Source organism: Salmo salar, chromosome 10 (genome assembly GCF_965601325.2).
Source record: "Salmo salar chromosome 10, fSalSal1, whole genome shotgun sequence".
NCBI classification, from domain to species: domain Eukaryota; kingdom Metazoa; phylum Chordata; class Actinopteri; order Salmoniformes; family Salmonidae; genus Salmo; species Salmo salar.
In genome coordinates this window covers 17,948,083-18,092,261 of record NC_138300.1, presented here as the reverse complement: position 1 = coordinate 18,092,261, position 144,179 = coordinate 17,948,083, and the positions used below count along the sequence as shown (strand labels likewise).

At 41.2% G+C, this 144,179-nt stretch overlaps 6 protein-coding genes across 13 annotated transcripts in view; 1 reads left to right on the top strand and 5 right to left on the bottom strand.

Annotated features, from left to right (window-relative positions):
* The window catches only part of LOC106613649 (DAZ-associated protein 1), a 17,620-nt gene extending 9,710 nt beyond the window's left edge, over positions 1-7,910 (bottom strand). Inside the window, exons 1-7 of one of the 3 annotated variants that reach the window (XM_014216136.3) lie at positions 7,869-7,910; positions 6,953-7,118; positions 5,685-5,725; positions 4,863-5,029; positions 4,240-4,305; positions 3,104-3,208; positions 2,782-2,830 (exon numbers count right to left, since the gene is read on the bottom strand). In XM_014216136.3, the coding sequence (XP_014071611.1) occupies positions 2,782-2,830; positions 3,104-3,208; positions 4,240-4,305; positions 4,863-5,029; positions 5,685-5,725; positions 6,953-6,984 (460 nt within the window). In that variant the 5' untranslated portion in view covers positions 6,985-7,118; positions 7,869-7,910. Of the gene's footprint in view, positions 1-2,781; positions 2,831-3,103; positions 3,212-4,239; positions 4,306-4,862; positions 5,030-5,684; positions 5,726-6,952; positions 7,119-7,868 lie in introns of those variants that run through there. The other 2 variants (XM_014216135.3, XM_045687424.2) reach the window with 2 other exon arrangements.
* Positions 7,911-16,133: 8,223 nt separating this feature from the next.
* LOC100196494 (guanidinoacetate N-methyltransferase) lies at positions 16,134-20,362 on the top strand. Its single transcript, NM_001141523.2, has 6 exons — positions 16,134-16,379; positions 17,287-17,432; positions 17,528-17,591; positions 17,706-17,773; positions 18,072-18,182; positions 20,095-20,362. Exons 1-6 carry the CDS (start codon positions 16,205-16,207, stop codon positions 20,233-20,235), a joined length of 705 nt encoding a protein of 234 aa, NP_001134995.1. The 5' UTR covers positions 16,134-16,204; the 3' UTR covers positions 20,236-20,362.
* Positions 20,363-22,915: 2,553 nt separating this feature from the next.
* LOC100194687 (NADH:ubiquinone oxidoreductase core subunit S7) lies at positions 22,916-31,566 on the bottom strand. The gene is made up of 8 exons (XM_014216134.3): positions 31,458-31,566; positions 29,940-29,976; positions 29,639-29,710; positions 29,441-29,561; positions 23,858-24,037; positions 23,714-23,760; positions 23,340-23,428; positions 22,916-23,157 (listed from the first exon to the last, which is right to left on the bottom strand). The coding sequence occupies exons 1-8, from the start codon at positions 31,474-31,476 to the stop codon at positions 23,060-23,062; spliced, it is 663 nt and encodes a 220-aa protein (XP_014071609.1). The 5' UTR covers positions 31,477-31,566; the 3' UTR covers positions 22,916-23,059.
* A 9,727-nt stretch (positions 31,567-41,293) lies between these two features.
* On the bottom strand, positions 41,294-52,766 carry LOC106613648 (CTD small phosphatase-like protein 3). Of its 2 annotated transcripts, none has more exons than XM_014216133.3 (11): positions 52,393-52,752; positions 49,149-49,278; positions 48,919-49,053; positions 47,970-48,081; positions 46,150-46,261; positions 45,932-46,018; positions 45,736-45,798; positions 43,994-44,073; positions 43,655-43,781; positions 43,455-43,550; positions 41,294-42,263 (listed from the first exon to the last, which is right to left on the bottom strand). In XM_014216133.3, the coding sequence occupies exons 1-11, from the start codon at positions 52,486-52,488 to the stop codon at positions 42,198-42,200; spliced, it is 1,104 nt and encodes a 367-aa protein (XP_014071608.1). In that variant the 5' UTR covers positions 52,489-52,752; the 3' UTR covers positions 41,294-42,197. The 2 variants fall into 2 exon arrangements, with proteins under 2 accessions (XP_014071608.1, XP_082812894.1); XM_082956768.1 differs by lacking the exon at positions 41,294-42,263 and adding an exon at positions 42,617-43,195 and having other exon boundaries at positions 52,393-52,766.
* Positions 52,767-54,895: 2,129 nt separating this feature from the next.
* On the bottom strand, positions 54,896-121,976 carry LOC106613647 (AT-rich interactive domain-containing protein 3A). Of its 2 annotated transcripts, XM_045687422.2 has the most exons (12): positions 121,881-121,976; positions 117,846-117,914; positions 107,039-107,158; positions 106,772-106,886; positions 81,739-82,465; positions 81,129-81,420; positions 64,879-64,951; positions 63,147-63,330; positions 61,832-62,079; positions 61,251-61,535; positions 58,324-58,413; positions 54,896-58,147 (listed from the first exon to the last, which is right to left on the bottom strand). In XM_045687422.2, the coding sequence occupies exons 5-12, from the start codon at positions 82,080-82,082 to the stop codon at positions 58,011-58,013; spliced, it is 1,653 nt and encodes a 550-aa protein (XP_045543378.1). In that variant the 5' UTR covers positions 82,083-82,465; positions 106,772-106,886; positions 107,039-107,158; positions 117,846-117,914; positions 121,881-121,976; the 3' UTR covers positions 54,896-58,010. The 2 variants fall into 2 exon arrangements, with proteins under 2 accessions (XP_045543378.1, XP_014071606.1); XM_014216131.3 differs by lacking the exons at positions 106,772-106,886; positions 107,039-107,158; positions 117,846-117,914; positions 121,881-121,976 and adding an exon at positions 100,257-100,854.
* Positions 121,977-122,394: 418 nt separating this feature from the next.
* LOC106613646 (amyloid-beta A4 precursor protein-binding family A member 3) lies at positions 122,395-130,839 on the bottom strand. 4 transcript variants are annotated; one of them, XM_082956766.1, is made up of 11 exons: positions 130,552-130,838; positions 128,769-130,300; positions 128,602-128,632; positions 128,373-128,518; positions 127,677-127,763; positions 126,915-127,103; positions 126,204-126,383; positions 125,449-125,661; positions 124,887-125,006; positions 124,356-124,496; positions 122,395-124,166 (listed from the first exon to the last, which is right to left on the bottom strand). In XM_082956766.1, exons 2-11 carry the CDS (start codon positions 129,951-129,953, stop codon positions 124,095-124,097), a joined length of 2,364 nt encoding a protein of 787 aa, XP_082812892.1. In that variant the 5' UTR covers positions 129,954-130,300; positions 130,552-130,838; the 3' UTR covers positions 122,395-124,094. The 4 variants fall into 4 exon arrangements, with proteins under 4 accessions (XP_082812892.1, XP_014071603.1, XP_082812893.1 ...); XM_014216128.3 differs by having other exon boundaries at positions 128,769-130,178; XM_082956767.1 differs by having other exon boundaries at positions 128,769-129,778; positions 130,552-130,837.
* Between the last annotated feature and the right edge of the window lie 13,340 nt (positions 130,840-144,179).

Below are 144,179 nucleotides of genomic sequence, written 5' to 3'. Positions count from 1 at the left end.
TCTCATAGCTTTCCATTGAACTGCATAGAGCCTGTGCTATTCTAAGAAATAAAATCTAAACTTTTATTGATGGCGTACACAGTTTTGCAGATGTTATCGCAGGTGCAGCGAAATGCTTGTTTCTAGCACCAACATCAAGCAAAAACACCATTCATCAAAATGACTACAGTCCCTGAATGATATTAAAAGTTACTCTAGCTGAACCTATGAATATACAGCAGTGTAATTGAATCCTTCATTTAATTGTACATTTAGAAGCCCAACATTGGCAAATGTCCTGGTTCTGACAAAGTCTTGTGATTTTGTTGTGGTGATAAAGACTTTCCACAGTACTTCAGTTTTGCAGCAGCAATAACCCACTACAGTGAACCAGTTTCATTTTGAGAAACTCATACCAGTGGCAGAATTGGGTTGAGAGAAAATCTCTACTCTGGGACCTAACCTGATTCCAATTAAATGTCCTTTGAGACAACCGAGATTTTGAAACCGCTAATATTATTTCAAGCTGTCCCAAGCCGCCTGATCTACAACTATAAATATCATCCATCGCTGACCTGTCTGTCCTTAATCTAGATGCAAAACTTAGTTTAAGCATTTGCAAGCAAACATTCCTAAACAATCTCTTAAAAAAAGGGGTCAAAAACCCAATGTCGTGCTCAGCGCAAAAAAACTCAAGTTCATAACCATGATGAATCTAAACTTTGTATACACCCCAAATTGACAGCCCTCACATTCCATTTGGGGATTTTACATCTGGCCTGTACCTCTGTGATACCACTCAGTACACAATAACCTAAAGGAGAAAAGACAAATCTTAAGAGACACCGTTAATCACATTCAAACCATTCACAAGGAGAAGGACAGGAAAATTATAATAGGAAAGGCTTATACTTACAAAAATACTTAACTTTCTACATACGGGAAAACACTTAATATATATATATATATATTTTTTCAAATCAGAAGTCTAAATTAACAAAAGAAAACTTAGCTTAATACTTACTGAAGGTTTAAAAGTATTTTAGTAAAAGTCTGGATATTATGCTTGATTATGTTAATGTCATTGCTGTGTATCATCGTGTAAATTCGGATGACAAACTATTCTGCTCGTCTCCCCAAAGAGATCAATGGGTACTGAAGTAGAAGAGAGGTGATAAATGACAGGAGTCATTGACTGCTGCATCATTGCTACGTGGGACAAGTGCAGAAGAAACAGCTCTGAGCAAACTACCCAACCTACATCTAGGCTAAACAGTTCTGAGCTAACTGACCAGACTAATCTACATCCACCCATGCTTGTCTTGTCATTCTAGGGGTGCATTTACAGCCCATTTCTGATAAAAAATGTTTACTAATTGGTCTTTTGACCAATCAGATCAGCTCTGAAAATGAGCCGATGTGATTGGTTAAAAGACTGATTAGTGGAAAGAATATCAGAACTGGGCTGCCGTGTGTAAACGCAGCCTAACTATCAACTCATTTAACAGATGAAACTCCTTACTCTGTTCTTCTTAAAAACAATTTCAAATGTCAACCGACTCTGGAAAAATGAAAAACAGTGAACTGCATCTGCATAATTTAGGGCCATAGGAATACCTTTCCCCAGTTTCCCCCTCACAAAACCGCACTAAAAGAAAAAAACTCAACTGGATGTTCTAAGTCCACAACAATGGTTAAACCACATCAGGAGACCACTTTTGAGTTGTGGGAAAAATTTGAGAAATGTCTTACCCTTTAATTCCAGTGAGCACCTAGTAAGAGGCTGTTTAGTGATGTTTTTGTAGCACACGTGACAGTAGAGTTTGCAAAACAAATATCCACTGGATTGATGCAAATAATCATGATATCATTATGCCAGGTAAGCATAGGCTACTATGTAGTTTACATTTAATTGAGAAGGTTTTTGGGAAAGCCTTTCCATCTATCAGAAGATTTTTCATTAGCATCATTGCTAACGGTGACACAAAAAATGGTAGCTGCGCGCATCGCACACACAGATGGGGAATTCTCGTTGACTCTTCAGAATGTTGCAGGAAATACAAATCACTGATGCATTATTTTCATGTCTTATGATAAACTTGGGCTAATTAACACATTTTCAATACATTTAGTTGGTTCCCTACCAAACAAAGTTATATTGTTGAATTCCAATTTATTGTCTGGATTGAGTCCATGTTTTCTGTATTGCAGATTTTATAGGGCCCTAATCAAAAAAAGATTAATCTAGCACTACGCTGGTGAAGTTCTGCCATTTTAGCATTTAACTAAAAGTACTCCAAAAAGACAAAAGTTAACACTTTTGTCAAATGGTCAAAGTTTTAAATTAGACAATCTATTTCATGCAGCCTGAATAATACCACAAAAAAATATAAAGATACTGTACTCAAGTATAGTCGTCATGATGAAGCCAATTTATTTCAAACTACATGTAATACTATAGTGTGTTAGAATGTCCCTTAATAAAACATCTAAATGCATCAAAAGCTGATCCGGTCACACAAAGTCAAGATGTTTCAAATTCATGCAAATGTCATCTCAACTTTCTCACCATGTAAATAGGACTGCACGGGGAAAGCTTTCAGTATTTAAGGGTGGCATCCATTACAATGCCTGTGAATGAATGACAAACAAGATGTTCCACCAGAAGAGACAGGTGGGTCTAGCTATAATTGAGCGTGGGGGGGGGGGATTGAATGCGGCTTATTCTCTTTGGGTCAGAATAGTTTGTCATGAGATTTAGAGATGGGAGGTACGGAAGAGAAAAACGGGATCAGCTTTTACCTCGGGGCCTCTGTTTCTCCGCGTCATAGATCATTACCACCTCTGTGACCTTGGATTCAACAAAGGAGAACATGGGCTGCATTAGGATACAGAAGAAAAAAAACTAGTATTGCCATTGCATGCATCTCTCAGTTAGAAAACTAACATTCTATCAATATCCTCTCCTCATATTGATGGCATTTTAACAGAAAATACTACTTTTCCTGTAGTCTTCCAATAGGCAGTTCCTAAATTGGATCCTGTGCAACACATTTAAAACTGTTTTAGGTCATTTTATATAAAAGCTATACAATACAGTATACACCATTTTAACAGGACTCACCACTCCAAATCTATTGAAATAGTCCCGGAGTTCAGGTTCACCGCAGTTATGGGGGATGCCGCCGACAAATATCTTCTTTGATTTATTGCTGTCAGCTTTGCTGCCCTTCTGAAACAAAGAATGGGATCTCAAAGCAAGATCAAGAATCTGTACAGGTGCATCAAATCCAGGACCGAAAGACTGAAAAAACAGCTTCCATCTCCAGGCCATCAGACTGTTGAACAGCTATCACACCATCCCCTGTAGTAAGAGAGGAGTACTCATGTAGTAAGTAAAAGACAAAAGATAGACTCGCTCGCTCGCACACACACTCACAGCCAACGCTGCTATCCCATGTATATGAAGACAAACACTGGACTGTTTCTTTCACACCGTGTATTCATAGTGTATTATTCACATAGCTCATTCTAATATATCAACTAGTGTACGTTGCATTTTTGTTAAACTGTTTATACACTCAAATCTTGACACAGCTCACTAATATCTTCTGTTTTACATATTATTCTCAGTATATATTTTAGGTGGCATTTGGATTACTGATAGTGTTATCTGGGTTATCTGGATTAGTTCTAACATTTGTGATTTGTTTTTTAGTTTTTCATTGTTATTTGTGTACTTGTTAAGACATTTTTTCCTGCATTTTAGGCGCTAGTAACAAGCATTTCACTGCACCCTCTACAACACCTGCTTAACTGTGTACACAGCCAATAAACTTGTATTTGAATCACACTGAAGACAATTCACCTTCATCTAGTCAGACAGTGGAGAAGAAATTAGGTTCTCTCATTCTGCCCTGGGGTATAATTCTTCACGTCACTTCGATGCAAACACTAGTCCCAAAAGATCAGGGCACACTAGTGCCTTCACTTCAGAGCTACTGAGACAAACCATTTCAGGATCTCTGCATATTTTTTTTTACTAAATCACTTAAGTCTAACAATTACATTTTAGGCTCATTAGTAGAAGTCATGTTCACAGCAATAAGCCTGTGTGACAAATGAGATTTATTGAGGGAGATAGGACCCCAGTTTATCAAAGGACCAAAAGGATACAGTATAATCCATTCTACTGAGGCTTGGTGCCCTATTTCTGTAGAGGACACATGTAGCCCCAACATATTAAAATACGCCCCTTACCCAGCCGTCCTTCGTTCGCACTTTTTCAGGTTGCATTCCTCTGGGAGTACATGGCTTGGGATCAATCTGAAGGCAAGGAATGAAATTGTACATATCACCCTTCAGTGAAAAATCACTTTCAAATGTTCCCTCCAATTTATCTGGTGAATTAGGCCACTCAATAAGGCCACATAGAAATAAAATAAATTACATGTTATACAATTCACATTATGATAAGTCAAAGTTTAACTGCAAGAGAATGGCCTTCACTATAGCAAAATTTACCTGTTCATATTGCTGCATAGAGCAACTTGTAGCAAAGCAAGCATGTCATGTCCAGCCCACTGCAGTTACATGTTAGTTCAACTAATAGGCATCTGAACAGGCAACACTTGTTTGGCAAACAGCCTGCTTTCATGTCCATGGATGTCCTTCAGAGCCAGCCTTACATTTACTGAAGATACCAATGCCAGTTATGAATTCACTACTACTTGCTCTTGCACAGAGTATCATCTACATGTAATACTTCAGTTAAAAAGTTCATTCCCATGCAGTGCTTAATTATTCTAATAGTTAAAAAAGGCATAATTGATAAGACACACATATTTTACTTTCCTTATTCAAGCTGCAAAGTGCATACTCACATTTCTGCCATCAAGATTATGGGGCTTGGTCTCCAGTACAGTCCGGACACAGTTGGGGTCTTTGAATTTGACAAAACCAAAGCCCCGCGACTGATTTGTGGTTTTGTCCTTCATGATGACACAATCAACTACTTCCCCATACTGCGAGAAATAGTTTCTCAAAGTTTCTGATAGAAAAGAGGACATTGACATGAGTGGGACGATCCGTTACAGGATCCTTTAGGGATACATACATAGCCTAGTGTCCTGACATTATGGGTAATGTGTTTCAAAGTTCACTGAATGCAAAGTATTTAGTATTTCATTAAGATCCCCATTAGCTGTTGCCAAGGAAGCAGCTTCTCTCCCTGGGGTCCAAACAGATAAAACATTACATCAAACAAAACATTGTGCATTCAAAAGCATGACACGCATGCATCTTTGGAGGCAGGGCATGGAGGTTTCAACAAATAACTGTCATAACAATCACATCGAATTCTTATAATTGCTTTTCTTGTCATTGAAAGCCCCAAGGAAATACCAAGGAAGGATGCACAAAAATACACTGTCAGAGTGAAGAGCGTGGTGCAAAGACACACACTGCCCAATCAAGCATGATACAGAGAAGGGCTCTGAATGCCCGTAGCTACAGACAAACTCACTTAAGACTAGAACTGAGCAACTATGAGAAAAGCCTGCATGTGTACTTTAATTACAATACACACCAACATGCCACCCTTTGGTACTCCAGACCAACAATTTTATGCACACCTTCAAGCACAACAGTATGTGTACTGCAATACGCCTAATATTGACTGGTTGGTAAGTAGACAGCTGACTCACCCTGTGTTGTACTCCAGTCCAAGCCACCCACAAACAGTTTCCTATAAAACGAGAGAGAGAAAAAGCATTCCTTTGACTTTAAGCAAAACCTGAGATGATCCATCATTCCTTGGACACAAGAACACATGCTCAAATGGTTCTGATGCTTAACATGTTAAAACTGACTGTGCCACATATTATTGTAATCTAACCTCACAATAGATGGAGTTATTTTAATGCGGGTATATTTCTATAAGCTGCTGATGATGCATATCAACAAACCTTGCTTTCTATTCAAATACTGGAATAAGGGTGACTTGTTTAGCACCGACAACACCTCAGGTCTTGTTTTGAAACCTTATGCCACGTATACAGGCTAACATAAGCAAGGCAAGCGAAGATATTAACTTTAGCTAGTTAAATTAGCTAGCTAACGTCTGCTAGTTAACAAACACATTAATTATCCATGAAACTTGAATTAGCGTTAGCTAACGTTACAAATTTGACTTTAGTTAATCTTACAAACCAACGCTAGCTATATGCCGCAAGTAAAAAAAAAAAATAGGTAAGATACCATTGCCTCAACTATAATTTGATATGGATAATGTTGACGGATCAAACCAATATTATTACAATGCTCTCAATCTTATGCCCTGTAGTCAGTGCTCTATCAAGTTCAAGAGCGCAATATTAGCTATCACCAGCAAATAGCCACCATTGAAAAAGTTAACTAGTTTCTGGTATTTTTTTAAGCCTGTAGTGTTAACCAACGTTATATTCTGTCGACTTCAATCAAACTTGAAATTGGCTACTTTACAAAACGAAGATAGCCAAGTGTCGACTCCTGATGGTAACGTTACCGTGCCGTATCTGTACTTCACCACTTTGCTAGCTAGTTAGCTGCTAACGCTAGAGAGCCAACACGTTTCGGTTTATATTGATCTCGTTAACTAACTAGCTGAATAGTTGAGTATTTCAATTAACTATTCAATGACACCATGTAAACATTACTTTTGACTAGTTATCTAGTTACCTAAACCAATGTCATGCATGTTTCCAAAGTATTCTTAGCTAGCTAGGCTAAAGTCAACTAACGTTCGCAAACTAGCTAATTAGCGTTAGTTACCAGTAGTTATACTTGTAAAAACGCCAACTAGCTAGCTAACGTTTGCTAGCTGAGTAAAAGTGGTGATGCAGGTGATATCTATCACAGTAATTCATTGATTGAAGTTAAAATGCAAAGGAGTATATAACTCATTCTCATTAATTAGGTGGAGATCACATCTTACCCAACTTCATCTCCGGCTAAATTGCTGTTCATTTCTATGGCTAGTGCAGGGAACGGGTGTGCTGTCACTAGTTTATTGCTTCAGTACTGCTCCTCTCGAGGAAGGTCACTCCGCTTTTGGTTCAAACTGAATCTGCGCAATGACGACGTTTGCCACACGGGGTCACCTGCCAGGGGTGAAAAAATGTAATAATATACAGACAGTTGTGGGATATGTAGTTGAAATTCAAGATGTAGTCTCTCAAGATGTAGTCTCGTCTCTTTACAAATTAGATAAGAAAAGAAAATAATACTGCCACACTGCATTGCTTGTGGATGTACTATATAGTGCTGAGTGATTAGTGCTTTTTGAGGTTGGTTCGGTTTCGGTTCGATTATTACAAAACAAATGTAGACATTAAATGTCTACATTATGTGAGTTGAATACAGTAACAACACAGAACATACAAATTATTGTAAAAAAACAATTACCGGTAGTGACTGAACATTACTACTTATCACTTACCACAATTTATTCACATTACTTTACTTTAATAAAATATTCGTTTTATAAAGATGACTTTATTATTTAATTCCAAGTCATCATCTCATCTCTATAGAGCTGCTGCCTATGCAGTCTGACGAAATCAATATTTTAGTAGTTGTTCAAAGTAAATAAGGCATATTTTTATGACTGAATTACAACTATCAATCACTTAGATCATATATTTTCAGGTAGAGAAACCTCGTGAAACATCTGCTTTCTATCCCTGTCGAATGCGCGTTGGTTGGTTGTTTTCCTGTTATCTAGAGCGTTAATGACCGTAACTGTGTTGCTGACAACAATTTAATTACATCAGTTATTCTGCGCTCTGGCACACTAAAACGAGAGTGCTCTGAAATCATAGTAGATAGCCAGAGTGAATTTACAAACGCACCCTCAGTCTCCATGTCTGCTCCAAATGTTCATATTATAGTTCAGTGCACCACACAGAATAGACAAGTAGGCATACGCGCAATGGATTATGGCCATTGTAGTCACGTACCAAGTTTTATGCACTAAAATTGGCCTGTTGGAAAATACAACTCCCTACTACATCGCTTGATCTATTTTTGTGTTGCTTGATCTGATTTATAGCTACAGAAACTGTGCATTGACCTCACAGCAAAAAAAACAACGAAATAAAGTTCAAATAAGTTAACAAACGTCCGTCAATTAAAAACAGCAGACATTTCAGTTAATCGCTCAGCACTAATGTACAGACAGGCTAGTTAAGGATCATATCATCTCCACCTTACCCAACACCCTAGATCCACTACAATTTGCATACCGCCCCAACATATCCACGGATGACACAATCGCCATCGCACTGTACACTACCCTATCCCATCTGGGCAAGAGGAATACCTACAGTTGAAGTCAGAAGTTTACATACACCTTAGCCAAATACATATAAACTCAGTTTTTCACAATTCCTGACATTTTATCCTAGTAAAAATTCCCTGTCTTAGGTCAGTTAGGATCACCACTTTATTTTAAGAATGTGAAATGTCAGAATAATAGTTGAGAGAATGATTTATTTCAGCTTTTATTTATTTCATCACATTCCCAGTGGGTCAGAAGTTTACATACACTCAATTAGTATTTGGTAGCATTGCCTTTAAATTGTTTAACTTGGGTCAAATATTTTGGGTAGCCTTCCACAAGCTTCCCACAATAAATTGAGTGAATTTTGGCCCATTCCTCCTGACAGAGCTGGTGTAACTGAGTCAGATTTGTAGGCCTTGCTCACACATGCTTCTTCAGTTCTGGCCACAAATTGTCTATGGGATTGGGGTCAGGGCTTTGTGATGGCCACTCCAATACCTTGATTTTGTTGTCCTTAAGCCATTTTGCCACAACTTTGGAAGTATGCTTGGTGTCATTGCACATTTGGAAGACCCATTTGCGACCAAGCTTTAACTTCCTGACTGATGTTGCTTCAATATATCCAGATAATTGTCCTTCCTCATGAAGCCATCTATTTTGTGAAGTGCCCCAGTCCCTCCTGCAGCAAAGCACCCCCACAACATGATGCTGCCACCCCCGTGCTTCACGGTTGGGATGGTGTTCTTCGGCTTGCAAGCCTCCCCCTATTTCCTCCAAACATAATGATGGTCAGTATGGCCAAACAGTTCTATTTTTGTTTCATCAGACGAGAGGATATTTCTCCAAAAAGTACGATCTTTGTCCCCATTTGCAGTTGCAAACCGTAGTCTGGCTTTTTTATGGCGGTTTTGGAGCAGTGGCTTCTTCCTTACTGAGAGGCCTTTCAGGTTATGTCGATGTAGGACTGGTTTTACTGTGGATATAGATACTTTTGTACCTGTTTCCTCCAGCATCTTCACAAGGTCCTTTGCTGGGATTGATTTGCACTTTTCACACCAAAGTACGTTCATCTCTAGGAGACAGAATGCGTCTCCTTCCTGAGCGGTAAGACGGCTACGTGGTCCCATGGTGTTTATACTTGCATACTATTGTTTGTACAGATGAGCGTGGTACCTTCAGGCGTTTGGAAATTGCTCCCAAGGATGAACTAGACTTGTGGAGTTCTACAATTTTTTTCAGAGATCTTGGCTGATTTATTTTCATTTTCCCATGATGTCAAGCAAAGAGGCACTGCGTTTGAAGGTAGGCCTTGAAATACATCCACAGGTACACCTCCAATTGACTCAAATGATGTCAATTAGCCTATCAGAAGCATCTAAAGCCATGACATCATTTTCTGGAATTTTCCAAGCTGTTTAAAAGTACAGTCAACTTAGTGTATGTAAACTTCTGACCCACTGGAATTGCGATACAGTGAACTTTAAGTGAAATAATCTGTCCGTAAAGAATTGTTGGAAAAATTACATGTCATGCACAAAGTAGATGTCCTAACCAACTTGCTAAAACTAGTTTGTTAACAAGAAATGTGTGGAGTGTTTGAAAAACTAGTTTTAATGACTCCAACCTAAGTGAATGTAAACTTCTGACTTCAACTGTACATATGATATGAGTAATGCAAGATATGTAAACATTATTAAAAGTGGCACTATTAAGTGTATGTAAGACCGCTGTTCATCGACTACAGCTCAGCTTTCAACACCATAGTGCCCTTCAAGCTCATCACTAAGCTCAGTGCCCAGTCTGAACCCCACCCTGTGCAACTGGGTCCTGTATTTCCTGACCATCCCCAGAAGGTAGGCAACAAAACCTCTGCTACGCTGATCCTCAACACTAGGGCCCCACAAGGGTGCGTGTTCAGCCCCCTCCTGTACTCCCTGTTCACCCATGACTGTGTGGCCACACACGTCTCCAAGTAAATCATCAAATTTGGAGATGACACAACAGTAGTAGACCTGATTAGCAACAACGATGAGACAGCCTTCATGGAGGAGGTGAGGGCCCTGATGGAGTGGTGCCAGGAAAATAACCTCTCCCTCAACAAAACAAAGGAGCTGATCATGGACTTCAGGAGACAGCAGAGGGAGCACGCCCCCATCCACATCGATGGGGTCACAGTGGAGAGGATGAAAAGCTTCAAGTTTATCGGTATGCACATCACTGACAACTTAAAATGGTCCATCCACACAGACAGTGTAGTGAAAAAGGTGCAACATTTTACATTTACATTTTAGTCATTTAGTAGACGCTCTTATCCAGAGCTACTTACAGTTAGTGCTTTCATCTTAAGATAGCTAGGTGGGACAATCACATGTCACAGTCATAGTAAATACATTTTTCCTCAATAAATTAGCTATCAGTAAAGTCAGAGCTATTAAGGGTGGGGAGTAATCAAGTGCGATTGTTAGTTCACAAAAGGCAATTTTTTATCATTTTCTATTTGGGGGTTGGGGTGAGGAGGTGGTGCGAGGGGGGAGCTGTGGGATTATTTAAGATACTCTTTGAAGACGTAGGGTTTCAGATGTTTTCTGAAGAAGGGAAGGGACTCTGCTGTCCTAGTTTAAGGGGGAAGCTGGTTCCACCATTGGGGTGCCAGGACAGAGAAGAGTTTGGACTGCGCTGAGTGGAAGGGACAAGAGACCAGAGGTGGCAGAACGGAGGGCTCTGGTTGGGGTGTAGGGTTTGAGTATAGCCTGAAGGTAGGGAAGGGCAGTTCATCTTGCTGCTCCGTAGGGAAGTAACATGGTCTTGTAGTGGATGCGAGCTTCAACTGGAAGCCAGTGGAGTGTGCAGAGGAGCGGGATGACATGGGAAAACTTGGGAAGGTTGAACACCAAGCAGGCTGCAGCGTTCTGGATAAGTTGCAGGGGTTTAATGGCACAAGCGGGGAGCCCAGCCAACAGCGAATCGCAGTAGTCCAGACGGGATATGACATGTACCTGAAATAGGACCTGCGCTGCTTCCGGTGTGAGGTAGGGTCCTACTCTATGGATGTTGTAGAGCATGAACCTGCAGGAGCGAGTTACTGCTTTGATGTTTGCAGAGAATGACAGGGTGTTGTCCAGGGTTATGCCGAGGTTCTTTGCACTCTGGGAGGGGGACACCATGGAGTTTCAACCTGTGATGGAGATGTCTTGGATTAGGCAGGCCTTCCCCGGGAGGAAGGGCAGCTCCGTCTTGTCGAGGTTGAGCTTGGCGTCAGCGGAGGCTGCTGAGGGGAGGACGGCTCATTATAATGCTGGAATAGAGTGTAATGGCTGGAATGGAGTGATTCACTCTATTCCGGACATTATTATGAGCCATCCTCCCCTCAGCAGCCTCCACTGCTTGAGGTGGTGAGCCGTCATCCAAGCTGAGATATCTGCTAGGCATGCAGAGATGTGTGTCGCCACCTGGGTGTCAGAAGTGGGGAAAGGGAAAAGTAGTTGTCATCCTCATAGCAATGATAGGAGAGACCATGTGAGGATATGACGGAGCCGAGTGACTTGGTATATAGAGAGAAGTAGAGAGGGCCTAGAACTGTGCCCTGGGGGACACCAGTAGTGCGAGTACGTGGTGCAGACACAGATCTTCTCCGTGTCACCTGGTAGGAGCGGCCTGCCAGGTTGGATGCAATCCAAGAGTGTGCAGAGGCTGAGACGTCCAGCCCTGAGAGGGTGGAGAGGAGGATCTGATGGTTCACTGTTTCGAAGGCAGCAAATAGATATAGGAGGATAAGAACAGCGCATCTTCAACCTTAGGAGGCTGAATAAATTTGGCTTGGCCCCTGAAATCCTCACAAACTTCTAAGCACCTAAGGTTTCTTCTGGACAGCTCCTAAATATACTGTCCTAATAAGCACATGACCTAGAGCAGCGTTTCCCAAACCAGGGGTTGGGAAGGACCTCATGTGGTGTTGCCTGATTTGAAAATGGGGTTGCGAGAGAAACAAACAAAAACAAAAATTGCGCTTGTTATTTTAGTAACATCTGGTAGCCGCTAGATGCGGTTGTAATAAACAGAGTGGTTTCTGTTTTCTTCCTACAGATCTGGCTCTATCTTTTGAACATTTAAGCTACAAAATATTATGACCCCATCACTGAAGGAGAAGCCTCTCAGGAAAATGTATGTTTCCCTCGACAATGCCCACAAGCTTCGCAAGACTCATTAGAAAAGGCGTCCAATCAGACTGGTTGGAAAAGAACATCATCAATGATGATGTTCTATTCTCAGAAGACCAGACAAAATTATTGCCTGATGATTTTCTGAACTTCCCAATACCTTTCTGCATTTCAGTCACTCTAAACCATACTTCCTTCAGATTTAAATACTGTCAAAAGTACTATCAGACTGATTTTTAATAGACTCTCATAGTCTCAATTAAAAAAGTAAACATTGGCCATTGATTCCATCAATTTCTCCACATGGTGGGGTGGCGAAAATGTATTGATATCAAAATGGGGTCACAGGCCAAAAGGTTTGGGAAGCTCTGCCCTTGAGATATCCCTTATTGGGACAGTGGTTAGAGTGTGCGTCATTGGTGCTGGTGGTCTAGGTTTGAGACCCGCTAAGGGAGTCACCCTACTTTCACGTTCTTGCAATATATGTTAATGTCATTATTTTTGATAGATCACAACCGGCAGTGATCGGAAGTCCCATAGGGCGGCGCACAATTGGCCCAGCGTCGTCCGGGTTAGGGGAGGGTTTGGCCGGGGTCGGCTGTCATTGTAAATAAGAATTTGTTCTTAACTGACTTGCCTCGTTACATAAAGGTTAAATTCAAAATTCAAAAAATACCCAGAATGTGGTTGCCATATTCTCAGAATCTCAGAAATGTGTATATTAGAAGAGTTTCGTTACAAAAAGCTATACATTTCTAATAAAAAAAGCCTTTAATGCAGCATAGCAAAGTTTAAAAACAGCCAGATTTGTGAAATTGCTTTATTCAACATTTTGCGGTTGTGTGAGGCTTGGTGATCACAGAATCAGTAGGATATTAAACAAACACTCAAATAGGCAACAGAAGCAGGAACAGAAGCCTGGCTTCTGCTTTCATTCAAAATAAGTTATATTATAATGCAGGGTTAAAGACACATTCTTTCAGATTGTCTTTAGCATACAGTCTCTCTCCTCTCGCTACAGCTAATTTAGTTTGAATTATTATGTGTATTATAATAAATGAATATATTTGTAGGGGGTTGATGCATTTTTCGTTAAGGCAAATCTGGTCTGTGATTTTGAGCTAGAAATGTAAAACTTTAGAGTACTTAAGCCTCGAATATATTGCAAGTTAGACCTTTTTTGGTCATCAGGCTACACTTTACAATAGGACTCAACTCTGACTGACTGCAGCATCTATCGGTAGTCTGAACTGTGGAACAAAATGGGGGGGTTTTCACACCTAGCCAAGCTATTAGAGTAACCTTTTGTAAATTAATGGAGGTGTGAATGTTTGTCAGTCTCTCTCCTATCGCCCTAGAGTCCTGCATCAGACAAAAAAATCTGCTGGAGGGTGGTCCTGGAGTTGAGAGAGAACTTGGGTAAATACAATGGGGCAATTACACTTGACATGTGGACTGACGATTTTCAAAAAATAGGATACTTGTTTACAAACATTGGAGTAAAACATGCTCATATTTCAGGTTATGATGGGGTATGACAGTTAAACTAAGCTCATGAGTCATTTATATGTTATATTCTTCAAGAATCAATGGGTACATAAATGTCCTTAAATGATATGTCCAAAAATCGATGTAGTAACTGCAGATTGCCCATTTAACATCAGATAAAAGCATCAACATCACAGGAAAATATGGACAACATTATTTTTTGCTAAATGTTTACAAATTAATTGAAAACGAAAAGCTAAAATGTCTTGAGTGAATAAGTATCCAACCCCTTTGTTATGGCAAGCCTAAATAAGTTCAGGAGTAAAAATGTGCTTAACAAGTCACATAATAAGTTGCATGGACTTACTCTGTGTGCAATAATAGCGTATAACATGATTTTTTAAATGACTACCTCATCTCTGTACCCCACACATCCCTTTGAATATCCCTTTGAGTGTGGTTAAGTTATTAATTGCACTTTGGATGGTGTATCAATACACCTAGTCACTACAAAGATACAGGTGTCCTTCCTAACTCAGTTGCCGGGGAGAAAAGAAACCACTTAGGGATTAATGGAGGTGTGAATGTTTCAGTCAGTCTCTCTCCCATCCCCCTAGAGTCCTGCATCAGGCAGTTTCATCAGCTGTCCAGGTGGCTGGTCTCAGATGATCCGGCAGGTGAAGAAGCCAGATATGGAGGTCCTGGGCTGGCGTGGTTACACATGGTCTGCAGATGTGAGGCCGGTTAGACCTACTGCCAAATTCTCTAAAACGACATTGGAGGCGGCTTATGGTAGAGACATGAACATTAAATTCTCTGGCAACAATTCTGATGGACATTCCTGCAGTCAGCATGCCAATTGCACGCTCCATCAAAACTTGTGACATCTGTGGCATTATGTTGTGTGACAAAACTGCATATTTCAAAGTGGCTTTTTATTGCCCCCAGCACAAGGTGCACCTGTGTAATGATCATGCTGTTTAATCAGCTTCTTGATATACCACACCTGTCAAGTGGATGGATTATCTTGGCAAAGTAGAAATGGTCACTAACAGAAATGCTCACTAACAGGGATTTAATATTTTTGGAAAATATTTTATTTCAGAACATGAAACATGGGACCAACACTTAACATGTTACATTTATATTTTTGTTCTGTATAGTTATAGACGATCCAATGGGATATTTTTCATAAGGGTAGCTAGCGCTGAGGTATAAAATAACGGTATCTAGCAAGGCTAACGTTACTTTTCCTTTGCTAGCTAGCTAACACACATTCACATCAAGCAGCTGAAATGACAGCAAACTATTTACGTTTTCATTTTTTTAAACCTTCATTTCTATTGCCAATTCTTTGGATATTGCCATTATAATGACCCTGATGAATTAATTTTCCTGGATCAGAAAAGCTGTCAATCTTGCCACGTTCGCATGGCATGGTGGAGATCGCAAAACAATACAAAAAATACAACATGTTGCACGGGTGGGATAGGCACACAAGGCTTGAGCAAAAACAAATGTCCAATGATTTTTGTCATTTTCCTGTTGAAAGTGATATCCCAAGTATAAATACAGTAAAGTACACACACTAAAGGGTAATACAGTTTGTTCTGAGCAAAATAGTGATTTTTAGACAACTACAAACTTCAAGGAGTAGGTCATTCAAGGAGTTGGTTTGATGGGAAGTCGTGATGTCATCGGCCTCCTCCCTTGCTCAAGGAGCAATAAAAAACAAAAAGGAAACCCCTCCCACTTGTGCTATGTCATGATTTACCTGGACCACCTATTGAGATGTGCCTTTTGTTAAGTAAACCAGGTGTTAAATTAGGTGAAAAGCAGACTGGAGTGCCACTTGAACCCCAGCTGTATTAAACCAAATGCTAGGCAAGAAGCATGGGGAAATAATGTCTAGACGCTTTTTTCCAGGGGAGATTACGTTTAAGTAGACTAATAGGGCACACTGCAATGTTGTAAAACAGACTACAATATGCCATGATTATGAAAATACAATCAGTGTATCATGTTTTCTCTCAGCTTTCGACACTTAGGACTTCATTGACCCGGCTACTCCTTGGAATGCCACTTACTGACCAACAGTAGTAAGCCTAATGTCTATGCCCACGCCTCGTTGACGTCTTGCATAGTCAGCACTTCTGACCCATATAAATCCCCACCGCAACAAAATCTGTCCTTCCTCTGCCACGACGTGGAGACAGCAACTCCGTCCACCCCCATCTAATAAAGAAAGCCAACCACCAAAATGACTACGGCACAACCCATATTTTCCAAGGGAGAAGACTGCAAAGCTGGCTGGCACGACGCTGGTGCTGGTTACAATGAGACCGACACTCATCTCGAGATTTTGGGCAAGCCCGTTATGGAACGTTGGGAGACTCCGTACATGCACTCGCTGGCAATTGTAGCCTCCTCAAAAGGTACAACACACAATGTGCAAGCTAGTGGGCCATATGAACGCACAGGACGACTAGACAGTGTGGATTTTGGTACTCTATGATATAGTTCCATAATAACATTTTACCTGACTGTAATTCATGTTCCTTACAAATGTGTAAAACAAATAGACCAATCAGCAGACGTTAGGAAAAGTTCATGAAACCAATGCGTTTACAGTTTATATGCGACGTTCCTCTCAATGCACGTTATGTTTAAAAGCATGGCAGAGTTGGATATAATGGCTTGTGGTTGCAGCAGGTGTTACTCTACCAATTGAACCGTGCCAAATGCGCACTTGCAGGGGAGTGTCAATAATTTATCACCGCATACCATTCAAGAAGTTTCATGATGATCACTGATACTTAAAATAAATATACATTAGGCTACGTTAAAGTTGCGTAAACGTTTAGAGTTGTTTGCGCACTCACGTCACCATAGCGCCCATGTTGCTGCATGGAGGAATGTGGCCCAATGAGAACCGTTTGGTTCTAAATACAATATGACCAGTTCTAGTAAATAGTGTATGTTTGTCTTTATATAGCTTTGGCAATGTCTATTGGAAAATACACATCTTTGGTGGCAAATTGCCAGTTGATAAGAGTAGTAGCCTAAAGGGTGAGGCAAAACAAAATGGTATTTTTCTAATCTATTTTTACACATTACTGAAAGACTACTCTGTGGAACTCCAAGTGGCCACAGGCCATCTATCACGTGCCGTTTTCCCCAAACATTCATTTGAGAATCCTTAAATAACAAACAAAAATTGTGCATTATTAGTTTTGTGAAAGGTGCCACAGCACTGGGATAAAGGTAGAACATTTGAAAACACTTCAATACGGGTAGATACTTAATCACAAATTGAGATGCTTGTTCTGCTTTGTCCCACAGGTGGACGGGTTCTGGAGATTGGGTTTGGCATGGCCATCGCCGCAACTAAAGTCGAGTCCTTCCCCATCGAGGAGCACTGGATCATTGAGTGCAATGATGGCGTGTTCACGAGATTGCAGGAGTGGGCCAAGGCTCAGCCACATAAAGTGAGACAAATCTTCAACTTCACATTAGGTTCTATTCAGACTTTCCCTCCTTTTTAATGTGACTGAAATTAACCTAAATTCTTCTCCACTCACAGATTGTGCCCCTCAAAGGCCTGTGGGAGGATGTAGTGGGCGGCCTTCCTGACAACCACTTTGATGGTAAGTTTCAAAATGCATTCTATTGGCATATCCATTATTGAATATTTTATATTCTTCAGTGAGTAAATTGCTTCAGATATGCATGTAGTTGTAATTATGCCTCTTCTATCAAAGGCATTCTGTACGACACATACCCTCTGTCTGAAGACACATGGCACACTCACCAGTTTGATTTCATCAAGGTAAGTACTTCGATGACCAAGGCTGCACATTACGAACATATCAGCAAAAGCACAGGAACCAACAGAGGAGTTGGTAATAAAGACTATAATACAGACAAATGTTTGGCATCATATATGATATCATAGCTGTATCCAACGCAAACATATGGCAGACGTTTACAGACATGAATCCAAATAGAATAAGACATTTCTTAATGGAATCTGATCCCTATCACTTGAAACAAACATTGCCTATCGTTCCACAATGACGAGCTAACGTTTCCATTAATAGTGCAATTGTTGAATTGTGTCTCATTAGGGCCATGCCCACAGGCTGCTGAAGCCAGGTGGCGTTCTCACCTACTGTAACCTGACCTCCTGGGGTGAACTTCTCAAGACCAAATATGACAACATCGACAACATGTTCCAGGTGAGGCGCCTTTCAGCCAGTCAATGATCAACACCTCATCTCTCTCTGAGGTGCATGGGTAGGCTACACGTGTTCCTTCTCGGGCTCGACACATTTCATTGCTTTTGCACACATTCTGCCCTTCTGCCAGATAGTACTTACAGGTATATCACTGATAGTTACTGTGGTATTACATGTAATTTCACGTGTGGCCCTCAATATTGTTTGGTTTGATGTTCATTCAACCATTAACCCATTAGTTTCATGTACAGTGACGTTATCTCTGTTGCACTCTGCTTATTTGGTATGTCTGTAGCTACAGTACTAACTAATTTTCCTGCTGCATTTTTAAATTTTTATTTTTATTTTACAGTACATCAAAGTGTACACTTGATCACAAATGTTCTATAATTTTATTTCAAAACTATGAAAATCAAATTCACAACCTGATTGATTCCACTCCTGTGTGGGGTGACGTGATTACTTAGACAAACTAAACCAATTACTGTATATCTACTAATACCATTTTTATTGCACTTGGTCCTGGCACTGTTAGAAAATCTGTCCTCAATTACCTTTCTTGGCTAAACAAAGGTTAATGATCAATTGTACCTGAACTGCAACTGCGTAACCCTTTAAACTCACTGCATAACCCTTTAAACTCACAGCCCCTATCATCCCGTATACTGGTTGAAAATTGCAGATTTGGTCACTGATAAGTGCCTAAATTGGAACTCAGTGGCTGTACAGTAACCTACTGTACCATATATGACGTCAGAGTTCAGGCTCTTCAATTTACAGCGCTTTATGGGATTCAACTGACAGCCGTTCTAAGCGTGTGTACCACACAAAAAAAAGATGCCCACATTTGTTTTCTGAGTGAGGGGAATGCTGTAAATCGAAAGATGAGATGTTGAGGACTATAATAAATACCGCTTTGATGTCATACAAGCAAACCACACACCAACATTATGTCCAAATGTGCACTTCACATTTCCATGTTTGAAAACTCACGGCATTTTAAAGTAGCAACATTTATGATCGATATGTTTGATGTACAGTTGCAAAGATGTGTCATACCCTGGATTGTCCTGGACAGAATGTCATATTGTGAAGAAAATTTGCAGAGAACATGCACTCATGACTCCATTCTACGCGCACCAAATGTATTATGTTTGTCTTAAGTGCCTTGTGAAAGCCTAACACTGTAAGATCGTATTTTATAACTTCGCTAGTCATGTTGGCAATTGAATAAGCTTTCAAATGATGCTCACCTGACCCAGATTGCGATTTATAATGAAATGTTTCTGGATTGTGTAAACAGTAATTGTGTGATTTTGGGGACGCAGGGCTGTGTTCAAAACAAAACTACAAGTATTCCAGCTTCAGTTCCTCAATGGCAAAGCTAGGAGAGCTCAAACAAGCATCTTATAGTTGAAGGCTCTTTCCACGAGTCATAAAAGTGCATTGAAATTACTTAGGAACTGTGCAGTTTGGACAAGTGTCCACTTGTAGACACCAGTTAGACCTCTCACTCACACTTGTAAGAATTTTGTTATGTTGCAGCTACCCCAAAATTGCCATGAATATTCTTATGTTACTGATTTGTATCCAGAGTATTTTCAGATTTCGTTGACAAATGCTGTGAAAAGTACAGTAAATGCAAATAAAATCAAGTTTGTTTGGATTCAGTCGTGTCAGGTGAACCGTTGTGTCCTCACCTTTGGGCTGATCATTTCCCCATAATCCCCAGTGTTCTTTCAATTGCTACCATGGTCATGCAAATGCTTTTTATGTTTCTTCTGACTGAAATGTTTCAATTTGGCACTATTCACATAACCCTTTACACTTGTGGAAAATTGGCCTAAATGGCCCCATAATGTGTGATGCAGGTCCACAATACAGACCAGATCTTTGTGTTAATGATTTTCAGGAGACCCAGATGCCTCAACTGCTCGAGGCTGGCTTCAAGAAGGAGATGATTAGTACCACAACCATGGATATTGTCCCCCCAAGCGAATGCAAATACTATGCCTTCCGCAAGATGATTACTCCCACCATTCTGAAAGAGTGAAATGGCTTGGTGCCACTGCAATGTCTTTATTCCTTAAGTGCCTGTATTTTAAAAAGCCACATTAGTTTACTGTCAAATCCATAAGCACTCAGGGATGTCCATCTTTCAATAAACCAATTTAAATCACATCAACTCTATTTTCTTCTGTCAAAATGAATTTGTTTGGGTATCACCTCTAACAGTTGTGCACCTCTTGCAATTTGTCACAGAATGCATTACATTTGAACTGTATTGCAACGTTAACAAGCATTTTACAAACCACACAGGCAGCCCAATTCTGATCTTTTCTCCAATTATTAGTGCTGCGCGATTAACCAAACTTCAGTTATTTAAACAACTAATTGACCGATTTATTTGAATTCCATTTAGTTTTGGGGTTTTCCTGTGAGCTCGATGCGCAGTTTCTCTAGAGCTAAATCAGATCAAACCTGAACTGTGCGATGTAGTTGGGAGTTTTTAGTTCGTTTCTCCCCACAAAAGGGCTTAATTATGGACAGAAATACTCAATACCCCCCTCAGACGATGGCGCATGTGAAGAAGCCAGATGTGGAGGTCCTGGACTGGTGTGGAAGTGGCCTTTTTATTGTCCCGAGCACAAGGTGCACCTGTGTCATGCTGTTTAATCCGCTTCTTGATATTCCACACCTGTCAGGTGGATGGATTATTTTGGAAAAGGAGAAATGCTCACTACCTGGGGTGTAAACAAATTTGTGCACATTTATTTGAGAGAAGCTTTTTGTACGTATGGAACATTTCTGGGATCTTTTATTTCAGCTCATGAAACATGGGACTGAGTTACTTCGGTTGCCCGACCGCCTACTTGTCTGGTCTGTGTTGAGCAGACACGGAGAGAACACAGTTGCTGCTCAAGGCACAGTATCTCACCCTGAAAATACATGATTGATAGTTGGTGATTAGCAGTCAAAAGTATGCCTTGTTTACTTTGAACTACTAAAATTGTGATTGTCAGACAGCAGCTCTACAGAGATGACTTGGAACTAAATAATCAAATAAAACTAATGTAATATACACAAGTGAAATATTTTAAAGGATAGTTAATAAATGATAAGCAGTAATGGGCAGTCACTACCATCAAGGGACTTAATTGTTTTATTCTGTGTTACAAGTGGCGCAGCGGTTTAAGGCACTGCATCTTAGTGCAAGAGGCGTCACTACAGTTCCTGGTTCGAATCCAGGCTGTATCACATCCGGCCATGATTGGGAGTCCCATAAGGCGGCACACAATTTGCCCAGTGTCATCCGGGTTTGGCTGTCATTGTAAATAAGAATTTGTTCTTAACTTACTTGCCTAGTTAAATAAAGGTTCACATTTTTTTTTACAGCATTCAGAAAAATGTACGAAAATCGCCAAACCTTCATTTTAATTATTATTATTTTTTTTTAATATATAATCGAACAGACCACAAAAAGCAATTATTGATATTTTGGCAAATCAGACCAGTTCTTTTGCCAAATAATTGGGCAAAAGATCAGAATTGGGCTGCCTGTTTAAAAAGCTTTCGATTTGCCATTTGACTGAATATAAATCAAAATTGCATTCTCTTTTGACAAAATAATTATTTCCTGAGGGGCTGGGACAAGCTGCAGAATAAGTCCCTTAAGTAAAGAGATGGAAAAAGTAACTATCTAGAGAAGTTGTTAATCATTAATGGATAAGTAGTCGTGGCACATTGCCTCACTTATTGTCCCTGGTTATAGATAAGTGTTATTTGTAGCTTACACCCCAGTCATGAAGTGTTTTTTTAAGTAGAGGTCCTCTGGATATTGGACAACCTTCAGATCTCACAATAATTCAACTGAATCCATAAATATTTACCATGGGGTCACAAATCCTTGAGCCTGGTAAATATGAGTTACTGAAAATGAGATTTATCAAATATCAACTTATATTTATGGAGCCTGCATTTCTTGCAGAATAAGCACAAGAGGGCAACAATTCAACATTTTATGTAGATTGGATGTAATTTATCGTGCCAAATTACACAAGGGGAGCTTTTTTGTGCAAACATGTTAAATGGTTTAGACCTATCAACTTTCCCATAAAATATTAATAGCTCCACCCTGCTTCCTGATAGGCTAGATGGAATTGTATCCATATTGCTAACTACCAATCGTCTAAGATGTACACAAGTGCATACAGGGTTAATTTGGGATTGGGTGTTGCTGAGTAGAACCAAAGACAGGCCCTGTGACAATAATTTGAGGTTGTATCCAACCTCATTTCCTTGAAGTAAACACTGATCTGACATGACAATTGGTGAAAGCAATACCAAGGAAAGCTTGCTTACACCAATTCAATGTCAGATCAGTGATTACTTCAAGGAAGAAAGGAAACATTGAGTATTCGAACAGGAACTATTTGGTAGAACCAGAGACAAAGGAAGAAAATATCTAAACTCTGTAGAACAATTGTGTGCTAAGTGCACCATCTACTGACTGAAGTACAAATAGTCTTCAGATAAAGTACACATTACAAAAGAATAGACCACAAAAGACAGTAAAAGACCTGATGTGACTTCTAAATAGTGATGACCATAGAAATATTGTTTAAAATGTTCAGTTAAAATTATTATATTGCTGAGAGAAAATTGGAAATTGATGAATGTCATACCTGCCAGTATCATAATCTGTGCAGGGCCAAGAACAACAGTTAAACTAATGACAAGAAATAAATTTTATTGTTTATACAGAGAAGAGGAGCCAGAGAACACCCAGAGTGACTCCTGAGGATATTGCCTACCGGTTTACTGGGTGGCCAGACCACCCATAAATACAACATTTACAGACAGCAAGAGAGAGAATTTCACTTGCGATACCAAATCCTCATTTTCTTCTCTCTCTTTATTTTCTTCTGCAACTGGAGTGTCCCGTAGAGAAGGGCCTCTGCTGTGGGAGGGCAGCCTACAGGAGGACAAGTAAACAATCAACTTGAGTCAAATGTTTCCTATAAACGCAAATAAAATAAAATAAAAAAGAGCTATTGTTGCGATTTGTTTCTTTTCCACATTGCTGTACATATATCCGGGACAGAACAAAATATTTGTTTCATAATAATTATAAAGAACAAAAACAGAATGAGATACCTGGAACGTATATGTCCACTGGTACGATGCGGTCACACCCTCTGACCACTGCGTAAGAGTAGTGGTAGTAGCCGCCCCCATTGGCGCAGCTGAAGGACAGAGTAATAAGATACAATGTGGCTCAACTAACAGTTAAATATGAAATGCAAGATGAAAATGTCAACCAACACTGTAAAAGCACTGTGTGTAATGGTAAAACTTGGTGTGGAGAAATAAATCACAAATCGGTAGAAGCAGTTAACTTTAAGGAGGTTGTGTTAAACAATCAGGTGTTTTTAAATGAAAAAGTTAAGGCGATCATGAGATCCATTTCAAACAAGATAACCACTAAAATGTTTCTGTTTAAACCTAATCATATTACGACAGTACTTTACCTTCCCATGGAAATGACATATCTTGGCTCAGGCATCTGGTCATAAACCTAGGGGAAATAATGAACATCATGGTGAATTCATACACTCAATAAAAGCAAATACAGAACTCCTTTCTCCAAAGAAAGAAGTCCTTCAGTCAAATACCTTGCGCAAAGCGGGGGCCATCTTGTTGGTCAGAGTGCCTGCCACAATCATGACGTCGGCCTGTCTGGGGCTGGCTCTGAACACCACTCCGAACCGGTCCATGTCATAACGAGGAGCCGCCATGTGCATCATCTCCACCGCACAGCACGCCAGTCCAAACGTCATGGGCCAAAGGGAGCTCTAATGTAGAAACACACAAAGACAGATAGGTCGACAAAGCAATCTGAACAAAGATCACCTAGTCAGTCAATGTTTTTCCCTTATTCATCTCTGGTGAAAAGAAAAGCGAGCTATGGCTGGGGGGCCCCACCACCTCTTGAGCAAAACATTTTAGCGGCCCCCCTCTTGATGGCAATGAAGAAAAAAAAATTGTAAGTTGTTTCAAAGCTAATTTCCTGCAATTCTACACATTTTGCCATGAATTATGCCATGTTAACGTGATATCTGAGTGAGAGTGACTAACAAAATCAAATAAAATACAATTTTATTGGTCACATACACATGGTTAGCAGATGTTATTGCGAGTTTAGCGAAATGCTTGTGCTTCTAGTTCCGACAGTGCAGCAATATCCGAGTCTGAGTCACTGGCTTACTGGTGCTCTTCCATGCCGTCCCTAGGAGGGGTGCGTCACTTGAGCGGGTTGAATCTCTGACGTGATCTTGATGTCCGGGTTGGCGCCCCCCTCGGGTTCGTACCGTTGGGGAGATCTTCGTGGGCTATACTCGGCCTTGTCTCAGGGTAGTAAGTTGGTTGTTGAAGATATCCCTCTAGTGGTGTGGGGGCTGTGCTTTGGCAAAGTGGGTGGGGTTAAATCCTGCCTGGTTGGCCCTGTCCGGGTGTATAGTCGGACGGGGCCACAGTGTCTCCCGACCCCTCCTGTCTCAGCCTCCAGTAATTATGCTGCAATAGTTTCAGTTGGGGGGCTAGGGTCAGTCTGTTATATCTGGAGTATTTCTCCTGTCTTATCCGGTGTCCTGTGGGAATTTAAATATGCTACCTCTGATTCTCTCTCGCTCCCTCTCTCGGAGGACCTGAGCCCTAGGACCATGCCTGGCCTGATGACTCCTTGCTGTCCCCAGTCCACCTTGTCGTGCTGCTGCTCCAGTTTCAACTGTTCTGCCTGCGGACCTGCTGTTTTCAACTCCCTCTACCACACCTGCTGTCGACATCTGAATGATCGGCTATGAAAAGCCAACTGACATTTACTCTTGAGGTGCTGACCTGTTGCACCCTCTACAACCACTGTGATTATTATTATTTGACCCTGCTGGTTATCTATGAACGTTTGAACATTTTGGCCATGTAATGGTATAATCTCCATCCCGCTCAGCCAGAAGCGGACTGGCCACCCCTCAGAGCCTGGTTCCTCTCTAGGTTTGTTCCTAGGTTCCTGCCTTTGTAGAGTTTTTTCCCCTAGCCACCATGCTTCTACATATGCGTTGCTTGCTGTTTGGGGTTTTAGGCTGGGTTTCTGTATAGCACTTTGTGACATTGGCTGATGTAAAAAGGGCTTTATAAATACATTTGATAGATTACATGTTAGAACAATCAAACAGTTCCACAACTACATAATACACACAAATCTAAGTAAAGGAATGGAATATATACATATAAATATATGAATGAGCAATGACAGAGCGGCATAGGCAAGATGCAATAGATGGTATAAAATATAGTATATACACCTTAGCCAAATACATTTAAACTCAGTTTCACAATTCCTGACATTTAATCCTAGTAAAAATTCCCTGTCTTAGGTCAGTTAGGATCACCACGTTATTTTAAGAATGTGAGATGTCAGAGTAATAGTAGAGAGAACGATTCATTTCAGCTTTCATTTCTTTCATCACATTCCCAGTGGGTCAGAAGTTTACATACACTCAATTAGTATTTGGTAGCATTGCCTTTAGATTGTTTAACTTGGGTTAAATGTTGGTTTTTGGTAGCCTTCCATAAGCTTCCCACAATAAGTTGGGTGAATTTTGGCCCATTCCTCCTGACAGAGCTGGTGTAATTGAGTCAGGTTTGTAGGCCTCTTTGCTCGCACAAGCTTTTTCAGTTCTGCCAAGAAATGTTCTATAGGATTGAGGTCAGGGCTTTGTGATGGCCACTCCAATACCTTGACTTTGTTGTCCTTAAGCCATTTTCCACAACTTTGGAAGTATGCTTGGGGTCATTGTCCATTTGGAAGACATTTGCGACCAAGCTTTAACTTCCTGACTGATGTCTTGAGATGTTGCTTCAATATATCCACATATTTATCCTCCCTCATGATGCCATCTATTTTGTGAAGTGCACTTGTCCCTCCTGCAGCAAAGCACCCCCACAACATGATGCAAGCCTCACCCTTTTTCCTCCAAACATAAGAATGGTCATTATGGCCAAACAGTCTATTTTTGTTTCATCAGACCAAAGGACATTTCTCCAAAATGTACCATCTTTGTCCCCATGCGCAGTTGAAAACTGTAGTCTGGCTTTTTTTAATGCCGGTTTTGGAGCAGTGGCTTCTGCCTCGCTGAGCTGCCTTTCAGGTTATGTCGATATAAGACTCGTTTTGCTGTGGATATAGATACTTTTGTACCTGTTTCCTCCAGCATCTTCACAAGGTCCTTTGCTGTTGTTCTGGGATTGATTTTCACCTTTCGCACCAAAGTACGTTCATCTCTAGGAGACAGAACGTGCCTCTTTCCTGAGCGGTATGACAGCTCTGTGGTCCAATGGTGTTTATACTTGCGCACTATTGTTTGAACAGATGAACGTGGTACCTTCAGGCATTTGGAAATACACCTCCAATTGACTCAAATGATGTCAATTCGCCTATCAGAAGCTTTTAAAGCCATGTCATCATTTTCTGGAATTTTCCAAGCTGTTTAAAAGGCACAGTCAACTTAGTGTATGTAAACTTCTGACTTACTGGAATTGTGACACAGTGAATAACTGAAATAATCTGTCTGTAAACAATTGTTGGAAAAATTACGTGTCATGCACAAAGCAGATGTCCTAACTGACTTGCCAAAACTATAGATTGTTAACAAGAAATTTGTGGAGTGGTTGAAAAACTAGTTTTAATGATTCCAACCTAAGTGTATGTAAACTTCCGACTTCAACTGTACATATGAGATGAGTAATGCAAGATATGTAAACATTATTAAAAAGTGGCACTATTAAAGTGACTAGTGATCCATTTATTAAAGTGGCCAATTATTTCAAGTCTGTATTCAGGCAGCAGCCTCTGTGTAAGTGATGGCTGTTTAACAGTCTGATGGCCTTGAGATAGAAGCTGTTTTTCAGTCTCTCGGTCCCAGCTTTGATGCACCTGTACTGACCTCGCCTTCTGGATGGTAGAGGGAAGAACAGGCAGTGGCACGGGTGGTTGTTGTCCTTGATGATCTTTTTGGCCTTCCTGTGACATCGGGTGGTGTAGGTGTCTTGGAGGGCAGGTAGTTTGCCCCCGGTGATTCGTTGTGCAGACCGCACCACCCTCTGGAGAGCCATGCGGTGTGGGCGGTGCAGTTGCTGTACTAGGCGGTTATGCAGCCCGACAGGATGCTCTCAATTGTGCATCTGTAAAAGTTTGTGATGGTTTTAGGTGACAAGACAAATTTCTTCAGCCTCCTGAGGTTGAAGAGGCGCTTTTGCCCCTTCTTCACCACACTGTCTGTGGGTGGATTATCCTCAAAGCGGGCAAGAAGGTGTTTTGTTTGTCTGGAAGCAAGATGGTGTCCGTGACGTGGCTGGTTTTCTTTTTGTAGTCTGATTGTCTGTAGACCCTGCCATATACGTCTTGTGTCTGAGCCGTTGAATTGCGACTCCACATTGTCTCTATACTGACATTTCGCTTGATTGCCTTGCGGAGGGAAAAACTACACTGTTTGTATTCGGCCATAATCCCTGTCACCTTTCCATGGTTAAATAAGTATGTTCATGCTTTCAGTTGTGTGTGAATACCGCCATCTATCCACGTTTTCTGGTTATGGTAGGTTTTAATAGTCACGGTAGGTACAACATCTCCTATGCACTTCCTTATAAACTCACTCACTGAATCAGCGTATACGTCAATATTATTATCTGAGGCTACCTGTAAAATGTCCCAGTCTGCATGATCAAAACCGTCTTGAAGCATGAATTCCGAATGGTCAGACCAGCGTTGAATAGTTCTTAACACAGGTACATCCTGTTTGAGTTTCTGCCTATAGGAAGGGAGGAGCAAAATGGAGTCGTGGTCAGATTTGCCAAAAGGAGGGCGAGGGAGGGCCTTGTATACATCGCGGAAGTTTGAGTAACAGTGGTCCAGTGTTTTTCCAGTGCGAGTGCTACAGTCGATATGTTGATAGAATTTAGGTAGCCTTGATCTCAAATTTGCTTTGTTAAAATCCCTAGCTAAAATAAATGGAGTCTCAGGATATATAGTTTCTTGAGGGCCATCGTGGTGTCGGCTGGAGGGGTATACACAGCTGTGACAATAACCGAGGAGAATTGTCTTGGGAGATAACACGGTGGGCATTTGATTGTGAGAAATTCTAGGTCAGGTAAATAAAAAGACTTGAGTTCCTGTATGTTGTTACAATTACACCATGAGTCATTAATCATGAAACATACACCCCCACCCTTCTTCCCGGAGAGATGTTCATTCCTGTCGGCGCGACGTACAAAGAATCCAGGTGACTGTATTGACTCCAACAGCATATCCCGATTGAGTCATGTTTCCGTGAAACAGAGCATGTTTACAATCCCTGTCTCTGTGGAAAGCAACCCTTGCCCTAATTTCATTTCTACATTGTTATCTAGAGACTGGACATTGGGGAATAATATACTCAGAAGCGTTGAGTGGAGTGCGCGCCTTCGAAGTCTGACCAGAAGACAGCTCCGTCTACCTCTTCTCTGGCGGTGTTGTTTTGGGTCAGCCCCTAGAATCAGCTCAAATGCCTTGGGTAGTTCGGACAAAGGATCCGCTTCGGGAAAGTCGTATTCCAGGTAAGTTCACGTCGCTCTGATATCTAATAGTTCTTCCCGGCTGTATGTAATAACACCCAGATTTTCTGGCCTAACAAATACATAAAAGAACAAAATACTGCAAAGTTTCCTAAGGACTAGAAGCGAGGCTGCCCTCTCTGTTAGCACCATTTTGTACAATGTGGGTCAGGGCCCGTGGGCATGTGCCCGGTCGGTATTCTTACCAATCCAAAAATTCTTAGCTGACATGGCTAATTGAGTGACTGTCAGTGATTAACAAAACTAAAACTTCCCATGTACAACCAAGCGTAGAAATTGCACCTTGTGTATTCTACTTTTCTGACTCAACAGTATGTTGAGACCCGACTGAGTTCCAAAAAAAAAAAAAAGCTTAAGGCTTGTTTAGAGGAATGCCTGTGATCATACGGTGCTGCCCTCTGTAGTTAGTTTAATCATTTTGACAGTTGTTTGACTGGCAGCCAGTCAGCCACAGAATAGAGAATGTCACAAGAGTTTTAGATGGAGGGGTGCACTTCTTGATTTTCTTATTGAAAAATTGACACAAACATTCAAAATGGACCATATGCCACTGAAGAACATAGAGTACTTGCGGTGTGGCATTGACTTACCCTGCGTGCCCAATTCACCAGATCATCCAGCTTAGTGATAACATACTCTCCCTTGCTGCTCGTTACTGCAGCGGGCTTGGCAGCAGCCACCGCTGTGCTTTTCTCTCTGACTGAAACCACACTGGAAGAAAAGGAGGTAATATGAAGCACTCAAACAAACATTTTGACAAATGTAGATGTTTACAGGACCTCCCTTACCATGTAGCATTGCCACTTTTAGCAATGTGGTGTAGTGACGAGCTCGGTTGTATTGCAAATACTGAAATGGATCTGTGTGGTAGAAAAAGATTAGGTAATACGACTTCACAATATAAGACTGACCAAGACAAACTAAATGGCATTAACTACACTACTTTAAGGATTTAATAAATAGAGCAAACATTTCATAAGGTAACTGGTGATTTCAAAACAGAAAGAACCTGTTACTAACTATAGTAAATCCTAGGCCTGTCTTAGTTTAATCACCTTATCTGCGTAATTTGCCTAACGTTATGCTTACCTTGATGAAAAGGTACCAAACGCGGCGAGGCGAGCAACTGCACAGGAAAGAAAAAAAGCACAGATGTCAACAAATGTATCTATAGGTTGTATTTAGATAATGTAACAGTTACTTGCGAGCCACATAGAAATATTGGCTATAGACAAGGCAGTGCGCTTTCTTGGGTGATATAACAAGCTGATTGACGTTTGTGATAGAAATATGAATAGCGACAGTAGCTACCATCCATGTTTTACTTAACTAGGCAAGCCAGTTAAGAACAAATTCTTATTTACAATGGCGGCCTACACCGGCCAAACCCGGACGACGCTGGGCCAATTGTGCGACGCCTTATGGGACTCCCAATCACGGCCGGTTGTGATACAGCCTGGATTTGAACCAGGGTGTCTGTGGTGACACCTCTAGCACTGAGATGCAGTGCCTTATACGGAACCCAAACCGGCGGCGCGCGTGCGTGCGCAATCGTGCATACATTTATTTTGTCCCCCTACACCAAACGCAATCACAACACGCAGGTTAAAATATCAAAACAAACTCTGAACCAATGACATTAATTTGGGGACAGGTCGAAAAGCATTAAACATGTATGGCAATTTAGCTAGTTAGCTTGCACTTGTTAGCTAATTTGTCCTATTTAGCTAGCTTGCTGTTGCTAGCTAATTTGTCCTGGGATATAAACATTGAGTTGCTTTTTTACCTGAAATGCACAAGCTCCTCTACTCCGCCAATTAATCCACACATAAAACAGCCAACCAAATAGTTTCTAGTCATCTCTCCTCCTTCCAGGCTTTTTCATCTTTGAACGTACATGGTGATTGGCATCTAAACTTTCATAATATTACCACGACTACCGGAAAAACAGTTCATCTTTCAATCACCCACGTGGGTATAACCAATGAGGAGATGGGAGAGGCAGGACTTTCAGCGCGATCTGCGTCAGAAATAGAAATGAGTTCTATTTTAGCACTTGGCATCGCAGACGCTCGTTGGCGCAATAATTGAATAACATGGATTTCTACATTTATTTTGCGACGCTTGCGCACGCGATGTGTCCGGTCTGGTCAGCATGTTAGACCGCTGCGCCTCTCCGGAGCCCCTAAATCACGTTACTTAACACTATGAGCCATTGCTCTTATGTAAAACAGGGACATGTATTGGTCTTTACTAGATTACCATTGAGACGTTAATAACCATGCACAATGTGTGAGAAACTTCACGCGTGCTAGTTTTATAGCTAGCTAACTACACAAACAAACAGCATTTGCGCCTTAGCTAACTAGCATAGACAAGAGTTGTTTCTGATCAAGCCAGGGGTTCTGTAGTGCTAGCAGCTAACTAGCTTGCAAGGTCAGGGATTACAAACCGTTGTGATAGCAAAAAAATGTCACGGCAACCAATATAATACATTAATCGGAAACCATACAAAAGTGTAATATTTGTGAGATAAATTAGTTCGATATTTTTCAGAATGATATGTTCCAGTAACTAGCTTTACGTTTTAGCCAAAACATCACTCACCGACCAACGCCGCCATCATAAGCAAATATAATAGCTAGGACTTCCGGTGACTATGCTTACATGCTAGAACCATTTGGGGCGCTCTCTTCCATATTTCTTTATTGACAGGACTACAAAAATGTATGTATATTAGTAAAACGTAGGCCTATTGGTTGGTCTGAACTTTCGAAGTGAATTGCTCACAGTAAAAAACAAAGGTGTAGAAAATAATGTCACATTAGCCAGTGGATCCATGGGGTAAGAAGTAGATCAGAACAGATCCAGGATCAGTTTACACAACCCAAATCATAGCCCATTACAACGCAAAACTGACTTCAAAATGCAATAATTGGGCGCCAGTCTGTGGCGGGAATATTTATTGATCATGCGCATGTAGGCCTGTTCAAATGTCAAACAACAACCGTTATACACTTGTCAAAATCAGTTAGTCATGTTGGAGGCATGAGAGTTCGCAAAATGAAAGTGTTGTTTCCTTAAGACCAAAAATAAATCAGCTGAACAGTTAAAAAAAGAAGCCAGTATGAGTTACATTAGTACATTAGTTGCTCTTTGTGTATGGTGTATGTGTGCACAATTTATGCAGAGGTCATCTACAACAACAGTTGGGCTCTATATTTAAGTGGGACCTTTGAGCAAATCAACAAGATTGCAAAGAAACATGGTTTCCATATCTTGGGAAAGGTAAAACAATTATGTTAATGTTAGTTCACTGTTTATTTATGCAATATAATGATTTGTATTTTTTATAGGTAGATCTTTTGGCATAATATGACTAGCTAGTAGTAGCTCATTTCTTCTGGCATATTATATTTGTAGATATTTCCAGATGGCAACTATTACCATATGGAGCAACGAGGGGGTGGCAAAACATTTGTTGCAGGCACACTATTTGCATAATCTTAGACTGAAAATGGACCCTAAGGTGAAAAGCCAATAGATCTGTAAAACACTTTCTAAAATTGGCTGTGATAACCAGTCCCAGTATTGCTCTTATTGTGATGAGTGTAATGATCTGTTTCTCAGGTGCTTTGGTTTGCACAGCAATCTGGAAGGAGTAAAAATAGAAGACACACTTTCACAGCACCCACTGATCCATTTTTCAATCAGCTGTGGTACCTGGTCCATGTCAACATTATTCTTTCATTTTTGTTTGAAGTTTATTTCCATAATAACAAGCTCTTTAGATTTGTATTCTGCTGTTTGAGGGTTTTCTGCCTTGAGTGAAAACATATGGTAATCCCTGTTTTGAAAAAAATTAATTGTAACTGTAGGCCTCTGCTTTTCCAGAGTGAGGCCTTTAATCAGAATGTGGTGGCCGCCTGGGCTCGGGTCTACACAGGCAAAGGGGTAGTGGTGTCCATCTTAGACGATGGCCTAGAGACAAGCCACCCAGACCTTGCTGAAAATTATGTGAGCTATCGAGATGATTATTGTTGAAGGGGCAAATGATTGCATTTTGTTAATCATGAAGACAAATGGAAAATGATCCATCAGTAGAAAAAAAACTAACATTGCATTGTACCTGTAGGATCCACTTAATGAGTATTAAAAAGCAACTTCAATACCTTACAGGGCCGAGGTGGCTTGGGTTCCATTTACGTCTGGGCTTCAGGCAATGGGGGTGCCAGCTTTGACAACTGCAACTGCGATGGTTACACCAACAGCATTTACACATTGTCTGTTGGTAGTACCACCGAGAAGGGAACTCTGCTCTTCTACAGTGAACCCTGCTCGGCCATTCTAACAACTACCTACACTGGTGGAAGCTTTCAACACCACAGAATTGTAAGTGTCTTTTTCCCAACTCATACCATGTTATTGTTTTCAACATTCATATATACACTGAACAAAAATATAAACGCTACATGCAACAATTTCAAAATGTTACTGAGTTACAGTTCATATAAGGATTTTTTATTTTTTTTAAACTAGGCAAGTTAGTTAAGAACAAATTCTTATTTACAATGACGGCCTACCCCGGCCAAACCCGGACGACGCTGGGCCAGTTGTGCGCCACCCTATGAGACTCCCATTCACGTCCAGTTGTGATCAGCCTGGAATCAAACCAGGGTCTGTAGGGACGCCTCCAGCACTGTGATGCAGTGCCTTAGACCACTGTGCCACTCGGGAGCATGGATTTCACATGACTGGATACAGATTTGCATCTGTTGATCACAGATACCTTAAAAGGGTAGGGGTGTGGATAAAAAAATCTGTCAGTATCTGGTGTGACCACCATTTGCCTCATGCAGAGCTACTTTGCATACAAGTTGACCAGGCTGTTGATTGTGCACCTTTGGCAGTGATTAAAGCATCAAGTCTTCTTGGGTATGACGCTACAAGCTTGGCACACCTGTATTTGGGGAGTTTCTCCCATTTTTCTCTGCAGATCCTCTCAAGCTCTGTCAGGTTGGATGGGGAGCGTTGCTGTACAGCTATTTTCAGGTCTCTCCAGAGATGTTCGATCGGGTTCAAGTCCGGGCTCTAGCTGGGCCACTCAAGGACATTCAGAGACTTATCCTGAAGCCACTCCTGTGTTGTATTGACTGTGTGCTTAGGGTCGTTGTCCTGTTGGAAGGTGAACCTTTGCCCTAGTCCGAGGTCCTGAGCACTCTGGAGCATGTTTTCATCAAGGATCTCTCTGTACTCAGCTCTGCTCATCTTTGCCTCAATCCTGACTAGTCTCCCCGTCCCTGCCACTGAAAAACATCCCCACAGCATGATGCTGCCACCACCATGCTTCACCGTAAGGATGGTGCCAGATTTCAGCCAGACGTGACGCTTGGCATTCAGGCCAAAAAGTTCAATCTTGGTTTCATCAGACCAGAGCATCTTGTTTCTCGTTGTCTGATTTTTTTAGTTTTAGTTTTTTAGTTCTTTAGGTGACTTTTGGAAAACTCCAAGCGGGCTGTCATGTGCCTTTTACTGAGGAGTGGCTTCCATCTGGCCACTCAACCATAAAGGCCTGATTGGTGGAGTGCTGCAGAGATTGTTGTCCTTCTGGAAGGTTCTCCCATCTCCACAGAGGAACTCTAGAGCTCTGTCAGAATGACCATCAGGTTCTTTGTCACCTCCCTGACCAAGGCCCTTCTCCCCTGTTGCTCAGTTTGGCTGGGCGGCCAGCTCAAGGAAGAGTCTTGGTTGTTCCAAACTTTTTCCATTTAAGAATGATGGAGGCCACTGTGTTCTTGGGGACCTTCGATGCTGCCAAAATTTTGTTGTACCCTTCCTTAGATCTGTGCCTCGACACAATCCTGTCTCGGAGTGCTACGGACAATTATTTTGACCTCATGACCTGGCTTTTGCTCTGACATGCACTGTCAACTGTGGGACCTTATATAGACAGGTGTGTGTGCCTTTCCAAATCCTGTCCAATCAATTGAATTTACCACAGGTGGACTCCAAGTTATAAAAACATCTCAAGGATGATCAATAGAAACAGGATGCACCTGAGCTCAATTTTGAGTCTCAGCAAAGGGTCTGAATACTTGTTTTTTATTAATACTTACAGTTGAGGTCGGAAGTTTACATACACCTTAGCCAAATACACTTAAACTCAGTTTCACAATTCCTGACATTTAATCGTAGTAAAAATTCCCTTTCTTAGGTCAGTTAGGATCACCACTTTATTTTAAGAATGTGAAATGTCAGAATAATAGTTGAGAGAATGATTTATTTCAGCTTTTATTTATTTCATCACATTCCCATTGGGTCAGAAGTTTACATACACTCAATTAGTATTTGGTAGCATTGCCTTTAAATTGTTTAACTTGGGTCAAACGTTTCGGGTAGCCTTCCACAAGCTTCCCACAATAAGTTGGGTGAATTTTGGCTCATTCCACCTGACAGAGCTGGTGTAATTGAGTCAGGTTTGTAGGCCTCTTTGCTCGCACAAGCTTTTTCAGTTCTACCCACAAATGTTCTATAGGATTGAGGTCGGGGCTTTGTGATGGCCACCCCAATACCTTGACTTTGTTGTCCTTAAGCCATTTTGCCACAATTTTGGAAGTATGCTTGGGGTCATTGTCCATTTGGAAGACCCATTTGTGAACAAGCTTTAACTTCCTGACTGATGTCTTGAGATGTTGCTTCAACATATCCACATAATTGTCCTCCCTCATGATGCCATCTATTTTGTGAAGTGCACCAGTCCCTCCTGCAGCAAAGCACCCCCACAAAATGATGTTGCCACCCCTGTGCTTCACGGTTGGGATGGTGTTCTTCGGCTTGCAAGCCTCCCCCTTTTTCCTCCAAACATAACGATGGTCATTATAGCCAAACAGTTCTATTTTTGTTTCATCAGACCAGCGGACATTTCTCCAAAAAGTACGATCTTTGTCCCCATGTGCAGTTGCAAACTGTAGTCTGGCTTTTTTATGGCGGTTTTGGAGCAGTGGCTTCTTCCTTGCTGAGCGGCCTTTCAGGTTATGTCCATATAGGACTCGTTTTACTGTGGATATAGATACTTTCATACCTGTTTCCTCCAGCATCTTCACAAGGTCCTTTGCTATTGTTCTGGGATTGATTTGCACTTTTCGCACCAAAGTAAGTTAATCTCTAGGAGACCGAACGCATCTCCTTCCTGAGCGATATGATGGCTGCGTGGTCCAATGGTGTTTATACTTGCGTACTATTGTTTGTACAGATGAACATGGTACCTTCAGGCGTTTGGAAATTGCTCCCAAGGATGAGCCAGACTTGTGGAGGTCTACAACTTTTTTTTTAGGTCTTGGCTGATTTCTTTTGATTTTCCCATGATGTCAAGCAAAGAGGCACTGAGTTTGAAGGTAGGCCTTGAAATACATCCATAGGTACACCTCCAATTGACTCAAATGATGTCAATTAGCCTATCAGAAGCTTTTAAAACCATGACATTTTCTGGAATTTTCCAAGCTGTTTAAAGGCACAGTCAACTTAGTGTATGTAAACTTCTGACCCATTGGAATTGTGATGCAGTGAATTATAAGTGAAATAATCTGTCTGTAAACAATTGTTGGAAAAATTACTTGTGTCATGCACAAAGCAGATGTCCTAACCGACTTGCCAAAATTATAGTTTGTTAACAAGAAATTTGTGGAGTGGTAGAAAAACGAGTTTTAATGACTCCAACCTAAGTGAATGTAAACTTCCGACCTCAACTGTATGTAAATTTGCTAAAATTTCTAAAAACCTGTTTTCACTTTGTCATTATAGGGTATTGTGTGTAGATTGAGGAATTATTTTTATTTAACCAATTGTAGACTAAGGCTGTAACGTAACAAAATGTGGAAAAAGTAAACGGGTCTGAATACTTTCTGAAGGCACTGTACAAATATGCATTTAGAATGACAAAGCATTCTGATATATCTTTGACTAGTTTAGCTTTAGAATAATCATGCTTAAAAAGTAGTCACATGAATGCAAGAGGTTGCTGAAGATGTGTGGAACCTGAAAGAGGTCAATATTTATCTCACATTCACCACCTACAGCAACAGTAAGCAGAGCCTCAACAAAATACCTGGATGTTGTTTCCCCTCTAGGTCACCACTGACCTGCATCAGTCCTGCACCTCTGACCATACTGGGACCTCTGCCTCTGCCCCTCTGGCTGCTGGGATCATTGCACTGGCTCTGGAGGCAAAGTAACCACTCCCTTGTCTCTGTGCACCTGTAACCCAATAACGTATTTGTTGTAAGGCTTTGAGTCATCGAGAAAGATGATAAAATCCCAACTTCTCCCACAGCCCAAGACTTACCTGGCGTGATGTGCAACACCTCGTGGTGCGAGCATCAAGACTGGCAGATCTTCGAGCGCATGATTGGCGGCCCAATGGTGTTGGTAGACCTGGTGAGACATAAAGCACTACCTTCTATTGTTAGGTAGTTTACCATTTAGGGAAACTGAGATGTGATTTGCTAGACTGTAGGGCATGTAATTGAGTAAAAAAAAAGAGTGAACTGGAATCTGATTTGCTTTATTATAGTCAGCCATTACTACGGATATGGTCTCTTGGATGCAGGAAGACTGGTGGACTTGGCCAGTAAATGGAAAACAGTCAAAACTCAAAAGAAGTGCACCATTGACCTCATTACCAGATCCTTGTAAGAAAAACACCCTTCTACTTTCATCTCACTTATGGATAGTAAGTAGGAATACAGCTACCTATCAGTGTGTTCTACAGCTGTTTACAGTACACATAAATATGATCTTCAGATTTTATTGCGCATGATCATTGAACCAAATGGATAGAAAACAACGGAGATTCAACCAACAGAGGTACACGGACTTCAGCAGTCATTTTCAAACTGACAAAAACAAAGTTGTTGGAATTTAAGGTGTCAACTTCAATAACACAGCGAGTCTCTTAAAACACATCTCTGGTATCTCAATTCAATTAGTTAATGGCAGAAAGAAATAGTATACATTACATCTAACACATTACATCTAATGTGAACTAGAAAAATGTATTGTCATCCTTAACCAGGATTAAAAATCGAAAGCACTCGGTGCTGCAGCTGATGTGACAGCAGCTGGCTCTCTGTTTGGCACTGGCTTTCATCTGTTATAGTCCATCTATTCAAACTCACTCCTTCACATCTCATCAAAAGATACTACTTAATGTATTCATGTCATAACATGAAAATTATTTGTTTTTGTTCCCTGGTTTCCCACAGTTACTATTTATTTATTTGTGCGCTATACATTATGCATTATGAGCAATTTCTACAATGTACTCAGCCACCAACTAGTTTCTTTTTTCTTGGTTCATAGGATTCCTGTTGAAATTTCAACTGGAGTTGCATGGGACAGCTAAACGCATGATAGGCCGTCGCATGGAGAAGGCAGTGGTGCAGCAGTGTGCAGTGAGGAACTCTGATGGCGGCTGTGAAGGCAGGCTGCTACATTATTCATACCCTGAATTTAGTTTACAATGAAACAGTTGCACACACACTGTCATTTCACGTTCTGGAAGACATCTAGAAAATGTTACTAACCAAGCAAGTATCCTCTGTTTTTAGAGTGCATCTACTCACTGTACACATTTGAGAACATCTGCCTGATGTCATGTCCACCTCACTACTACGTGTCAAATGGAAACAGCACCCGCTCCTATCAGAGGTGCTTACCCTTCCATCGCAACTGCCACACTTGTTTCGGCAATCAGGACACAAACTGTCTGGACTTCGCTCCGTATTCCACCTTGGATTCTCGTCGCAGTACCTGTAGTCCCCCCGTCTACCCCTGGGACCACAAAGGTAAAGTAACAAATGGCATGGATCGGACGGCAGCGGTTCTGGGTATTCTGATGGGAGGGCCGCTGGTGATTTTGTTTGTCATGTGGGCGATTGCATGGATGGTAAGCAGGTCGTTTGTACCACGTGGTGCTGCCAGGAACCAGGTGGACATCAGCACCAGTCATAGCAGTGATGAGTCCAGGGATGTGGAGATGGTGGTATTCAGTATTACAGAAAGCCAGGCAGAGAACAGCGAGAGTACATCTACATTCACCAACATTCCCAATACTTCAAGAGAAACATGACTCACTTCAGTCAGCATAGAAATCATTATTGGCTAATTTCATGTTGACTAACAAACTGAAGTAAACATTTTACAAATAGCTTTTGTTACTTCAGTATCATTCACAAACTTTTGGATGGATAAAATAAATATATCTCAGCACATATCAAAGCTGCAGGCTAGAGTTAAATCTAGGCTTGGTTTCCTCTATCGTAATCGCTCCTCTTCACCTCAGCTGCCAAACTAACTATGATCAGATGACCATCCTACCCATGCTAGATTAGAGATGTAATTTATAGATCGGCAGTTAAGGGTGCTCTCCAGCAGCTAGATGTTCTTTACCATTTGGCCATCAGATTTGCCACCTCCTTATAGGACACATCACTGCACTCTATACTCCTCTCTGTACACCTGTCACAAGACCCACTGGTTGATACTTATTTATAAAACCCTCTTAGGCCCCACTCCCCCCCATCTGAGATATCTACTGCAGCCCTCAATCAACACCAATTTATTTTTTAAATATAACCTTTATTTAACTAGGCAAGTCAGTTAAGAACAAATTCTTATTTACAATTGCGGCCTACACTGGCCAAACCCGGATGACGCTGGACCAATTGTGCGCCGCCCTATGGGACTCCCAATCACGGCCGGTTGTAATACAGCCTGGATTCAAACCAGGGTGTCTGTATTGACGCCTCTAGCACTGAGATGCAGTGCCTTAGACCGCTGAGCCACTCGGGAGCCCGAGTGTTCTGTTCTACCAATCACATTCTGTTAAAGGTCCCCAAAGCACACACGTCCCTGGGTCGCTCGTCTTTTCAGTTCGCTGCAGCTAGCGACTGGAACGAGCTGCAACAAACACTCAAACTGGACAATTTTATCTCAATCTCTTCATTCAAATATTCATTCATGGACACTCTTGCTGTCAGTTGTGGCTGCTTTGCGTGATGTATTGTTGTCTCTACCTTCTTGCCCTTTGTGTTGTCTGTACCATGTTTTGTGCTGCTACCATGTTACGTTGTTGTATTAGGTCTCTCTTTATGTAGTGTTGTCTCGCTTGTCGTGATGTGTGTTTTGTCCTATATTTTTAATCCCAACCCCGTCCCCACAGGACGCCTTTTGGTAGGCCGTCATTGTAAATAAGAATTTGTTCTTAGTTAAATAACAAATGTTATTTGCATTATGAACAATGCCAGTCTGCATTATGAACATCTGGGCCGTTTTTCCAAAATTATCTGAATTTTGCCTATTGGCTAGGATTAAAAGCATACAAATAGAATGAATAGAACGAACTAATCATTGACTTGAATTTTTGAAAATAGGCCCAGCGGATTACATTTGGAATAGGCCTCTATGACATGCAATAAACCAAACAAGTCACGAGTAGGGTACATTAGCCAAACAAAATACAGATTTACTACGTAAACTACTATAACATTTGTGCAGATTTTGAAAAGTGGGTAAACAGATTGAGGCATTGAATTGAACTCATACAGAACTGGTATGTAGAAGAAATCCCGTGTGGCTCAGTTGGTAGAGCATGGTGTTTCCAACACCAGGGTTGTGGGTTCGATTCCCACGGGGGACCAGTACAGAGAAAAAAATGTTAAGGAAATGTATGCATTCACTACTGTAAGTCGCTCTGGATAAGAGCGTCTGCTAAATGACTAAAATATAAAAAAATTGCATTTGCCGTTCATTTGCATATGAATTGATGCCAATTGCAATCATTAGGTGACTAGTGATTTTCTTTGTTGTCAAGGATACTTGATTGAAGTGGTAGTCTATTGATCAATAGAACAAATCTAATATTCCCATTTCAAATTACAAGAGGAGCAATATACAAGATAGCCGCATTTGTCTGATTGTACCACTACAATGTTTAGTTTATAAATAGTACAGTGAGCCATATGACCAGGCAATCCAAATATCCATACAACAGTGTACAGCGAATATGCCGCCCACACGTATTATGTTCTACTAAATTATGTTCTACTGAATTACTGTTTAAATGTATTTGCAACATTTCTTCCAACTTTGTTTTTTTTCCCTTCCCCCAACTTTTGTCTTTTAGCACAATTAACTTCTCAATCAAATTTCAAGGTTCACCCCCTGCCCACCATAGGCTTTCATAGGATCGCGATGCCGCCAATACACTTTTCTCCATACCATGTCACACAGACCATATGGAGCAAATAAATCAAAAGCGGAGCCTATACACCAGGGGGTTGAGACTATCCTACTTCAATCTTAATAGAAAGTCACCAGCAGGTGATCAATCAAATAAAAACATTCTGTAATGCACACCGGTCCACCCAGATTTAAAAACAACTCAGTTACTTAAACTTTATTTTTATTTGCAAGCTCTTCACATGTAGGTTTCCAAAGGCATTCTGAAATTAACCTACCCAGACCTTTGTGTCGACTGAAAGGTGACCATGTGCCAACCCCTGAGTGACCGATTTGTGAAGTAAGTTGAAACTTAAGGTAAGAGAATAGGGAAACCAACCATAGCCGTCTTTGGGTTCTAACTGCATGTGGGAGGAAACGGGGTGTAGAATTTCACAGTAGCTTTGGCGAGACCGTCTGTTTAAAGGAGGGATGGGGATATGTTCAAGTTTGACAAGTTCTGAAAATTAATTCTTCCAGGTCAATACATTGTCAGAATTCCATATACATTTCACAGATGAGTACAAAAAAAACTATCAAATAGGCTAACCATGAACGTCATAGCTTGGGAGTAGGCTACACATTCGTGACATTTCTGCAGTGCAGGTCTACTAAAAAGGCACGCATAAAGGGAGATGATATGCGCCTAAAAATTCCCAGAATTATCCAAACAGAAGACTAAATCATGACATTTCTCAAATAAAAGCTGAAAAATACCATTATAGTTCTGTTAGTTACAGAAATTGCTCTGGCTTTTGTTGAGGTGATACATACAGTCACTAAAATAATCAAACAATATGTACATCACTTTTAAAAAGCTATTTTCTGTCAATAAATTAGCATGATTAAGTAAACATTTAAAGTTGTTATTTTAACTATTAGGAATGTTTTGCTCTGCAGAGCGATATTGTGTGGAAACATCCCAACTGTACATGTTTGAAATGAACACACTACATCAGTAACCTACTGGTCATTCAGGGATCATACAGAAGGGCTAGGATAGTACACAAAGATCCAGTTCATGTTCACAATTAAACACATTACAGGATAAGGATGATCAGAAGCCTTTTCTCAATCCTCAGAGAGCAATCTGTGAAAGTGGTCAGTCCTCCTCTTCAGTAGTTCCCGGAAATCATCCTACAGAAAGATTGTGATTTCAAATTAGTAAACCAACTATTTCTTTGGTAGGTCAATTGCTAGAAATGTTTCTTGTGGAATACAAGTGGTGGCCCAGTCTTGAACGACATTTCCAAACATAAGACAAGTTTGACTTGTGGTATTTAGTAGAATACTGGCTAAGTGTTTGAGATTGACTCAAGGTTAGTTCTTCTGCTTTCTCTACACCCAAGGGAACATGTTTTTCACAAAGATCCCATTTTATACCCACTTCCCGAATTAGATCTCTGTAGCATGTGACGTTTGTTTTGTGAAACTGGATTTAATCCAAGAAGACAAGTATACTGAACATAAATAAATGCAACATGAAACGATTTCAACAATCCTGAGTTTATCCATAGAAATCATTCAATTGAAATATATTCATTAGGCCCTAATCTATGGATTTTACATGACTGGGCAGGGGTGCAGTCATGGGTGGGCCTGGGAGGGCATTGGCTCAGCCAATCAGAATGAGTTTTCCCCCACAAAAAGGGCTTTATTACAGACAGAAATATTCCTAATTTTCATCAACTGTCCAGGTGGCTGGTCTCAGACAATCGCACAGCTGAAGACAGATGGAGGTCCTGGGCTGGCCTGGTTACACGTGGTGTGCGGTTGTGAAGCCGGTTGGACTTAATACCATATTCTCTCAAACTACGTTGGAGACGGCTTATGGTAGAGCAATTAACATTAAATTATATGGCAACAGCTCTGGTGGACATTCATGCAGTCAGCATGCCAATTGCACGCTCCTTCAAAACTTGAGACATCTGTGGCATTGTGTTATGTGACAAAATTGCACATTTTAGAGTGGCCTTTCATTGTCCCCCAGCACAAGGTGCACCTGTGTAATGATCATGCTGTTTAATCAGCTTCTTGATATGCCACACCTGTCCGGTAGATGGATTATCCTATCAAAAGGAGAAATGCTCACTAACAGGGATGTAAACAAACTTGTGCACAACATTTGAGAGAAATAATCTTTTTGTTCGTATGGAAAATGTATTATTTCAGCTCATGAAACCAACACTTTACATGTTGGGTTGACATTGTTGTTCAGTATAGGTAGCAAATTATGGAAATGTCAAGATTTCTTTAAAAAAGACAATACCTAAAATAAAAATACTTTTATGCCCTGTGAGTTGGGATACCAAATCATTGTCAACTTACTGCTCCTGACAGTCTCTCAAGACACGGGATGAGCTTCTGAAGTTCTTTGTCATTGTCATTTCCAGACCAGCTCTTGATGGGAAGCACATTCATCAGCTGCAGAAATAAAGTAGGAAGTTAAGTTTATTAAACCCACTCTGCATCCAAAAAAAACAACAAAGCATTTTATAATTAAGTGAATAACATCACAGCAAATGTACATGGTAGGGGTACGTGTGTGGAGCGTTGTCCAAAACCACTGTCTTAGCAAGGTCCCTCTCAAGTACACCCAAGTCCTTGACATAGTGCCCCAGAACACAGGCACAGTCCTGTTGATACAAACGGTGTCTATAAAAGGAAATTCAAAAAAAGAGTTATGCACAATTAAAGTACATCCAAATATCAACTGAAATATGGTCCTCAAATCATTCAAATTAGATAGTCAGCCTGTCTCTGGTAAACAAAACTCTGCAGCTGCAATATCGCTAAAACAATACAGCAAAACAAGTATGGCTAAAATAACAGACAGCAACACAAGTTACAATGTTAACTTCTCATACCGAAAAAGCCTTCTCTTCGGGTCCAAAATGTCCAGTATTTTCTCAGCATATTCTTTCTTCGCAGATGTATAAACAAACATCTGTGAAAAAACATTTAATTAACTGTCCTTAACCCCCTTGAGTTGGTCCATGCCCCTGCAGAAATCAATTAGCAAAAAAAAAATCCCTATACAAATCCATCAGTTTAAGCCAGATGTTTTTGTTACATTGAATGCATCTCAATCCAACACATCTGTGGTGAAAGAGCTACAGTGGTGTTTGCCAGACCATGAGACATCCCGAAAATCGGTCTTCTCACAAAATTGTAGCGTCCAAACGGTTTGGCCTACAAACTATTATGACCCCTTTATGTAAAGACGACTCTCACAAACACGATGGTGTTCGGAAAGTATTCAGATGCCTTGACTTTTTCCACATTCTAAAATTGATTATATTGTCCCTTATCAATCTACACACAATACCCAATAATGACAAAGCAAAAACAGGTTTTCCATTTTTATATATATACAAAAAAAATGATATCACATTTACATAAGTACTCAGACCCTTTACTCAGTACTTTGTTGAAGACTTTGGCAGCGATTACAGTCTTGAGTATGACGCTACAAGCTTGGCACACCTGTATTTGGGGAGTTTCTCCCATTTTTTTCTGCAGATCCTCTCAAGCGCTGTCAGGTTGGACGGGGAGCGTCACTGCACAGCTATTTTCAAGTCTCTCCAGAGATGTTCAATCTGGGCCACTCAGGACATTGAGACTTTTCCCGAAGCCACTCCTGCGTTGTATTGGATGTGTGCTTAGGGTCATTTTCCTGTTGGACGGTGAACCTTTGCCAAAGTATGACTTCCTGAGCACTCTGGAGCAGGCTCTCTCTGTACATTGCTCTGTTCAGCTTTTCCTTGAAGACTAGTCAGGATCCAGTCCCTGCTGCTGAAAAACATCCCCACAGCATGATGCTGCCAACACCATTCTTCACCGAAGGGATGGTGCCAGGTTTCCTCCAGACATGACGCTTGGCATTCAGGCCAAAGAGTTAAATCTTTTTTCTCATGGTCTGAATCCTTTAGGTGCCTTTTGGCAAAGTCCAAGCGGGCTGTCATGTGCCATTTACTGAGGAGTGGCGTCCATCTGGCCACTCTACCATAAAGGCCTGATTGGTTGTCCTTCTGGAAGATTCTCCCATCTCCACAGAGGAACTCTTGAGCTCTGTTAGAGTGACCATCGGGTTCTTGGAACTACCAAAACGTATTTTCATTTCAGAATGGAGGCTGTGACCTTAAATGCTGCGGAATTGTATCTTGTCTCGGAGCTCTACTGACAATTCCTTCAACCGCGTGGCTTGGTTTTTGCTCTGACATGCACTTTCAACTGTGGGACTTTATAGACAGGTGTGTGCCTTTCCAAATAATTTCCAATCAATTGAATTTACCACAGGTGGACTCCAATCACATTGTATTTACATCTTAAGGATGATCAATTGAAACAGGATGCACCTGAGTTAAATTTCATATCTCATACCAAATGGTTTGAATACTTATTTACATAAGGTATGTTTTTTTAAACATTTGCCAAAAAATTCTAAAAACCTAACAAAATTTGTAAAACATCAAGGGGTCTGAATACTTTCCGAATGCACCGTAGCTTAGTAGAACCCCCACAATGGGGGACAAGTTGAGTATGTTTCAACAACAACAAAAAATATGGGTACAGCACAAGAACTTAGCAATCAAGCCTAGAAGCATACCTCAAAATGTTTTGTCATGGCTTCCAGAAATTCTTTCACATATGGTCGTAGAATCACGTAGACCTATTGAGTTAAGAGAAGATATTACAATATTTTCTGTTACTGTCATTATAAAAAAACAGGCATTCATTCTACTTAAAAAATAAACTCAACACCAGTCATTACAAGTCTAGAAGGAACTGGTTGATTCACTCACCTTGTACGGATTGTCCTGGAAGCATGTGCGGAAGGTGTACTCTGCATCCTCAATCACATTCAGAGAGCTGTACATGAGCGTTTCATCCTAGAACACAGAAATAATTCCATACAATTGGTACCACAGTGTTTGATTTAATACATCAAATAAATATTAATATAAATCAGGTAAATGCTTTGCTTAGTCACTGAATTCAAAAAGTTAAACCCAACACTCACCAGATCTAAAACTAGCGTGGCTTGGGGAGTACTCCTTGTCTTAGGTGGGATGTCTCTTATGCAGGGTTTGGATTGCTGGCACTTGGATGGAATGTTCTTGATGAAAGAGAAGCTAAAGAAGACAATGAAACGGATTCAAATTACTTTCAGGACAAGGGAGTGAGTCCTCCAGAACCACGGACAATGGGAAAGCGATTCTGGGCAGTGGATTATTTCAGCAGAGGTGCATCACAAAGCAGGAACTATTAAGTTGGTCAAGGTGGCCAGCTAACTTAAGTTATTTGATACCTTTTCGGAGGTTTGTTGGTAACTCTTTGAGCCTGCATTTTAATAACCCCATTAGGTGATCCAACTCAATAAGTAGACATTGGATTTAATAATATATGTTATGGCGTGCAGAAGGGATGCAAAATATGACATTTTTGGCAGATTCCGATATTTTTCCCCCCCGATACTGATAACCGATATTTTAAATTTTAGCGGCCTTTTAAGCACTCTAGTACAGTTAAATAGTTAACACACACATGGACGCAGGGGTCTAAGGCACTGCATCTCAGTGCAAGAGGCGTCACTACAGTCCCTGGTTCGAATCCAGGCTTTATCACATCCGGCCGTGATTGGGAGTCCCATAGGGCGGCGCACAATTGGCCCAGCGTCGTCCAGGTTTGGCCCGGGAAGGCCGTCATTGTAAATAAGAATTTGTTCTTGACCGACTTGCCTAGTTAAAATAAAGATCACACACACTAAAAAGTTATTTTATTGCCATTTACAAAATGTACCCCATTACAAGTGAAACAATCAAAACCGATTTCTTTCACTTACTTGCTGTGCTGTTTTGTTGTTCATTTTTTCAGTAATTTCATTCTCAACCAGGATTTCATCATACATGTCAAGCAGTGAAGTTTCAGCTGTGTCTGTCTGTGGCTTCTCTTCCTCGGTGCGCACTGTCACTGTGTCCATTTCCATCTTGTCCAGTTGTGTATGTAACATTTCACGTAAACTCTGCTTCTTGTCTGCGTCAAAGTAGCGGTCCTTGTACCTAGCATCAAGCATGGTGGCAACACAGTAAAAAGGCTCAGAGAGAATACCACCGAATCGCTTGTTCACAGCCTTCAGTACTTTTATAAGTTTTAACCCCACGGTCTGTGTCGGCAGTTTTGTTGAGCAGGCGTTTCAATGCCATGACAGAGGGTATCACGTCTGCTACAGACGCAGTTGATTAGCTTATTTCTCGAGTCAGTTGTTCGATTGGCAATAGGAGTGTGTTCATGTTTCCAAGTTTCAAACATGTTTTCAAATGCCATTGAAATGGCAGCAGCGGTATGAGAACCAGCACATTCTTGAGCATGCAATATGGCTTTCCTCAGTACGAAATCCTCGTCGACCCACTGTGCTGTCAGACTCAGCATGCTCATGGGGCTGACATCGCTGATCCAAATGACAGTCGTGACGCCCATAGCAAGTAGCATAATGAAATCCATTATCTTGGCGTTAATGGATTTTGCCTGAGTTGTCTCGCTGAAATGTTCTTACTCTTTCAAATGACTGCTCAACCTGAACTTGTTAAGTTGTTGGAAGTGTGGACCTAGTATTTTTCTGCTTTTGTTCTGTGTAGTGCTGTATTCTTCATGGCGTCATCTACCTACGTTATTCACGTCAGCTTTGACATCGGTTTTGCACATCAGCAAACTAGACATTATTTTTTAGCTAATATCAGCCGATTCCGATATGCTCACCGATATATTGTGCATCCCTAGAGTGCAGCCCTATAATTGTATTCCACAGCACCAAGAACACAATATAAAAATGGCATAACTCACGGGCTGAAAGTTTCATTGTGGTCCTCATCTCCAGCGAGAAGGCTAATGGAACCATAGCCAAACACACACTGCTCTGGGCTCATCACATCACCACTGCTGGGGGTTCTCACATCTGAATAGGAAAATATTGCCTCGATTAAAATGAATAGGACTCATTCACCCTGGTATATCACTGGACCAATTAAGATGTTACTGTGCTGACCTCATCCACTCGTGCCTCAAGAATCACAGAATGGCATGCATGTTTGATAAACAATGCAAGTCCTTGCTAGCCTATACAGTAGTTTGTTTATTTGAAACTGACAAATGACAGTTTCTCTGTAAACAAAAAGGCCTACCCAATGGATCCAGGAAAGTGCCAAATCATGATGGCCTATTCTCCAAGATGAAGAAAGTCAGAAATGTTTTGTGTAAAACAGAACAATCTGAACGCTGTGAAAAACTGCACACCCATGAATTAGCCTCTGGTCTTTCAGGCAGACTATCCCACCTGCATACAAAAGCTAACACACACACTCGTATGCTTACGAAATAATCAAGTCTAATTTTGTCACATGCACTGAATACTGTAAAATGCTTACTTACAAGCCCTTATTAACCAACAATGCAGTTCAAGAAATCGAGTTAAGAAAATATTTACTAAATAGTGATATTTTTTTATCCAAAAGTAACAAGAAAATGACATAACAATAACGAGGCTATATACAGGGGGTACCGGTACTGAGTCAATGTGCGGGGGTACAGGTTAGTCAAGGTATTTTGTAAAGTGACTATGCATAGATAATAAACAGCGAGTAGCAGCAGTATGGCCATTTGATTAATTGTTCAGCAGTCTTATGGCTTGGGGGTAGAAGCCTTTTGGTCCTGGACTTGGCGCGCCGGTACCGCTTGTGTGGAAGTATGCAATTTTGAACATAGTATTGGATATAAAACCTTTACCTATACTTACTTTCCTTGGTAGGAGTAAGGAAACGGACAACGGGGGAGTAGATATTTCGCACAGTGGAATTGAGGGGAGAGGTGGGGTTTAGCTCCGACAGCACCCGGTGATGGCGCACATTAACTGGGGTCTTGAAGCCCAGATCTAGAAATGTATACAGAATGATTCAGTCAGTATTGAGTTGCCATTTTTAAATAAATATCAATAGAGCAATTGCATTCACCAAAATAAACAGGTACCTTCTCTTTCTTCATAGTCTGGGGCTGCCACCCTTTTCCTCCCACGCCCGTGTACAAGAGGGCGCTTTGTAGCGATGGGGATATCATCAGAGTAGAGCGACTGGTCGTCTGGCTGTTGTACCTCTTCATCCTACACACAGAAAATATAATTGTGACAACAGTATGAAAAAGTAGCCAAAAGTTCTCATCAAAAGGATCAGAATGCCCCCTACACCTAAATGACGGAGAGAGAGCGGAGACTTACCAATTGATGGCCGAGTTAGCTACCAAAGCCTGCTAATTTTAGCCCTACTAACCTGCATAACATTAGCCCTACCAACCTGCGTGAGTCAGCCAGTTGCTATCAACACCTAGCTTACAGCTACATTAAACTAAACCAAAGTATTGAAAATACATAAACTCCATCTAACCAGTTAGCCGCCCAGCCTAGCCAGCCACCTACCTAGCCTAGCTAGAGAACAACCACAGACACAATTAGTTATAAATCTATTTGGAAAAACCAGTCTAGCACAGGCAGGAACCTACAGAACACAAAAAAATGCCAGCCGATAAAAGTAGAGAAATCGACTTACCGATTGATTTAGCTACCAAAGTCAAAGAAGAGCCCAGGAGAAGCAGCTAGCTAACCAATAGGATATAGTAATATAGGTTACAGGCTTCACATTCACGCTCAGCACAGAACCTGGTTTCTGTCAGAATATCATTCCCCAACCCTGCCTTCCACTGGTTATACTAAGCCATCAAAGTCCTCCGGGGTGAAACGAGCACCACATACAGTAGACGTGAGCACGGTCCCCATACTGCTAGCTTCAACCGGACAAACCGTTCCAACTTCAGTTTGCTTCACATTTTTGGGCCACAAATGAGTCGTAACCTCATCCTTGTGGTTAGTACTGCACTGTGGGTATTACAGCACTAGCTAGCTTACCAGCGCCAACACTTGGTTTGGAATGTAATTACATGATAGCATGGTTAGTAGCTAACATTACCAAACTGGAACTAGCGAGGTAGGAAAAGTTCTCCATATGACGTTGAGAAATAGTGCATTGTGGGTAGTTCCGAAGATATCCGAAAATAAGTTAATATTTACTTAACGCTAAAACTGAACGGTTTGTAGTTATAGGTAACCAGATCGTGACTACAACTACGTTACTATGTCTTTGGTGAGTAAAAACTAAATGTAACCTACCCTTTAGCCTCTCTAGGGTAGGGGGCAGTATTTGCACGGCCGGATAAAAAACGTACCCGATTTAATCTGGTTATTACTACTGCCCAGAAACTAGAATATGCATATAATTCTTTGATTTGGATAGAAAACACCCTAAAGTTTCTAAAACTGTTTGAATGGTGTCTGTGAGTATAACAGAACTCATATGGCAGGCAAAAACCTGAGAAGATTCTGTACAGGAAGTGCCCTCTCTGACCATTTCTTGGCCTTCTACACTCTCTTTATTGAAAACTGAGGATCTCTGCTGTAACGTGACACTTCCTACAGCTCCCATAGGCTCTCAGAAGGCGGCAGAACGTTGAATGATGACTTTGCAGCCCATGGCTGAAAAACAGTAGCGCATTTGGTAAGTGGTCGATCTGAGAACAATGAGACGGGGGTGCACGTGAAGAGTCCATTTTAGATTTTGAGTCTTTGAACGAAAACAGGGTTTCCCGGTCGGAATATTATCGCTTTTTTACGAGAAAAATCGCATAAAAATTGATTTTAAACAGCGTTTGACATGCTTCGAAGTACGGTAATGGAATATTTAGAATTTTTTTGTCACGATACGCGCCGGGCGTGTCACTCTTCGGATAGTGTCTTGAACGCACGAACAAAACAGAGGATATTTGAACATAACTATGGATTATTTTGAACCAAACCAACATTTGTTATTGAAGTAGAAGTCCTGGGAGTGCATTCTGACGAAGAACAGCAAAGGTAATCCAATTTTTCTTATAGTAAATCTGAGTTTGGTGAGTGCCAAACTTGGTGGGTGTCAAAATAGCTAGCCCGTGATGGCGAGCTATCTACTCAGAATATTGCAAAATGTGCTTTTGCCGAAAAGCTATTTTAAAATCGGACATAGCGATTGCATAAAGGAGTTCTGTATCTATAATTCTTAAAATAATTATGTTTTTTGTGAACGTTTATCGTGAGTAATTTAGTAAATTCACCGGAAGTTTGCGGTGGGTATGCTAGTTCTGAACGTCACATGCTAATGTAAAAAGCTGGTTTTTGATATAAATATGAACTTGATTGAACAAAACATGCATGTATTGTATAACATAATGTCCTAGGATGAAGATCAAAGGTTAGTGCTGCATTTAGCTGTGGTTTGGGTTTATGTGACATTATATGCTAGCTTGAAAAATGGGTGTCTGATTATTTCTGGCTGGGTACTCTGCTGACATAATCTAATGTTTTGCTTTCGTTGTAAAGCCTTTTTGAAATCGGACAGTGTGGTTAGATTAACAAGAGTCTCGTCTTCAAAATGGTCATATGTTTGAGAAATTGAAGTAATAGCATTTCTAAGGTATTTGAATATCGCGCCACGGGATTCCACTGGCTAGAGATTAAACGGAAGAAAACGGTGAAGGGACCTACCTGAATTTGTCCATTGGAAACTCGTTTTGCTCCGTTTGCCCCTGCAATGAGTGGTACATTGTAATGCCGCGTTCAAAACAACTGGGAACTTGGAAATCTCCGACTTCCGAGCGTTCTAGACAACTAGGAAAAACGTTTAATGGTCATCCAACTCGAAATTCCAAGTCGGAAACTCGGGCATCTTTCTAGAGCTCCGTCTTTCCGATTTGAAAATCACTGACGTCATGATTTGACCTATTTTTCCGAGTTCCCAGTTGTTGTGAAAGCGCCATAAATCGATTAGCCACATGTACGCAAGCGCGTAATTGTTTTACTTTTCGAATTGTACAAACATGTCCAGTCGGCTAGCTAGGGGTCGTCACAAGTTACCACAACCACAAAGTCATAAAACTAAACCCACCTATTTCTACAATCATCTGACTATAAACCTTAACCACACTGCCAACCTTATGAATAACCCTAACCTTAAATGAAGTCCAAAAATGTGTTTTCATAAATCTTTACGATATAACCAATTGACAACCATTAGTTAGCTAACGTTAAACCAGTTAGCTACTGTAGTTTGTTCGCCAACGATAGTGCGTAATACGCATTCGAAGTTTTCACATTAAACCAAGCAATTCTGGAAAAACAGGTTTCTCGATTTACCTTTTCAGTTACGTTCCGCGCCTCTCTCTTTGAGTTCCACCGACTGTTAAACCGTGCCGATGAAGGGTCAGCAATACTTCGAGACCGAAGTCTCATCTTCACAAACTGAAATGTGTTGTGTAGTTACACAAACATTACTCGTTATACAGCTCGTGAAAATAATATTGGGCCTACTCAAAATGTCGAGAGAAAAAAACCCAGTTCCTGTTTATGATTGTCTGTCGTTTCCCATTCGTTCTTGTGCCGTCTAGTTTTTTAAATCTACCGGAAACGGTCACACAAAGACAGTACAGTATGCAGATAGGCAGAAACTGCTTCTCCGATATAAATCCCCGATCACGTTTGTAGGCGATGTTGGTTAGCTAAACTCATGCGCAGAATACGTCATCGGGTCCAACGGTCGTCTCGCGCCGAACTGTGCATGTAAAGGCCAGAAAATCAAAGGCACTCTGTCGATATAAAGTTATTTTTGACGAAATTGAGATTGGAGTATTAACATGTTCAACTACTTAAGACATTGGCTCGAATCTAGGTTGTGCCTTTAGATTTCTAGAAAATGAACAACTAAGGAAGAATTGTTCACTTCTCAATCCCCAAACCCAGATTGTTCTGCTTGTTCTGTTTTACAAGCGTTCCCGGAAGTCTTGCGATGTTGAGCCTCTGTGTTTACTGCTGCTGTGGGATACCCTCTTTTCATGCCACTTCGATACAAAGTGATTTTCGCTAACCCAAACCCCCTTCTTGACATTAACCTCAGTCTCCTAACCTGCTACGAAAAAGTCACTTCGGTATCGAAAAGGTATGAAAAGAGTGTTTCCCCTATGGAAAGAGAGCCTATGACACAACTTTCGCTTTTGGATGTTAATCAGGTGACACTCAGAGATAATAGAGAACACATCATGGATATAAGCCTTTTTAGCATGGGCATGGCCATTGGACTTCCACCATGCTTCTGCCATTTTAAAGTAGTCAACTAGGTGGGGATTCCAATGGGTTGTAGCCTCAATGGTGCTGCCCATGCCGTCACAGACACTATAATGGCACCGATATAAAGATTAATACTTATGGCGACACTCCTACTTATGGCGACACTCCTAATGTAGCAAGCATAAAAGAAATGCCTGAAACTAGTTCTATTTCGCTTGAGGATCTATGCTAGTCACTCAATGGGATATCCTTCCGCCTGGCGGCAGGATGAGTCGAGATATTGATATCAGAGTAATTCCATGCCAAGGGTATGATGCGCATGCCCCCACCCTCTATAAATACCTGGGCGTGTAGCATCATTTCCTCTTTTCATCCCTCAGCTACGCAGGTGAGCGAGAAGTGGATGTGAAGACTCCATAGGTGAGTTTTTCGTTGAATGTGTAGAGTATACTCCATTTTGGGCGATGCTTGCTCTTCGCCGAATAGTGAGTCCCATAGGGCGGTGCACAATTGGCCCAGTGTTGTCCGGGTTAGTGGAGGGTTTGGCCGGTGGGGCTTTCCTTGGCTCATCGCGGTCTAGCGACTACTTGTGGCGGGCCAGGCACCTGCAAGCTGTCTTCAGTCATCAGTTGAACAGAGCTTCCTCCGACACATTGGTGCGGCTGGCTTCCGGGTTACGCAAGCAGGTGTTAAGATGCAGAGCGGCTTGGTGGGTCATGTTTCAGAGGATGTATGACTCGACCTTCGCCTCTCACGAGCCCGTTGGGGAGTTGCAGCGATGAGACAAGATCGTAACAACCAATTGGATATCACGAAATTGGGTGAGGAATAAGGGGATAAAAATAAAGACAATAGAGAGAGGAACACACAGTGCCCCCTCTGGTTCTCGATATTCACCGTGAAGCATGGAGGAAGTGTGTGGAGGAAGTGTGATGGTGTAGGGGTGCTTTGCTGGTAACACTGTCGGTGGTTTATTTAGCATTCAAGGCACACTTAACCAGCATGGCTGACCACAGCATTCTGCAGTGATACACCATCCCATCTGGTTTGTGCTTAGTGGGACTATCATTTGTTTTTCAACAGGACAATGACCCAACACACCTCCAGGCTGTGTAAGGGCTATTAGACCAAGGAGATTGATGGAGTGCTGCATCAGTATACCTGGCCTCCACAATCACCCAACCTCAACCCAATTGAGATGGTTTGGGATGAGTTGGACCGCAGAGTGAAGGAAAAGCAGCCAACAAGTGCTCAGCACATGTGGGAACTCCTTCGAGACTGTTGGAAAAGCATTCCAGGTGAAGCTGGATGAGAGAATACCAAGAGTGTGCAAAGCTGTCATCAAGGCAATGGGTGGCTACTTTGAAGAATCTCAAATATAAAATATTTTGATTTGTTTAACACTTTTTTTGGTTACTACATGATCCATATGTGTTATTTCATAGTTTTGATGTCTTCACTATTATTATCCAATGTAGAAAATAGTAAACCTAAAAACCCTTGAATGAGTAGGTGTCTAAACTTTTGACTGGTACAGTATATTTCTGTTGACAAGAACAGCACGTAACACCTCAGCTGACATTCTAGGAAAAAGTGATATTTATTAAAATCCCAAATAAAACATTCACACAAACACATATTGATTAAATATGTAAGAATAGTTCATCACCCCTCAGAAAATGGTTAAAAGCATTAGAGGTCACACATTCTAAAAAGCATGTTGATGATCTATTATTTGGGCACTACACCATACTAATAACTGGTTATTAGAGAGGCACAACATGCCACACCTCAACTTCACTTGTTTCCTCATATTTTGGGAAGCATCCCATTCAGTGGAAAGGTTCATCATAGAAAATAATGAGAGAGAAAAAATTGCACACGTGTACAGAACAGATAAAAAATACTTTTGTGCCTGTATCTATAAGAAGTAGTTGAAAGCTGAAAAACCAACTAGAACACCAATGAAGAGTGCGACCCCTTGTGCACCCACTAACTTTAGCCCTAGCAGGGATACATCTGTAAAACTGGAGGTAGAAGTATATTCCTGAGAAGTAAAAGACAAAAAGCCTCATTTATACTCTGAATTTCCAAGTACTGTACATGAAAACAAAATAGTTAACAAAACCAAGGCCGGTATGTCAACCTAGTGCTTCCACAAATCTCACAATACTATTATCGTCATTAATATTATGACTGTTATTATTAATATGATACATGTCATCATGTAATCTCTGTGCTAGGTTTCTATATCATATTTTTTAAAGAAAGAACTTAAACGTGAAAACAAAGTAAGTCATATCTACAGCCATCCAAAGCCTTTTCAGAAGTGTTATCTACACAGGTTAATTCATAGAAGAATTGTCACAGCATAAGGCATCTTGCAATTACAGCAGATATTTTATCATAACATTTCATTTGATTTAATCTCCACATATGTTTTGGTTGTCCCTGTGATATAGTATCTACCAAACAAATAGTTAAAGCAAGTGGTAAATCTCATATCAAGGCTGAAAATTCATGGAATGATTCTGATTAGAAATAAGTAGGTCTCTTAACTTTGGTTGAGATGAAGAAATGGGGGGGGGGGGGCAAGCAATCAAATATCCATAGGTCAAAAGCAAGTCATTTTTTTCAAGAGAATACTTTTGTACGCTAGCTATAGGGGCCCCAAAAAACAACCATATCCATCCCTGAAACGTATGATTGTGCGCTGTAACAAAGATATCCACCCGGGGACAGCATCCCAGAGCAATAAAATAAGTATTCCTGACTAAGGCTTCCCTGGTCTCCATTGCATGTTGCCAAAACAATCCAAAGTAATTATCATCAGCTATGATAGAGGAAAGATTAAAGGTTTAATATGATTGTCTGCAATAATCTATCCTTCCAACCATTATTTATCAAAAGCTGAATTCTCTGACCACAATCATAACTACAATCTCTTATCTCTGTCAATGCATTGTACAGTATAAACCCAAGTCATGAAGCGCAGCATAATATATCACACTTTAAGATATAACCGCAATATACTACTTCATTAAGGTACTATGTAATGATCTTACAAGAGACATAGTCTAATCATAGTCTTTGAGGTAGAGGGGCTTCATTGTGGAAAAATAGAACACACGAGGTATACAATGTTGTAACATCTCCTGATTGTCACTACAATGAATTCAAAAATCCACCCTCGCTGAGGATTCTGAATTCGAAAAAAAAGTACTGGAGTGTGAATCCATGCAGTTTCTTGAAGATGCAGAAACAACCTTCGTAGTAGCTGTGGTACCTTAGCAGTTAAAATGCAAATATTTCTGAGCGCTGCAAATCAATGGATATCTGATAAAAATTGATATTTTCCTGATGACCAGATGGTCAGATGTTGCCTTGGGGACAAGGAGGTCAAAAGGTGAATTTGAAGAGCAGTGCTGACCCAAAGACAGGAATTGATTGGCTGTTTCCACCCCAATCCTTTACATAAGCAGCGCTACATAATGCAAGCATGTAGCTAAATTCATAAACGCTTTGTTGTTATGAAGATGTCATATCAATGTGTAGGTGCTTTTAAGACATGATTTCAAGCCCCCAAGTAAAGCTACTTCAACCCCAAACCTCTGTTTTAAAGCCGCACTATTGCAGAGCTAAGAATTCCTACACCCATCAATCCCCTACTAAAAGCTAAGTAAAGACATCCAAAAGAGCAGCTAACTTCAGAGTGAAGATGATCCCTCTACTTATAAAAGTACAGAGGACCCTGGGTAATTGATGAGACAACCGGATAGAAAACTAAATTCTAAAACTAAAAACAAATGGTTTAAACGGGTCATGAAAGAAACAAAACACTCAAACCAGCAAATACAGTTGTATAGTTTGTAACTATGACAGAAACATAGAGCAGTGAAATACAAAGTGATTGTTTTACAGCAAGCTGGCGGACACCTGAGAAAAACCAACATGTCTGCACATATAAGTCCCAATGAGCATTAACAATTCCTGTTGACTTCCACCGGGGGAAAAAAAGGTATCTTGCATCGTGACCACAGAGACTTATGAACCTGTGTCTGAGGTACAATTAATAGAACATCTCAGCAAAGATTGATTTGTGTGCAACTGCATTATGCAAATGTAGAGGTTTTCTATAACATGAGGTCACAATGTTACTTTGTTATGCCCTGAAGAAATAAAATCTTTAAAGCTTTTCTACTTAAAATAGAAGATATTTAAAATGTTCTGCTTTATAGAATCCAAATATATATTTTTTGCAATGACTATATTGTTAGATGATAATAATAATAATAATAATAATAATAATGAGAATAATAATGTTAAAAATAAAATAAGTTTAATTGTGAGTCAGTAGCTGTGTTAAATGTGTAAACAGCGCATTACCATTCCAACCTATTATTTTTATTTTGTTCTTGGATAATCACTGCATTTATGTAGAAATAAATTATTCACAGGCTGTGCATATATCGTAATCATATACTGGCTCTTCGTTGGGTTATTGAAACTTATTTTGGCTAAAGAACAGAAGAGGGGAGAAGATATGAGAGAACCTGAGATAGACCACTTGAAGTACACTGAGTTTTAGTTTGTGTTTTGCTGTATATGTTTTTTTGGCATAGGCTATTTAGAAAATGTTTTTGTTTTTTTGGCTTTAGTTTTGGCATCAAAAAGGGAAGGGTCCAGAGTTGTTAAGATGATGGGTTGATTGAGGTAGGTGTGTAGGGGAGCGGCTGGGATCCACTGCGCCCACCAGGGGCTTTGTTGTTACTTGATGATCCAGAGGGGCCTGACGAGGCTGACCCTGCTGCCTGAGCAAAAAGCACACCTGCATGAAAAAAAAAACAGACTTACAGTAACATTTATGTCATTGCAAAAAGATAGCAAGTTGAAAGTTCAACTTGTGTTTTCCTGACCTACAAAGGTCCAATGTTGTGAGTTGCAGCAAGTCAGGAATGACAGTTGTAGTAACACAAGAGTGTTGTAGACTGACTGGTGACTCACCGGTGTACATGACTCCATTGAGCTCCACTGACATACTGATGCTGCTCATGCCATTTGTGGTGAGATTGAGAGCGGAGTCCTGCCGGCCATCTGAGAAAACACACACAGCATGTAACGTACACAGCATTCATAGGTGACGTTTAAAGCTGCAATCAGCAGTTGAAACAACAAAGCGTTTTCCCTGCGCCTGTTTCCGTAAAAAGCTGAGGGATGGGGGTGGAGAAACATAACCACTCAAATTCATAGACACCGATATGGATGCAAGGACAGACCATCCATATCAAAATGATAGTTTAGCCATGTTTTGAGGCTATATAGTGTTTGTTTACATTCATTTTGTTTACAAATCTGCTGGAGGGTGGCCCTGGAGTTGAGAGAACTTGGACAAATACAATGGCGCAATTACACTTGATATGTGGACTGACGATTTTCGAAAAATAGGATACTTGTTTACAAACATTGGAGTAAAACATGCTTATATTTCAGGTTGATTGGGTATGACAGTTAAACTAAGCTCATGATGCATTTATATGTTATATTCTTCAAGAATCAATGGGTAAATATCCTTAAATTATATGTATAATTATATGTGGTGAAGTTATTAATTGCACTTTGGATGGTGTATCAATACACCCAGTCACTACAAAGATACAGGTGTCCTTCCTAACTCAGTTGCTGGAGAGGAAGGAAACCACTCAGGGATTTCACCATGACTTTAAAACAGTTACAGAATTGAATGGCTGTGATACAGGAAAACTGAGGATGGATCAACAACATTGTAGTTACTCCACACTACAAACTTAATTAACAGAGTAAAAAGAAGGAAGCCGGTAAAGAAAACAAATACTACAAAACATGCATCCTGTTTGCAACAAGTCACTAAAGTAATACTGAAAATTATGTGTCAAAGCAATTAAAGTTATGTTTGGGGCAAATCCCAATAGAACAGATTACTGAGTATCATTCTCCATATGTTCAAGCATAGTGGTGTCTGCATCATGTTATGGATATGCTTGTAATCGTTAAGGACTGGGCAGTTTTTCAAGATAAAAAATAAACAGAATGGAGCTAAGCACAGGCAAAATCCTAGAGAACCTGGTTCAGTCTGCTTTCCACCAGACAGAACCTGGTTCAGTCTGCTTTCCACCAGACACTGGGAGATGAATTCACCTTTCAGCAGGACAATAACCTAAAACACAAGGCCAAATCTACACTGGAGTTGCTTACTAAGACAGTGAATTTTCCTGAGGGGCCAAGTTACAGTTTTGACTTCAAATCTACTTGAAAATCTATGGCAAGACCTGAAAATGGTTGTCTAGCAATGATCAAAAACAGATTTGACAGAGCTTGAAGAATTTTGAATGGAACAATGGAAAAATGTTGCACAATCCAGGTGTGGGAAGCTCTTAGAAAGTTACCCAGAAAGACTCACAGCTGTAATTGCTGCCAAAGGTGGTTCTACAAAGTATTTACTCAGAGATGTGAATAGTTATGTAAATTAGATACTGTATTTTGTTTTCCAAAAATGTACTAACATTTCTAAAAACAGGTTTTCACTTTGTCATTTTGGGGTATTGTGTGTAGATGGGTGAGAAAAAATCTATTTAATACATTTTGAATTCAGGATGTAACAACAATTTGGAATAAGTCAAGGGGCAGGAATACTTTCTGAAGGCACTGTAAACTAATTAACTAACTGCACAACCTAATTTATAAACAAACAAATTCATTAAACAATCTAACACATACAAATGGATATCTGAATAAACTAACTACGTGAACAACCCTAACAAACGGAACAACCTAATATATTAAACAAAGTCACTGAACAACCTAACTGTACAACCTATTATGTAAACTGCCTTGCTGAACTATACATACAAACAGCCTGAACAACCAAACGTCTGAACAACCATGAAAACACAACCCTACTACTGAAGCACACACACACACACACACACACACACACACACACACACACACACACACACACACACACACACACACACACACACACACACACACACACACACACACACACACACACACACACACACACACACACACAACCTCATACATTTCTGTGTAGACTTGCAAACTACTGTTAAATAGACAGAAAACACATAAGAGGAGAGTTGAGGGGGGAAAAGCTACATAGCTTTAGGGCATTTCCATGAAATAGTACTCATTCCTTTGAACAAAAACAACAAAATGTCAAGTAAAATTCCCCAGCATTCTGTACTTTTACTAGACACTGATAAGAGGATAAGAAAGTTCTGCTGTTGAATCCTCTACGTATAGTGTCTGTATGCTGCTGGGGCACATTGTATGTGCAAAATGGGTCAAAATACGCAATTGTTTGACATGGCCAGTTCAAGATCGACAATTTTGCTTCAGAACAGGAGGCCTGATCTACATGACATAAATCCCCTTTTAGGACTGTACTGTAGACCAGTGTTTTCTCAGATGATGTGTTGAGAACCACTAATGGGTTGTGTGGCCAGTCCCTGGGTTGTAGCTAAAGACTGGGTTGTGGCTTAGAGATACGGTTTTGTCTAATGTGGTGGTTGTCAAGGAGAAATTGAAAGGCCTTCATTAGCTAGGTCACAATGTAAAAAAGTTTAGGAACCAATGCTCTATTTGTATTTACTATGGATCCCCATTAGCTGCTGTCAAAGCAGCAGCACCTCTTCCTGGGGTCCAGCAAAATTAAGGCAATTTATACAATTTGAAAACGTTACAATACATTCACAGATTTCACAACACACTGTGTGCCCTCAGGCCTCTACGCTGTGAGTGACATACTTTGGTTATTAACCATACTAAGACATATGTTATTTTACTGATGGGCTGCAATGGTGGCCCAATATTGGTACCTTCAAATCAAACTTTATTTAAAGTGCATCTAAAATTGCAACATTCTTTACCTTGGTTGTTGATGCGGATGTTCATGGGCATCTGGGCAGTCATGGCCAGCAGGTTGTGCTGCAGCGCTCTCTGCAGCAGTCGCTGGTGCTCCTCGGCAGGCAGAGCCATCTTCTTCTCCGGGGGCTCGCCCGTCTCCAGTCTGTCCCTCAGCTGCTCCAGAGCCGCTACCTGGGCCGCCATGGCTGCCTGGGCCGCTGCCGCCTGCACCACTGCCACCGAGTGACCCGCCAGAGGATGCCCAGACATGCGGCTCATGCCGGACAGGGGCTGACCGCCCTCCTCTTCTGCAGGGCAAACGTAGAAGTTTAGAACAGGATAGTGTTGGATGTGGTGGCATTTCAAATAAAATGTGTGATGCTATGGGTTACTGTTCACATCAACTGTTCTGTGGTAATCTGTATGAACCCACCCAACACTTTGTGGTTGTGTTCGTGTTATGGTTTACTGTTCACTTCAATCTGAATGACATGAATGAACCCAGAGAAGAATTTAAATTAAATTAAACAAACTTCCTAATTTCAATGCAGCATAATTGTCCTCTAAAGATATCTGAGCAAAACCTGTTGCTCTCCAACAACACCTTTCTTGATTTTCTGGATGGGAGTGAGAGATGCTCCGTTGGTGGCCACGTTCATCCCCATGTTCTGCATGGACATCTTGGGGGAGGACAGCATGGTGGGGGTCCCATTGGGGGAGTAGGTGAAGAGGGAGCTGCCGAAGCTCTGCCGGCGGCCCTCCCGCCGGTTACTGTCGATAGCTGCCTGGAGCTCATTGGGGTTGCTGAGGCTCCTCTTGTCACATTCATATGGGTACAGGTACTTCATGTATCTGTGAAAACATCATTTCAGTTGGTATTAGGAACATTATGAAATCATGTGAAAAACACTATTACAATGGATAAGTATACCTTGAAACAAGTTTACAAATTGTGTGTGTGTGTATTCACCAGGGGTTGGAACTGGTTCAGGGAACGGAACAGAAAACCAGAAAATAATCAATTTAGAGGAACAGAACCGGGAACGAAAGTGAATTACACTGTTCCAGAACAGAACGGTTATTTTAAAAGCATGGGAACCGGTTAATAACATTATTTTACATTAAAGCATTTTTTTTCAGTCCCACAAAAAAACGCAACAAAGCCGATGCAAAGCACTCACTTATTCCAGTGTCTACCTGAACATCTTAGCCAGTGAGTGTTCGTGTAGGCTACCTCCCCCTCCAACGTATAGTCTACTGTAGCCTACTGACGTACAAGTGGGGTTCAGAAATTAGAGAGATTATTTATTAGAGAATAATGGATTAACCTTTCAATGCTAGTTAAGGATACTGTAGTTATGACGTTTCACATTGGATTTGTTAACTACAAAAAGGTAAGACGTGTTTATTTTTTTTAAATTCTGGTGCCGCTCTGGTCCAACGTTAAGCCAACTCTCTGAAGTTCAAAAACATTCAAAGTTCCTTCATGAAAGCCGCTCCTCCGTAGGTATAATTCTGTGGGACTAATTCAGATAATGCATGTCACAACAAGATGCCCAGCGCTTCAAGCCAAGCCTCCTCCTCCGCCAGCTCCGACCACCTGCAAAATGTCAATCGCATCGCGCATCCTACACTTGTCTATCCAATGCATGTAAATAGCTTGCCCGCTCCATAGCAAGCTGCTCTATCCACACAGATTGGTGAAGTCATTTAATGTTGCGCTAAATGTTTTAAAAAAAGTTGATTTCAGAGGTTTAAAAAGGATCAGAAAGGAACGATATAAACAGTTACTTTGTTTTGGGGTCGAACCAGTTCAGAACTTTATTTTGCTGGTCCAAACAGTGGAACGGAACAAAATTATGTTTCTGTTCAGAACAAATTATTGGAAAATTATTTTTGTTCCAACCCCTGGTACTCACTGTGTCCTGAGAGTAAAGGCAGCACTGGTAATTGAGGTAGGCAGGTTGAGTCCTTTAGTGATCTCTCTCCACAGCTTCTTGTTGATGACCTCCACCAGGCCTCCCTTCTCTGTCACCAGCTGGTACAGCATGTACAGGTCCAGGACCTGCTTGGCCATGATGGGGATCCTGTTCACAGGGGTTCCTGGAGACAGGGAAAAGACAACTCACTGCCTGTGCTTGCACCATATTCTTTTGCTAGGTTTCTCTTTTGATATGTTACTATGGAACTGAGTGTGAACTGAGAAAGCCTTCTAGTAGTTCGAAACGGTTTGAACGCTTCAGGAGTACAAGACTACATTCAATGGGTGTGGCTTTGGTGACAGAAATGTCATGGTCTAATAGGGAGAGGGTATTGTTTTCCTACAGTGTCACACCTTTTCTGAGCACACAATACTTTAATACATAATACATTTTAGTCATTTAGCAGACGCTCTTATCCAGAGCGACTTACAGTAGTGAATGCATACATTTCATTAAAAAAAAATTCCCCCGTACTGGTCCCCCGTGGGAATCAAACCCACAACACTGGCGTTGCAAACACCATGCTCTACCAACTGAGCCACACGGGACTGTTGTCAATGCCATGTCTGTTTTACTCTTGTCATGGTATTGGGTCTTATTATCCTTTCAAATATGTGACATCTTTAACAATTAAGAAAGCTTTTAAAAAAAGAAATGTTTCTCCTTTGTCTTTTGTCAATTCCCTATATTGTCCCTAGAGGGCAGTGTCCAATTATTAGAGAAACTATGCACGCAGACCCGCCCATACATTTGTTTGACAGCAAACATACTGTAAACATTCAATACTGGATTTTCCACACTGACTATCTTGACGTTTATTTATATTTATTGTTATTACATTCAACATGTTGGCCTTATATTTCCAAAGTAGAACTAATTTGTGTATCAACATTATACAATGTACTGTGCTGTTTGAAATGCATGAATAAAAACACTACATCAACCCACAATGTGACTGCTGACTACTCTCCATGTTGTTTCTCTGCATCGTTTTGTAGATACAGTATGACTATGTTTAATAAAATAAGCTTGTGTGGAATTGCCATGTTTTGAGGCAGCAATTCACACTTGGAATGCTGAACCAAACTAAACACCATAACTGAACGGAGCAACATACAAAAACTCTGGAGCCTAAACATATGCATAAATACATTCCTAACTCAATTCATACACTCTTATGTACGCTCTACTTTTAGACGCGCTGGGAACAGTGAGGGATTGGCAATCATCTCCAAATGAATAATGATCCACCCGTGGAGGTGAAAGCTGAGAGTGGTGTTTCGTATGTCAATGAAGGGGGAAGGGACGGGGGGTTAGAGCAGTGGTTCCCAACTCCGGTCCTCAAGTACACCCAACAGTACACATTTTGATTGTTGCCCGGGACAAACACACCCGATTCAACTAATCATCAAACCCTTTGAGTTGAATCAGGTGTGCGCTTGTCTGGGGCTACGATCAAAATGTGTACTGTTGGGGGTACTTGAGGACTGGAGTTGGGAACCACTGGGCCAGAGAACAGAACACTGCCTCCCAGTACTAATCCACCAAGGCAAACAGTACAGCCTTCCAGTCTCCGTCGAGTCATGGCAGTTATTGGCATTGATGTGGCTCTGCTAGATCGAGGGACAGAAAGGTACAGTACTCTCTGACACATACGACACTCCCTCACCTCTCTTTTGCATGAAGCTGAATAGATCATCCAGAAACTCTTTTCTCTTGGGGTCGCCATCTAGTTCATAGAGCTGTTGAGGAGATGAGAAGAGGGGAGGGGGAAGAGATGAAACAGGTTACAGCTGGGAGCAGATTACCAACGGGGGTTGAGAGCCATTATTGCCCCAAAATGGAGGATGGAGCCTCAGCCTCAGAATGCCATCAAGTCGAGAGAGGAGGCCCAGTCTGATGAAAACCTGATGTGGCCCTGCTGCTATAGCTGAGAGCTCAGTGAAAGTTAACAGTAAAAGTGGATCACATGCTCAGGGGAATACAGTGGGCTATTGAGGCAACTTCAATTGCGGTATGAAGATTGTTCACTACAGTCTGATTCACACTTGCTGGTGTGAAAAGTATCTTTTGACTGGCTAGAATGTCAAACAAACGTGCAGCTTACAAACCAAATGTATACCTGAGGTGAAATATATATATATGTATACCTGCTACACAAGGTTCTTCATCATTACAACAGCTCGACCAGAGCACAAAATGTAAAACTCTACTCTGGTTTGGGAGTGCTTTTTTCAGGCTCTTGTTGTGTAACCACAAACAGGCCATTCTCTTTGTGGCATTTAGCGCTCATTAGTGACGCCAAGCTGCCGTAAGATCTTATTATCAGAGGGATGGGGGGCTGGATGATTAGGCGGGGAGAGCGGTAATGTAGGGCTGGAGGCAAGGCAAGTCTTAATTACAGGATGCCTGCATTTCGAGGAGTGCCATGCCATAAATCTTCAAAATGGCTCCCCTCAGTCTCTCTCGCTCTTTCTCCCTCTCTCACAAGTTTGTAATAGATCTCCCCCCCATGCCTCCCCCCACCTCTTCCTCCTCCACAGCGCAACCGCCGTGTTCTTCCTTTTCCTTCTATCCAATCCACACCGGTCTGCTCTGCCAGCATTCCTACTGTAGGCTCCTGAGATAGGCCTAACCTGCCTGGGAAAAGATCATCGCCTTGACAATAGAACTGTCTGGACAAAATGAGATCACATAAGTTACAGCAAACATAAACAAGAGGGCATATCTGTTTGCCACAGAGTATCTACAGTTGAAGGCGGAAGATTACATACACTTAGGTTGGAGTCATTAAAACTTGTTTTTCAACCACTCCACACATTTCTTGTTAAAACTATAGTTTTGACAAGTCGGTTAGGACATCTGCTTTGTGCATGACATAAGTCATTTTTCCAACATTTGGTTAGACAGATTATTTCATTTATAATTCACTGTATCACAATTCCAGTGGGTCAGAAGTTTACATACACTAAGTTGACTGTCCCTTTAAACAGATTGGAAAATTCCAGAAAATGATGTCATGGCTAATTGATAGGCTAATTGACATAATTTGAGTCAATTGGAGGTGTAACTGTGGATGTATTTCAAGGCCTACCTTCAAACGCACTGCCTCTTTGCTTGACATCATGGGAAAATCAAAAGAAATCAGCCAAGACCTCAGAAGAAATTGTATACCTCCGCAAGTCTGGTTCATCCTTGGGAGCAATTTCCAAACGCCTGAACGTACCACGTTCTTCTGTACAAACAATAGTACGCAAGTATAAACACCATTGGACCACGCAGCCGTCATACCGCTCAGGAAGGAGACGTGTTCTGTCTCCTACATATGAACATACTTTGGTGCGAAAAGTGCAAATCAATCCCAGAACAACAGCAAAGGACCTTGTGAAGATGCTGGAGGAAATGGGTACAAAAGTATCTATATCCACAGTAAAACGAGTCCTATATGGACATAACCTGAAAGGCAGCTCAGCAAGGAAGAAGCCACTGCTCCAAAACCACCATAAAAAAAGCCAGACTACAGTTTGCAACTGCACATGGGGACAAAGATTGAACTTTTTGGAGAAATGTCCTCTGGTCTGATGAAACAAAAATAGAACTGTTTGGCCTTATTAATGACCATTTATGTTTGGAGGAGAAAGGGGGATGGGGGGGGGGGGGGGGTGCTTTGCTGCAGGAGGAACTGGTGCACTTCACAAAATAGATGGCATCATGAGGGAGGACAATTATGTGAATATATTGAAGCAACATCTCAAGACATCAGTCAGGAAGTTAAACCTTGGTCGCAAATGGGTCTTCCAAATGGACAATGACCCCAAGTATATTTCCAAATTTGTGGAAAATGGCTTAAGAACAACAAAGTCAAGGTATTGGAGTGGCCATCACAAAGCCCTGACCTCATCCTATAGAAAATATGTGGGCAGAACTGAAAAAGCATGTGCAAGCAAGGAGGTCTACAAACCTGACTCAATTACACCAGCTCTGTCAGGAGGAATGGGCCAAAATTCACCCAACTTATTGTGGGAAGCTTGTGGAAGGCTACCTGAAACGCTTGACCCAAGTTAAACTTTTTAAAGGCAATGCTACCAAATACTAATTGAGTGTATGTAAACTTCTGACCCACTGGGAATGTGATGAAAGAAATAAAAGCTGAAATAAATCATTCTCTCTACAATTATTCTGACATTTGACATTCTTAAAATGAAGTGGTGATCCTAACTGACCTAAGACAGGGAATTTTTACTAGGATTAAATGTCAGGAATTGTGAAACTGAGTTTAAATGTATTTGGCTATGGTGTATGTAAACTTCCGACTTCAACTGTGTGTAGTCAATAGGGAGATTTGTGTGCTCTCTTCATCTGGTATAGGATACCCTTTTGGCTTCATAGCTTAACCAGGGGTCTGAGACATGATATCTGGGGGCCCAATTGTATCCAGCCATCTAATCTAATGTGAACCTCAATGAATTCAGTCAATTCTGGTTAGGCAATGTGATAATTGCTATACTGTGAGCCTGTACTGTATATTGAAAATAAGATTTTCTTATAAAAACAATGGGCCATTCGCTAAAATTACTTTGGAGTCCCCTGGTTTAGACTGAAGATTAGCATGAGATTCATCTCAAAGAAAAGTCATTAGCTGGGCCAAGCCATAGCAAAAGGTTTGGAGTACCAGTGGCGGGTGAACAAGACAGTTGGAGAGGTTGAGGGACCGCAGCAACCACTCTGAACAAGATTACTGACACCATCCCTGACAAGCAGAATCAATTTACTTAGGCAAAGCCATGGAGCATGCTCCTCTTTCTTTAAACAGTTAACTTTCCTGACACAAGTTACTAGAGAAACCCACCAATCAGGTTCCCTTCCCCACCCCCTCTCTCTATCAACCACCACTCCCTTTAGTTGGGCCCCTCTCTCTCTCGTATTACTGGATACAGCTGCATCCTTTTCCCAGGAAACTCTTAGAGACCCCCCACACAGACACCCATCTAATCCCCCCTCCAAACCAGACCCCCCACCCCTCCCCCACATACCTCTAGTAGAACACATCTGTTTATCTGGGCTGGGTGGGGTTTGGGGGCTACAGGTTGTCACATCAACCTAAATCTATAGTATACACACTGATAGGGCGTTGACCGTCTCCTTGTGTGCGATTGTGTCGCAAAGAGCTGTGTCAATGACATTGGTGGTGAGCATTACAGTACATTACTTTTATGTGTGCCCCAGTGATACTGCGGCAAAGTAGGCAGGCGTTTTAGATGTAACTTTTAGTAGCAGGGAGTTTTAACGTGAGCAGTTTTCCTGCCAAACCAGATTTCCTTCGATCCACCCAGAATGTTACAATGTGAATAGGCAAACAGATAGTCAGAGACCACTTCAATGCATTGTCTGTGCAAACTACATAAAATGGTTGAGCGCACCATGTTTATTTGGCTGTTTCCAATGTTTCTTCATTAGTAACTCTTGGATTATTGGACACAAGATAAGCAACATGTTCATTTCTGAATGCTCTAACTACTGTGTGCAGGTCAAGCTTGTCGTGTGCCTGTTGGGTTAAACACAAACACACAAAAAAAAACTGTTTCATGTCAAATACCATGAATAATTCCAGCGCAGGTAGCTGGAATTGGTACTCAAATCAGTTAAGATAAACAACAGCAACCGGAGTCCCATGCAAATCATCATGGCACCGGGTGAGAAGTGTCACGTAGCACATAATTGGGCCTAGCGATTGAACCCTATCCCCACATGGACATTGAGAGGGAACTGCATTGAGCTGATGTGTCACACAAACACTTACCCATCCTTTCACACCTGACAATCACCTCCGGGCAGGGCTGACCACACACACACACACACACACACACACACACACACACACACACACACACACACACACACACACACACACACACACACACACACACACACACACACACACACACACACACACACACACACACACACACACACACACACACACACACACGAGTGGGGGATGGGAGGGAAAGGTCAGGAGGGGGAGGGAGCAAACATGCAGCTCGACTTCACCAGTGTGAGAAGGTTCTGGATATGGTTTGTGAACATCGGTACATGATCGCTCTTATTCAAATAGTGCATTGTTCCTAGCTGTATCCCTCCTATGCTAGCTTTCGGCGTTTTCACATGGCTGTCAAGTGAACAAGGACAGTTCAACACCACACTGTGGTGCTGGCTGTTCCCTTTTACTCATTATCACACTCATACACACTCAACTCAAAGAGATATAAAACCACAGTTCCAAATAAGAAATCACATTAATGGTAATGCATCACAGTGAGGTAAGGAAGCTAAAGAGCTAACACTACGCTAGCTGAGTTTGCTAGCATTGAATTAAAAGAACCAACCGTTCTGAATTTATCAATTTGAGTTGGCGTGTAGAAACAGATAAATCATTGGGTTGAGTATAATACACTTATTTTATGCTATGGCCTACTATATTATGTTACACAACTAAGAGCTTACCTTTTTTTTCCCTAAGAAAAAATGTATCATCATAATTGTGTATATTTTGTGCCTTCTAGAGAATATTTCCACTCAAGAGGAAAATTAGTTGTACAAATCAAGTCAAAGTTTTACTGGGCTGCAGGAACAGGAAATTAAGACTCCATGGTAGCCTGGCGGATAGGAGCGTAAACGAAAGGTCACTGGATCAAATCCCCGAGCCGACATGGTACAAATCTGTCGTTCTGCCACTGAGCAAGGCAGTTAACCCCCAAATACAACTGCTCCCCGGGCGCCGATGACGTGGATGTCGATTTAAGGCAGCCCCCCCGCACCACTCTGCATCAGAGGGGTTAAATGCGGAAGACACATTTCAGTTGAATGCATTCAGTTGTACAAGTGGTATCCCCCTTTCCCATAATCTAAGCTCAAGAAGAAGGAACCAGCAAAGCATACTGTAGTTTGTTTTTGAAGTGAAAATAAGGAGCTAATACCTACAGGGTAAAGTGACTTGCAGAATATACCAAAGTAGTACGTAAATAAAGATTGACGTCTTCCAAAATCATCCCCAGTCTGTACCTCTTTCTAGTGTAGTGTGAAGACATAATTAACACAGTAAGAAAGAATTCACACTTGCGGATGGTCAATGAATGAATAGCAAAAGAAGTTCCACTATGTATTTGAATGAGTCCGAAACTAGGCCATTTATGACTTTCCAGTCTGTCTCTCTCCTCTTTCTACACCCAAACAAATACAGAAACCTATGCATGAGCAGACATTTACTCATTTTTAAACCTGAGAACAAATTCAGCCTTTCTGAGCACTATACCTACAGAGACAGAACACACTGCCAAACACGCTCCAACACATCTTAATCCTGACTGAATTCCCGATCTTTAAATCCGAGATTCACCTTATGAACAGAGGGTTGGGGCACAATCAAAGGACTAAGACGCAGGGAAGTATGTATTTCGTTGAACGGTGTATACCATGTGTATCCTGCACATAATAGAACTTAAAACTGAAACTGAAATACTCAGAAGCAAAAACAAAAGCTGTTTCTCGTAGTGAGTATTGCTGCATTTTCTAAGAACTGAAGAGAGTTGAGAGGACAGTCAAAATAATTTAAAGGAATTGATTTGTGTGGATTAAGAATAATGGTGATAGCACATGTAATATGTTTGAATTCTGCCAATTAATGTAGTCAATAAAATAACTACATTTAAATGATTAAAGTAATCCTATATAGGGCCTATGGCAAAGTAATAATCATGTATTTCGTTGTATATATTTACATTTGAAGTGAAAAGAGAGTGAACACCACTTGACGATACATGACATGGAAATAGAATGAACAATATTCAAATGATACATGTATCCCATTCCCACTAACCCCAGCTGTTCTTACATACAGCCAGTACAGACTTTGATGATGAATGTAGAATAGTTGGTAGCTTGTGAGAGCCTCTACATGGCTAACTGCATGGATGATGTATTAAAGGCCTATTCTTACTACACTTAAATGATAATGCCATAGAAGCCAATGTTTGGAGGATATATTGGCATGGGTGTCGTTAGGCTCGAGACGAAGTTGAGGCCTGGCAAACCGTGCCAATATATCCTCCAAACAACAGCTTACTAACCTATTCAAATAATGACTGACATATTTTCATGAAAACCCCTATTTAGATGAATTTATTCATACCATTTCATCATTCCACGAGATATAGTCCTGATACAAATCTGAGGTTGCTACCCAAGCCATCTGGTCGTTCGTCCTGTTGGTTTGGTTGCCAGAGACGCGACCCAGTTGTGACGTCTTTTTGTTCTGCATTGTCTTGTTTTGCACGCTCTGTACAAAATAATAAAATGCAGTACTACAGGATCTTTCTTAACGTAGCTCTTTATTAGCTAGCTACAACTTGCATGTTCACCTATCTCCAACCATGATCAACTGACCATGACCTAACCATCTGGGTGGTCTTAACCAATTATAGCACAGTAGGATACGGCGGTAAAATGCATCCAATTATAATTCAGTATGTTCACACGTATGAATATTACATCCCCCTTCTTTTAAAACAAAAGAAAAATGTTTTACATATTCTAAGCGTTTCTTTTGAATACATGCTCTGCAGTTTGAACTCAATGTAAGTAACCATTGATATTGCATACTACACCAACTGAATCAACATAGACTCTGAAACAATGATCCAACATACTGTTACGTTTCGAACAAGGGATTCTCAGCAACTCAGCTTTCACTGTAGAAATGACATCTTAACATTTCAAACAAATACAATACCAAAGCATTTCAAGTGAACTTTCAATAACAAGTTTACAGTCTGGAACTCTTTTATGGCAGCGATCCACCTACACCCTTTGACATTTCACAGGTCTAGGACAATTCTGGGCTTGACCCCTCTTCCTGACCTTGTGCGATATGATGCAGAGCATGCTTCTGTGTCAGTCAACAGTTCTTGTGGTGTTGCAGGTAAGTACGGTGTATGTTGTGCTGTGTGTGTATTTAGTCCATCACGTTCTCTTTCAGGGGAACAGTTCATCTCATCAGTGTGTTGTTCTTTTGTGTTCAGTAGGTGACGACGATTGCGGCGGTACACCGCTCCTTCTGCGGTGCGGACGTGATTTGAACGTTCAGTGTCAGCTGGCTGGATGACGACTGCTGGTTTCCAGAGGCCATACTCCTGGATTCTAACTGACTCTCCGTCGATCAGTGGTGGCAGTGGTCTAGCTGACCTGTCGTAGTATCGCTTTTGTTATTGTTGTCTCTGTGCATGTTTTTGTCCTTGTAGCTGACGACCTCAGGTTGCAGCTGCTGGTTGGTGCTGGGAAGGATTGAGCGAAGTCTGCGGCTCATCAACAGCTGGGCTGGTGATTTGAAGTTGTCAACTGGAGTGTTGCGGTAATCAAGGAGACTGAGGTAGGGGTCTCTCTTGTCTACTTTTGCTTTGTCCATGAGTGATTTAGCAATCTGCACAGATTTTTCAGCAAGGCCATTACTTTGAGGGTAATGTGGGCTTGTGGTGACATGTGTGAACTCCCATGCTTTTGTGAAGGATTCAAACTCATTTGATTTGTAACAGGACCCATTGTCAGATATTAAAGTCTCTACAATGCCATGCCTGGCAAAGGCTGCTTTCAGCTTGTGTATCACAGCTGCAGATGTGGTGCTGTGAAGCTTGTCGAGTTCGAAGTATCTGCTGTAGTAGTCCACTGTTACGATGTAGTCCTCGTTGTTCCAGGTGAACAGATCGGTTGCCACGACCTGCCAGGGTCGGTCTGGGATACAGTGAGGTAACATTGGCTCTTTGGTGTTTGAGGGGCGTCGTTCAAGACAGATGGTGCATCTACCAACAATGTCCTCTATTTGTTTGCACATTCCGGGCCAAAACAAAATGTCCCGTGCTCTCTGTTTGCACTTTTCCATGACCATGTGTCCAGCATGGATCTTTGTCAAAATGTCTTCTCTGAGACTGGTAGGAATAATGATTTTCTCTCCTTTGAAAATGATTCCGTTGATCTGTGATAGTTCATCACGATGGTTCCAGAACTCTGAGACGCTCTGAGGGCATTTTCTCCTCTCCTCAGGCCACCCATCCTGTATGACTTTCCTCAGCTGTGTGAGTTGAGAGTCCTTTTATGTTTCTGCTTGGATCTCCTTCAGTTTTGTGTCACTAACTGGTAAGTTGCTGTACACAGTGTGCACTTGCATGTCCACGTATCTCCAACCATGATCCACTGACCATGACCTAACCATCTGGGTGGTCTTAACCAATCATAGCACAGTATGATACGGCGGTAAAATGCATCCAATTATAATTCAGTATGTTTACACATATGAATATTACATGCATCTATGGATGCGACCCAATTGTTTGTTCTAAATGTCATACCGGCTGGCAATGTTCTTATCCCTTGCTTGCTAGCTAGGCAACTACGGCTAACGTACAGTCACGTCAAAAAGTGCAGCCAGAATAACAGCAAAATAGCTGCATTTGCATTTGTTAAAGCTGTTTTCTAGTGACATTTATTTGGATACATTCATAAGAACAAGCTAATGATGCGCGATTTCACCTGGCATAGAAAATGCACTCTCTCATCAGAACACAGTTGTTCAGAGGAGCTAGCCAACAACACAGCTAACACAATCACTTCAAACTGAAACTGGAAAGACAGCTGCATTTCGTTTCATTTGACCTGTTTTCTATTGACATTTCCTTGTTTATATCAATACAAATTAAGCTGATTCATGATTTCGACTGGCTGAGAAACGCTGCCTGCCTGTCTGTCTCGACTCCCGACCCCTACACGTACATTACTATGGGACAGCTGGAGATCTAATTTCATTACTGAAACAATGTTGCAAATGTCAGAGAGACAGACAGCAAGGTTTAAACAAATCTCCGCTATTGAAAACCAATTTCTAGTCTAAAAAAAAAGGGAGATAATGTCTAGATGCTTTTTAAGTGGAGATAAAGTTTATAAAATTGTCTGGCTGGGCTGATGAGACAGTGGATTGCGCAGTGAGATGGAACAGAGTAAAAAGGCATTTCAACGTCAGTTTTAGCCAGTGGTAACTTCTGGAATAGACACCGGCTGGAATGCCATTTTTAACCAATCAGCGTCCAAGATTAGACCCACCCATTGTATAATGTCTAATGAATAGTATCATGTTTATAAATGACAAAGAAGGTAGGGCAGAACTGTGAGCAAGCTGCAGATTCACATGGCAGCAATGTGAGTGGGTGGGGAAATGTTTTATTGGCACGAACAAGAACAGGTTCTAAGAACAACAACATCACCTAACAAAACAAAGAGGTCCTTTATATAGATTGGAACCTTTCCACACTACATTACCACGTTAGAGACTGATAAGCGTAATTAACCCCAAAAAAGGCCCAAAACTTCTGCTTAGCAACGAGATAAACATCTAATGACTATTCATGCTCAAGCTGGAAGCATTTATTCAGCGCCAGTGGAGATGAAGTGATAATGTTGTCTCTAAACGTTGGAGAGATGGAGACAGAGATAGGAGCGAAACTCAGGGTTCAAGCCAGTGTCACGAAACAAACCAAAACCTGCGTCACCTAACAGGACCAGCAGACAATCTGGAGGGAACAGAAGACGTTATGTCTGGAGAGAAAGGCTCCAGTTGTTTGTGCAGCAGAGGGCTGGGGTAAGGCGCCTCAAGTGTCAATCAGAATGATTGATGGCTTGGGCAATGAAGGTAATGGTTGACGACAGCCCAGGTCCTGCCCCCTCAGCAGCCCTTTCCATAGGGCTCTTTAGGGAAGGAGATGTCCTGGTCGCGTGACCAGACCATCCAGATCAATAGGTTGTATGGGTGAACGTTTAACCTCTGCTGACCCTTGATTTGTCCTCTCCTTGTCAGCTGTCCTCCCCCATGTTGTGGAGATTGAGTTAAAGGACAAAGAGAGGAACCATGGAGGTGGTAGGAGGTGTGCTACTCAGCCTGGACTTGGCAAGCCCACCTCCTACCAAGACAAAACAGCTGACAAAGACCCACCATTGTCATATGAAGATCAGGGGGAGTCATGACACTGTCCACTGTTTTGACTTGAATCCTAAACATCTTCCAGATGTAAATGGGATCCAAACAAGGTGTGGCTTGTTAATCTCACACATCATGCTTTGTATGAATGTCACGCTCATAATGGGTCTTTACGGATTAAATTGTAAGTTCATATTTTACCCTAGTGACATTTTCCTATCACACCAATCTATTTCAAATAAGGTGGATTCAAAAATGCGAGGCAGTGTGAAACACTAATACATAGCTTTGTATTATTGCACAAGGTCACATTCTAGGCTTTCATACAGTAAGAAGGTGGGGAGTACCAAATGGAGACAGAGTTTAAGCCTTGTATAGAAATGTATAGATTAGACACTACAAAAGACACAAGGCATCCACAAAGACAGATGTATGGCTTGAGAAGTCCAGCAATGTCAACCCTTTTAGTTTTTTAATTGCTTTAAGCCAATAAAGGAAATGCAAGTTGTATAATCTCAGTCCACTCCCTGATAATGTATTAGCAGACAACTCACAGTTATTCCTAAATCAAATCAAGTTATGAAGAAATACAAGGCTAGACTTTTCAGATAACTAAAAACACTGTATAGGTGCCTTCTCTGATTCAGAGGGGTTGGGTTAAATAAGGAAGACACATTTCAGTTGAAAACATTTAGTTGGACAACTGACTAGGTTTCCCTTTCAAACCAAATACAAAAAGGTTCAAGCACCAAAATGGGAACACGCAAAAAAGTGCTGGCCTTTATGCAATCTTTGTTTACATTCCTGCTACTAGCTACCCCCCTTCAACTCCATATTGTGCGCCTGCCAATTCCCAGAATCCCCTTGGTTGCACAGTTCTGACATCAGCTGCACAGCAACTAGAAGCTGGACACTTTCCAACACTCTACTTCATAGCCAAAGGCCAGTATTCACTACACTTGTACTGCTTGGCTGTTGTTCAAACTGTAACTCCTCCCTGCTCTCTCCCTCCCAGACCCTTTAGTTACATCCCTTAATTTCTCCTTGATTCAACAGGAAGACTTTAATAGGGCTTCCCATGTCGCTGTTTTTTTTGTTTTCATTCCATTGTTTTTTCGTGGGATGCCAAGTTCCATTAACCCTGTTCTTTCTTTGTGTTAAATGGAGCACACCCAAAGGTTTCCCAGGGCACTTTAAGGCAGATCTGTAGAAAAATTCAGTTGTCAAACTGTCTTCAGCATATGCTCCTCCAATGGTCTGTTGTGCACTATATAAAATGGTTGGGTCACAAGTAAATGCTGTGCGAACTGGACGCAATACTTCACTGACCTTGCTCCAAGTTTTGATTTCATTTATTTATAATCAGGCCAATGGACTACATTTGTATGAGCAAACCTTTATAGGCTAAATGGTTTCAGAGAGACAAACTGTTTTACAGTGGTTACACCAAAGGCAAAAGGCTTAAGTCACATTTGAGCAAAACTGTGTGGGTTACAAGGATGTTTCACTAATAGTCATTGGCTGATCAATATCATGTTTTTAGGATTTAGGCCTAAATGTAGAAATATAGAAATTATATTAAAAGCTAAATCTCAGGATATAGTGAAATTGTTTTTTTAGACAGTTCATATTTTTTTCGAATGAAAAACTGCAATTGTTACAATACATAGACAGCAGCTGGTAAACACCAAGTCATACAAAATAAATAAAGGTTTGAAAAATACTGAGATAAGCTAAAATGCAAAACTGCAAGGCAGTTGCTTTGACACTAACAAGTAGGCTGGCCTAGCTATAGGCTACACATATTTTGTCATTTGAGCGCTGACTAAACAGTCAGGAAGAAACTGTTAACACATTTCAGAGGCGAACATTAAGGAATGCCATCGGTATAGGAGTTGTATCAGCAGAATTGTGCTGGCGAGCAATCCCAATAAGTGGCACTCTGTATTGGCTCCAATTCGCCCTTCATTTCCTGTGGTCACTGCCCTTCCCCCATTCCATGTGTGTGCGTGCAAATCAATATTTAATGCCAACTCCCTGATAATAGGGAGTGCAATGAATTTTTAAAGAGATACCCTCTTTACTGTCCATCTGTGTTCCATCTTCCCTGCTGTGTGTATTTAAAAATACAGAAGAAGAGAGGCAAGAGTGGGTACAAAGGTTTTTTTTTGCTTCTGGAGTTTTCTAGCCTGAGAATGGTAGTGTAATGGGAGAAGGTTTAGGCAATGGACAGTCGGCAGGTCAACACAATTATTTCTGAAGCACTCTCCGCCTTGTTGTGGACAAGCAGCAGATTCCCCTTCAACACAATGACTGTTGTGATTAGTCAACTTTAAGGAACGTGGTAATTGTTATCCTAAAAGGCCCAAAAATACAAAAATCCCAGATAGTGGTTTCGTCTGGAAATCGTTAAGTTAAACACTAATAATTTTACTTAAATATTTCTCTCTATTTAAAAAGTGCTTGCAATGATCTTTGAATTGGACATGTTTGTTATAGAGGTCTGAATACACTGCATGCTGTCATCATAATTCAAACATGTTTCAAGGTGTTTGAACAAATAGAAGAGGTGAATATGTATGTCTACACACTAGCTGCAGGGTTAATGAGTCAGTTCTGAACAGGGAGGTAAAACATGGAGTTTACCCTCTCATGGTTCTACAGTGCATCCATTTTATGCTAAATATTTTGCTGTGCGACCTAGACTTAATTTAAGAGCAAAAGTGCGCCTAGATAAAAGATTCTAGCTTTAATATTTTAGAATATTTTTCATTGTGCTCCTAAATTCCTTTGAGTGCGCCTACATTTTCCAACTTAGGCGCACACGTGTTCCTTGTAAAAAAAGGTCAGTGTAGAGCCCTGCCTCTGGTGAATGAGCACCAAGGCTGCTTCTGAAATGGCATCCTATTCCCTACATAGTGCACTACTTCCTGGACAAAAGTAGTACAGTGAACAGGGTGCCATTTTGGACATAACACAGGTACATTTTCACTGTGGACGTAGTCCCAAAAGCACCAGGTTCTCATCTCATGTGATTGTGTTAATGGATGGTTATGATGAGCTATGCCTTATCAGATGTCAAATAGTAACAGATACATGTAGGCCTACAGGTTGGTAGAGGGAAAAAAAGGTACAAGATTCTCCCTCGTGTTTGAGGGAGTAAACAACTCCGAATGGAAAAAGAGGGCCGGGTAGTAGTAAAACAAGTGCTGTCATATAAAAATATCTGTGGATAGGTGTATGTACAGGTACCAGGGGGTGGGTCTCACTAAAATAACACAGCTCAAATGGCACTATACCAGGGGCAAATCAGTTTAACTGGCAAACATTATCCACTGCTGGTATAATTTGATATCCACCCAATGAATCATTTTTTTAGTTCAGCTGCCTCTGGCAGATATATTCTATCAGGGGCTACTGGCAACCTGCCTAGAAATGTTGATTAATTTATGACCACATATTTTATCAGACGTCCGCCCAGACCACACTGAGGCTGATTTAGTCAGACCTTTCTTCAGCCAAGAGGATAGACACTCCTATGTTTCATGATCAGGTTAGACTAAAGGCAAGCTGGCTGTCATGTAACATGGACACCCATAATACGCTCACCTGAATGTCTAGTTTGTATGTAGGGCCCACATATCAGATTGGAATGGTTCCAACTGGCACAGACTGATAGAGACATGCAACATTCTGAGAGGGTCTGGGTCCAGAATGGCCAGATTATCACTCTCCCTCAGGCACATTCCAACTGCCTCCACCCACCTACCCAAAATAAACTCTACAGTCTTAACCCCTTCCTCCCCAGGGAGAGGCACAGACCATCACAAAACTTCTACTCAGCTATTATCGTAAGAAAAACATATTTAACTTGGGGGGGTGGGGGGGGGGGGGGGTGGGGGGGGTAGGCAAAGAAGAAAATCATACTGGCACTCTTAATTATTAACTGTCAACAATATTCATCCTTTCTGAGGTGACCGTGATATAACTCGGATCATTTCAGCAACACTAACCATGATTCCATCCACAGTTTTTATGCGAAAAAAGTCATACCGTATAAAATAAAATCCCGACAGCTGTGATGGAAACAGGAAGTTTCCAATTTTATAAATTTTATAAATTGCGACAGATCATTTGTTTGTTTGACATGGTGGGATTTTTTTGTGTCTGTAAAATGTATTATGCGAGAAATGGCGGTGGAAATGCCTTTATGTGCAAATATTAATATAATAACCATCGTATCAAAGTAAACTTGGAGTCACTCGATGATATGGTGTGTGGTCCTCCCACTTCGACTCGGTAAACCATGCAGTTTGTCAGGCTAAAGATGAAATAAGATGAACTTCACAGGGTGGTGAAAGTGCACAGAGCTCCTTTCCAATAAATATCGAGGGTCTTATTCTGGTGACATGACGATCGATGCTTGACAGCCGTTTGACAAATAAAAATATTCTCTCTTATCCATAATAGTCTCACCATGTAGACTGTATCCGCAAGCTGTCGGCTAGAGCGCACGTGCCGAGACCAGAGTAGGCACATTTGCTATTTGTGAGAAAACTGTAGAGTTGAAAATGCGATGGAAACATATTGAACTTTAGATTTTTTTTATTCGGTACATGAAAACGTAAGGGAAAAGGTACATTTTTCAGGACTACGTCATCACGCGCTGATTTTTATCTGCAACAAGACAATTTGGTGGAAATCCACCACTGGAGGAAAAACGTGAATATTCACAGGGTAATCCGTCGCCAATTGGATGGAAACCTAGCTACTGACATTTCCTGATAACATGTACTACAACATGACAAATGCAACACATTTTGCAGTGGGTCTTATAACACAGTCAAACATTTGTTGAAAGCAACAATTTAAGTAACTCACATTAAAAGGCACATATCCTTTTAGATAAACTCTTAAGACGTATAATTATGGTTAAAAGAAATCTAGTTAGACTGTAATATGACCAAATACACAAACTCCCCTATACATTACCACCCTTTTTGTGTCATTATTGCATAACTTCCGAAGTCTGATCAAATAATGACAATCTGTGTTGCAAACCTTGCATTTCCCAATTTTTCTAAAATACGCTGTGGCAGCATTTACAGCCGTTGGCTTATGTAGAAGTGCATATTTCTGACAGCTAGGCATGTTAGTGCAAACAATCATGTTTTATGGTTGATAATACTTTGTTTTCACACCAGATAATATCATTTAGGTTTAAATAATGCAATTGAATTCACAGGTTTAACCTATTATTTTTACACAACTAACCTTTAGCATTAGCTAACCTATGCATTAGCATTAGCTACAATGGAAACATATGCATAAACAATGTGGATGCTGGACTGCCCTGTGTCCTGCACATGTTCTTTTGCCATTGTTTTACGCTAGGAGTATAAATGCAATGTCCCAGCTTTAAATGTATGTACCAAATGGTTAATGTTTGTTCTTGAGAGCAACTAAATGTACTACTGCGCTCAACTACAGCTGCTCATAACCAAAATCCTTTACAGTAAACGCGAGACTGCTAAGGAAGGTTAACGGTAGACTCAGCAATATGACATCTTCATACACAACCTGGCGTCTTTCTGCTTACATCAACAGAATTTAAATTTGCCAAGACTCTTTCCAATGTGAGCATACCTCAACGGAGGGAGGGTGCAAATGGGAGAGCCCCGCTGTATATGATGATATCATACTACTACTGAGTGTACTATAACATTTACATTTTTGTCATTTAGCAGACTCTCTATCCAGAGTATACAGGAGCAATATGGGTTAAGTGACGTGCTACAGGGCTCATGACAGATTTTTCACTTAGTCGTCTGGTTGATTCGAACCAGCAACCTTTCGATTACTGGCCCAACGTTCTTAACCGCTAGGCTACCCCCGAGTCCTACCTGTCTGAACTGCTCTTCGTAGGTCCAGTCCCCATGGTCCAGGCCACCCAGCTGGCTCTGGGATCCGTGTGGGGGGAGGATGGCCGTTCGGGGCTCCTGGTCTGGGTCGGTGCTGGGCCGGGCCGGCTTCAGCAGCTGGGAGTGGGGGTGCAGCTGGCGGTGAGGCAGCAGCAGGATGCCCTTCCCCGGGGCCACCGCCTCCCGGCCTGTAGGCAGGCCCTCGTTGACTAGCTCGTCCTCGTAGTCCTCCTCCATGTCCCCCTCAAAGTCCTCCTCATCCCACTTCTGCTTTCTGCAGCCGAGAGAAAAGCCACGCCACCCGCATATTACAACACCGTACACAAAATGGCATATACCTGAAATATACCTGTATACTGGTGAACTTGTGTAACCAGTAAGGGCAATGATCACATTCGATGGAAAGCTAGCTAACACACTATTGAAACCTTAAAAAGGTGTTGCATTATATAGGCTAAATGGTAAAGATTGAGGAAATGTGTATGAAACGCTCACCCATTACAAGTGAACAAAGACCAGAGCAAAGCACCCAGACAGACATTCAAGGTGAAATGAAGACAACAGGGTAGAAGAATGAGGCAGTCCTACTCACATCTGCTCCTCTTCCACAGAGTCCATCATATCCTTGTACTGCTCCTCTCCTTCCTCATCCTCATCATCTTCCTCCTCTCCCTTAATGCTGCGCTCTGAAGTGGGGCTGTCTGAGGCCCTCTGCAGCCCTGCCGCCACTGCTCTCATGGCTGCCAGCGCCGCCATCTGGGCGTGCTCCGCCTCGGGGGCGGGGCTTCCCATCAGGTCGTCCCCAATGCGGGCGGAGGTACATCCGTGACCCTGCAGAGCGCCACCCTGCTGCAGCTGCTGCTGCTGCTCCAGTTCCATCAGCAACTTGGCCCTCTGCTGCCTGTGAAGGTTCTCCATCACGGCTTGAAGCTTCATCTCAAGGGAAAGTGATGCACCAGTCAGTGGTCTCCTTCCCCTCCCCCCTGAACAGCTCCAGTCACAGGGGCCGGTGGGGGCTGCCACCTCTCTAAGCCCTGATGCTGAGGGGCTGGATAGAAGGCCTGACCAACTAACTCAGCGGCTGCAGAGCTCTTTTGACGGGTAGGTTCTTGAAGAGTGGGAAGGGTCCTTAGAGCGATGAGACATGCACTCGGACACTGTCCACAGCTCCCGAGCCGGAAGACTCTTGTGCCGTTTCTCAGTGCAGGGAAGGTCAATGAAGTCTCACCACTTAGCAGAGTCCATGTGAGTGCTGTACTTAAGAGCTAGTGGCTGAAGATCTCTCTATGTGGACATCACCGGAAGGGATTTACCAGGGCCTGTGGGAAAGAGACAAACACATGTGAGACAAAGCACCAGCCACTGCTTCAACATTTAGACACACCTACTCATTCAAGGGTTGTTCTTTATTTTTACTATTTTCTACATTGTAGAATAATAGTGAAGACATCAACACTATGAAATAACAAATATGGAATCATGTCGTAACCAAAATAAAGTGTTAAACAAATCAAAATATATTTTCTATTTGAGATTCTTCAAAGTAGCCACCCTTTGCCATGATGACAGCTTTGCACACACTTGGCATTCTCTCAACCAGCTTCATGAGGTAGTCACCTGGAATGCATTTCAATTAACAGGTGTGCTTTGTTAAAAGGTTCATTTGTGGAATTTCTTTCCTTCTTAATGCATTTGAGCCAATCAGTTGTGTTGTGACAAGGTAGGTGTGGTATACAGAAGATAGCCCTATTTGGTAAAAGACCAAATCCATATTATGGCAAGAACAGCTCAAATAAGCAAAGAGAAATGACAATCTATCATTACTTTAAGACATGAAGGCCAGTCAATTCGGAAAATGTCTATGCAAGCCAACCATGTGATCTCAATCAGTTTCATGGGAAGATGCATTTAGATCTTGAGTTATGTAAGCTACAGCAGGGTTTCCCCAAAGTCGGTCCTGGGGCCCCCCTGGGTACATGTTTTGCATTACACAGGTGATTCAAATTACCAACTCATCATCAAGCTTTGATTGGTTGAATCAGTTGCATAGTGCCAAGGCAAAAAACAAGACATGCACCGGGGGGGGGGGGGCATAACCAAGTTTATTTTGCCTAGTGGTGCACGCTGTTGAGTATTGGCCACCATTCTAACAATCAATATAAAAATCGTATAATTAAAGAGGTGGTATTTTTGTCTTAAAGTAACGTTATACTATGCTATTATATTCCGTTCTGTTGTGTAGAATACTGTCATTATGTGATCTTTCAGACATTGATTCAGCGTTCTTAAATGAGCACCATTCGCCAGAGTAGTCTGTTCTCTGGGTAGCCGAGTGAGTAGAAACGGTGTGCAAAGTAAAGAATCCTGCACATGCGCAGAAGCTTCTGACCTTTAGCTGTCGGGAAGAGGGGTCTAGAGAAGTTGGATCCGCAGCCACTCAGTTTCATTTAAACGACAGGGTGGATTGTAACCGGGTTGACATTTAAGTCATTTGACCATTTTCTCTTAAATCACCCATAACTCTCCTTGTGACAGGGAGAATGGAAGTTTGTTGTGTGCAACAGGGAGGGGCAATTGAATACAAGCTTAACTAAAAATGTAAACCAGCCTATTTTTCTATGGATAACAGGGTCGACGTGTTACGCTCATCAGCTTTTACACTATGATTTCACTAATAGATGTTCAATGTTTCTTAATTATAATATCTAAGGAATAGTTTTAACATATTAAAACGAGAGTTCAGCTCACAGGAGAGGGTCGACCTTCAACCTGAGGGACAAATGTAAATGAATCACATTAGAAAAGTAAAAATCTTCAGAAATTCCTTTCCCAAAGTTATAAAATAACTAGGGCTTTACAGTGATGGTAAAAAAAATGCGAAAATCTTGGGGTTAAGTGGGTTAAAATATTCCTAGAAGTTGGTCAAACATTACGTGAGACAAACCAAAACTGGGATTTTCTGAGAAAACAGAGAACATACTTTAATGACAACACACTGCTATTAGAATGGTTTTGATTCATTTAGTTAGATAGATGTATGTGATCCAACTGTTAAATTGAGTGTTTTACCAACATTTACACACATAATGGCCGAAGGACATAAAAGGCACCCTATTCATGGTAGGACATATTTTTTGTCAGAAATTCAAATATAAGGGGGAAATCCATGACACAGCCCCGATTTGCATGACCAGTATGCAATTTGTCCAATAAAACATTACTCAGAGTATTTTCTAGGATGACTAAGTTCTATTTGTACTGTACTCAAATGACTCACATAGACAGCAATTCATAGGGAGACATGCCAGATTTGGCACCTACAGTGCCTTCAGAAAGTATTCATACCCCTTGACTTATTCCACATTTTGTTGTGTTACAGCCTGAATTCAAAATGGATTCAATATTTATTTTCTTTCTCGCCCATCTACAACCAATACCCCATAATGACAAAGTGAAAATATATTTTTTATAAATTGCTTTACATTTATTGAAAATGAAATACAGAAATGTCTCATTTACATAAGTATTCACACCCCTGAGTCAATCAATACATGTTAGAATCCCCTTTGGCAGCGATTACAGCTGTCTTTCTGCGTAAGAGCTTTCCACACCTGGATTGTGAAACATTTGCCCATCATTTTTTTCAAAATTCTTCTGTTAAATTGGTTATTAATCATTGCTAGACAACCATTTTCAGGTCTTTCCATAGATTTTCAAGTAGATTTAAGTCAAAACTGTAACTCAATCATATTCACTGTCTTCCTGGTAATCTTCAAATGTGGAAAAAGTCAAGGGGGTGTGAATACTTTCTGAAGGCACAGTAGTTGCTTCTATGGTCTCCATTTTGATTGAACACGGCCTAGGTCACATCTAGGTCAGAACGAAGACAAGCTTTACACATGTTGCTCTGGAAACAATAGCACACACTGACAGGGATATGAAGACAGATTCTCCAAGCAGGTGTTGAACAGACTAGGTTGCCTCTGGAATGACACCCTGGCCAATACCCCGTACTGCACTGCTTTTGACCATAGGCCTATGACTCCAGTCATGATAGTGTTCACAATGAATGTGCTTCTCTACTCATTTAAAAATATACTGCTTTCACATAGGATTCACTGTATTTTGCCTGTAAAAAATAAAATAATAATTGGCCAATGCTTATATGACCCCCTTACAAACAGGCCCATTTTTACCACATTCTTGCCTGCATACTCCTTCTATACATTTACATTTAAGTCATTTAGCAGACGCTCTTATCCAGAGCGACTTACAAATTGGTGCATTCACCTTATGATATCCAGTTGAACAACCACTTTACAATAGTGCATCTAAATCTTTTTTTTGGGGGGGGTTAGAAGGATTACTTTATCCTATCCCAGGTATTCCTTAAAGAGGTGGGGGTTTATACCTCCCATGAGCATGCTGTGATGCCGGGGAGGAGTGGTAGTAGTGGTGTGCAGATGTGGGTGGGCGTCTATTTTAATAAATCCATTGAATATACACCATCAAAACGAAATCCATTATTAATTAATTTAGGCCGGTCCTAAGAAACATAAGACTAATAAAATGCATTTTCAAAACAATAAAATGGCATGTTTTGAGTTGAATTATTCTACACCCAAATTAATTAAATCAATTGTTCATTATTTTGTTCATTAAAACAGACAAGACACACCTACCACGATCACAGTCAACACATTGTAGTAAGAACATAATGGAATATAACAGAATAAAATACAAATAATATTTTTCCCAACTGAAAATAATAGCAATCCTATTTTCAAAAGCTGTCTTGTGTACATATTTCACAACCTCCGTTGGCTTTTGGAGTTGCCTATACGCGATCGGGCAAAATAATAGGCCTACATTTGATTTGGGCTACATTATTGCATGCTAACAGTTTCTGATCAGTGATAGATCAGCAAACGAATAAATGAGCTATACCACCTCCACCTTTTTACCGAAATGATTACTAGGTCGTTAAGCGGAAATAAAAAAGGTTTGGCTTTGATACCGGCAATACCTTTCAGATATAAGGAAAAAGCGGAAAAAAGTTGGCGGTACGGTAAAGTTGTCAGAAAAACATCTTAGTATGAATGGGATAATACAGTAACTAAAACAGCACTGGGAAACCTCTTTGTCCCTTCTATGGGCTTGTGTGTCAGGAGACAAAAAATAAAACACCAGAGATGAACAGTTGTATTAGCAGAGGTGAGAGACATTCAATATTGATTCACACAACATTATTTTCTGGCCCAGAGGGCAACTGTGTCACTGCAGTTGTTGGATCCAAAATAGTAGCAATAGAACATCATACAATACATGGCCAAAAGTATGTAGACATGCTCGTCGAACATCTCATGCCAAACTCATGGGCATTAATATGGAGTTGGTCCTCCCTTTGCTACTATAACAGGCGCCACTCTTCCGCGAAGGCTTTTCACTAGATGTTGGAACATTGCTGCGGGGACTTGCTTCCATTCAGCCACGAGCATTAGTGAGGTCAGGTGCTAATGTTGGGGGATTAGGCCTGGCTCGCAGTCAGCGTTCCAATTTATCCCAAAGGTGTTTGATGGGGTTGAGGTCAGGGCTCTGTGCAGGCCAGTCAAGTTCTTCTACAACGATCTCGACAAACCGTTAAGATTTCCCTTCACTGGAACTAAGGGACCTATCCCAAACCATTATTCCTCCTCCACCAAACTTTACAGTTGGCACTAAGCATTGGGGCAGGTAGTGTTCTCCTGCATCTGACAAACCCAGATTAGTCCGTCGGACTGCCAGATGGTGAAGCGTGATTCATCACTCTAGAGAACGCGTTTCCACTGCTCCAGAGTCCAATGGTGGCGACCTTTACACCACTCCAACCGACGCATGGCATTGCGCATGGTGATCTTAGGCTTGTGTGCGACTGCTCGGCCATACTTTTGGCCATATAGCATATCATATTGTATCAACTTCTATAGCACTATGGTAACAAGTATCTTGTCTGTTTATTGCAACCATAAAACTAGACTAGGGGTTACAGACCAAAACTGTGGTGTTGCTATTACATTCTAAACATACATGTTGAATCATCAACAGGCAAATGCATTGACCATAATTATTTATCTTACACCAATTTGCAGCCCCCAATGTTTCACAATACAGTTTCATAAGCCAGTGGTTAAGCCCAATTCAAAACTGACTGTTTCAAGACTGAGTGGTTTTCTAAACTTTTGCACAAAATGTGCTTCCCTATATTTGGAAATAATCCATTACAGAGACACACCATAGCAGAACAGCAAACTGCTTTCAAGGTCTTTGCTGTTCCTGATTAAAATACATTGAATTGTGGGAGGTGCTAGTGGTTTCTCTGCTTCAAATGCCCTTTTTTGGTGGCCAACGTCTTTGATTTCCCACAGACATGGCAAGATAGAGTGAGGACTGTATGTGTTAGATCATACATTTATCATTCTGATTGTCAATAGGGAACATTGAAGCGCTGCATCACATTAATCACCATTATATAAACAACTATGGGACTATATCAATGATTCATGTGATTGCATAATAATGCCATTATCATTCATCTTTGTTATTCAAAACTGATGTAGGTGTGGTCAGCCTTCTGGTGCAAACAAGTTATTTTGCGTCATAGGTGGTGAATGGCTAGGGCAAACTGAGTAACTTCAGTATACTGCTCTACACTACACACAATGTGAACCACAACCTTGAGTCAATCACTGTATCATTGCAACCTATTTAAATGTATTTTGGCTTCAAACTACAGCAATGGACACCATAAGTGATCTGACCATAGGGTTATTGTTGGAGGCTAGATGAAACTGGATGAGGGGGGGGGGAACTGCCACGAAGCCAACCGGGTGGACAGCCGGTTTAAAAGAAGGATAAGGGACGAATGATGAGAGCTATTGGGTTAATCCTCTGGTTACCTACTGGCAAAGAGACTGAGGGAGGGGTGAGGGTGGAAGATTGTGAGGTCTGAACAAACAGGACAAAGAGATAAGGAAAGCGCTAAGGGTCTAATTCCAAAGTGATAAAGGGTCTCTGCCGCCTCACATAAAGGGTGCTCTAATATTCAACTATAGTCTCCTAAAGAACGCATGAGACAGTACAGAGCACTAAAATTGTGCATTGGAAACGTTTGTAATTTGCAGTGTATATTTAAAATCGGCAAGCTGGTATTGGACAGAAAAGCGCTAGTTGAGTTTGGAAGTGTGTAGGGATCTCTCCAACATATTCTGAGACTACGGACCACATCTTGACATCTCCTTTTTGCTTAGAATAGAGGTGGAGGCCTTTTGCAGACCACCACCATAATACATAAGGTCCTTTTCTAAAACCTGGTCAATAGTGCTGGTCTTGATTACTGGTATGTGGTCTTCTGTCACATTCCTCCAAGTATTACCTCTGGAGAGAATAACACTGCTTCTATTGAGCCCATTACACTAACAACAAGATCATTCAGGAAGTGTCACCCACACTTTCCACCAACCTCTTCCACAACACATTCAGAATGGGGCTCAAATCTCAAATCTGATTAGCAAAGCCAGCCATTAAATTACGTTGGTCAAATTTCAGAATAATCGTAATCCAATGATCTCCTTATTATAATAGTTTAGAGGAATTTTGGGGAGTTTTCAATCAAACACACAAATTCAGCCATTTTGAAAATGCTGACACAGGTAGTAACCTACTGACTACTCACTTCAATATAGTCCTGATGGAATGAAACCAGTTTTTTTTTCATTTTTCAGAGCAAAAGCACGGTCAATCAATGGGACTGAAAATACATGAAGGATGGATGGATTGACTATGGCCTGTGCTCATCTCTGAATGATAGGCTAACACTAGGCTAGCAACAAGGCTAGCAACAACCCTGCTATCAAGAGCAGCATTGTACTCTCCATTGAGCCATGGGAGGGAAATAGTGTGATGTGGAAGTCAACCTACGATTGGCGCAGTCAGGATTTCAGTTGAAACTAGGGCTGTGGCGATCACAAAATTTCACCAGCCAGTGATTGTCAAACAAATAACTGTCGGTCTCACGGTAATTTACACATTTAGCATCTCCTGGATTCCACACAGATGCAGACCTTTGGGAACATCTACATTTTAAAAAGTCAAATAAATCCATGCAATATAGCCTACACCTTCATAAAAAAATCCATGATTTACTTTAGACAGGTCTAAAGAAGCATGATATGAAGAAAATGTAGTCTATTTCAGAAGAAAAGAAAAGCATAGTCTGTGTTGTCCTTATGTTAGGTTCTGATGTGGCTATGCCAAATGGCTATGGGCTGCACTAGTTAATTTAGCAGACAAGATTTGCTTAGAATTCCGTGGCATTATTTTATATTGTTATATAGTATGAAGAATACAATTGAACAAAGCTGAATAAAATATAAAATATATTTTCTCCAAAACGAGTGCGCACATGCAGCTATTTTGTGTTGAGTGGTTAACAAAGAAATAGGTATTCCTATATGCTTAATTTAGAGTTATGTAACTTTAGTTCTACAAACGTAGGGCTATAGATTTAGATTTTTAATACAGTGTAAGGCTGCATGATGTGACTCCAATGATGATTTGAAAAAAGTTGCTAGAAAGGCATGAGCTCAGCTTTGTTTTTTTGCCAGGCTGTACACACTTTATTAGTCTCTCATTCACAATTTGACAAGCACTTGATAATGCCTCGAATTTCACGGCGGCATCCCCTTTGTGTGGCTGTAATGCACCCTAAAAAAAATCCATGCCTTTTGAAAGCCAATGGCCGTTGTGCTGGAGTGCTGCCCGCTCTCAATCCCGTGATTGGGTATTTCTCACAGGCTACAAGTGAAGACAGACACATCAGGGATGCAACTGCACCTGTCCTTATCTAATTCTGAGGTGCATATTGAAGATATTGGAAGAATTGTCCACATTTAGTTTTCATCAGCCAACAAAATGAGAAGGCCTAACAAACAGCAAAAGCACTAGCCTATGTTAATCTACTATCACCATAGTACAAAAGTTGACCTATTCTGTGCTAGAAATAAATATTCCAAACATAGTCTAGGACAGTTGTGGGATGTGATAGATCCCACTAGCATACAACCACTAGCATCAAAAATACATTTTTACTCAAAGTGGCTGACGCAACAGATCAGAACGTTTAGTTTTAAATGTCAAATAAAAAAAAGTATTAGTCACATGCGCCAAATACAACAACAGTTGTAGACCTTAGTGAAATGCTTACTTACGAGCCCCTAAACAACAATGCAGTTTAAAAAAATACAGATAAGAATAAGAAATAAAAGTAACAAGTAATTAAAGAGCAGCAGTAAAATAACAACAGCGACACTATATACAGGGGGGTACCGGTACAGAGTCAATGTGCAGGGCACCAGTTATTTGAGGTAATAAACTCAGCAAAAAAAGAAACGTCCTCTCACTGTCACCTGCGTTTATTTTCAGTAAACTTAACATGTAAATATTTGTATGAACATAACAAGACTCAAAAACTGAGACATAAACTGAACAAGTTCCACAGACATGTGACTAACAGAAATTGAATAATGTGTCTGTGAACAAAGGCGGGGGTCAAAATCAAAAGTAACAGTCAGTATCTGGTGTGGCCACCAGCTGCATTAAGTACTGCAGTGCATCTCCTCCTCATGGACTGCACCAGATTTGCCAGTTCTTGCTGTGAGATGTTACCCCACTCTTCCACCAAGGCACCTGCAAGTTCCCGGACATTTCTGTGGGGAATGGCCCTAGCACTCACCCTCCAATCCAACAGGTCCCAGACGTGCTCGATGGGATTGAGATCCGGGCTCGTCTCTGGCCATAGCAGAACACTGACATTCCTGTCTTGCAGGAAATCACGCACAGAACGAGCAGTATGGCTGGTGGAATTGTCATGCTGGAGGGTCATGTCAGGATGAGCCTGCAGGAAGGGTACCACATGAGGAAGGAGTATGTCTTCACCTGTAACGCACAGCGTTGAGATTGCCTGCAATGACAACAAGCTCAGTCCGATGATGCTGTGACACACCGCCTCAGACAATGACGGACCCTCCACCTCCAAATCGATAGCGCTCCAGAGTACAGGTCTCGGTGTAACGCTCATTCCGTCGACGATAAACGCGAATCCGACCATCACAACTGGTGAGACAAAACCGCGACTCGTCAGCGAAGAGCACTTTTTGCCAGTCCTGTCTGGTCCAGCGATGGTGGGTTTGTGCCCATAGGCAACGTTGTTGCCAGTGTTGTCTGGTGAGAACCTGCCTTACAACAGGCCTACAAGCCCTCAGTCCAGCCTCTCTCAGCCTATTGCGGACAGTCTGAGCACTGATGGAGGGATTGTGCATTCCTGGTGTAACTCGGGCAGTTGTTGTTGCCATCCTGTACCTGTCCCGCAGGTGTGATGTTCGGCTGTACCGATCCTGTGCAGGTGTTGTTACACATGGTCTGTCACTGCGAGGATGATCAGCTGTCCGTCCGGTCTCCCTGTTGCGCCATCTTAGGCGTCTCACAGTACGGACATTGCAATTTATTGCCCTGGCCACATCTGCAGTGCTCATGCCTCCTTGCCTAAGGCACGTTCATGCAGATGAGCAGGGACCGTGGGCATCTTTCTATTGGTGTTTTTCAGAGTCAGTAGAAAGGCCTCTTTAGTGTCCTAAGTTTTCATAACCGGGACCTTAATTGCCTACCGTCTGTAAGCTGTTAGTTTCTTAACGACAGTTCCACAGGTGCATGCTAATTAATTCTTTATGGTTCATTGAACAAGCATGGGAAACCATGTTTAACCTCTTGACGTTCGCCTAGGATAGCGGGCGCCACAGCGCATTTTGAAAATAATTCGTGCCCATTTTAAACGGCCTACTACTCAAACTCAGAAGCTAGGATATGCATATAATTAATACTTGTGGATAGAAAACACCCTAAAGTTTCTAAAACTGTTTGAATGGTGTCTGTGAGTATAACAGAACTCATATGGCAGTCAAAACCCCGAGACAGATCGAAACAGGAAGTGGAATTCTGAATTGCGAACTCAACTTCATGACGTTGCCTATTAATCACACCGTGAGCTATGGTTCATTGAGCACTTCCTATTGCTTCCACTAGATGTTCCCAGTCTTTACAAAGTGGTTTGAGTCTCCTACTGTGAAAACTGAATGAATGAGACGCTGTTGAAATTGGTCACATGAGGAGGGCCATCACCATTATGACGCCGGCGGCCCTGGCTTCCCTCCCCTTTCGAAACATTTTGAAAGACAATGCAATCATCCTCCTTGAATCTTATTGGCTCTCTTGTTGAAAAACGCCCTGAAGATTTATGTTATACAACGTTTGACATGTTTGAACGAACCTAAATGGAAAAAAAATGCATTTTCTCGAAATGGCTGTCCCGCGGCCGCCGGAGCATTTGGATCAGCCTTCAGACGCACTAACAAGAACAAGCTCTTGGAACATAAAGGTGTAATTGTTTCGAACGAAAATACATTTGTTGTGGACCTGGGATTCCTGGAAGTGCTTTCTGATGAAGACAACCAAAGGTAAGGGATTATTGACAATAGTATACAAGACTAGATGTGATATGCGATTGTTCCAAGATGGCGCTGACCTGTAACTTTAGCCTATTTTTCAGAGTATCGCATCCCCTTTCATCGCAAAGTATGATTACCCAGTAAAGTTAATTTTAAATCTGGCATTACAGGTGCTTTCAAGAGATATTCATCTATAAATCTTAGAATGACAATATTACATTTAAAAAATGTTTTCGAATAGTAATTTAGTAAATTGTAGCTCTGTTTCATCGGATGCATTTGAGGGAAAATAGTCAACGTTACGCACCGATGTAAAATGCTGTTTTTATATATAAATATGAACTTTATCGAACAAAAGAATGCATGTATTGTGTAACATGATGTCCTAGGTGTGTCATCTGATGAAGATTGTCAAAGGTTATTGCTGCATTTAGCTGTTTTTTGGTTATTTGTGATGCATGTGGTTGGTCGGAAAATGGCTATGTGGCTACTTTTACGATATACTCCTCTAACATAATCTAATGTTTTGCTTTTGCTGCAAAGCCTTTTTGAAATCGGACAACGTGGTTCGATTCAGGAGAGGTGTATCTATAAAACGATATAAATTTTAAAAAATTGGTAAAAAAAATATTTATTAAATTTTGTTATGCAAATGGCAATATGATTTTTCGCTGGATGAGGCCGCACAGGGGTTAAACCCTTTACAATGAAGATGTGTGAAGTTATTTGGATGTTACGAATTATCTTTGAAAGACAGGGTCCTGAAAAAGGAATGTTTTTGTTGTTGTTGTTGAGTTCATGTACATGAAGGTAGAGATATTAAAGTGACTATGCATAGATGATAACAAGAGAGTAGCAGCGGTCAGTGGTGTAAGAGAGGTGGGGCAATGCAAATAGTCTGGGTAGCCATTTGACTAGGTGTTCAGGAGTCTTATGGCTTGTCTTGGCGCTCTGGTACCGCTTGCTGTGCGGAAGCAGAGAGAACAGTCTATGACTAGGGTGGCTGGAGTCTGACAATTTTTGGCCCTTCCTCTGACACTGCCTGGTATAGAGGTCCTGGATGGCAGGAAGCTTGGCCCCAGTGATGTACTGGGCTGTTCGCACTACCCTCTGTAGTGCCTTGCGGTCGGAGACCAAGCAGTTGCCATACCAGGCAATGATGCAACCAGTCAGGATGCTCTTGATGGTGCAGCTGTAAAACCTTTTGAGGATCTGAGGACCCATGCCAAATCTTTTCAGTGTCCTGAGGGGGAATAGGTTTTGTCGTGCCTTCTTCTTGGTGTGCATGGACCATGTTAGTTTGTTGGTGATGTGGACACCAAGAAACTTGAAGCTCTCCACCTGCTCCACTGCAGCCCCGTCGATGAGAATGGGGGCGTGCTCGGTCCTCTTTTTCCTGTAGTCCACAATCATCTCCTTTGTCTTGATCATGTTGAGGGAGAGGTTGTTGATAAACTATTACGTTATTTCTCCACATTATAAACGCAGCAATGTGCACATGGCAGTAGGCTATAAGCACGAATGTTCCATTAGCGGGAGAACACCATTATCAAAAGTGACCGCAAATGCGGTTATGCATGTAATGCTTTTATTAAAAAGGTGCATTTTTATGTTAAAATGATCTTCCCCAAACTTGAAACTCACGCGCTGCTTATGTATGCCAGTTAGTCTCTACACCCCTTGAAAAGCGGCATAATGTGCTTAATTTTATGAAGTTATTTGGCCACTTTAGTTGTGATCCAAACCTTATCAAAAAATATAGGCCTAAGGGCTAGGCTACATGAGGTGTGCGACTACGATTCGAAAAAGTTGCAACAAAAATAAGGCAGTTTCTTATGCTGGGCATTATTCACAAGTGATATTATTAAATTCACAAGTGATAGGCTAATACTCCCTCATCAGACTATTCTTGATTTAATCTTGTCTTTACATATACTAAATAATATGTGTGCGATTCATTTTCAAGCCAGCCGGTGTGGCGGTAATACGGGCATCGCAACAGCCCTAACTGAGACTATACGTTCCAGATTGACCATGTTGAACATGCAGAAGAGTAAACCAGCCAAGTACTTCCAATAAGAAAGCTAAAATCACAGAATAAGGTTGCTGTAATTGGACAGTCATCAACAACTATAAAGGAGATGCAACTAATTCAGTTTGATAGGTTCTCTCTACTGCAGCACCGGCAACGGCCATTGCAGTTTTGCTAGTGCTCAGTTGTCTAGGTTCTGACAACAGCACTCTGGCTTCTGAGTCAATGGTGATCTTAGTATATCAGATCTCCCGCGTAACAAACAACTAAACCTTGCACAGCTGTTGCAACTGTAAGACTACTCTTGTATAGGATGAATGAAACACACATAGATGTTATATGACCTCTGAAATGAAATTCTGCCTGTCGATACAGTTAGCTCTCTCTTGTGGATATTGGCCTTTCATTGCCCATTATCATTGTTCCCTGTTTGCACATAACATTGATAATGTCTGATGCTACTAATTCCTTTAAAAAGCACCATTATTTATATAATTTCCCGGAGATTTCAGAAACAGCCCTAGAAATGCATTTCCTAGATAAGATGCAGTGAGACTCACTTCCATGTTCACTCTTTATGTGACACAGGAAAATAATTCTCCCTAAGGACTGAGCTGAAGAGGCGGTACTTAATGTGCGTATGAAGTGTATCTACATTGAAACACAAATGCCCCAAACTGGATTAATTTGTCGATTCATAAAATTGCAGGGAGGCCATAGTCACCACTAGCCGGCTTCTGCCCAACACCCTGTCTTGAACTTAGTCATCGTTACTAGCCGGCTACCACCCAGTACTCTACCCTGCACCTTACAGACTGCTGCCCGATGTACTGTACATAGTCATTTAACACTGGTACCTTTAATCATGTTTACATACTGTTTTACCCACTTCATATGCATGTACTCTATTCTAGTCATCCTATATAACTGCTGTACATACCTTTCCTATTCAGTATATATATTTATATTCACACACACACACACGACTCTGACATTGCTTGTTCTGATATTTCTTTGTATTTTTGGGATTTGTGTATATTGTTAGGTATACTGCACTGTTCGAGCTAGAAACATAAGCATTTCGCTGCACCTGCGATAACAGTACACAATGTGTACACGGCCAATAAAATTGGATTTAATTTAATCTTGTACAATCCAGCCATTGTCTGGGTAAGTGAGGAGCGATAGGCAGGAAACAGCTCTTTGGCATGGATTCCTAATCTAGTCTGGTGAAATAATTTACACGTACACGTGGGCTACATGACACATGCTGTGTTCCTGTGTATGCAAAACATGCAACCGACTCGGGAGCCCAGTCGGGAAAATATAGTTATCCAGTCGCTCCGTCGTGATTTCATTCTGGGGGCAAGTTGCCAACTTGCTCATTCAGCACACATTCATGCCAAGGGGTGTAAATATGAAGTGCATATAAACTCCTAGATGGACACGTGTGAAGCTCTGTGTTGGTCTCAAGGCAGACGCATGTAAGGATAGTCCTGGATGACTAGGACTCTGATTTTCAATATAATTGCACTGGCAGTTGTCCACGCAAAATGTATATCAATGTTATTGGTGGACAAATAACATGGCTCTTCCCACAGAAGTATCCTTACCCAAGCTTCATTCCACCTACATTACGTCACTATCAGTCTTCCGGGATTCCCCCATGGCTTGAACCCAAAGAGTGAAGTAGTGATTTCCTTTTCCTTTTTTTGGCAGGAGAAACACAGAAACTGCTTGTGTGCCAGAAGGACACTTTGATATGTGGGTTTTGGCAACGGAACAGCTGAAAACGAGCCAACTCACTACACTCCCCCTTAAATGGCAGGAAAACTACAGTAGTGGAGTAAAGAGGCAGGCAGTTGGGGACCAGTCACACACACACACACACACACACACACACACACACACACACACACTTTGGGTTTGTGTGGTCACTGAGCAGCAGTAATAGAAAACGACATACGATATTACAATTCTAGAAGACAACAGATGTCAATTTACATTTTATAGTAACAAATATATCTGAGCAACAACAAGACGATGACAGTACAAAAGCACGATCACTCCAAATAAAGCACTCAGTTCAAGCATACAGTATTTGACAGCTGAAGATTTATCCTCCTTTAAAAACAAATACTCAATTCATTGGCCTTGTGGTTACTGTTCATTGATACTATAGACTTATTCAAATTGCTTACTTGTCTGTTATGAATATGACTCGCAAATATCACAAGATGTATGTAATACGGCAAAACTAAATGTGTATTTAGAGGACGGTCATCCTTCGTGATATGTAGTCACTTGAAACCAATTACACTGTAGATGTAAGATTGGATAGTAACAATATTTTACCCATGTCATTTCTATCGTAACTCTAGCTAAAACTGATATAAACTGAGCTACATTGAGATATAAACGTGTCTAAAAAAACGTACATTTCAACAGCAAACATAGGCCACATTTTTCTTCTTCATATTTTGCCAGTGTGTTCATAAACAACTAAGCTGTTAGGTGAGTCTGTATTTTCACTGCACCTGGGAAAAGGAGACATTCACACAAGGCCATAGCAGAAAACTATTGGATGGATGTTAAGCTAATAGCTTAGAAACATGATAGCTCAGTTCAAATTGGTTTTAGCTATTGTGATGTATCGACAAGGAGGAAGATGCTGTCACGGTTCTACAAATGTTTGACTACTTTGTTTGTTGTTGTTTTAAATAAAATGATTGCTGATTGAATTCCAGATGCAACAACAGGATTAGTGTCGTGTTAGTGGAAATAGTGAATAATTCTGTTATAACACTGAATTTATATTGAGCGTTCAAGACACAATGTGCAGAATCTCGTTTTTTTATATATAATTCCTGACATATTCTGTAAAACATAACTAAGTATCATTCCATTAAACAAGAGTATGAAGATCTGCAATAGTTTTTTTCACACACACAACAAAAAAAATCAAGATATAAAAAAGGGAGGGACCAGGAATATTTTCCACAAAAGGAAAAATCAGCTGACTCCCCGGCTTCCTAGAAAAATTACATTATCTCTCGACTACACCATGTACAAATCATATGATAGATGGTACATGTCCAACCAAAAGTACTTGTTTGTTTTCCGGCTCACTGCTTCAGTTACAGTTTTCACTTTGACGGAACTACAAAAGTGCTTCCTTAGTGAGCCCAGTTTGGGCTCTGAACACATTCTAAACAATATCTTGGACACAACATGTGGCCAGCTGTGACATAGATTCTGCCTTAACAAGGCATGTTATTCATTAGACTGCCTTCATTATGCAAAGACATTGGGCCTTTAAGATCTGAGCTTGATCGCCTACCATACGTTTCTAATCCAAAGGAGGTCCAATCACTGAGCAAATCCCCCTTTTCTTAACGAGGACTCATTGCAGGCTAATATGGAGAATGACCCGCCATTGGAAAAGGAATATGTATGGGATGCTGAGTTACAGTAGGCTATAAATACGGACAGACACAAAGTGAGCAACTTTGGTTTCATAATTTGGCATGCTGTCCACACAGATTTCAAGTAGAGATACTACCTTGGCTGGGTATGATAGTGAGATGAAATACTGTTTTGATTGTTATTTGTCAGGCTAACATGAATACAATAAATCAAACAAAAACATTGCATGTGTGTTTTTCCACTTTTTTCCTAGAGTATATTGTAAGTCAGCCTCTGTATACACACAATGATTGAAAGTCTTAGCAAGTTCTTCCAGAGTCTAACCGTGGTTAGTCATCTCCAATGAAATCACAAATGCCATGCTTACAGCTCACCCAAGGGACATTTTTGTCACACACTTAAAAGAGATTTGTGATGAGGCTTTCGCAAAACCTTTACGGGCCAGAATCAATATATTACCAAATTGGAACCATAGACACAGGAACCTTATGTCATGATGTAGTAATAGTCAAAGAGATGACATTTGATTGTTTCAGATGTCATTTCCTTCCATACTGCTAGGCCAAAACACCCTTTTTTGGGCACTTACGTAAGACACTTCCTATCCCCTTGCTTTGCTCTACTTATTCAAATTTGGGCTGTCTAAACAAATGTAGACATATACATGAATATACCACACATATATACACATTATGCACTATAGTTGATACACATGTAGGCATTCATTAGCAATTTACGAAGCAAGGATGGCTTGTGCAAATTAATATTGGGGTAACACTGCTTGTGGTAGTACACGCTTAGAAAAAGCAGTTCCAAAAGGGGTTTTCAGCTGTCCCCACCTGGTTCCAGGTAGAACCCTTTTTGTTCCAGGTAGAACACTTTGGGTTTCATGTAGAACCTTCTGTGGAAAGGGTTCTACATGGAACTGAAATGGGTTCTTTCTACCTGGAACCAAAAGAGTTCTACCTGGAACCACAAATTGTTATTCAAAGGGTTCTCCTATGGGGACAGCTGAAGAAACCTTGCAGCCTTCCCTGTGGCTTAGTTGGTAGAGCATGGTGTGTGCAACGCCAGGGTTGTGGGTTCGATTCCCACGGGGGGCCAGTACAAAAAATAAAAATGAAATGAAATGTATGCATTCACTACTGTAAGTCGCTCTGGATAAGAGCGTCTGCTAAATGACTAAAATGTAAATGTAGGTTCTAAATAGCACATTTTTTCCTAAGAGTGTAGTGTTTCCCCCTCACCATTCATCTAAATGTAAATGCTGCAACTTTTATGTATCTACAAAAATTCAATTCAAAAACAGACCAACAGTGCTGAAAAGGCCCAATTGATTCCATGCAATATCATGTAATTTACCTGATAAATATAATAGGCCCATTGGTTTTTATATTCATAACTTGCATGAAAGTTTTTTGTTTTCTATTTAACTTGGCTTCAGGCCAGTTGTAAATACAGCTACCATATCTGTTTGCAACTTCCCCATTCCCCAAACTAATGTGACCATCACATTAGTGAGTGGCGCAGCGGTCTAAGGCACTGCATTGCAGTGCTAGAGGCGTCACTACATACCCGGGGTCAATCCCAGACTGTACATAGGGCAGCACACAATTGGTCCAGCGTTGTCTGGGTTAGGGGAAGGTTTGGCCGGTGTAGGCCATCATTGTAAATAAGAATTTGTTCTTAACTGACTTGCCTAGTTAAATAATGGTTAAAAAATAAACACAGCCCAGTTTTTTATATTAGAAAGTCTATTAAATAATTATTTGCAAATGCAAAATTAACCCAAACTCTGGATAACTGCAGTTGAAAAGGCTTCACAGAAACATATTGGTCACAGTTGGGTTTCATAATAATAACTGAAGCTTTTATATCATAACGATCATTTAACTACTTGGCACGTCGCCACATATCGAAAAGGGCATGTACTGCACACATGGCAGCATACGTATACGAATACATTAGACTGTATCCGATTAGTCAAGTTAAATCATACATTATATATATATTTTTTAAACATTAGGCAGAATAAGCCTGGCGCTTATTTGTATAAATCAAAATCAAAATCGAATATGTGAGTCACAATAAGAGGGAGAAAAAAAAACAACTTACCAAATCAGCTTCCGTTTTGTTTTTGCACTCGGAACAAACATTCCTGATTTCCCTTGAATCTACGGCGTTCTGGTGGTTATTGATTGTACATTTCATATATAGTAGTAAACTGATATCAATTGATTGTGATATTTCTATTCCGTTGTATACATCTTATTCGATTTCAACGTATGGCTTGATTCAGAGGTTACATTGTATCTTTGCCTAATCCAAGGCGTGCTCACGGTCGTAGAGTCAAATCATTGGTTGACAAACAGCAATCGGATGCAAATTCCTAACCTCTGAATCAGAGGGGGCCAACCTACCCCAATACAAAGGGAATGTCGGCAAGTGTAATATATATATATATATATGTGCTGTCAATGTGGGGGGAAATAATTGCATTATAAACCGACTTTATACGTTTCATGTTGTTGAAATAACTAAGAGATGTTGAAACGTGTGCGCGTTCTATAATTCGAGGAATGCGTTAACAATTTTCTGCCTAAGCACACCTCGTGGTTGGATACTTGGCAGATTGTCCCTTGAAATTATAATGAAGACTACCTAAGCGATGTAGAGCTTTTGGCGACGTTCCCTTAGGTGGTGATCATTTTAACCCTACAGCGGGTGGGTGGTTTCTACTGTATGCTTAATATATAGCACAAGAAGTAAGCAGACCGAATGAAGTGTTAAGTCCACGCCTCCTAATTATCGCTTATACATTTAACTTATTCCTTACCAAACTTACCATGTGCATTTTCTTGGGAAATAAACGTCAAATATTTCATTATTATAATATTAATAATTATTATATTAACTATCATTAATGCATAACAATTAATAACAGAAATCTTGCGTTTCTACAGAGTTAGACTACTTGTCCTATAAAGGGGTTATGCATTTCAATCACCCAGCAAAGGTTAGCTACAATACAGCTACAGTATTTGTAATTATAAATACCAATTACTAAACCGAAGATAACTGCATGAGCTCTAATACATTAATTAATGATACAATCATTTAAATGTATGTATCAAATTACTACTACTCTCCTTTAATTAATTAAAGAGTCAATACAGTAGAATAATGGTCAAACTACTGACCATAACAAGAATTAGTTGAGGTTGCCTATTCTTGCCCAGACTGCAATCCGGATAAGATTTGGCTACTCATTTAAACAAATGTGATACTTGAGCAGAATTGCATTTCTGGTTTAAGCAGCATAATGTGTTGATATCATTTATACTTTTAATCAGGTTAGGTTCCATATATGTTTTTTCTTGCCATTGAAGGTGATATAATGAAGAATGTAGACCTTTGGCACAAATTGTAAACATTTATAAAACTCTTTGGTTTGCAGGTCTGTTTCACTAGTGTAGGCCTACTATATTTTATAGTCAAATATAGTCAAATGTCAGTTTTAACAATGCCGAAGTGAGACAAAGGGGGCAATCTGCAGTTGCTACATCCATTTGTTTTACTTATATATTAATTATGTACCCATTAATTCTTGAAGAATATAGTTCAACTTTCGTACCCCATCAGAACCCAAAATAAAGCTTGTTTTACTCCATGTTTGTAAACAAAGTAAATGTAAACAAACCCCATATAGCCTCAAAACATGGTTAAAATGATATATTTGATATAATGGATGGTCATTCCATGAATCCATGGCTCGGTCTATGAATTTGAGAGTGGTTCCATTTCTGCAGCCTCATCCCTCAACATTTAACTGAAACAGGGGCGGGGTATACGCTTTGTTATTGTTCTAACTGCTGATTGCCGTTTTAAGTCAACTTTCAGCACAAGTATTTGAATTGAAGCCTAATTTTATTCTTATCAGTATCAACAATTTACCTATAAGACATTTTGTCAGTTAACAATAAACTAAAATCATTAGTTGAAGTTTACTGGGGAAAACTTAAGTTTATTCTAACACATGAAAGATTGTTTAAAATAAAAATTCTAACACATTAAAAGTGAACTATGCAGAAATCTCCACCGTTTCCTGGTTACAAAAATTCGAATAGTTTGCCTAGTTTCAGTTTATGTGACAAAACAAGCAAGTACAGTGTAGAGAAACATTGTACTATCTAAACTGCTGTGAAATATCTTTTCCATAACCAAAAATATTGTATTTTCAGCTCTTTGAAGCTGGTGTACAAAACCAAAAAGATGCACAAACGAAACTTTAAAACAGCAAGCATAGAAATAGCACACAAAAAACAGATATATCCCCTCTTTGACTTGCTTTCAATGAGAATGTCAGATTTATAACTCACATTTCTATGTGAATTTTGTCGGCTTGCCCAAAAAGTGACATATTTACAGCTTTACCAACATCATGCATTACTAACATCATGCTGCCATCTAGTGGATAGATTCATGAATCATGGCAACTCTCAAAATAGAACACACTGTCTTGTAAGCAATTTACTGTAGCAGAACTTTTGACAGCGTTGCAAAACAACTGAAATGATCACTAACATAAAACATTGTGTCATTTACCATGCACATATATGCCTACGCCGAATGTGTGATTTATTTCCACACTGCTAACAGGAGGAAATACTGCCAGCAATTGCCCAACTGTAACGGGCGTGACTGTGCACCAGGCATATGCACTGACAGGAGTCAACCTGTGCCGAGCACATATCCCTTTGCCCTCCGACTTGCAAAATGCCCTTTTGGGTGACGGTAAAATAAGAAATTTTTGGCGGTAAAATAAGACATGATTAAATAAATCACCTAATTTAAGAGTCATTGAACACTTGAATGAACATTTATTACAATTGTCTATTCAGACATGGCTATCAGCACTCTTTTCCAGTAAGGATTACACAACCAATTGCTTAGAAATAGGAGAAAAGTTTACATTTACAAGCTACACCACTATATTACGAATGTTGATTATTTTCCTAAACATGTACTGACTTTACTTAAGATACACTACTGTTCAAAAGTTTGGGGTCACTTAGAAATGTCCTTGTTTTTGAAAGAAAAGCACATTTTTTTGTCCATTAAAAATAACATTAAATTGATCAGAAATACAGTGTAGACATTGTTAATGTTGTAAATGATTATTGTAGCTGGAAACAGCAGATTTTTAATGGAATATCTACATAGGCATACAGAGGCCCTTTATCAGCAACCATCACTCCTGTGTTCCAATGGTACGTTGTGTTAGCTAATCCAAGTTTATCATTTTAAAAGACTAATTGATCATTAGAAAACCCTTTTGCAATTGTTTTCAGCTGTGCTAACAATTGCAAAAGGGTTTTCTAATGATCAATTAGCCTTTTAAAATGATTAACTTGGATTAGCTAATACAACGTGCCATTGGAGCACAGGAGTGATGGTTGCTGATAATGGACCTCTGTACATATTCCATTAAATCTGCCGTTTCCAGCTACAATAGTCATTTACAACATGAACAATGTCTACACTGTATTTCTGATCAATTTGATGTTATTTTAAATGGACAAAATTTGCTTTGCTTTCAAAAACAAGGACATTTCTAAGTGACCCCACACTTTTGAATGGTGGCGTATATAGTACCAATCAAAAGTTTGGACACCTGCTCATTACTGGGTTTCTTTATTTTTACTATTTTCTACATTGTAGAATAATAGTGAAGACAAACTATGAAATAACACATGTAATCATGTAGTAACCAAAAAAGTGTTAAACAAATCAAAATATATTTTATATTTGAGATTCTTTAAAGTAGCCACCCTTTGCCTTGACAGCTTTGCACACTCTTGGTATACTCTCAACCAGCTTCATGAGATAATTGAAATCCATTCCAGATGACTAACAGGTGTGCCTTGTTAAAAGTTAATTTGTGGAATTTATTTCCTTCTTAATGCGTTTGAGCCAATCAGTTGTGTTGTGACAAGTGTAACCGATGTGAAATGGCTAGTTAGTTAGCGGTGGTGCGCGCTAATAGCGTTTCAATCGGTGACGTCACTCGCTCTGAGACTTGAAGTAGGGTTGCCCCTTGTGTTGCAAGGGCCGCGGCTTTTGTGGCGCGATGGGTAACGATGCTTCGTGGGGTGTCAGTTGTTGATGTGTGCAAGGGTCCCTGGTTCGAGCCCAGGTTGGGGCGAAGAGAGGGACGGAACCTACACTGTTACACAAGGTAGGGGTGGTATACAGAAGATAGCCATATTTGGTAAAAGACCAAGTCCATTTTATGACAAGAACAGCTCAAATAAGCAAAGAGAAACGACATTCCATCATTACTCTAAGACACGAAGGTCAGCAGTAGCCTCTCAAAGCTAAATGAATAATTAATAACATCCTTCCATCTCATTTGTCTGGAAATTAGTTAATTGGGTCAGCATTTCCCACAGTATTTATGCAAGTCCAGTCTTTCGCCAAGATGGACGTCTACATTTTCACCTCGGAAAATCTTCAGAGGGAAAAAGTACCTGCTTCCAAGGTTGGTGGTGTAAACAGAGTGAGGTTGAGCACCAAAGAAACTAAGAATGTTCTCTTCAAGTACCTCAAGTGTCCCCTAAACCAATGTGAGAGAGGGAAGTAAGCGTCTATGGTTAGGTTTCCATCCAATTGGTGACAAATTTTCATGTGAACCTTCTAAAATCTGTATTAAAAACAATACAGGGATTTTCTCACGAGAGGTATGTTTCCATCAAACTGACTTGTTGAAGATAAAAGGCTGCGCTGATGACGTAGTGCACATAAACTGGGCCGGATTACTGAACGGTCACACAGGGCCCTGGAGTTAGATGCCCCGGCGCCCCAAATACGGTAGTCCGGCAAAAACGGTTGCGATAAATAGAAAACTTGCCCATTCTGGTTTTGGCGCATGCTCTCTAGACAAGAGTTTGCTGTTAAAGTGGACAGGTTAGGCTTATTTGATGACATATGGATAAGAGCAAGATCATTTTATTTAATAATTGGCAGCCAAGCACTGATCATCATGTCACCAGCATTCAATAGCCTATACTCGATACTTAGCCTATTGTAAATTTGCGTTATCACCGTGCACTTAACTACCATGTGAAGTTCATAATTGTCACGCCCTGATCTGTTTCACTTGTGCTTGTCTCCACCCCCTCCAGGTGTTGCCCATCTTCCCCACTTATCCTCTGTGTATTTATACCCGTGTTCTCCGTCTGTTGCCAGTTTGTCTTGTTTGTCAAGCTTACCAACATTTGTCCTGTCAGCTCCTATCTTTTCCCAGCCTCTTTTTCTCGTCCTCCTGGTTTTTGACCCCTGCCTGACCCTGACTGCCATTCTGTACCTTTGCTCCACTTCTGGATTACTGAACTCTGACTGACGCTGAGCCTGCTTGCTGTCCTGTACCTTTGCTCCTACTCTGGATTATCGACCCTTGCCTGCCTTGACCTGTCATTTGCCTGCCCCTGTTGTTACAATAAACATTGTTACTTCACACAGTCTGCACTTGGGTCTTATCTTGATACCTGATAATAATAACTTATTTCATCAGCCTATAAACTTTTCATGCTTTTCCACGTTGTGGTGGTAGGCCTACAACGTAACATAGCCTATCATCGCATGACTTTACGTTTACATCGATATGATGATTATTATATCAATATTTGCTCATCAAAGCATTTCCACCACCATTTCTTGATTCATTTTATGGACACCATGTCCATGTCGAATGAACAGTGTGTCAACATTTATGAATTTGAATCGACATTTCCTGTTTCCATCAGCCTTGTCATTTTTTTTTTATGAGTCAGGTAATTCATCTGCATGAAATGGTTGAATGGAAACCTGGTTAGTATGTGTCGATGATGACACGTGTCACTAGCATGATGTTTGGTAAAACCATGGTGTGGTTAACAAGCATGTCTCAAAATGACATTAATGATTAATTGTGACTCTTACAATGGGAATTTTTTGAGCGTAGCACGCAGCCTCCGATCAATCCTCTGGAAGTAGTCTTGAGCATTGAAGTCTGGATTTACTGCAGAGTAGAACATTGATCAGTTCATGTCAACTTCATGTGTCCCAAAATGAGCATGTTTCAACATATGAAACATTGTTTACTAACATGTAGTGATAAAACACAGGCTTGGTAATTAACTTTCTTTAAAAAGTTAATTTCGTGATATCCAATTGGTAGTTACGATCTTGTCTCGTCGTTGCAACTCCCCAACAGACTCGGGATAGGCGAAGGTCAAGAGCCATGCGTCTTCCGAAACATGACCCGCCAAGCAGCACTGCTTCTTGGCACACTGCTCGGTTAACCCGGAAGCCAGCCGCACCAATGTGTCAGAGGAAACGGACAACCGAAGTTAGCTTGCCGGCGCCTGGCCCACCACAAGGTGTCGCTAGAGCACGACGAGCCAAGGAAATCGCCCCGGCCAAACCCTCCCCTAACCCGGACAACGCTAGGCCAAATTGTGCGCCGCACCATGGGGCTCCCGGTCACGGCCGGCTGTGACACAGGTAATGAACTTTCAACAGCTTAACACTACAAGCTTGGTAGGGGAGTGTATGTTGTGGTGTGGCAGGCATTGACCCTGGGCTCTCACCCTCTCTCTGGTCCTTGAGGAGCTTGTTGCAGTTGTTCCTCTTGGCCTCCTCTTCCAAAAGGGCTTGCAGCTTCTCCTGCTCCTCTCCAGAGCTGTTCATGAAGTCATTCCATTGCTGGGAGAGAGACAACGAGACAATGAGCTACATCTTACCCTTTCAAGTTAGGGGCATTTCGGGAAAAATAATGTAGTTAGGGGTAGTAGTGGTAAAACATTCACTTGCAACAAGCAAGGCTTTTGAAAGATGTGGGACCAGTAGAAGCCTACCTCCATGTAGTTGCCATTGGTGCAGACCATAGTGAAGATTGAAGGGAGGGCAGTCGCTGCATACCGCTGCCTCATCTTTGGAGCACTCATTTCTTTCAAGAAGATTGGCAAGGTAGCAACCTTTTATTTTTGGACAGAGGAAAAGAATAGGCAGCATCGTTAAATTATGTTGATAAAATGCTGTGTGGCTAATGGCTATGACTAATGGATGTGTTCAGACATGCTGCAATCAAGCTAGTGGGTATTGATAATATGTGCTGAACAAGCATCTTCTATCTGTAGCAACCCAACATCTGCAGCAGAGTGAGAAGTTACTGTTCTCCTGCCACCTTTGGTTCTTCTTGCCTTTGGCTCTGGGTGTGAAGTCAGGGTTGCATATGGCCTGTTTGATGAAGAACTGTTTCTTCTTGGTCGGAGACACACATTTGGCTGGGGAGTTGGGCAGAGAGGTGCATTTGCGCTCCTCTATCAAGTTGGGAAAAATAGAGAGCATTAATTTTGAGGACAGATGCATTTGGAGGTGACCTCTTCACAAAATATTGATTTGTTCCTGTGTAGCTAGCTACTTCTAAATGGCCTTACTATAGAATAAAGTAGTATACCATCTTGCTATAACTATACTGAGCACAGAATAGGTTACAAAATGACACACCACTATAAAAAGGGGGTCAGTGAGTTTACATTTCTCGAGCTCTGATTGGTCGTTTTCCACTGTTGCCACTTTTAGACCAGATGACAACATTGTAGTTGAGAGAAGGTGCACAAACACACATTGCTCATGCAAATGAGGTTTCTGATGATCTGTCATGATGAGAAACAAAAAATTGTTGGCTGGCTACATCGTAAAAGTACGTAGGTGTATGTAGAAGAGGTATCGTCAGAGAATATAACGACTGGCTATAAAAAAAAGGCTGCCAGATATCTTGCATGAGCAGAGGGGTAAAGGACTCAAGCAATAAACTGCTAACCAGTTTAGCAACTTGCTTACTTACTAGGGTCAGCCACTTGAAATGGCTTCAATGTCAATGTAACATCTGCCCCACACAGTATCTGTGCGTTAACGATGTTGATGAGTATGACGTGTCTCGTCTCTGATGCCCAGGAAGCTACGATTCAAACTTCCATTAGACAACTCTGCAAACGTTATAATGTCAACGTATGTTAGTTACTCAAAGAATATGGAGTTTCTCTGAGCAACGATCTTCATTTACTCCCGTTAATACCAGTATGTACTTCCAAAAAAGGTCTTAATAAAAATGTACAAGGATCCAGGGTCACACTCCAACACTCAGACATCATTTAAAAACAAAGCATTTGTGTTAAGTGAGTCCGCCAGATCAGAGGCAGTAGGGATGACCAGGGATGTTCTCTTAATAAGTGTGCGAATTGGACCATTTTCTGTCCTGCTAAGCATTCAAAATGTAACGAGTACTTTTGGGTGTCAGGGAAAATGTATTGAGTAAAAAGGACATCATTTTCTTTAGGAATGTAGTGAAATAAAAGTAAAAGTTGATATAAATAGTAAACTACAGATACCCCAAAAACCGATTTAAGTAGTACTTTAAAGTGATTTTACTGAAGTACTTTACACCGCTGATATTTAGTAACTAACATATTTCGACATTATAACCAGTGGTGATTTTAACATGTAAATCTTGGTGGGGCAAACTAAAATTATTTTTTTGATGCATGCCAGCAAAGCCACAACACAACACTAAACAATACATTTATTGCACTATAACGGTGACAAACGGTGCCCACAAACTGTTAGGGCCTACATAAAGCTGTCCCAACAGCAGAGTTCCAACAGCAGTCCCAAAACCTTACCACTGCTACACATGGCTATCAGCGGAGCCTTGTCTGGCAGCGAAACAGTTAATTCAGCCTCATTTACTGCCTTTAAAAAAAAAAACATAGCTGAAATGGCTGACTTGTTTAAACAAATGTGGTTTCTATTGATGTACAAACTATGGCAAAAGGGGAAGACGAGCGGATAAGAGGCAATACGTAATTTCGATTAAGACATTAATGAGCGAGCTAGGATATACACGTAGCCAATATAACTATTTGTTCAGCACCTTTGAAATGTACAACGACGGAATTCAGAACATGGGCCGTTCTTACAGTATTCTCCCTATACACCAAGTCAGAACTGTAGGATAAATAAAGGGGGATATAAGCAGACAATGAAAGCTCTTACAATATTCAATGATTACATTTCTATAAAACATGCTATAGGCTACATGTGCGCCACCAAGTCAGAACAGTAGGCAAAATTAAGAGGGAGAAAGGGACCAAATTATTAGGGTGAGGCACATGGGCTACTAACAGCTTACTACACAACATACACTTAGCATTTACTTTCTTAGCTACAGTATACATATCTCCCAGGCATATTACATAATTCATGCAGCAGCATACAATACATCTTTGGACTCACCTTGTTGTGCTGTGCCCACTTGAACAGGAAGGTGGTCATTAAACTTTGTCATCAAAGTCTGGCATTCTATGGATTTATGGTGCTTTCATGACAACTGGGAACTCGGAAAAACACAAGGTTGAATCATGATGATATCAGTGATCTTCAGGTCGGAGCTCTAGAAAGAGGCCAGAGTTCCCGACTTGCAATTCCGAATTGGACGACCATTCAAAACGTATTTTCCCAGTCGGAGCTTGTTTTTTTCTGAGTTCCCAGTTGTCTTGAATTCACTGAAGTTAGATTTCCCAGTCCTGAGTTTCTAGTTGTTTTGAGCACGGCAGAAGTCATGTTGGATTGACAGCATGGCCAATGTTGAATGTTTATCCATTTAAGCTTGGAAAAGAGGCCTTTAAATAAAGACTTGGGACCACACATCTGAATCTGACCACACAACTGAATAGCAGGCTAGTGACTGCTTTGCAACGCTTGCAGTTAGCCACTGATTCCTTCCAAACCACTCATTGTTGAATTTGCGATTTCCAACTTGTTGTGTAATGTTTATGTTCAATGGCCGATGAGCACCGATACGTTTTATCTATAATTTCTATTCATTATTTCTCCTCATATGACAAGGATTAAAAAGGATTTGCCAGTAGATTGTCGACTTGATTCATGATGATGACTGCTAGCTTGCTAGCTAAGATTTGGAAAGTATGATGTTGACAGTCCAATTAAAGCTACTGTAGATATAACGTGATTTGAAGTCATTTTATCTGTGGCCAATGACCTTGAGCCTTCTTGGATGGCACTTCTAATGTAACTCTGTGGCAGCACCCAAGGGGCTTGAATTTTCAAACTCTCACCATAGATTTTGCGGTGACGTAGAGTCCCTATGAGTGAGAAAACTGAGCCAATTAAGGCACAACTAGAGAACATTACCAACCCCTACGCTCCGCATTATTTGCTGGCTGCCCCACCACCCAGAAAGCACTGAGCTAGGGTGAAACACCTGGATTTTGGAGCTGCCTTACTCAAGAAAGCAAATAAAAACCATGTTTGCATGCGGCTTTATTAACTTAATGATTATAAAAATGTTTTTTACATTATTTGCAAACTGATATGTGACTCGTATCAAGAAACTAGGCCTATTTCGCGCGTCATTACTTCACAGGAACGCCATTTGAACGTAAACCTTTTTTTAAAATCCAAATGCGTTTTTTGGCAGAAATACCTTCTGAAACGTGAACTTTCATGTGTCATAATAACAAACTTGTATGACATCTGTAAATACGAATACAATTGTTAATTTATGAGCCTAGTTGGCTTAGCCACGGAAAAAGACAGGAACCTTCCCGCTAGTCATGATTGGCTGAAATAATGAGTGTGCTGGACATGCCGAGAGAGGAGTTCGGATTGGTCTACAATGTAACACGCTTCTGTCTAGAATGTGAGCTGGTCAGTATGTGTAGCTGACCAGCTCATATACTGCTCATATACATATAAGCTTCTCACACAGCTTTTTTAGAAAAATATCACATAGTAGGACTGCAAAAGTGTTGCGCTCCACTTTCTGGAGGACCAAGTTTTGAAATCAGTGGAATTAGAGTATGATAGCTAAGGAGATGGAGAACATTATTCCGTTTCATTACAGAAATGCAGACGGAGTCGAAAAGAGAACACATAGAAGGCTGTATAAAACACCTGTCTCCGGATTACATCTTCAAACTAAGGGCAACCATGACATCTGTGACAGAGAGGGAGAAGTGTCCATCCATGTATACGGGTAAGAGTCTAGCTAGCAACATTTTCAGATATTACAAGTTTCACATTTTGTGAGAAAGACGTTTTCATTTCAAGTTAAAGTGTACTGTTAGCTAGCTAGCTAATGTTAGCTGGCTGGCTAGCTAGCTAACGTTACGTGTATGATCTGTGTAGAGATATTATTTGTATCTCAGAGCCATTTGCATTGCTAGTTATAGCCTAAAGTCAGCTAGCTAACATTGAACCTGGTTGGTTAGCTACCTGCAGATTCATGCCGGGTAGTAATGTTATGAGTTGGGATTATGGTTAATTGTTTAGCTAGCTAACGTTACATGTCTAAACAAAAGACTCCACTATGCAAGTACCCATTTCAGTAGAATGTGTATAATGTCACTGCGACAACTGTCGATAGCCACAGTGAATTTACCAGCTACGTCTATCTACTCCGATTTCAGAGCACTGTCGTCTGAGTGTGCCAGACCGCAGAATAACTGACACATTTATGAACGCTCCACACTCGTTGAATATAGCCGGTGTCAGTAAACATTGACAAAAATGAGTAAATACAATTGTTTCCATCAGCACCGTTGCAGTCACCAAAGCTCTGGATAACACAAAAACAGCTTAACCAGTAAAATGGTCAGAGTGAGCTGTTCTCTCCTTTACAGTTGAAGTCGGAAGTTTACATACACTTATGTTGGAGTCATTAAACTTGTTTTTCAACCACTCCACAAATTTCTTGTTAACTAGAGTTTTGACAAATCGGTTAGGACATCAACTTTGTGCAAGTAATTTTTCCAACAATTGTTTACAGACAGATTATTTCACTGTGTCACAATTCCAGTGGGTCAGAAGTTGTATACAGTAAGCTGACTGTGCCTTTAAACAGCTTGGAAAATTCCAGAAAATTATGTCATGGCTTTAGAAGATTCTGATAGGCTAATTGACATAATTTGAGTCAATTGGATGAAGACAGCTTGCCTGTGGAAATGTTGGACATTACATTTTTGCATCTGAGCTCTTAAGAGTGTGCAGCTCTCCTTTATTTTCAAGTCAATTGGAGATGTACCTGTGGATATATTTCAAGGCCTACCTTCAAACTCAGTGCCTCTTTGCTTGACATCATGGGAAAATCAACAACAAAAAAATCAGCCAAGATCTCAGAAAAAAAATTGTAGGCCTCTACACATCTGGCTCATCCTTGGGAGCAATTTCCAAATGCCTGAAGGTACCACATTCATCTGTACAAACAATAGTACGCAAGTATAAACACCATGGGACCACGCAGCAGTCATAGCATTCAGGAAGGAGACACGTTCTGTCTCCTAGAGATGAACGTACTTTGGTGCAAAAAGTGAAAATCAATCCCAGAACAACAGCAAAGGACCTTGTGAAGATACTGGAGGAAACAGGTACAAAAGTATCTACATCCACAGTTAAACGAGTCCTATAATGACATAACCTGAAAGACCACTCAGCAAGGAAGAAGCCACTGCTCCAAAACTGCCATAAAAAAGCCAGACTACGGTTTGCAACTACACATGGGGACAAAGATCGTACATTTTGGAGAAATGTCCTCTGGTCTGATGAAACAAAAACAGAACTGTTTGGCCATAATGACCATTCTTATGTTTGGAGGAAAAAGGGGGAGGCTTGCAAGCCGAAGAACACCATCCCAACCGTGAAGCACGGGGGTGGCAGCATCATGTTGTGGGGGTGCTTTGCTACAGGAGGGACTGGTGCACTTCACAAAATAGATGGCATCATGAGGTAGGATAATTATGTGGATATATTGAAGCAACATCTCAAAACATCAGTCAGGAAGTTAAAGCTTGGTCGCAAATGGGTCTTCCAAATGGACAATGACCCCAAGCATACTTCCAAAGTTGTGGCAAAATGGGTTAAGGACAACAAAATCAAGGTATTGGAGTGGCCATCACAAAGCCCTGCCCTCATCCTATAGAAAATATGTGGGCAGAACTGAAAAAGCATGTGTGAGCAAGGAGGCCTACAAACCTGACTCAGTTACACCAGCTCTGTCAGGAGGAATGGGCCAAAATCCCCCTAACTTATTGTGGGAAGCTTGTGGAAGGCTACCTGAAACATTTGACCCAAGTTAAAGAATTTAAAGGCAATGCTACAAAATACTAATTGAGTGTATATAAACTTCTGACCCACTGGGAATGTGATGAATGAAATAAAAGCTGAAATAAATCAATCATTCTCTCTACTATTATTCTGAAATTTCACATTCTTAAAATAAAGTGGTGACCCTAACTGACCCAAGACAGGGAGTTGTGACTAGGATTAAATGTTTGGAATTGTGAAAAACTGAGTTTAAATGTATTTGGCTAAGGTGTATGTAAACTTCCGACTTCAACTGTATGTCTGGAAGTAGCTAGCAAGCTAGCCAGTTAGCTTGGGTGCTGTTAGGTCAGAATGCTTGGATCGACCCTAGTTCTCAGCCAGAGCGTCCAGTGTGCGCTCTGAACACTCCGAGAGCGAAACACTCTGAATTTACGAACGGCCAGAGCACACTCTGGCGCTCCAGATTAAATTTACGAACACACCCGTTGTATAAGCCAGCCTTTAGTCTTGAAATCTTGGTTGTTTAGTACATGGCCTCACATGTGAATCCTTGAAGAGATGGCTGGGGCTAAAGCTTAAGAGGGTGTGAAGGATACAGAATGGGTGTGGACAAAGAAGAGCTCTCAAGTAGGTACCAAAACATTCAAGGGCCATTTTCTCAAAAGTGAGGTTACAAATGTATCAACTTTCAAAGAATAACTTTCCCATTGTTCCTCAACTGTAGTGTATGATATACACATTTCTAGCTTGGAGTCTCTACTTTTATCCAATGCAAAAAACACAATTAAAAATGTTGCTACATAAGACCCAATATAGCCGGTCGGTCACATATGTGACACGTATTAATGCCAAAATAACATGCAAAACAGGCTAAACAGGTGGGCCTCTGACCAAACTGCCCTGAATGACGGGTCACTACTGAATTATCTATGATTTCATTTCCCCCCCCCGTTTTTGTGAGAGATGTGGCCAATTTAGTTTGTTTCCCGGCGCTTCAACTGAAGGGTATTGCGCTACTCTGTTCAACTTGGCTTTCCATACAAATCCCTCCATTAAAAAAGAAACCTGTTTTTTGGTCGCTTTCTCATTATAAAAACCGCCATGGTGAGATGAATCCTACCACTATGTACGGCTTTTATGTGTGCCTGCGTCAGCCACATAGCCTAGAAAAACCGCCATGCATGCATCCAATTTATTTTGTCAGGCAAGTCCACATTATTCTCACATATTTTAGAATGTAATAATAATTTGAATATCAAGCCATTGGCAAGGCCCAAAGTATTCATTATTCTTAAAGTGGTAATAGCCTACTTTGACACTTTTCTACAATCACCAGAAAGAACTCAAAGATAGTAAATCCGTGTTTTCTATCGAGTGAGATGTGTGTAGATCTTTGTTTTGGTAGCACTGTGTGATGCACTATCATCTACTTCTACACATGGACACAGCTGTATCGCAGAGAAATGACTAGTTCTGGCAAAGATGCTGGAAAATTCTAGATGTGCGGCAGCTTGCGCGGTACAAAATGATTTACTATCTTTGAGTTTTCTCTGGTGTTTGTAGAACCACCTGCAACTGGATACTAACATTTATAAGATTTGTTTTCCAGAATTGATAACGAAGAGAGTATCACCAATACCAGTTTAGTTGAAGAATCTATGGCTGTATTTGTCTAGGCAAACCTGTAATACTGACGAATGAGTTTAGAAATCAAGCTCTGGTTATCTTATTACAGGGCACATTGGATACATTTTGCCCAGCTGTTTTTAGAGAAGATTGTATTGCAATGTATGCTATGTGTGTTGGATATGCTGTGTTGGCTAATATGCATTCTAGTATACATGACACACACACACTTGCATCTACATGCTTTTATGTGGGTTTCTATGCAAAGTATATGTTTGAATGCTTCTTTAAGCCCACAGCTAGTTACTTGAAATGAGACATATCAAGATTCAAAAATGTTATTCACTGACAAAGATGGCTAATGAAGCATTAGCCCCTCCTGAGCAGCCAAATTTACATTTACAGTAGCTGGCTAGGCTAGTAAAACTTACATTGGCTAGCTTTCAATAAATTGGCTAGGTGTAGGTAGTAGGTGTAGTTATCGCCATAGGCTACTTTGGGCCATTTGGTAGTTTCGTCTCCCCAGCTGCTCTCCAGCAAGTTGAAAGGACATATAGGCAAGCCGACAAGAATCAACTTTTTTAAATACCTAGACCGTTCGAGGGCAGCAAAGACTGGAAGTAGTTATACGACATATCTAAAACAAGCGAATTCGATAGAGAAACTTCTCTAGCTAGCCAGCCAACTACTGTCAGTGTTAGCAGGTCGGGTAACAAATTAGTGCGTAGAATAACTTTGTGACAGCCAAGTATATTAATAACGGCACGTGAGGCTGCAGAAAGTTTATTGAAACGGCAAAAAAGGGTCAGTAAGTTGCTTAGAATGCCGCCAAAGTTTGGCTAATTACATGGGAGTAAAGGCTGTACCCTACTCGGGGGCATGGCCACATTAATACTTTAATCCAGCTGAAGCAATCTGATTATATAGTGTGAGTTCTACAGTAGACCTAGCTACATAAACTGTATGTGTGTAAGCATCTCTCTGACAATGTGAACTTTTTGTTTACAACAACAAAAAGTTGGGGGGGTTATCAGCATTGCTGGCTTCATTAAAAACTGTCAATCTGATGTTTCCACTTCCCAATAACAGCACTTACAGTTGACTGACGAACTGATTACAAACTCAAAGACACCAGCAATAGTGCTGAGGAAAGCGGATGCCCCACACTCCTATGTGGTTGACCCAGGCTCAGCTGAGGTACGGAAGAACAAAACACACGTCAGAGCTCTATCAGATCTACCAGCCATACAGGCTGAGGAGGCCACAGACAACGCACAAAAAGAGGGGGAAGGAGAGAGAATGTTCACAGAGCCACAAGCTCGCCCAAAAAGGGATATGAAGCCACCAGAGTGGCTGAAAGACGATATTATTTGAATAGAATACATACTGTTGGGGACTGAAAAACATCCCCACAGCATGATGTTGCCATCACCTTGCTTCACCGTAGGGATGGTGCCAGGTTTCCTCCAGACGTGACGCTGGGCATTCTGGCCAAAGAGTTCAATCTTGGTTTCATCAGACCAGAGAATCTTGTTTCTCATGGTCTGAGAGTCATTTAGGTGCTTTTTGGCAAACTCCAAGCGGGCTGTTATGTGCCTTTTACTGAGGAGTGGCTTCTGTCTGGCCACTCTACCATAAATAAAGGCCTGATTGGTGTAGTGCTGCAGCGATGGTTGTCCTTCTGGAAGGTTCTCTCATCTCCCCAGAGGAACCCTGTCAGAGTGACCATCAGTTTCTTGGTCACCTCCCTGACCAAGGCCCTCCCCCAATTTTTTTTCTCAGTTTGGCCGGGCGGCCAGCTCTAGGAAGAGTCTTTGTGGTTCCAAACTTCTTACATTTAAAAATGATGAAGGCCACTGTGTTCTTGGGGACCTTCAATGCTGCAGACATTTTTTGGTACCCTACCACAGATCTGTGCCTCGACACAATCCTGTCTCTGAGCTCAACGGAAAATTCCTTCAGCCCCATGGCTTGGTTTATGTTCTGACATGCACTGTCAACTGTGGGACCTTATATAGACAGGTGTGTGCCTTTCCAAATCATGTCCAATTAATTGAATTTATCACAGGTGGACTCCAATCAAGTTGTAGAAACATCTCAAGGATGATCAATGGAAACAGGATGCATCTGAGCTCAATTTCGAGTCTCAAAGCAAAAGGTCTGAATACTTAGGTAAATAAGCTATTTCAGTTTTTTTGTTTGTTTATACATTCGTCAACATTTCAAAAAAAACGTTTTTGCTTTGTCATTATGTGGTATTGTGTATTAGATTGATGCGGGAGAAAAAAAATATTTGATCAATTTTAGAATAAGGTTGTAACATAACAAAATGTGGGAAAAGTGAAGCCGTCTGAGTACTTCCCGAATGCACTGTATATTTGTTAGCTGAGAGATTGTCCTGAGACATGCAAAACATGTCAACATGGTGAACTATTGCCCAGTTCCTGTGCTATATTTGGATGTGTGTAATAATCACTTTCCTTTCAACACAGAGGGATTGGCCTAGTCCCAGAAATGTCAGTCAGAGCATTGTAATGTGGGAGGCAACCAGTTTGCCTAGGAGGACAAGGATTGGCTTGAAACCAGAGTCTAAACACTCTCACTGACGTGAACCATGGACTCAAATGCAAACACTAAGATTAACCTGAAATACATACAATATGACTGTGTGATTGAACCACTGCATGACAAAGGTCCTTAATAAGCAAGATGAAGACGAAGAGCCTAATAGGTTGGGGAAAGTGTGCATGGCACCCAGCATCACTCTTACCTAGCTAATCAGCTTATGTGATTGGCTGGAAATTTCAGAGGGGGGAGGGAGCGTTTAACCTGTGTGTTACAGCAGAGGTGGTAGGCAGCTTACACTGGAGCAGCACTGTCAACACAAGAGAAGACTGAATGATGAGCACTCACATTGGCTCGGTTTGTAGGGAGGATGAGAGCGACGCACTGAGATGAGGATGAGGAACAGGAACAGGGGATCTGGAGTAAGGGAAAGGGAAGACATCATCATGATACACATAGTGGCTAGTATAGCCTAATGGCCATAAAGGCTTCATTCATTCATTAGGCTACAGCATGGATATCAATTTCATTCATGATAAAAGGGGATATGTTCAGTAGAAACGTTAGAATCAGAAATAGAATACATATAAAGAGAAATGTTGGTTCTTTATATCCAAGTTGTCTGTTAATGTGATGTAGGGCCAACTACTGCTACACCACAAAACCTGTTTTGTTCAATTCTCAACTTGTTCCTTCTGCAGTAAGTGATGTTCTTCCAGAGTAGGAGCAATAGCAGAGTCCCAATCCCCATGTTGCGCTACAAGGTGCTACCAACCCATTGTGCAGCACTATAGGAACAAAACATGAGGGAGAGCAGAGTTACTTACCTGTGTTCTGACCCAAAAAAAATTCTGACCAGAGATAATGAACTACACAACAGCAGTGCTAGCACCTCCACTTGGAAATGTCAAACAGGCAGAAAAATAGGGATATTTGTTATTTCAACTGATATCTTATTTCCACTTAATGCCAAAGTATATGGATAATTCAGGTGCAGATGGGAGCATGCTGTCCTATAAGTCCTACTTCCCTACAGGCAGCAGAAAATAAACAGGCTCTTTTAATACACCTGTGATGGAACATTTTAACTGGTGAAGAGACAGCCTTGAAAATGTTCATCTTGTCTTAGTGCCATAAATAATCCTTGGTTCCTGCCTGTGCTTGGTAAAGATATGAGGGGGCGGCGACATGACCTCCTCCTCAGGACCACCTGGCAGAACACCCAGAATATGTTCCATAAGTTAACTTCTTTGGGATCTGCGGGCAGTATTGAGTAGCTTGGATGAATAAGGTGCCCAGAGTAAACTGCCTGCTACTCAGGCCCAGAAGCTAGGATATGCATATTATTAGTAGATTTGGATAGAAAACACTCTGAAGTTTCTAAAACTGTTTGAATGATGTCTGTGAGTATAACAGAACTCATATGGCAGGCAAAAACCTGAGAAAAATCCAACCAGGAAGTGGGAAATCTGAGGTTTGTAGTTTTTCAAGTGATTGCCTATCCAATATACAGTGTCTGTGGGGTCATATTGCACTTCCTAGGCTTCCACAATATGTCAACAGTCTTTAGAACCTTGTTTCATGCTTCTACTGTGAATGGGGAGAGAATAAGAACTATTGGAATCAGGTGTCTGGAAAAATGCCATGAGCTCAGTCACGTGCACAGCCGTAAGAGCGAGCTGAGTTCCTTTACATTTCTAAAGACAAAGGAATTGTCCGGTTGGAATATTATTGAAGATTTATGATAAAAACATCCTAAAGATTGATTCTATACATCGTTTGACATGTTTCTACAAACTGTAATGCAACTTTTTTTACTTTTTGTCTGGACTTAGTGCATGCGCCTACAGCATTTGGAATAGTGAAGTGAACGCGCGAACAAAAAGGAGGTATTTGGACATAAATATAGACTTTATCAAAACAAAACAAACATTTATTGTGGAACTGGATTCCTGGGAGTGCATTCCGATGAAGATCATCAAAGGTGAGTGAATATTTATAATGCTATTTCTGACTTTTGTTGACTCCAACATGGCGGGTATCTGTATGGCTTGTTTTGGTGTCTGAGCGCTGTACTCAGATTATCGCATGGTGTGCTTTTGCTGTAAAGCTTTTTTGAAATCTGACACAGCGGTTGCATTAAGGAGAGGTGTATCTTTAATTCTATGTAAAACACTTGTATCTTATATCAACGTTTATGATGAGTATTTCTGTAAATTGATGTGGCTCCCTGCAAAATCACTGGATGTTTTGGAGGCAAAACATTACTCAACATAACGCGCCAATGTAAACTGAGATTTTTTTATATAAATATGAACTTTATTGAACAAAACATACATGTATTGTGTAACATGAAGTCCTATGAGTGCCATCTGATGAAGATCATCAAAGGTTAGTGATGAATTTTATCTCTATTTCTGCTTTTTGTGAATGCTCTCTTTGGCTGGAAAATGGCTGTATGTTTTTTGTGACTAGGTCACTGACCTAACATAATCATATGGTATGCTTTCACCGTAAAGCCTTTTTGAAATCAGACACTGTGGCTGGATTAACAAGAAGTTAAGCTTTAAAATGGTGTATAATACTTGTATGTTTGAGGAATTTTAATTATGAGATTTCTGTTGTTTTGAATTTGGCGCCCTGCAATTTCACTGGCTGTTGTTGAGGTGGGATGCGTCCCACATATCCCAGAGAGGTTAAGATAGAAGACTATGCCAGAGACATGCCGGAACCAACCCTATGAACTATGCCTATGTAACGTGTCTGTAACCAGTATATAAGAGATCTAACGGGACTGACCCGAGAGAGCTCCTGACAGATGTGCACTATGTTGCATCCAGTTTGTTGGAAGCTCTCCAGTTAACTGCTAATAAACAATTATTAATTTAAGATTGACTTCGAGTGACCCTGTGTAGAATTTCCATGACACACCTTTGTATATTACAAATGGGTTTAGTATTGCTACAGTTGGAAAACTTTGAGAGTAAGGTTATCTAATATGGGAGAGGAGAAATATGAACAAAACACACAATCGCATGAATGACAAAGCATGAAGGCGACGGTCCTATGCCATCCTGTCACGGAGGAGAGGACATTCATTTGCTCAGGACTCCCCCATGTTGATCCTGCAATCCTCATTATCCCAATTAGCTTACGTGATTATGATATTTCTATATTAACTTTTACCCAACAAATCCTTCCACAACCTATCATTTGTTTATAAACAGCATTGTTTTCACCTAAATTAATTCATTGGTGAACACACAACTGATTTCACTTGCAAATTCAATGTAAGAAATTGCATAGCCCATCCCTAGTGCCAAGCCATGGTCTGTGTATTCATCTTTGTTCAACTAGCTATACACTTTATCCCCAGTAAATCTTTATAACATGCTCATTACCATAATGTGCAAATAATTTAATAATACATCACAATATACAATAATTAAATTCTCTAAATCTCTCTTCACAACAATCAGCTCAAAATGGTGAGTCAGCCACTGAAATGACTGTATTGAACACAATTCAGTTGAGAGCCCAGATGGGGCCTTGATGAATGTCGTGGGAGGAAGACAAATAGGTCTACTCAAGCCCTAACTGGTCTCCCCACATTGAGCATATCAACTGACCTGGGCTAAAATAAAATATTAATAGTGCACCATAAAATAAATAAAAGGGGCATTACGATATTTCATGACAATAAGTATGACCACATATTTTGAGAGTAGTGTCAACATTTCACACAATTTGGGGTAAAACCCTGAGAAAGATGGTCCAGTGTGGCTCAATTGGTAGAATATGGCGCTTGCAACGCCAGGGTTGTGGGTTCAATTCCCATGGGGAACCAGTATGAAAAAAAAGTACCAAAATGTATTCACTCACTACTGTAAGTCACTCTGGAGGGTCTGCTAAATGACTAAAACGTAAAAATCTAAAAGAGAAAGTAAGAAAATAACATGTCATACGAGGAAACGCTATACAGCGATCACTCAAGAAACGCAAACCTAACACTTTCATTAATTATTAATAAAATGAAGGTATTCATTAATCAAATTAGAACTAGATTACATTTAAAAATCATAATACCAGTGTTCAAACAAGTCAGCAAAATTGTTACACAAGCCATACAACTATGGAGCTCAATTTAATATGGTTAATATGGTTATACAATAAAACTTGTGAAAATAAATAATTCATATGATACATTAGAATACATGACATGACATAGCTATACAAATTGATACAATTGAACATGCACCTACACAGTCCTCTCGGCCCAAAGTGATGCTAACGTGTGTGAGATAAAACAGACTACGCAGTATTACTGATTAAATTAGCTAATGTAGCCGAGAGGCATGCTGGACTAAAAAGTAATATGCTCACCTTTTGAATCAATGACAATATTCCTATTTATCAGTGAAGCTGTCCCAAATAAGTCATTTCAGTAACTCGTTGATTTAAACTCTCCATTTCAAGTGTTTGTAATTGGAAATTAAAACATCAGCCCACTGGTCGATGTTGATTGGCTAAAAGATTATGACGGGGGTCACAGAAACCCATTTCTTATCTGATTGGTTGCAACACTGTCAATTCTACCTCTATTTTGGTACACAAATGAAGCCTATTGGCCAGGAGTATGAGAGTTAGGGTTAAACAAGGTTGACAAATATTGCTACAAAATAACAGAAAAAGTACCGAGGTTATAATATATTCTTAGGTGTAGAATAAAACAATATAACAAGTAACTCCACATTTCTTCGTTTTTTTGTAGACGCCTTCCTTTAAAAAATATAAAACATTCTGCATGACATGCACACAACATTCAAAAGGAATTGTGTTCACAAAAGAATAAGTGGCACTGCAGTATACAACTGATTTCAATAGTGGAGAGATTAAATAAATATTCATCAAGATCATTTTATTCCGTTGCACAACGTTTCGAAACATTTGCATTTACGTCATTTAGCAGACGCTCTTATCCAGAGCGACTTACAAATTGGTGCATTCACCTTATGATTTGCTATTGTATGCCCTTAATACATGACCCTGGTACTCACCTGTGGTGGCTAATGTGGCCGGGCCATATCCACATCACAGAAATTATGTAGGGCGCTAGATGCCATTGCCACCCTGTCACTGTAGGGTCAGGCCTAAAACTCGTAAAAAATAAGTTCCATACATTGTAGAGAATGACCCACCATGAGCATTCTAAGACATCAATATTGTCACAGGGTTATATTGTACATTTTTTGGTGTACATTTTTTCCATTATTGGATCAAATATTAAAGTTTGGAGGTAGAACACGGACATAACATATCACACAATACCATCAGAACAGCAGCATACAATACAGGGTTTAGTCACACACCCTCAGTTCATAATCAATTAAATTGAAAAACAAATGCCAATTGTTTGGGATATATCATTTAATAAACATACAAAACTGCAGTCATTAAAAATATATATAAGTGTACAAAACATTAAGAGCACCTTCCTAATATTGAGTTGCAGCACATTTTGCCCTCAGAACAGCCTTAATTTGTCAGGCATGGACTCTACAAGGTGTCAAATTGGCTGGACATCCTTTTGTGGTGGACCATTCTTGATACCCATGGAAAAGCTGTTGAGCGTTTCCCTGTTGAAAAGCCCCTTAAATCTTTTGTCTTGCCCATTCACCCTCTGAATGGCACACATACACAATCCATGTCTCAATAGTCTCAAGGCTTAAAATCCTTATTTAACCTGTTTCCTCCCCTTCATCTTTCTACACTGATTGAAATGGATTTAACAAGTGACATCAATGAGGGATCATAGCTTTCACCTGGACTCATCTGGTAAGCCTATGTCATGTAAAGAGCAGGTGTCCTTAAGATTTTGTACACTCAGTGTATATCTCTAACACTAAAAGGCAGTTACCTTTGATTCTGAAAATACAGAACTAAGTTCTGAATTCTTCCAGGCATGGAAATGGGAACAATAGGGAATGGCATGCACAACGTAAAAATCTTTCAGCATATTAATAGTACACTGTTCGGAGATACATAATAACAATGTAACACTGACGAAGTAGTCGCTTGTTGATGTGCATGTTACTCAATGGCATTGTCTAGAGGTGGGAAGCACGTAATGACGAGAGATATGGACCAGCTATCTTAAATTAGGCTCCTCTCCACGAATTCAAGTTCCACTGAGCTGAGGCACATCGGCAACTAAAGAATGGCAGTGGAAGTAATTCATTGCAGGTACTCATGCTTTTCCTGTTCAGAAAGATAATTAGTATAGTAGTAAGATAACTGAGATCGTCAATAGGAAAAGTGAGGTTATCTGCTTTAACATCTCAAATATAAACAGAGATTTATTAACAATTCTACCTTTGAAAACATTTGCTGTATCATCCTGATATTCCAATATACATTATCAAATATTCTGTTCAGGTGGATAACCCCATTATGTTCAGTGGTGTATCAATAGCCAGGTGATACAGTCCATTTGCATAGTCCAATTTGAGGCTGCGTGTGTGCATGTGTATAGCTTCAAAATGGTATTCTTCCTTGTTGGCTTCTGAGAGCACCAGCAGCATTCTCTCCTCCGTTCTCTCAGAGAAATACTGGCGTTTCTTGTCCCGTTAAAAGGCGATATGTAGAGGCTGGCATGGTCTTCAAGTGAATCTGTTCAGAATGCCGAACACAGCTATGAATGACAATATTTCTTTGACCAATTAATTTACTTATTGAGTAATGTTCTGTCAACACAGTAGGATTCATGAAATAGGATTCATGAAAGTAGGATTCATGAAATGAAAGTCAGTGTGAAATCTAGTGCTTCTGATCTGAGTTGGTGTTGAATTCCTGTCTCACCTCCCCGACTGCGTTAGTCAAAATGTGGATGATCTTCTCGTGAGGAGTGGCTACCACACTCTGCCCATTGATTTCAATGATGCGGTGTCCGACCCGGATGCCCCCTCTCTCTGCGATCCCTCCACGCATCAAACTGCAGATCTGCCCAAGGCAACAATAGGATGAGAAAGATATAAAAATACAGATTAAAAGTGAGAGTTTTGAGGTGAGTGAAAGTGGACAATTTTAGCTTGACTACTATAGAGTTCCAAAAATGGATGCCGTACACCTACTATTCAGTCTAAAATGCTGTTTCCGACCACATCAATTTAAAATTCACTTTTATCTTTATTCCAGACCATGTTCACTGTGATAAACGAAAAGAAACTCAAATGAATACTACTCACTAGTGACTGGACTGGGCCTTAGCAAAAAAAATCTAAATAATAAAAACAAATAAAACATGAATGTTGGATCCTGTTTGGGGATTCTGTCTGGCAGTTGTATCCATACAAGTTTGCAGAGTAAAATAATAAAGCAACTGTCACTTACAATCCCGTCCTCTACACTGAAGCCCAACTGAAATTTTGGGTCCGGTCGCTTGACAATTGCCATGGTGACAGGAGGGCAGTGAACGATACTGAGCTTCACCTCTGCTTGGTTTTTAAAATCCTTTTACAAAAACAAAAGTGGAAAATACATAATACAAATACTAGAAAGATGTCTGCAAAGATAAATGTCTCTGTCACCTTAAAGTATCTGTTCACTAACTGCATTCTGTGCTTCTTAGATAATGAAAGACATTCACAGAATGAGAGGAGTATTGTGTGTGTGTGTGTGTGTCCGTGCATGTGCATGGAATACATTTAACAAAACAACATTAGGAGACAAAATGCAACAACCTGCCATCAGGTCCAATCTCATGCCGAAATAATACCTGGAAAGCAAACATTTCCACCAATTCTTCTCCCTCTTTACATATCACACCCATCAGTCTCTATGACTTCAGCAATACAACACCATCTAGTGTACATTCTAGGAACTATACAATAGACACAGCCAAGACAGCTCACAGGAAAGAATGTAACAGGGACAGACACAGTCCCCCTCTTACCCGGATTATACTCTGGCAGGTGGCTATGGGGAGGCCCACCAGGCTAGTGCCATTGACTGACATGATGCGATCTCCTATGCTGAGGGCCCCACAGCGTTCTGCAGGACCACCGTGGAGCAGGTTGGCCACCACCACCGTGGGCAGGATGGAGCCCCAGCCCGACTCCACCACAGCCATCCCCACTATCTCCCCGGGAGCCTTGGAGATGGACACCTGGACACAGACAGTAGGGAGATGGTTTAAGAGAAAGGGGGGATTTCATAGGTGATGTTCAGTAGGGAAACGCAGTAGCAAAACGTTTTGCAATTGAAAACAAAAAACGATGTTCTTATTGGAAAAGTTCAGGTATTACCTCACTCCATTTCAAAATGTTTTTTTCCCCCAACTGAACACAACATTGATGTACATTCCACTTAAGACACATCATGAAATGTATGGATCTGTTTCAATACTGTCTTGAGCAAGATAGGAAGTGCTTGTTGCATAGTGTACAACCAGCAAATATCTATTTGGTTTATGAAGGCCAACATTTAACTCCATGCACAACCAAATGTTAACATAAAACAGATTTCATAGGCTCCTGGTTAAATTGCCACTGACTGCTTCCGATACGCGAACATGAGTCAATTAGAGTAAAAACAGATGCTTATCTAGGCTAAAGATAGGAGGAATACTGCGTTTGTAGGCCTACACTCAAAAGGAAACCCTGGCTGGTAATAACAACATGATGCTGAAATACTGAGGGGTTTCTGTACCTCTCTGATGTTATCTGAATCCGAGAAGTGTACCAGGTCTCCGTTGTAGTGCTCCTGGGTCCCCAGGTAGTCACTGTACTCGCTGGGCCTTAGCTCACTGGCCTTGATGCCGTTGGCATGCAGGAACTGCTGGTAGGCCACACCGAAGGCCTGGCCAATCGCCTGAGCGATCACCTGGGCCTGCACGCAGGAGAGACACAGTGAGTCAGTGGGCATGTTCAAACGTGTCCCAGCCTGGCAGGTAAGAGTACGATAATCCTTGTCATATAACAATATGGCAATCCTGTTCCTCCTCACAATCTTACAGAGCATTTCAAGTTGTCAAAATAGGCTGTGGCTAACCATCAAGATATGGCCCATTAGTTTACCTCAATCCTAATATTAAACCTAACCATAATCGTTCCCAAACTCTAACCTAACCATAACAGTAATGAACTGCTAATTTCCTCTTGTTTAACAACTCCCTGGCATGGAAAAGTAACCTGGGTGCCAGGCTGTTTGTTTTTGTGTTCAACAAAGCTCCGCTACCTATTTGCTTGGCAAGTACTGATGGCTCAAGTACTGTAGAAAAAGACTGGCACTGGGAATAAAAAAAAAAATATATATTTTTTTTAAACAGTTCAACCTAATCTGATTATTTTCAACAACAAAAAACCCCCACAGAAAACCAATTGGACATAATGCTGTACGGTTTCTGCTTGAATGACTCACCTCGTCAGAGTTGAACACATGGCAGATCATGCAGCACTTTTTCTGTGGCCCGGGGGAGTTGACCCCAGCAAGGTTCCCCTCCTGGCCCTTACGGCCCCCGGCTGGCTTCCTGCGGGCCATCAGGACCACGATGCTGCCGATGTCTGCGATGTAGGAGATCATCTGGAGAGGATGGTCCATCATGGCCTCCTGTAGGTGGAACAGAAGGGATGAATGTGTGGAGGAAACATGCACTAACTGTTTACTAACACTTTCGCGTAAATTAACTAACACGTTAATGTTACCGAGACAATGATTTTTGGTAAAAGAATGAAAAAAATCCATGATGGACCCATTCCCACTAGGTCAAACAACAAAGAGGGCTAGGTTAGTCTAAGGCTGCATTTACACAGGCAGCCCAATTCTGATATTTTTTTCACTAATTGGTATTTGGTCCAATCAGATCAGCTCTGAAAAAGATCTGATATGAAAATATCTGATGTAATTGGTCAAAATACCAATTAGTAGAAAAAAATACTAGAATTGGGCTGCCTCTGAACACAGTCTAACAGCACCCACTATATATCTAGACGCAGCCAGCCATTCAGAAGGGAGCAAGCTGACAAACTGACCCACTTTGATTCTCTTCACTATTCAACTGTACAGGACGAGTTTGACTCAAATTAGAGACACTGCTATTCAAGGAATGACCATCAACTACTTTGTCATCCATTCAAACCACGTCATGCTCGGCTGATTGTGTCAACGGCAGCAGTTGCCTACCTGTGTGTCTGCGCTGAGGACTTTGATGCGCTGAGTGGAGATGAAGAGATCCACCTCGGTCATAGGCTGAGACTCTCCGTCTGGGGCCTGGAGGAAGACAAGAGCAAACCTTTTGATGATCCTTTTTAAAGCAGATCACCCATTCTTAGCAGAATGGTCTGAGCCATTCTGCCACCTCTGGTCTATTGGCCCTCCCATCCTTATGAGAGGCCAGTTTTGCACTTATCCCAGTCAAAGCTCTTCTCTGTCCTGACACCCTAAGGAAGGAACAAGCTTCCCCCTAATGTCAGTACACTCCCAGTCCATCTTCCGTAACGTCTGAAAACCTACCTGTTCAAATAGAATCTTAAATAATCCCACAGCCCCCCCCCCCCCCCCCCCCCGAAGAAGAACAAACACCTTACCATTGCACTTGCCTTTCCTGCACTAACACTTGCATTTATCTTTTCATACTAGCATAGACTTTGCTTTACTTTATTGAGGAAAATGTTTACTTACTATGATTGTAGCAACACCCCATAGCAAGAAATATAACCCGCAAATGGTTCTGTCACAGCGTACTCTTACCCCAGCGGTCCGCAAACAACTGTGATATGGGATTTTTCTTACCAAGCGACCTTAAGATTAATGCATTTACTGTAAGTCGCTCTGGATAACAGCGTCTGCTAAATGACTACAATGTAAATGAAAACTCACTTTTATCCTGTCCACAGCCTCCTGGGACTGTTTCATTCGAGCGTTGGTGGAGGGGTTCTTGTCAGACTTGAGCTGGGTGGAGCCCAGGTACTTGGCCCCAAATATGACCCCATCCAGGAGGTCATTTGGGTCACAGGGGCCAGGCACTGACAGAAACGCAATACTATTATTATTTAGAGTCCAATGAGAGAAGCATAGAAGTTTTACATACAGCCTAAATTGAGATTACCGTCTTTATAGGGTGGGCGGTCCTCTGCGCCCTGTACATGAAGAGGTCAGTGATTATTGAACAAAGTGAAAGACACAGCTCATTTGAACCAATCATCAGCAAAGTAATATACACTAATAACACCAGCATTCATCATTGATAACCATATTTTAGCATGTCAAACTTACCCGATTACTGTTCTCTGCAGAGTCTACCTCCTCCGGAGCCTCCTCCCCTAACTTCATCCATACGGGCTCTGGGACCTCGTCCTCCGGGAAAGATTCCATGGAGTCATCCCTGTGGCGCAGCCGCCAGCTGTTCCCAAAGTGTTCCCAGAACCTTTCGCCATCCTCCTGGTTGTAGGAGACCGACACCACCGCGTCCATCTCCCCTCTCCGGGCCATGTAAGGAGGAACCTTGATGTCAGAGGAACTGGGCTGGGAAGCCCCTATCTCTGTACACTCCAACAGCCCTAAAAGGTCTCTCTGGTGACTCTCTGAGAAAAGCATCTCCGAGGCCTGTTTCGGGTTCTGCTCTGGGTCTGGTAGCAATGGGCTGATGTCCATCAACAGAGATGGGCCTGGAGGCTCAAATTCAGAGGGCTCAGAGAATGCTGATGGTGTAGGGTCAGAGGTTGAGTCCCTGGGGAGAGGGCTTCCTCCAATGACCTGAAGTCGGTTTAGCAGGTGGTGGATCTGAGTGTGGTCTTTGTCACCTGTTCTCCTGATCTCAACCTTCTCCTCCATCTCATCCCCCACCTCTCCTCCCTCTTTGCTAGGATCCAGAACCTGTTTGGTTGTCGTGTTATCCTCAGGAGCATAGTCAATTAGCTCCTCCTGGCTAACTACCAGAGAAGAAGCTGCAGTGTCACTGGTGTACAAGGGAGGTAGGGACTCACTTAATCCGTCCTCTAAACTGTCCACAGGGACCGAGGAGGGAGGGAAGCTAGGGTCGTCCATCTCTTCCACTGAACCTGCTTCACTAGAGTCGTCTGACCTCCAGTCCAGAGGAGGGGGCTCTATTAGGTTAAAGGAGTCCAGGTCTTCCGATTCAGGGTAAGAAGCCTTGGAAGCAGCTCTAGAGAACTGGCTTTGGCTTTCTGGCTCACCTACAGCAGGTCCACCACAAGCAGTGTTCTCCTGTTGAGCTGAAGGTGAGGAAACTGTTTGTTTCTCCTCGTTTCCAGCAGGGCAATTACCTGTCTCCATTTTGTGGATAAGAGCACGGATCATAGGCAGCACATCACCAGGTTGAAATGATGGAGACTTCACATACAAGCCCCTTTCAATGCCTAGTAGTGTGTTTCTGCAATTTATAGGGGTAACGGTCGGAAGTTGGTATTTTTTCACTGTGAAAGTAGACCGTTTTTGCATTCACCATTTCTTGTGCAGGGGAATAATAAGAGCGACCACTCTTTTTTAGTCACTTCATTGACCTATGTCCATCAAGATTACAGTGCTATTGCCTCAGGCTCAAAGTACATGCCATTGTCATGCGTGTCACCAATATAGAAAGTGCCCTTTGTGCATTTAGCCTATGACAATATGGTATGGTTTATTTGTATTAGGCTATTATGTGTATAATAACATTTGATCCATCTGTAACAAAATGACCAGTAAGAGCTGTAACCAATATAAAAATAGCATCATCAAAACATTGCATAAGTGATTATGATCATGGTGAGCTACTCGCTTACAAATAAATACAAGACTCCAATCTTCTGAAAATAGTTACAGAGAAAACATGTTATATGCTGGCAGTGCTGCTAGAGAAATTACAGTAGCTTGATTGCAGTTTGGATCACCCGAGCTAATTTGCTAGCTATCTAATTTAGCTACCTATGGCAACTCAGCTATTTAAAGTCAAGAAGCATCACTAAATAAACTATCTTCCTGCTGGTTTGCCAACTACGAGACATTGAGGACAATATTGGCATTACCAACATAAATCTGACATGATCCAGATGCTCACCCGGTTCAATTCTGGATCCGATGACTGACAACTGCTTGAATTTAACTGTCACGGATGAAGTTTACTTGTTTGGGAACTCAGCAACAAAATATAGAAGTCAGCAATGTAAGTCAGCTAATAGTAATAGCTACAAATGTAACCGCATTTTGACAAGTACATTTGCAGGACGCTCATATCGTGTTTATGATACATAAAACGATGTCGTTGTTTCACTGCCGTCAAGCCGACACTCGCAAAACGCGGTCGACTCAACTCATCCGCTCTTCAGTTTCCGCCTGAATTTTGTTGCGCGAATACACCCCACTTTACGGTACCGCGTGTTTTCTGGTAGGGTGAACAGTGTCGGAAGCACTGTCATGCAGAGACAGAGACGAAATCATTGAAAGCAAACAGTTTGAAGCACACTTATTCAGTCTTCCGTATTCAAAATTATACCAAACATTTTATTTCATTTTCGCGACTTACTAAAAATTACTTTGATATCACGGGTAAAATGAGGCTGCAATAGCCTAACGGTGGTGCTGTTCATGACATGTTAAATTGTCAAAGCACACACACACCTTCACAGCAAGATCGAAGTAAACTTGATATGTTTTTTTAGTAGAGAATTCATCCAGTGTGATGACCATTTCAAACCATACGATGCCAGCTTAAAATATGGGTTAATATAATTGGTTATTCTATATTACAGGGAACTTTTAAGTAAGATAATAAAACATTTTGTTGGTGCGGTTTCCGTTTCTCAAATTGCACCCTGTGTGGCTGGAGTAAAACATTTTTATAAATGAGTGGCAACTTTATCTGGTAGACCTCCAATTCCATGAAATAGACTGACCTGGTGAAAGCTAGGATAATTATTGCGTGGCAGTTTGATGTTGTAGGGTGTTTTAGTTTCAGACATAATGCCCATTGATACTGGTAGATAAATGTTTGAATGCCACATGATATCTGAACGTCATTGCCAATCAGGTGCGTCCCTTTATTGCAGCAATGTATCTATCAATCCTTATCCCAGGCTGCTGTCCCCACATGCTTCAAGAGGGCCACCATTGTTCCTGTTCCCAAGTAAGCTAAGGTAACTGAGCTAAATGACTACCGCCCCGTAGCACTCACTTCCGTCATCATGAAGTGCTTTGAGAGACTAGTCAAGGACCATATCACCTCCACCCTACCTGACACCCTAGACCCACTCCAATTTGCTTACCGACCCAATAGGTCCACAGACGACGCAATCGCCATCACACTGCACACTGCCCTAACCCATCTGGACAAGAGGAATAGCTATGTAAGAATGCTGTTCATCGATTACAGCTCAGCATTTAACACCATAGTACCCTCCAAACTCGTCATTAAGATCCTGGGTCTCGACCCCGCCCTGTGCAACTGGGTCCTGGACTTCCTGACGGGCCGCCCCCAGGTGGTGAGGGTAGGTAACAACATCTCCACCCCGCTGATCCTCAACACTGGGTCCCACAAGGGTGCGTTCTCAGCCCTCTTCTGTACTCCCTGTTCACCCACGACTGCGTGGCCATGCACGCATCCAACTCAATCATCAAGTTTGCAGACGACACTACAGTGGTAGGCTTGATTACCAACAACGACGAGACGGCCTACAGGGAGGAGGTGAGGGCCCTCGGAGTGTGGTGTCAGGAAAATAACCTCGCACTCAATGTCAACAAAACAAAAGAGATGATCGTGGACTTCAGGAAACAGCAGAGGGAGCAGCCCCCTATCCACATCGACGGGACAATAGTGGAGAGGGTGGAGAGTTTTAAGTTCCTCGGCGTACACATCATTGACAAACTGAAATGGTCCACCCACACAGACAGCGTGGTGAAGAAGGCGCAGCAGCGCCTCTTCAACCTCAGGAGGCTGAAGAAATTCGGCTTGTCACCAAAAACACTCACAAACTTTTACAGATGCCCAATCGATAGCATCCTGTCGGGCTGTATCACCGCCTGGTACGGCAGCTGCTCCGCCCATAACCGGAAGGCTCTCCAGAGGGTAGTGAGGTCTGCACAACGCATCACCGGGTGCAAACTACCTGCTCTCCAGGACACCTACACCACCCGATGTCACAGGAAGGCCAAAAAGATCATCAAGGACGGCAACCACCCGAGCCACTGCCTGTTCACCCCGCTATCATCCAGAAGGTGAGGTCAGTACAGGTGCATCAAAGCTGGAACCGAGAGACTGAAAAACAGCTTCTATCTCAAGGCCATCAGACTGTTAAACACTAACATCACTAACATTGAGTGTCTGCTGCCAACATACTGACTCAACTCAAGCCACTTTAATAATGGAAAAATTGATGTAATCAATTTATCACTTGCCACTTTATATTATTTATTTTAGATCATGTTTACATAACCTACATTATTCATCTCATATGTATATACTGTACGCCATACCATCTACTGCATCTTGCCATCTTGATGTAATTAGATGTATCACTAGCCACTTTAAACAATGCAACTTTATATAATGTTTTCATAACCTACATTACTCATCTCATATGTATATACTGTACTCTATACCATCAACTGCATCTTGCCATCCTGATGTAATGTATCACTAGCCACCTTAAACAATGCTGCTTTATATGTTTTCATACCCTACAATACTCATCTCATATGTATATACTGTACTCCATACCATTACATCTTGCCTATGCCGTTCGGCCATCATTCATTTATATATTTTTATGTACATATTCGTATTCATTCCTTTACACTTGTGTGTACAAGGTAGTTGTTGTGGAATTGGTAGATTACTTGTTAGATATTACTGCATGGTCGGAACTAGAAGCACAAGCATTTCACTACACTGGCATTAACACCTGCTAACCATGTGTATGTGACAAATAAATTTGATATCTGCCGATGGGTTTGTTCCGCTGGATATTGCTTCATGCCACAAGGTAGGGTAGGGTTCATAATTAATGGTTCCAGCAAGGATATACCATAAAGGGATGCATTTGATCGACAACGAAGTTCAGATACCCTGTTGTCTTTGTATGTTGTTTTACTGGTATCGTTGGTAAATGTAACACAAATCAGCATACGCTATCAACCAAAATAGCCTGGCACGGTAATTAAAATATAAAATCTTGTCAACTAAAAATAGGTTTGTTATTGTTTTGAAAGAACAAAAACGAATAAATCTTAAAATTAACCAAATAAATTACTTAATTTAGAAATACGTCACAGTGTGGTTTCATCTGCGTACCTTATATGGAATATACAATACATACTCTACGTATCTTGTTGAGTCATTGTGTTCTCTCAGAAGAGCTGTGTGTGTTTCCTGGTACACTACATGACCAAAAGTATGTGGACACCTGCTCCTCGAACATCTCATTTCAAAATCATGGGCATTTATATGGAGTTGGTCCCCCCTTTGCTGCTATAACAGCCTCAACTCTTCTGGGAAGGATTTCCACTAGATGTTGGAACATTGCTGCGAGGACTTGCTTCCATTCAGCCACAAGAGCATTGGTGAGGTTGAGCACTGATGTTGGGCAATTAGGCCTGGCTCGCAGTTGGCATTACAATTCATCCCAAAGGTGTTTGATGGGGTTGAAGTCAGGGCTCTGTGCAGGCCAGTTAAGTTCTTCCACACCGATCTCTGTATGGACCTCACTTTTTGCATGGGGCATTTTCATGCTGAAACAGGAAAGGGACTTCCCCAAACTGTTGCCAGAAAGTTGGAATCACAGAATCGTCTAGAATGTCATTGATTGATGAAGCGTTAAGATTTCACTTCACTGGAACTAAAGGGCCTAGCCCGAACAATGAAAAACAACCCCAGACCATTATTCTTTCTCCGCCAAACTTTACAGTTGGCACTATGCATTGGAGCAGGTAGCGTTTTCCTGGCATCCACAAAACCCAGATCCATCCGTCGGACTGCCAAATGGTGAGGCGCGTTTCCACTGCTCTAGAGTCCATGGGGGTGAGCTTTACAGCACTCCAGCCGACACTCAGCATTGTGCATGGTGATCTTAGGCTTGCTGCTCAGCCATGGAAACCCATTTCATGAAGCTCCCGACTAACAGTTATTGTGCTGATATTGCTTCCAAAATAAGTTTGGAGTTTGGTAATGAGTGTTGCAACCGAGGACAGACGATTTTTACATGTTACGCGCTTCATGTTACGCGCTTCACCTACACATGCTATGACATCTTCTGGTTTCAACGATGTTTCTAGAGACAATATCTCATCATCACTAAATGCCTAGGTTTACCTCCACTGTATTCACATCCTACCATACCTTTGTCTGTACATTATACCTTGAAGCTATTTTATCGCCCCCAGAAACCTGCTTCTTTTTCTCTCTATTCCGGACGTCACAGACAACCAATTCTTATAGCTTTTAGCTGTACCCTTATCCTCATCCTTTTCTGTTCATCTGGTGATGTTGAGGTGAATCCAGGCCCTGCAGTGTCTAGCTCCACTCCTACTCCCCAGGTGCTCTCGTTTGATGACTTCTGTAACCGTAATAGCCTTGGTTTCATGCATGTTAACATTAGAAGACTCCTCCCTAAGTTTGTTTTATTCACTGCTTTAGCACACTCTGCCAACCCGGATGTCCTAGCCGTGTCTGAATCCTGGCTTAGGAAGTCCACCAAAAACTCTGAAATCTTCATCCCTAACTACAACGTTTTCAGACAAGATAGAACGGCCAAAGGGGGCGGTGTTGCAATCTATTGTAGAGATAGCCTGCAGAGTTCTGTCCTACTATCCGGGTCTGTTCCCAAACAATTTGAACTTCTACTTTTAAAAATCCATCTCTCTAAAAACAAGTCTCTTACCGTTGCCGCCTGCTATAGACCACCCTCGGCCCCCAGCTGTGCTCTGGACACCATACGTGAACTGATTGCCCCCCATCTATCTTCAGAGCTTGTGCTACTAGGTGACCTAAACTGGGACATGCTTAACACCCCAGCCATCCTACAATCCAAGCTTGATGCCCTCAATCTCACACAAATTATTAATGAACCCACCAGGTACCACCCCAAAGCCGTAAACACTGGCACACTCATAGATATCATCCTAACCAACTTGCTCTCTAAATACACCTCTGCTGTTTTCAACCAAGATCTCAGCGATCACTGCCTCATTGCCTGCATCCATAATGGGTCAGCGGTCAAACGACCTCCACTCATCACTGTCAAACGCTCCCTGAAACATTTCAGCGAGCAAGCCTTTCTAATCGATCTGGCCCTGGTATCCTGGAAGGATATTGACCTCATCCTGTCAGTAGAGGATGCCTGGTTATTTTTTTTAAATGCCTTCCTCACCATCTTAAATAAGCATGCCCCATTCAAAAAATGTAGAACCAGAAACAGATAAAGCCCTTGGTTCTCCCCAGACCGGACTGCCCTTAACCAACACAAAAACATCCTGTGGCGTTCTGCATTAGCATCGAACAACCCCCGTGATATGCAACTTTTCAGGGAAGTTAGAAACCAATATACACAGGCAGTTAGAAAAGCCAAGGCTAGCTTTTGCAAGCAGAAATTTGCTTCCTGCAACACAAATTCAAAAAAGTTCTGGGACATTGTAAAGTCCATGGAGAATAAGAACACCTCCTCCCAACTGCCCACTGCACTGAGGATAGGAAACTCTGTCACCACCCATAAACCCACTATAATTGAGAATTTCAATAAGCATTTTTCTACGGCTGGCCATGCTTTCCGCCTGGCTACCCCTTCTGCAGTCAACAGCACTGCACCCCCCACAGCTACTCGCCAAAGCCTTCCCCATTTCTCCTTCTCCCAAATCCATTCAGCTGATGTTCTGAAAGAGCTGCAAAATCTGGACCCCTACAAATCAGCCGGGCTAGACAATCTGGACCCTTTCTTTCTTAAATTATCTGCCGAAATCTTTGCAACCCCTATTACTAGCCTGTTCAACCTCTCTTTCGTGTCGTCTGAGATTCCCATAGATTGGAAAGCAGCTGCTGTCATCCCCCTCTTCAAAGGAGGGGACACTCTTGACCCAAATTGCTACAGACCTATATCCATCCTACCCTGCCTTTCTAAGGTCTTCGAAAGCCAAGTCAACAAACAGATTACCGACCATTTCGAATCCCACCGCACCTTCTCCGCTATGCAATCTGGTTTCAGAGCTGGTCATGGGTGCACCTCAGCCACGCTCAAGGTCCTAAACGATATCGTAACCGCCATCGATAAGAAACAATACTGTGCTGCCGTATTCATTGACCTGGCCAAAGCTTTCGACTCTGTCAATCACCACATCATCATCGGCAGACTCAATAGCCTTGGTTTCTCAAACGATTGCATCGCCTGGTTCACCAACTACTTCTCTGATAGAGTTCAGTGTGTCAAATCCGAGGGCCTGTTGTCCGGACCTCTGGTAGTCTCTATGGGGGTGCCACAGGGTTCAATTCTCGGGCTGACTCTTTTCTCTGTATACATCAATGATGTTGCTCTCGCTGCTGGTGATTCTCTGATCCACCTCTACGCAGACGACACCATTCTGTATACTTCTGGCCCTTCTTTGGACACTGTGTTAACAACCCTCCAGACGAGCTTCAATGCCATACAACTCTCCTTCCGTGTTCTCCAACTGCTCCTAAATAAAAGTAAAACTAAATGCATGCTCTTCAACCGATCGCTGCCTGCACCTGCCCGCCTGTCCAACATCACTACTCTGGACGGTTCTGACTTAGAATATGTGGACAACTACAAATACCTAGGTGTCTGGTTAGACTGTAAACTCTCCTTCCAGATTCACATCAAACATCTCCAATCCAAAGTTAAATCAAGAATTGGCTTCCTATTTCGCAAACAAAGCATCCTTTACTCATGCTGCTAAACATACCCTCGTAAAACTGACCATCCTACCGATCCTCGACTTCGGCGATGTCATTTACAAAATAGCCTCCAATACCCTACTCAACAAATTGGATGCAGTCTATCACAGTGCCATCCGTTTTGTCACCAAAGCCCCATATACTACCCACCACTGCGACCTGTACGCTCTCGTTGGCTGGCCTTCGCTTCATAATCGTCGCCAAACCACTGGCTCCAGGTCATCTACAAGACCCTGCTAGGTAAAGTCCCCCCTTATCTCCGCTCACTGGTCACCATAGCAGCACCCACCTGTAGCACGCGCTCCAGCAGGTATATCTCTCGGGTCACCCCGAAAGCCGATTCCTCCTTTGGCCGTCTCTCCTTCCAGTTGTCTGCTGCCAATGATTGGAACGAACTACAAAAATCTCTGAAACTGGAAACACTTATCTCCCTCACTAGCTTTAAGCACCAGCTGTCAGAGCAGCTCACAGATCACTGCACCTGTACATAGCCCATCTATAATCTAGCCCAAACAACTACCTCTTCCCCTACTGTATTTATTTGCTTTATTTATTTTGCTCCTTTGCACCCCATTATTTTTATTTCTACTTTGCACTTTCTTCTACTACAAATCTACCATTCCAGTGTTTTACTTGCTATATTGTATTTACTTTGCCACCATGGCCTTTTTTTGCCTTTGCCTCCCTTATCTCACCTCATTTGCTCACATTGTATATAGACATATTTTTTTCTACTGTATGTTTGTTTTACTCCATGTGTAACTCTCTGTTGTTGTATGTTGTCGAACTGCTTTGCTTTATCTTGGCCAGGTCGCAATTGTAAATGAGAACTTGTTCTCAACTTGCCTACCTGGTTAAATAAAGTTGAAATAAAAATAAATAAATAAAAATTACTTGGTGGTCCCATTCTGTGCGCTTGTGAAGTCTACCACTTTGCGACTGAGTTGTTGTTGCTCCTAGACGTTTCCACTTCACAATAACAGCACTTACAGTTGACCGGGGCAGCTCTTGCTGGACATACATTTGACATACTGACTTGTTGGAAAGGTGGCATCCTATGACGGTGCCACGTTAAAAGTCACTGAGCTCTTCAGTAAGGTCATTCTACTGACAATGTTTGTCTATGGAGATTGTGTGGCTGTGTGCTGGATGTTATACACCTGTCAGCAACTGGTGTGGCTGAACTAGCAGAATCCACTAATTTGAAGGGGTGTCCACATACTATTGTATCATCCAGCCTTGTAAGATGCCTTGGAAGACTGATGTGCTTCAGGTCCCACTGGCTATTTTTCATCACTCCTTAGGAAGGTTGTTAACACCGTGCTATATTTTATTCAATATTATCTTACTCATATTTGTAAACTAGAAAATGTTTACTATCCATTTTTACAGTGTTAAAATGTGATTATGTTGGCTCAAAGTTGTTATATACAGTAAACTAGTATTTTTCATATCTTTTAGCTGGCCTAATAGTGGCGTGTCATGCGTTGCAATGTTAATGACTATGGATTAGTGATCTGATACTGGCAGATGTGAGAAAATGTTTACCATCCATTTTGACTGTGTTAAAATTGAATTATGTTAAATTAAAGTTATCTGTAATGAACAGTAAACTAGTGTTTTTCCAATGTTGACGCTGGCATGATATGGGCATGTTATGCTTTGCAATGTGAACGACAATACATTCGTGATGTACTAGTGGCAGACGTGACAAAATGTTTACCATCCATTTTCGTAGGCCTACAAACATGAGCGTATCAGAACCACTGTACACTAGTGTCTACAACCTTTATAAACAGATTATGCCTAGAAAACGGAAGAATCCTGCGTGCCAGTACTGACATAATATTGATAACGTTAAACAAGTCACTGTCCAGGTGCTGATGTACCAAGCGCTTTAACTTGCGTCTTTGGAGGAGGTGGCCATGGTGCTGAAACGTCTGCGAGGACTGGTGAGTAAAGTAAGCTGTACTCCGCTTCTCCCCAACCCTGACGACGAAACAAACGATTGATTAAAACGTAGGCCTATTAGCAGATCATTTTCAAATCTTTTAGATAAAAAAAACAAACCATTATCACACTATTTTGCCTCACTCACCATATCAAAAAAGCTCCACATTGTCTTGTGCTATGTACAGTTGAAGTCGGAAGTTTACATACACTTATGTTGGAGTCATTAAAACTTGTTTTTCAACCACTCCACAAATTTCTTGTTAACAAACTATAGTTTTGACAAGTCGGTTAGGACATCTACTTTGTGCATGACGCAAGTAATTTTTCAAACAATTGTTTACAGACAGATTATTTCACTTATAATTCACTTCATCACAATTCCAGTGGGTCAGAAATGTACATACACTAAGTTGACTGTGCCTTTAAACAGCTTGGAAAATTCCAGAAAATGATGCCATGGCTTTAGAAGCTTCTGATAGGCTAATTGACATCATTTGAGTCAATTGGAGGTATAGCTGTGGATGTATTTCAAGGCCTACCTCCAAACTCAGTGCCTCTTTGCTTGACATCATGGGAAAATCAAAAGAAATCAGCCAACACCTCAGAAAATATTTGTAGACCTCCAGAAGTCTGGTTCATCCCTGGGAGCAATTTCCAAATGCCTGAAGGTACCACGTTCATCTGTACAAACAATAGTACGCAAGTATAAACATCATGGGACCACTCAGCCGTCATACCGCTCAGGAAGGAGACGCGTTCTGTCTCCTAGAGATAAACGTACTTTGGTGCGAAAAGTGAAAATCAATCCCAGAACAACAGCAAAGGACCTTGTGAAGATGCTGGAGGAAACAGGTACAAAAGTATCTATATCCACAGTAAAGCGAGTCCTATATCAACATTATACCTGAAAGGCAGCTCAGCAAAACTGCCATAAAAAAGCCAGACTACGGTTTGCAACTACACATGGGGACAAAGATCGTACTTTTTGGAGAAATGTCCTCTGGTCTGATGAAACAAAAATAGAACTGTTTGGCCATAATGACCATCGCTATATTTGGAGGAAAAAGGGGGATGCTTGCAAGCCGAAGAACACCATCCCAACCGTGAAGCACGGGGGTGGCAGCATCTTGTTGTGGGGGTGCTTTGCTGCAGGAGGGACTGGTGCACTTCACAAAATAGATGGCGTCATGAGGAAGGACATTTATGTGGATATATTGAACCAACATCTCAAGACATCAGTCAGGAAGTTAAAGCTTGGTCGCAAATGGGTCTTCCAAATGGACAATGACTCCAAGCATACTTCCAAAGTTGTGGCAAAATGGCTTAAGGACAACAAAGTCAAGGTATTGGAGTGGCCATCACAAAGCCCTGACCTCAATCCTATAGACAATTTGTGGGCAGAACTGAAAAAGCATGTGTGAGCAAGGAGGCCTACAAACCTGACTCAGTTACACCAGCTGTCAGGTGGAATGGGCCAAAATTCACCCAACTTATTGTGGGAAGCTTGTAGAAGGCTACCTGAAACATTTGACCCAAGTTAAACAATTTAAAGGCAATGCTACCAAATACTAATTGAGTGTATGTAAACTTCTGACCCACTGGGAATGTGATGAAAGAAATAAAAGCTGAAATAAATTATCCTCTCTATTGTTATTCTGACATTTCACATTCTTAAAATAAAGTGGTGATCCTAACTGACCTAAGACAGGGAATTTTTACTATGATTAAATGTCAGGAATTGTGAAAAACTGAGTTTAAAAGTATTTGGCTAAGGTGTATGTAAACTTCTGACTTCAACTGTATGTGTCTTCTTTGGCAGCAGCAGGGCAGTCATTTGTGAGTCAGTTGTGTTGGCATGTCTCCTTCCTTTACTTAGCCATGCCTTCACATATGGCGAGGGGTGGAACAGCTGCAGTGTTGGACTGCTGCGTTTGAGTAAAAGCAGATTGGAAAGGTGGCTGACTGCGAGCGCATTTCGCTTGCTAGTCAGGATGTCATTCATGCTGCTGAATTTATGCTCGCATTTACTGGTGGATATGGCAATGGTTTCTACCGCCTTCATCAGAGGTGACAAGGAGACCTGCGTTTTTGTAGCTTTGGAATCCTTGAACTATGGGAATCCCCGAACACACTCCATCCCATCTACTCTGAACCCCTCGCACAGGTGTCTCACTGCATTGTCTCCAAACTGAATGTCCAGCTCTTCAGGCCACAAGTCTGGATAGAGGACTTTCACATCTTCAATTATCTCTCTCTGTTTACCTGCTCTCGTCGTCCATTGTGCTGACGTGGGAGGAGGTTGTTGGGGTGAACAAATTGGGAGTGAACACTTTACCTCTTCCTCTGTACGACTCAAGCACATTCACAAGCGACTGCAAGGAATCTTGCATTATGCACCTCTAAACACAGTACTAGCAGTCTGAAATTCAGGAGCACCGCAGCTTTGTTCACTTCAAATGTTAATCAAACTGGTTCCGTCCGTGTTGAAAGCGTCAAAGTGACCATCTGTAAATGCACGTGACAGATGTAATCTTTTTCAGGATGAAGGTTTACACGAGTCACGACATTGAGTGAAATTCAGTACTATGTAGGGCCTCATACAGGTTTCTTAAACAATTTGTGCAACAGAGCAAATATTTTACAGTTAGTGCAATCCAAGATCATTGGGACGTCCCTACCCTAAATCCCAACGAAATACATTTACACATACATGTTATTCAATCATTTCCAGTGCCGATTTTAGCATGTAAATCTTGGTTGGGTAAATTTAACTTTTTGTTGTTGTTGATGCATGCCAGCAGAGCCACAACACAACACAACACAATACATGAATTGCACTATAATGGTGACAAACGGTGCCCGCAAAATGTTAGGGCCTACATAAAGCTGTCCCAACAGCAGAGCTTACTTTTCAGCACCATTGAGTGAATCCTTACCACTGTTACACCTGGCTATCAGCGGAGCCTTGTCTGGCAGTGAAACTGTTCTTTCGGCCTCGTTTACTGCCTTTAAAAAAAACATAGCTGATATGGCTTACTTGTTTAAACAAAGTGGTTTCTACTGACAATTGAGATGTACAAACTATGGCATAAGGGAACGATGAGCGGATAAGAGGCAATCCTTAATTTCTATTCAGACATTAATGAGTGAGCTAAAACTGACTTAGTCAATATAACTATTTGTTCAGCACTTCAAGTCAAATCAAATGTATTGCTCACATACACATATTTAGCAGATGTTATTGCGGGTGTAGTGAAATGATTGTAAGAAATAACACACAAAAAAACAAAATAGTGCAAAGTTGCTTAGGAGCTAGAAGCAGAGCTGCCATTTCTGTCGGCACCATCGTTCACTTTTGAAATGTGCAGGACAGAATTCAGAACATGGGCATTCTTACAGTATTCTGCCTGTACACCAAGTCAGAACCATAGGATAAATTAAAGGGGCATATAAGCAGACAACGAAAGCTCTTACAATATTCAATGATGACATTTCTCTAACAGGCTATAGGCTACATGTGCACCACTAAGTCAGAACAGTAGGCTAAGTTATGAGTGGGAAAGGGACCAAATTATTAGGGTCAGACACATGGGCTACTAACAGCTTACTACACAACATAAACTTAGTATTAATTAGCTACAGTATATATATATCTCCAGCATACAATACATTTTTTGGACTCGCCTTGTTGTGCTGAGCTCACTTGAACAGGAAGGTGGAGTGGCGGTCCTTCTCATTGGCAAATTTTGTCATGAAACTTTGTCATCAAAGTCTAGAATTCACAGGATTTATAGTGCTTTCAAGACAACTGGGACAAGGTCGAATCATGACATCAGTTATCTTCAGGTTGGAGCTCTAGAAAGAGGCCCCAGTTCCAGACTTGGAATTCAGAGTTGGATGACCGTTCAAAACATATTTTCCCAGTTTTTTCCCCGAATTCCCAGTTGTCTTGAACTCCCTGAAGTCTGAGATTTCCAAGTTTACGAGTTTCCAGTTGTTTTGAATGAGGCAGAAGTCATGCTGGATTGACAGCATGGCCAATGTATTCAACCTTTTCTGGCCCATGGTGTTGCATTTCAATGTTTATCCTTTTAAAACTTGGAAAAGAGACCCTTAAACCCAGACTTGGACCACACACCCTCTCTACCGAATAGCAGGCTAGTGATTGCTTTGCAACACTTGCAGTTAGCCACTGATTATTTCCAAACCACTCATTGTTGAATTTGTGATTTCCAACTTGTTGTGTAATGTTTATGGCTGATTAGCACCGATACGTTTTATCTGTAATTTCTCTTCATATGACAAGGTTTGAAAAGGATTTGCCAGTAGATTGTTGACTTGATTCATGATGATGACTGCTTTTGTACCATGCAAGCTAAGATTTTAAAAGTATGATGTTGACATGATCAGTCCAATCAAAGCTATGGTAGATATAACATGATTTGACGCCATTTTATCTGTGGCAAATGACCTTGAGCCTTCTTGGATGGGCACTTCTAATGTAAATCTATGGCAGCACCCAAGGGGCTTGAACTTTCCTACTCTCCCTGTAGATTTTGCGGTGACGTAGAGTCCCCATGAGTGACAGAACACTGAGCCAATCACGGCACAACTAGAGAACATTATCAACCACCTACGCTCTGTATTTTCCGGTGGCTGCCCGACCACCTCAGACAGCACTGAGCTAGGCTGAAACACCTGCATTTTGGAGCTGCCTTACTCAAGAAAGCAAAAAAGTTGTTTGTTTGCAGCTTTATTAACTCAATTATTTTTTTTACATTGTTTTCAAACTAATATGACACATTAATGCCAAAATAACATGAAAAACAGGCAAA

What these genes read in the sequence shown, in the direction of transcription:
- LOC106613648 (XM_082956768.1), bottom strand. Translation starts at nt 52,488, where the DNA reads ATGAGACTTCGGTCTCGAAGTATTGCTGACCCTTCATCGGCACGGTTT. An exon ending in CCGAAGAGAAGGCTTTTTCG is followed by an intron (nt 43,782 to 43,993) that starts GTATGAGAAGTT and finishes TTCCTTTTATAG; the next exon opens with ACACCGTTTGTATCAACAGG. An exon ending in CACACACGTACCCCTACCAT is followed by an intron (nt 43,551 to 43,654) that starts GTACATTTGCTG and finishes TTATTTCTGCAG; the next exon opens with CTGATGAATGTGCTTCCCAT.
- LOC100196494 (NM_001141523.2), top strand. Translation starts at nt 16,205, where the DNA reads ATGACTACGGCACAACCCATATTTTCCAAGGGAGAAGACTGCAAAGCT. An exon ending in TCCTGACAACCACTTTGATG is followed by an intron (nt 17,592 to 17,705) that starts GTAAGTTTCAAA and finishes CTTCTATCAAAG; the next exon opens with GCATTCTGTACGACACATAC. An exon ending in ACCAGTTTGATTTCATCAAG is followed by an intron (nt 17,774 to 18,071) that starts GTAAGTACTTCG and finishes GTGTCTCATTAG; the next exon opens with GGCCATGCCCACAGGCTGCT.
- LOC106613647 (XM_045687422.2), bottom strand. Translation starts at nt 82,082, where the DNA reads ATGAAGCTTCAAGCCGTGATGGAGAACCTTCACAGGCAGCAGAGGGCC. An exon ending in TCTGTGGAAGAGGAGCAGAT is followed by an intron (nt 81,421 to 81,738) that starts GTGAGTAGGACT and finishes TCTCGGCTGCAG; the next exon opens with AAAGCAGAAGTGGGATGAGG. An exon ending in ACGAAGAGCAGTTCAGACAG is followed by an intron (nt 64,952 to 81,128) that starts GTAGGACTCGGG and finishes TCTCCTCAACAG; the next exon opens with CTCTATGAACTAGATGGCGA.
- LOC100194687 (XM_014216134.3), bottom strand. An exon ending in TTTGGTACCTTTTCATCAAG is followed by an intron (nt 29,711 to 29,939) that starts GTAAGCATAACG and finishes TCTACCACACAG; the next exon opens with ATCCATTTCAGTATTTGCAA. An exon ending in AAAAGTGGCAATGCTACATG is followed by an intron (nt 29,562 to 29,638) that starts GTAAGGGAGGTC and finishes CTTTTCTTCCAG; the next exon opens with TGTGGTTTCAGTCAGAGAGA.
- LOC106613646 (XM_045687419.2), bottom strand. Translation starts at nt 129,953, where the DNA reads ATGCAAAAACGGTCTACTTTCACAGTGAAAAAATACCAACTTCCGACC. An exon ending in TCCTCAGCGCAGACACACAG is followed by an intron (nt 127,104 to 127,676) that starts GTAGGCAACTGC and finishes TTCCACCTACAG; the next exon opens with GAGGCCATGATGGACCATCC. An exon ending in ATGTGTTCAACTCTGACGAG is followed by an intron (nt 126,384 to 126,914) that starts GTGAGTCATTCA and finishes TCCTGCGTGCAG; the next exon opens with GCCCAGGTGATCGCTCAGGC.